At 42.6% G+C, this 143,103-nt stretch overlaps 7 protein-coding genes, 1 long non-coding RNA gene and 1 other non-coding gene across 11 annotated transcripts; 3 read left to right on the forward strand and 6 right to left on the reverse strand.

Moving 5' to 3' along the window:
• Positions 1-5,954: 5,954 nt before the first annotated feature.
• On the reverse strand, positions 5,955-12,791 carry enpp6 (ectonucleotide pyrophosphatase/phosphodiesterase 6). The gene is made up of 8 exons (XM_028415798.1): positions 12,446-12,791; positions 10,605-10,784; positions 10,367-10,478; positions 8,827-8,968; positions 8,568-8,747; positions 8,275-8,412; positions 7,978-8,101; positions 5,955-7,636 (listed from the first exon to the last, which is right to left on the reverse strand). Exons 1-8 carry the CDS (start codon positions 12,678-12,680, stop codon positions 7,425-7,427), a joined length of 1,323 nt encoding a protein of 440 aa, XP_028271599.1. The 5' UTR covers positions 12,681-12,791; the 3' UTR covers positions 5,955-7,424.
• Positions 12,792-14,076: 1,285 nt separating this feature from the next.
• On the reverse strand, positions 14,077-25,599 carry pcdh12 (protocadherin 12). The gene is made up of 5 exons (XM_028416624.1): positions 22,442-25,599; positions 20,771-20,862; positions 18,417-18,568; positions 15,182-15,349; positions 14,077-15,088 (listed from the first exon to the last, which is right to left on the reverse strand). Exons 1-5 carry the CDS (start codon positions 25,274-25,276, stop codon positions 14,826-14,828), a joined length of 3,510 nt encoding a protein of 1,169 aa, XP_028272425.1. The 5' UTR covers positions 25,277-25,599; the 3' UTR covers positions 14,077-14,825.
• A 4,946-nt stretch (positions 25,600-30,545) lies between these two features.
• Positions 30,546-34,167, reverse strand: gm2a (ganglioside GM2 activator). The gene is made up of 4 exons (XM_028416664.1): positions 33,934-34,167; positions 32,757-32,915; positions 31,745-31,927; positions 30,546-31,674 (listed from the first exon to the last, which is right to left on the reverse strand). Exons 1-4 carry the CDS (start codon positions 34,024-34,026, stop codon positions 31,519-31,521), a joined length of 591 nt encoding a protein of 196 aa, XP_028272465.1. The 5' UTR covers positions 34,027-34,167; the 3' UTR covers positions 30,546-31,518.
• Positions 34,168-34,894: 727 nt separating this feature from the next.
• shtn3 (shootin 3) lies at positions 34,895-51,366 on the forward strand. The gene is made up of 17 exons (XM_028416978.1): positions 34,895-34,988; positions 39,218-39,278; positions 45,668-45,762; positions 46,286-46,457; positions 46,548-46,645; positions 46,938-47,019; positions 47,564-47,658; positions 47,974-48,120; positions 48,522-48,675; positions 48,951-49,125; positions 49,205-49,275; positions 49,473-49,570; positions 49,923-49,937; positions 50,135-50,197; positions 50,390-50,519; positions 50,825-51,107; positions 51,249-51,366. Exons 1-17 carry the CDS (start codon positions 34,917-34,919, stop codon positions 51,364-51,366), a joined length of 1,929 nt encoding a protein of 642 aa, XP_028272779.1. The 5' UTR covers positions 34,895-34,916.
• Positions 51,367-54,109: 2,743 nt separating this feature from the next.
• On the forward strand, positions 54,110-56,826 carry thoc3 (THO complex 3). Its single transcript, XM_028416663.1, has 6 exons — positions 54,110-54,300; positions 54,629-54,785; positions 54,989-55,193; positions 56,005-56,166; positions 56,289-56,389; positions 56,510-56,826. The coding sequence occupies exons 1-6, from the start codon at positions 54,121-54,123 to the stop codon at positions 56,671-56,673; spliced, it is 969 nt and encodes a 322-aa protein (XP_028272464.1). The 5' UTR covers positions 54,110-54,120; the 3' UTR covers positions 56,674-56,826.
• A 10,050-nt stretch (positions 56,827-66,876) lies between these two features.
• On the forward strand, positions 66,877-101,176 carry LOC114443001 (complexin-2). Of its 3 annotated transcripts, none has more exons than XM_028416904.1 (4): positions 66,877-66,962; positions 90,474-90,632; positions 97,885-98,060; positions 98,436-101,176. In XM_028416904.1, the coding sequence occupies exons 2-4, from the start codon at positions 90,602-90,604 to the stop codon at positions 98,631-98,633; spliced, it is 405 nt and encodes a 134-aa protein (XP_028272705.1). In that variant the 5' UTR covers positions 66,877-66,962; positions 90,474-90,601; the 3' UTR covers positions 98,634-101,176. The 3 variants fall into 3 exon arrangements, with proteins under 3 accessions (XP_028272705.1, XP_028272706.1, XP_028272707.1); XM_028416905.1 differs by lacking the exon at positions 66,877-66,962 and adding an exon at positions 90,210-90,237; XM_028416906.1 differs by lacking the exon at positions 66,877-66,962 and adding an exon at positions 90,262-90,344.
• Positions 101,177-111,905: 10,729 nt separating this feature from the next.
• Positions 111,906-111,978, reverse strand: trnav-uac (transfer RNA valine (anticodon UAC)). The gene has a single exon. It is a non-coding gene; the product is annotated as a tRNA-Val (tRNA).
• Positions 111,979-113,627: 1,649 nt separating this feature from the next.
• Positions 113,628-122,096, reverse strand: slc25a48 (solute carrier family 25 member 48). The gene is made up of 7 exons (XM_028416822.1): positions 121,884-122,096; positions 119,927-119,970; positions 119,668-119,739; positions 118,469-118,721; positions 117,311-117,598; positions 115,706-115,839; positions 113,628-114,651 (listed from the first exon to the last, which is right to left on the reverse strand). The coding sequence occupies exons 1-7, from the start codon at positions 121,936-121,938 to the stop codon at positions 114,547-114,549; spliced, it is 951 nt and encodes a 316-aa protein (XP_028272623.1). The 5' UTR covers positions 121,939-122,096; the 3' UTR covers positions 113,628-114,546.
• A 2,769-nt stretch (positions 122,097-124,865) lies between these two features.
• Positions 124,866-125,579, reverse strand: LOC114442803 (uncharacterized). The gene is made up of 3 exons (XR_003671377.1): positions 125,418-125,579; positions 125,200-125,332; positions 124,866-125,030 (listed from the first exon to the last, which is right to left on the reverse strand). It is a non-coding gene; the product is annotated as an uncharacterized LOC114442803 (long non-coding RNA).
• Positions 125,580-143,103: the final 17,524 nt, after the last annotated feature.

Below are 143,103 nucleotides of genomic sequence, written 5' to 3' on the forward strand. Positions count from 1 at the left end.
AGCAGCTGTTTATCTAGCTTGATTTGTCTAGGTGACCTACACTGACTAGGACAGGGGTGGGATTTCTATGTTTTATGCTAACACAGCACCTGAGCTCTGCTTAATGGTAATTAAACCCCAGCAACAGTCACTGAATACTTTTAGTTATAGGACTTTAACTAGTTTTTTTTTTAATTTATAGTCTTTTATTAATAGTTGCTCTCTTTACTGCACCTTTTTTAAAAACAGCATTCTTATCTATTAGTACTGTATGCATGTACTCTGCAGAGATGTTCACAAGTCATTTTTCCAAGTCAAGTTTCAAGTCTCAAATGACTGAAATTACCTTTCTCTCATTAGATTCAAAGAATCATGTACCATCATCTATTATTATACGGTAATATCATTGGCCAAAAGCAAGAAGTGTAGTTGTCAACTGCCTCCTAGACCAATGAATCAAGACAAACAACAAATAAATGACTCATAATTAATCAACTGTAACGTAGGGTGGGGAACATTAAAGCCGTAATATCTGCATTTAGTCTGTATAGCCGACAGCTGTGAGTTTTCTAGCAGTTATCTGTCAATACGGGCCAAGTTTTCTTTCAGACTGTCCTATCCTTGTGCTTTTTGAAGTGCCTGATGTTGAGCGGGCATCATTTATCCTGACCCCACACACTCTGCAGGTTGCCGTTGGCTTGTTAGCCGTCTGTTCAAAGGCGTCATATCCAAATGTTATCAAAAGTCTGCCATTAGTTCTGTATGTTTGATGCCTGCAGCTTTTGCACCTTTTGCTTTTCTTTTCTCAGCTTTAAACATTAAGTTTGTTGTAGACATTGTAGGAAAACCCCTACATTGGCCACACAAACACACAAAGCCACAAAGAAAACATGGACACCTCAAGACATTTTAAAGACACACATCTGCTTAGTTGCGTGTTTAACACAGCTGCATTCTGCAGTGTGGTTTCAGCTGCAGAAAGGGCAATTCCATAGTGCAGTACAGAAATTTTTTTTTCTGAAAAACAATAAAGCAAATCATCTGTCTTTCACCAGTGTTTTTGCTTTTTGCAAACTGGTTACACCGTAGGTTCACAAACGGTTTCACAACTCTGTGTCTGCATTAACAATGGCTGTTTATGCAGACAAGCACTTCTTCATGGCAACAGATTATAGAAAAACTTGCCATACTGATCATTATATTTAGTGTAAAACTAGAATATCTGGTGATGAAAGTACGTCTAAGTTCAAAAACCATCATGATGTGAGGCACACGTGTGGGAACAACCTGAATGTTTTACATCAGAAGGTTATCAGGTCAGCTCGCTGATGTCGGTGAGCGTTTGTCACGTTCGGTTACTTCAGGTGTTCAAATACCACTCAGGAATATGAACTCATATGACCTGAGCTTCTCTTTGTTGTCAACACAAATATTTAGGTAAATATGTTTTTTTTTGAGTCGACCCTAACGCTTCTCTGTTCATCGCCAAAAAAATGGTGACATTGACCAAACGTAGAAAAGATTTTTTTTAAACCCGTAGTGTTTTATTTCATCAAACATATGATACATCCTATTTAAATCATGGTTACAACACACAAGAAACACCACAGGCCTAAAGAATAAGTGTGAGACACAATGAGTGTTCATATTAACAATAATACACCTTTACTCAACTACTCGTGTCCCCTCATGTAAAGTGATGCTGTGAAACTAAATGAGCACTTACTAAGAGTTAGACTTTGCTTCTCATCAGGTCGTCATTACCTAATGATTAATTTGTTATTCATCCTTAGATCACTGTTACCTCATTATTATTTCTGTCCGGTTGACATAAACAAAATGGTGGCATATGTATGAATCGACTTCCTCAACTAATGATGAAGTAAGTGTGAAAGAATCACATTAATCCACTTTGACTTAATCATTAGTCCTACTGATTAGTAATCAGTAGGAAGTCATGATATGTCCATCAATTCATGCATTGACTCATCATAAGATGTCAATAGTCACCGCTTTATGCTGCAGCAGATGTGCTCAGCAGCACAATTAATCTGTAACAGTCATACAGTTTAATGCTATTTACATGTTAATAGAGACAAGATGACTGATGTGGTTTAGCAGTGGAACCACATAAATTAGTTTTAATAAGGCATATAAATTATATTTATGCATATAAAATGATGGAAACATTGGCATGTGATGTTGGAATGAGGTGATTAGTGTGCAGCAGCTGTTAGTACAGGCCAGTGATAAATAAAAAGGACTCCAAACATTGGAGTGGCTGGGTTTTCTATCAATGCAGGGTCTGTTCAAATGCAGTTTCAGAGGCACCGGTTTGGAATCCTGAGCCCATTGCGTATTCATTTTTTTTTGCCCAAAAAGTAAAAACTGTGCAATCTTTGAGGCTTAAAATAGGTGGCCTGTGTGGGAGTTATTTAACGGGCAAATATTTTTGACATTTAGGTGATATTGAACTCGTAAATTCAAAAATTCCATTTTTAGGTTTTGTGAATGATTGTAAATAAACTATGTTGTGACATGTTCAAGTGCTGTCTCACTCCAAAACTTGTCTTACTCATTATATGCACCCACAGTGATGCACTGGGTAGTTTGTTAGAGCACACGTGGGAAATGGACAGCCCAGACCATGAGCCTTTCAGTCCTTACAGAGGGTTATGTTTTAACCCCTTCATTAGACAAGCATTGTCAGTAAAGCGACAGCACAGAAGTGCTGTGTTTAAAGGAAGCATCTAATGCTACACTGCCTTTTAACATCTGTCAGTATAGGCGCTCTCTTCAGCTCTGTGTGAGACATTTTGTCTGACCCGACAGCGACCAGCACCACTGGCCAAGACAACGATACTCCATGTCTTCTTCTGGCTGTAAAAGCTGTGTTCTTCCCAGTCCAATGTAAATGAATTGATTATAGTATTGATTAGTCTGAAACCAATCTTGTTGCTGTTGGTGCTGACATAGCCACAGAGTCTAAAACAACCTTAGGATCAGTGTTAATTTTGTTGACGAATCATTTTCGTCATAGTTTTCGTTAACGACCTTTTTTTGCTGATAAAAATGAGACGATAACTAAATAAAAACGCATGGTGCCAAAAACGAAGACGAAATGTATTGACACTTTCGTCAACGAATAAAAACGAGACGAAATTATTGATGGAGACGAGATCCAATCAGAGAAAATTTTGACTGTGGAAGGGAGGGACGAATCAGGAGACGGCGGCAGAAAGCCAATCTGAAGTGATCTCTGGGTAAGGACGTTACCCCGCGATGCTGGAAGAAGGCGTACTCATGCATGGTAACACAACACAGGAGAAGAACAGACACACGGACACGTTTGATGTCAAGACAAACAGGACGGTTCAAACCGTGCGGAGCGACTATCAGCGGTAAAAACAATAAACCTGAAGCGACATTTGCAGACGAGTTAACTTAACTTCCGTTCAAAGATACACGTGACAAAATCTAGAAATGAAGACACCGCTGCTGATGGTTTTACAGCATGCGCACCGTTTCTAAGCTGTCACTGAAGTGTTTTGCTGTAGTTATGGAGGATTCATGAAGAAAGTCATGACTGAACGGTGTATTCAGGGAGAGCAGCTCACTGTTCACTGGTTCTTTTGTGAAAAGGTCATAGCAAATAAATAGAAAGGTGTTTGTTTCAAATAACACAAGTTAAATCTGCCTGTTTTTATTGCACTTCAAACCTTAATTATTTATTGAAAAAATAAATATCAAAAAATTCTTTGATATTTAGTCGACTAAAACTAGACTAAAAGTTAAAAAATGTTGATGACTAAAATGTGACTAAAATCAAATGATATTTTAGTCACAAGACTAAAATAAAAACTAAATCAGAAATTGCTGCTAAAATTAACACTGCTTAGGATAAACAATGAACTTTGCATAATTCAAAGCTGGATTGTCCATATAAAAAAATAACGACAGGTTAAGCACTGTCAGTGAGGCAGGAATAAAATAATCTCAATTTTCAAGCCGGAATTTGCTAACCAGTAGTGACAGCTTTGACATGGGCTACCAAACCAAAAACAATACAAGGCAGGTCATGATGTATGTACTGTACTGGATGTGTCAGTACAAACATGCCGTCTACATTGGGCTTGTTCACACAGTGGTAGCTGCTGCTAGACAACAAACCAGTTGCAACTCTTTCCTGTCTGTTGCCTCTAAAACATTCATCACTACATCCAGTGGCAAATGAAAATGTATCCTCTCTTGAATTAGTTTTAGCTTGGTAATCATTGTGGAAGCTGTCACAGCTGCTTAGGTAGGACAGGCTGTAGGCTACGTGTTAGATGTGTCAATAAAATTACACATATTTGAATCCTGCGTCGGTAACAGCCTTAAACTTGATGCTGTTTTTTAGATTTATAATCCGTTTCATTATAGTTACTACTGTCTGTTTCATTTTACCTTCAAATTCATTTCAAGTTAGAAAAAGTCAACAAACACATTCATTCCTCATATTGCTGATAGAATCCCTCTCATCAAAACAAAGCAGATACACATGTTTAAATACTATTTATTTGAACTGAGTTTGGAGATATCCCTGACCCATGTGATCTTTTCCTGCGCCAACACCCTTTGTATGATTGATTATTGTCTGTAAAGAGCTTTGCTCTCTGAGGTCCCCCCGTCAGGCTGTGGATTAAAATACTTCACCTGATCTTTGTTGTGTTGTGGAGCTGCAGATGTTTTCTTGCAGGCTGCTGCTGCCCTCCAGTGTTCCTTAGCTGCAGCATCACTTTGACAAGGAACACGTTGAACCTCTGACCGCCACAGCTCACAGCTTCTCCCCTTTAAAAACAAAAGAGAGCAACAACTTTCATTAACTATGTAAATTTACCTTAATAATACTGGACTGTATATGACTGATCAAAAAATATGTTTCAATCAAAAATATAAACATTCTGTAAAAACATATCCTCAGGGCAACTAAGAGGCCACCATTGACTCACATGTGAGCAGCAGTGACATGACAACATGTTCCCACATGATTTGGTTGTTGTGCAGGATCTGTAACACCAAGCCTACAATCTACTGCTTACAATCAGCGTCATGCCACAGAAATCTGCACTAAACAGTCTGTAAAAAACATTTTCTTTTTTTGTTATCACCTGATCACACCATTGATTTTAAGCTCTTTGAGCTTATTTTACATTTTATAGTACTCTAGTACGTTTTAGTTTGGGTTACATCATGTTGTTTATTAGACGGTTTATTATTACTTCATTGTATTTACATAAAAACATTCTGTGCATGTAAACAGATCATATCAGTGGGGTAAACCGCTCATGTTGTTCCCTGACGTTTTCAGCAGGTGGAGCTGTTGCTGTCTTTCTAAAATACAATCTGTGACAGGTGCCCTTTAAACACCAGAGAGTGCTGAAGCACTAAAGAAACACCTGCCCATCAGCATCCACACACCTATTGCCTTTTGTCTAATCCATACTGTTATGTAAGTGAAAACATCTGCATCCTGAAAGTGAGACACTGTGGAGAATACAACAAGACCCTGAGTCAGTATGAGCAGATGTTTCCACAGCTGTACACACAGATGTAAACATCCTAGAATTCTCCAAGAAGAAAACACGCAGAAAATATACCTTTAAAACGTGATGCAAGTGTTTGCTGCCATTAAACCTTATGGAAGTTATTTTCAATCAGTAGTCTGCTTTGTGTTTGTGTCTGGGTTAAGAACAATGGAGATACTTGTGATTTTCAGATAAAATTACTCATGAGGATTCAGAAACAGGTCAGAGGAAAGATGAGTGACACATTTCAGCTAAATCAAAGCAATTTTATTTGCAAATCTGTTTTCACAAGTGACTCATTACAGATAACAAAGACATCAACATCTGTAAAAGAAAAAAAAACATTACAATTACAAAAAGTAACCATCACACAGGCTGAATTTAAAAACATTTTAAAACTGTCCCATGTTAAAGCAACATTATGGAGTTTTTGGAGAAATTGCTCACGGTTCTCTGATGAACGCTGATGTCTGCTACACCTGTCTAAAGTCTGTCTACACGCACATTTAATGACCAGCAGCCAAGCTCCTTCACAGCTGGAGCTGTGTGTCACACAGGAAGGCTTCAGTTTGCTCCTTTTCACACTCAGAACCCGCAAAACAGCCGCGGGACCGCTGCCCAACGTTTCCCCACACAGCAAACAAACGTGTCATATCAACGTAAACTCTGTAAACTGAGGCTTTGCGCAAAGACGGTGATTGCAGACAGTAATAAACGTTTAACCAGGTACACATCCATCATTTTACAAGTGTGTTTAAGCAGTTTAACGACATAATTACCTTATTTTAGCCGGCGTCCATTCCATTACTGCACCTAATGCACCTGAATCCAACCGGAACAACGTCCGGTTTACGGAAGCTGCCAATATCTTCCACCTGTGTCGCTATGATAACGGTTCTTTTCAGCTCTCGCTGACATTAATCCTTATTTGGGCTCTTGTTTTAGTCTCTGCAGCAGCCATAACTTTCAACTTTGCTTCCTTCTTCTTCTTCTTCTTCTTCTTCTTCTTGTGAATTTCCGGTAGACCGGAAGCCCGCAGGCACACTGCTGCCCCCCTGTGTCGCTTCCAACTCCGTTTACCTCGTGCTTTGAGAAATGAGGGAGGCAGATGTGACGTATGCCGTAAAGTAGGAAAATGTTGTAGTTTTTTAAGTACCCCAAAATTTTGAAAGTGTCATTCACTCTATTTGGAATTAATGTACCATCAGAGTGATTTTGGAAATACAGTTTGGAGGCTGAAAAACTCCATAGTGTTGCTCTAACAAAGACAGATGTCTTCTATTACCTTTCTAAAAAATGAATAGCAGTTACAGGAGGGGCTTTTTTAATGAAAGTAAAAAAAAAATAATACATAAGCATATTTGTGATTTTGTTACAAAGATACAGTAATTTGTGGAATTTTTCTTTTCTTCCCAGAATCTAAAACTAATACGTACCCTACGACAGAGAATTAAGAAATGAAGCTGAAACCAGCACCAAAACTCCCAAGGTGGCCTGTGGGGGGCTGGCACCATAAGTAAATCATTCACCTCAAACCTCCATGATGAAATGCTCAACTTTACAGCAGGAAGCATGTTTACAAAAACATTTGTGGGGGACTGAATAGCATGATCACAAAAGCACTGCCTACATTTGACTGGACAGCTTCAAAGGATCTTTCCAAGACAGAAGGACTTTACATTCAAATGCTTCAAGGTTATCCAGAAATTACTAATTCTTGATCCTACTGGCTTGTAGGTCCTCTCTAGGTTCTCATGATTTTTATGTTGGAAGACGTTTCTTAACCAATGTAATGCTTTTTCAACTTTTTGCCCCTTAACTTCTAAATGGTTTAGTGGTCTAACTTTTGACTGCAAAGCTTTTGTTAGCCATAAACATCTAGTCCCATAGTGCCAACAGTATTCCTAACAAACACATACAGCGGACCCAGTGAGTGGTTGACCTGGATAAACCATCAGAACCGTTCAGCATGTACTCTACCCGAGACCAGGACCCGTTATTGGGCAAAGGCTCCACTCTCAGCGTCCAGCACATCAGATTATAGACATCCACTGCTCGAATTGGAGCTGCTCGGAAATTCTGCTTGAAGTCTGGATGAAACAAAGTGAACACAATGAGCTCTTCATCTGAAATGTTCTCATACAATACACAGCTGTGACCCACACCTTGGTCCTCTTTCACATGTATCTTCCATGTTTGTCCAAGAGTTTAAATGGAGACAACAGGACCTCCACTTGGGAGAGTGGCGAAACGTCCATGAGTCCAGTTACCTTGATTTAAACTCTTGGACATAACATGACCTAGGTGAATGAGAACATCCACATACTGTATCTGGCATGCTTGTATGTCTGCACTAAATACAAGTGCAGTTTTATTTCTGTGTTGCACGTGTAAGTTCCTGACTGTTCCTTGTGTGCACGTGTGAAAGTACCTGGCCCTTTCGCCAAGAAAAAGCCTCTCATATCGATGAACTCATTATCATAACCATGCCAGCCATTCTGCCATGCTGAGGGTTCCCCGGTATCATTTTTCCAGTATGGGAGACTTCTCTTGTTCTGGAGAAACACACATAATACTGCATTTTACACAAAAATCAAGGATGCAGAAGTTTCAAATAATGATGAAATAATAACCTGATAATGGTGAAAACATTTCATCACCACTTGTACATACCTCAGCGGTCACTCCCAATAAAATAATACCTTACTGACACTGTGTTGTCTCTTACCTCGGTGATAAACCAGCCTGGCTCAGCCACCAGTGTCAACGGCGAAACAAATCTTCCGCCTTTGTAATGGAATCGTTCTGGAATCTCGTGTCTGCCATACACGCGCATGTTAGGGACCCCAGACAATGAGTTGTACACCTGGCAATAATCCACAAACATACAAACAGTGTAACCAAGTCCCACATAACTCTGAACGCAACAAACTCTTTTTGTAAATAAGCTTGTGTTCGATCTGTCCTGATCATAAAAAAGAGCATCATGGTGATGATGTAAGACAGTGATCGTGGTTTCACCTGTTGGTACTTGTTATCTTGGGGCCACAGACTGACCACCGGTCCTCTGTCCATCATCTTGCCAACATCTGACATGCTGATATACTTGTCCAGCTCTATGATTTTCTCCATCCACTGGATCTTTGTCATACCATGGTCTGAAAACAGCACAACGTTCAGCTGGTCTTCCATGTTCATCTCCTGCAAGAATGTCAGACATTCACCACTTGATAAAACGAGTGTAGAATGTGTAGCCAGAACTGTAATTACAAAGGCATACTCTGATTTTGCTGTTCAGCGTCTGCATGGCAACATCCAGTTGTCGCACAGCTGTTCTGACTTGATGAGAGTCTGGGCCAAAGTGATGGCCCTCCACATCGATTTTCTCATAATATACTGCAGCCATGTCAGCTTGGCCTGACCTAAGCACACAAACACAGACACACATTAATGTGAAATCACATTGTTATTACCAGCTGATTGGTAGGTGAACACCGCCAGGGATGATTTTCCAGATCATTCGGTGCAACAAACATCAACCCCAAACAACCCCAAGCAGCAGGACTGTGTAATTGCAGTAACAGTCACACCAGCACAAAACACGTTGTTTACATTGTTAGACAATGACGCTGTTGCAGAACTAGTAGCTCACAGTTAGTATCCATGCTTTAATGTGAAATGTTGTTTTGTTTTTTTGTATAAAAAAACATAACAATCACCTGATTGTAGTGGGTCTTATGAAAGAAAACAAACAACATGGGCAGTGCTAACTATGACTTAAGAGCTGCAGCGAGATCAAGCGGCAGCCTCTGGGGCTCAAAGTTGAAGCCCACGCGGAAGTGTCAAAACTTGCGAAGCGAGTCATTTCCCATAGACTCCCATGTTAAAATGGCCAATTTCACAGCAGGAATGAACATGTTTACAGCCTGGTACAAAAAACCACTCTGGTCTCAGATGATAGGTTCTCTTCTAGTGTCAATTGTACGGGGGGTGAATTTTTTTACAACTCACTCGTTTCAATGGTATTCAGACTTAAAATTACGCATAATTATGTCATCAACGTCCCGGAGCCTCCCACCGAGCCTCAAAGCGGCTCTTCAGAAACAAACGGGTGACGTCACGGAAGCTCTGTCCATAGTTTTTACTGTCAATGAGCGAGATGCTGATAATCATCAGCCCTTGATGAACTGATCCTCAGCAGGTGTGCAGACCTCTATACGCAGACATTTTGGCAGTTTGCTGCTCTGGAGCATTCAGGTGTGTTAACACAGTGCCAAGAGGGGAAAGACATAAGCAACTGTTGCTGCTCATCCATCTGGACTGGCTTCATCTCAGAGCCTACAGGCCTCACTCTTTGGTTAAATACATAATGGCACGGTGAAGAAAGTTATACGTTATATCTGCTCTTAAAACTATGACCCACTATGGGTCATAGGTGACTCATGACTCAGGTGATTTTGTTTTCTGTACACTGTGTTATTGGTTGTGTGGTGGCAACATCGCCATTGACCTTAAAGAAGACGCGATGACACATAAATGTAGTGAACCAGGACAGGTGATCGTGTTACTGGCACATAAATGGACCAGAGAGGAGGAAGAGGAAAAGTGCTCGGTGGATCAGGTTGTTGTGATGAGGAGGCCTGTAGCAGCTTGACTAAAGGAGGGATCAGGGTCACCTGAGCCAGCTCTAACTATAGGCTTTAGCCATGGCTATAATATTGACAATAGCTATAAGATATATGAAACATTATGACATTGGGATGAAGCTTCAAACCTTGTGTGGCAGCGTACAGTCAAAGACACCCCAACGAACTTATTACCTCAAGACATTGAGAGCTTTTGTTATGGACTCTGTGAAGTTTTTGTCTGATGGGTTGTACACATACTCCTCACAGAATGAAGGACGAACACCCCGAATATCCACCTCACAACCTGAGAACACACACATGAAACACTATTATCAGGCAGTTCTTATGATAAAATATATATGTACACCTTATCCCAAACCGTCCATGGCCCTGTGAGGTGAGGTTTCGGGACAACAAAGATTGTACTGACCAGGCCAGTAGTACATGAACACCTTCTTTCCCAGCTTCTGAAGGGTGACCCACAGTGGCTCTGATCCATCCCACCACAAACGCAACCGGCTGTCAGGGTTGGTTCCGATCAAAAACTCCTTCTTGGAGCCTTCATCCCACATGTAGTTCCCAGTCATCTGATGAATGTTACAGTGACGGCCTGAAAAAGTCAGCATAAATGACATAAAATACAATAGCACTTACACTAAGTAGTCACATCGATGCACCGCTGTGTGTTTCTCACAATAAAATACACAAAAAAAGCATTTTATGTAGACTGTTGTGGAAACTTTTCTGCTCTGGTGAAAAATGAAATAGAGACTTCTGCCGGCCGGCAAGGATTTATTCTTTGCAAAGAAGGTCAATCAAAAACACACACAGTCAGAATGAATGAAGTCACGGAGCCATTTGTATCCTGATCACACCTTGAGGCTGACCTCCTAAATTGTGGGATACAGCTCAGGGGTTTGGATACAGTTCAGGATCTCCTCCTGGAGTCTGTTGTGTATTGGAAAGGCCTAGCCATCAACATTGAATGGCAAAAAGCAGGGGAACTCAAAAATTAAAGGAGGCTATGATATACAGGGACAGGCACAGATGTCTCAGGGAATTAACAACAAGGATTAAAGATTAAAGTAACAACAAATATTAAGGATAGACTGCATATACAGAGATCAAAATTTCCATCACAAGACTTGACTTGAGTCGTACCACAATACCTTTTCTCATAAAGTTTTTGTTGCAACAAGTATTTACCCATAAAAGTTTTTCCTTCATAAATTATTATTACATAATATTTCTATATTATATGTGGCCCTAAATTGCTGCATATCAACAAGTTCTGGCACAGTGTCAGAGTTAGATAACTGTAAATTGGATGTGTGTGTGTGTGTGTGTGCCTGTGTGTTTCCAGTCAGTGATTCTTTTAACAGGAGAATGTGCTCCATCAAAACACATGCATCAGCAAATCAACATGGGGGCAGGATCCCAGGCTTACAATCCACAGCTCACACTCCATTGACCAGGCCGGACTGTTGTTTTTCAGCCTTAGTAAGATACAAGGCTGCGGCACGCGAGCAGGACGTCACACACATCATCCAAAGTCTTAATGTCGTCTGTTCTGTCCTGTCTTTGCTGATCACTCTTTTGTTTTGGTCGATCTGATTCCTGCATTAATATTTTCTATAAAAAAATCCACCTCATAGCTCGAGGCTACCTGTGCCAAACACACTGTGACTGCTACAGGTGAGGCAGGCGCCTCGTAGCAGCAGGAGGACCAGGGACATGTCTCTGGGACGATCCAGAGGTTTACACGTTTAGGCACATGCTGTAATGTTTACGGAGGGAATACAGGGCTGATCACATATTAATACAAGGTCAATCAGATACAAGATTCATATAGCATATCACAATAATCTGGCAAATATATATATGCCAGATTATGGTGAAATTATGATGTATACAGTATATAAAAAAATATATTATGTGTTGGCATGCAGATTTTGACTGTGACACAAAATACACAATTTATGCAATAATCTGATTGACTTTTTGAGGAGACGCTAACTTTTGGGGGTTTGCCTACAAAATGACGTCATCATTGCTGCACTCAGCTGACTTTTTTGAGTTAGATAATGATGGATGTATTGATCTATTGATGTTTTCTTCTTTAATACTGACACCTGCACTGGCATAAGGTTTACATATTGATGCACTGTTCATCAATCAATCATGAGGATTGTTTTTGATCGATCAGTAATGTTTACATTGTTAGTCATGGCAGGCGTTCATGCAGCAGTCTGCTGATCACAGTTACATTACCTGTCATTAAAGAGTAGTAATTGGGGTATGACAGACTCGGGAAGTCCGGCGTCATGTAGTCCACCTTCACCCCATTCATCACGAGCTCGCGGAATCCGGGCAGCTCGTGCAGGTTATCCATGTAATCATAACGGAATCCATCGATCAGGAACACGAGCAGCGGACGCGCCGCGTGGGCCTGCCGTCCGGCGCCGAGCAGCAGAAGCAGTGGAAGGAGGGCCCGCGGGGAACACATGGGGGTCTGTCTCGTGGGTTCTGTTCTGGATACCGTGCAGACAGTGACCCGAGCCAAGCGAGCAGTGAGCAGAGAGGTCTGCGGCGGCGGCGGCACCGTGGGTCCGGCTGTGGTGGGCGGGGCCAGTGTCTGAGGGAGGGCTGTCAATCTAACAGAGAGTTTAATGGTCCCTAACAGCTGCTGGGACAACAAACTGTGACCCCCATGACCAGACAGACACACACACACAGACAGACACACAACATGCACAAATCATTTCCTCCTTTTACTTCTTCTTCTTCTTTGTAATAAGTGCCTAAGGTCAAATAGATGAACAAACTACACATAAAACTTAACTTATTTGTAAATCATAAAGGGAAGTCATTTTTTATAATTTATGATATTTTTACAAAATCATAAAGTTTGGTTCTTAAACGAAAACGAAACGAAACTTTAAAAGGATCACTTGTTTGTGAGCTTCACCAGGAGGGAACTGAATTACTGACCAGTCTGGCTTCACACTTTTTTTTTAGGCCGTGTGGAAGAACCTCGAAGAGTCCCATCAGCGGGGATAAGCTCCAGCCCCCAGTGACCCTGCACTGCTGGACGAAGCGGGTTCAGATGATGGATGGATGGATGGTGGGACATTCATGGGTCACACCTGTGGCCTACATGGGCAGAGTCCTTCAGAGGATGCAGCCCCTCGACTAGGAGACATCTTAAGAATTGTGACCTCTTACCTACTAGGTTTATGGCTAAAACAGTTCTAATTTCTTTCAGCTTTCCGTGGCAACAAAGACAGAATCATAGTGGCTACTCTCTGTTCACTGTGAATGTAGCCACAGCTGTAGGCTGACCTGTTGGTGTTTGTTTTGATGTACAAGAAACTCCGGGGTCTCTCAGCAGGTGGTGCTGTTGCTGATGTTTTGAATGCAGCCGTTTGTGATTTAATAAACTGTAATACTGTTTTTCAAACACAGAGGGCGCTCTGCACAAAGGGAATATCTGAAGAGTCAACTTTGACACACATCGCCTCAAGTTTCACTCAAACTAAAGTCGTCTTCATGCTAAAAAATAATCAGTCGTGCAGAATCAAAGATCCTGACTTTAGTAAAGACAAAACTTTCTGAGTGGCCATTCAGGCTCAGCACTTTAAATGAACCATGACAACTACATATATGGCACATCTGTACACACATATATACAAATATATTATGTACTATATGTACTATAAAATGAAAATATTAAAAAAAATGAAAGTTAAATTGTGACGTTTTTTCAAGAAGGTTTGGAAGTTAGGTGAAAAACTGACAAGTAAACATAAAACACACCTTTTTAAGACCTTTTACAAATCATTTTACTTTATTCTGAAAATATGAAATTCAAAAATTTTACAATTGGACATTTTTCCCAGGGAAGTTCTGAATGATGGAAAGGTAAATGAACAATTAGTCCAAACCATGAAACATCTTCATTTTATGAAAAAGTTACAAAAGTTTACAATCAGTACAAAAGTCTTACAAAAAGTTTTTGTAATGACAAAAAATTTTACAAAACTATTTACAAAGTGCTGATTGGAGTAAAATGGCTTCAACGTTTGGAGGAGAATCTTAAACCAATAATTTAAAACAATCATGTTTCGTCCTTTTACTTTCAGAAGGACACTCAGACTGAAAACTCTTCCTTTTCTCCTCCCTCTTCTTCTTCCTCTTCTTCTTCTTCTTCTGCTGTTGTTGCATGTTGTTGTTTAGTCTTGAGGAAAAAATAAAAGACAAAGCAACATTTCCTCCTGGCCGCCGGCTCGTTTTCTGCTTCCAGAGACCAATTTATTACGTCCTGACAGACGGAGGTCAGCGGGCTCTGATCGCTCTTTGTGTTCGAGTTAACAACAATAGAGACGCTGTTTCTGCATAGAAATAGTTTCTTACACTTTAAAATGTGTCCTGATTTAAAGGAAAGTACTGTAGCACCATTTTAATATGAGCTGTCCTTTCAAACACGTCTTACTTTCAAAATAAGTTCTGATATTTACTTTTATATTCTGATGTTACTCAGAGCAGCAAATCAAATGTGACTCCAACTCCACAAAAACTGCTTGAGTTGTTTGCAGCCATTTTAAAAATCTTCAGAAACATCTCAGCGTTTTCCAGTGTTTGATGAACAGACTTATTGATACAGCCCTGAGGGGGCAGCGAGGCCTGACCTCTTCTCTGAGCTCCCACAGTTTTTTGCAGCAGCTGTGGCGGCGGAGGTTCCGACACCGCCATCAAGGCCCAGAGAGCGGCGATATGCAGCAGAGAGTCGGTACAGGACGTCAGGCCGGGGCCCGGGATGTGCATCAGCCTTCTGTGTCATCAGCATCTCGAACAGGGTGCTGACCTCAGACAGCAGAGCTCCACCCAGCGGGCCGTCCTGCTCCGGAGCTTTACCTTGATTGAATGAATGATTTTGTCAGTTTGAGCAGATTTAATTGTGTTAAGTGTTGGGTGTTTTTTTATTATAAGTAAGTTTTGATTTTTTACCAAAAGTGGAGAAAGAGGAGGAAGAATCCAGGCCTTCTCGGGGAAGCAACTCACTGTCAGATGACGGAGGGGCGTTAGGGACAAAAACATTATCGTGATAATCGCTGGTGAGTGGAAGGGAGAGTCTGGCCATCCAGGCGGGGTCGCTGACCTCTGAGAAAACATCGTCTGTACAAAAAAGGAAACAAAACGACACCTATGAGCAACCAGAATCTGGCTTCCTATCTGCAGAGTTCTTAACCAGAATCATCCAGATTTAAGGAACAGTTTTGTGTTTTTGTGGTTAAAAAAAAGTCAAAATCCTCAAATCAAAGTTTGATGCAACCAAAGTGTGAAAAGAAAAGTTCAGATGTTCCCACACTCCTTTATATCTCACAGGTGCAGATTACAGTAGAATTAATGTGATTTCGTTCCCTGCAGGATGAGGCAGGAGAAGAAGGAAACGACACAGTAGTTTTATCTGGCAGCTGTGAGCAGGCCTTTCCTGCCGTCCGTGACGTCCTGCGCGCTCTGAACGTACGCTAACATCACGTCCACAACGCCTCCTGGCTCTACTCGCCGCCTGTACTCTGACCCGAGGCGTAAACGCCGGCTGTGTCTGAGTGAAAACACACAATCCCTGTTTATAACTGACAAACAAACAGAGCTGAGATGACTGCACGTCTCATTTGATGTGTGTTCATTCACTGTGAAACACAAAGACAGAATCGTTCTGTCTCTCCTCATGACTTCCTGTTTACGTCCTGCTCTTCCTGGTTGTCTTCTTATCTGCTGCTGTGACAGCTTGACTTCCCATCGGAGCTATTTAAGTTTCATCTGATCTAATTTTGCCCAAAAGCATGAAAGATCCCAGCACGCTGTTGGAGCTGGATCAAGTATGTGAGGAAGGTGAGAAAGGTGAGCGGTGAGATGACAAAGTACAACAGGTCTGTAGTCTTATTTATCATCAGTCAGCAGAGACTCACCTGAACAGAACCAAAAGCATGTTTCTGACATGAGTCACTTCTAAAAGTACAGTCTTTGTTTTTCCTGCTTTGCTAAACAAAGATATCATTATTCCATAATGTATTATTGTATTTAGCCCCAGAACAAGCTATAACCATAGGATTTGACTTAAATGTGCTCTGTCTTATATCCTTATAAAAGTATTTTTTCTCAAACATCTGGGTTTTATTTCATTATAAATGTACAGCTTTAATAAGGATATTCTAATGTCGAGTGTCTATGGTGTAAAATTTCACTGAATAAACACACACATAGGAACAAAACAGCTTTTCTCTTAGGCCCCGTTCACACTGGAAAAAGTCAATCCAGCTAGAGGAGGATTGAATCCAGATTGCTTTTAAGCTGGATACGTTCAGACCTATTTTCAAATCTGACTATTACACATGCATGTCCACGCTCAGTCCAGTTTAAACCGGCTTCTTTGTTGTCCTCCAAACCGCTAGGTGGCGCCTCGTAATATACAGAGTCCGTTCAGGCTGCGTTTTTTTTTTTTGTCCCGTGTTGCTCATTCTTTCAGGGTTTTTGTTTCAGTTCAAACAGCAGTTTATTCCTTTGTAGCTTTGTAGTTTGGCGGTTGTTTACATGTGGCTTTTGTACGCGACTCGGACACTGTCCCCCTGAGTCACATTTGAGTCAATCCGGCTAGATCCACCTCCGAGAGGCCCCAATCCTACTCTAGCCGAAATGATTTTTCCCCAGTGTGAACGGGGTCTTAGATTCTCTGAGTGTTAAATTTTATGAGACAATAAAATCTTTTGGATAAATGTGACTAAATCGCAACACAAGGTTTTGTCCAACAGCAGCAAAATGAATGTAAAATAAGCATCACCAGTAGGTCCAGCCTCCATAATAAAAACACAGTGGAGTTAAAAAGTGAGGTGCTCTCAGACTGATGAAGAGCTGTGGCCTCCTTCATCTAACCACAACCAGATGGGGGAATTAACGTATCACACACACACACACATGCCTACATCCAGTGTGGTACAGACCGCCCCCATCATTCACTCCCCCCACCTCCCATCCATCCCCCCTTTCCTCCCTTTGTTTTGGCAGCATTTAACCCCAAACATTGAATCCTCTTTAAATTACTAAACGTGTCAAGTTTCAACTGATCCTTTCAGATAGAAGTCTGCTGTTTAGCCAAACTTTACCACTTCTTCTTAGTCACACAGCCCTCCCATCATACCATCTTCAGATTCTAACAAAGGGACAGGTATTTATGTGTGTGTGATTCATCCAGGGACAGGTCTGTAAAATAAGGAAGAAAAACAAGAATGCGTTGCCCCAGCGGCTCCATCAAAGCGTCAGCGCGCTCACTGAGCTGTCAGAGCTGTGGTGTGACTTACACTCATGATGAAGCCCGAAGGCTGGAAGGTGAGTCAAGCATCACACATAACACAACAAACTCCCACTCACTCTTTTGTTTAAAGTGAAGGTCGCTCTACCATCAGGCCAGTAAACCCCTCTGCTCGCCCCGCAGGCCTCTGGCCACCACAATACCAGGAAGAAACTGTTTAACACACCAACTGTACACACTCAGACACCACACGGAGTCGGAGGAAACCCCCACTAAATAATGAGGCCTAGGTGTGTTTAAACATTTTTTTCTAAACCTTGTGAAACAAGGACGCTACAACATTGTGTAAAACTGAGCCAGGTTACCAGGCTAATGGCAAAAACCAACACGAACACCAACTGATCAGATCATTAGGACTGACGGGCCAACAACACATTTCTAACACTGCAGCAAACAAACAGTAACACACAGTTGACATTAGCTGACATGCTGACCATGCTAACAGGGTGCTTTTTGTTGATAATTTTGAGGACATTTCATGTTGCATGAAAAGTCAAAACAAAACAACAACATGTATGTCAGCAGTTTGAATCTCAAAATGAGAATGTCCAAATGAGAGTGAGTGTGTGTGGGTGGAGGTGGATATATGACATGCCACTGTGTTATTTCCTGCTACCTTCCTGTTTTCTACAATTGACGGTGAGCGTTGTATTGTAAGCGACCAGTCTGTGTGTACTTCAGGGGTCAAAGGTCAACTGCTTTTGTTTTTTTAGACAAATCAAAGAGTTTCAGCAGGAGGTCGCAGCTGAACGCAGTGACACCACTGTACTTTACACTCAAGAGTTAAAATAGAAATATTGTTAGATAGTTAACAGCTGGTTAGTTAAGCTAAGTGTTTATGAGCCTTCCAGGTGTGTGTCAGGGTGTGATTACCCGCATTGTTGAGCAGGTTGTTGAGTCCGTCCTCCAGCTGGGGGTCTATGGGTGAATCTCTTCCTGGTTCCCAGTCCATGTCTCCAGCCTCGCTCTCCCCGTGCCCACTGTCTTTGGTGCTCTGCCAGTCTGGACAGTCCTGACCTGTATATCTGCACACAAACACAACAACAGGTTCAGCTGGGTGAATACGAGCTAAAATCACAGTAATATCAGTTCAATGCAGCCCTACACAGCGAAAAAATGCCATTGAGTATTTGCTTAAACTTCTTTATAAGAAAATAAAAAGAAAACAAAATGTAATTCCTGGTTTAAGGGCAGATTTTAAAAAATAAGTGGTCTAGTTCACTGGAAATAGACAAGGCACCTGACAAAAAATACTTTTTTTTTGGTAGTTAGTCTTGAGCACTTGTGTTCTAGAATTTCCTTCAAACCAAACCAGATGTAGATCCAGAGGTTTTGGTGTGTTGCAGATAAGATTCCTGAGGTGTTATCTGATGAATCCATTGATAACCACACAGAGCCACAGTTACAGACGGGCTCAGACAGGAAGTGGCAGACAGATAAAGGTTAGTCACTGCAGCAAACCTCATGTTCTTCTGTGAGGAACATTTTCTGACGACGCCAATGTTTCTTTTGGTTTGTCATACAGTAATATACTGTGAAATGTGTTGAAACAACGCCCTGTGTGTATCAAGGTGAGGTCAGGTCTAATCACATCACCACGGAGACGCTGAGGTAGCTTCCTGTCTGAATCACTCTGATAGAGCTACTCTAACCTGCCCTCACATGCACACACCACACACACATAAACACTTTGGGGTTATGAGACGCACTTTCTGTGACATTGGCTGTTTGTGTCCTGTTTGTCTGTTGCTGTCAGTCACAGCAGGTCAGTCGGTCAGAAACACTCAACTTAAAAGTTCCTGCTCTGAGGGTGACAGTGTAGCAAAAGTCCATGCTTTTATTTTTAAAGGGACAGCCAATGGTCAGAATTGTTTGCTTCACTCTTGCATGTTATGAAATTAAGAAGAGGCTAAAACTAGTTTGTGTGCATTATTGTAAGCCTCAAGTGGCCACAACAGGAACTGCAGTTCTTGTGTTCAATGAAATCTAATCTTATGTGCTGCTCCAAAATCCCCACACACAGACTGTCAACAGTTCAGGAGGAAAGAACATCTGTGAGTTCTTGAACTTGGTCGTGTTCCCCTTTAATGTGTGTCTGTCCTGCTATCTGAGGATTCCTGGTTTGATCAGAGAGCGCAGCAGCGATCACAGTCTGAAACCTGCAGCCAGCTGGCTCTGAAACAAACGTCTGATGATGAACAGAGAAGGAAGAAACAATCAGCATCAGGATCTTAACTGCAGCATTTCAGTCTGTTCTTGAAGCCACGCTGGAAGGATTTCTACAAGATCAGAAGACGGAGATCTGTGCCTGGGGTAACCTTTGAGTTAATGTGTAAACCTGTTTTATGCTCCTGTCACACACGTCTCATTCTTCACTGTGATAAAGTGGAAAGAACTCAAACAGGCTCATTTCAGATGTTTGGCTTATTGTCACAGTTACTGTGTAGCACCTGTGAATCAAGCTAAGTGCAGAACAGCATCTGCAGCCAGTGTGTAAATCCTCAAAGGAAAGGAAGTTTTTATTTAAAATCAATATGTTTATTGTTTAGAAATCACCATGTTGAGTTTTTGCTTCTGCAGATTGTTGCTATGGACGTGGGTCTGATGGCTGTCGATGTTCACATCCAACCTGAAGGTAAATGTGACTTTAAAGGGACATTTTGTGCAGATCAGTGATTTATTTATTAAATTTCTTTCTTGTGCATTCTATGGGGTGCTGTGTCTGAAGAACAGATCTCTGTGAATCACTATGGAAGAACATGTCCAAACTGCTAAAGAGGTCAGGTAAGTTTCAGTGACATCAACATGTCAAAGTGTTTTTAGTAGCATGTGATAAAGAGGATAATGTGAGGTTATTCAGTCTCAGTACTAAGTTAAGTTAAGGTAACTCAAGTTCAAATTTGTCAGATTTTGCACTGCTGACAGCAGGTATTTGACTGACCAGCATGCTGTGTTTCAGATTTACTGCCAGTGCTACAAAAGAATCAAGCCAAATGAACTTAATGAATAACTTAATTAAGTTTATGTACTTGTGTCACAAAAGAAATGAATCAAAAGCATTAAATTCTAAAAAAAACTTGCATGGTAAAATGGTGCTCTATCAGTTTTTATGGTGCGGTATTTGGATCAAACAGAGGCAGGTTTGTTATGTCTGAGCCTCAGACGGGGAGGAGGAGGACAGCGAGATGTACAGTAAGGGAGGAAGAGGAGGAGAAAGTCAGACAGACCTGCCGGTGCGGTGAGAGTATTTGTTTCCACGGAAGTTTGGCCTCGGCTGCAGCTGACCCTGCCGGAGGAGGGAGAGGAGCTGGGAGATCTGCTGCAGGGAGGAAGGGGAGAAGCAGAAAGTTAGAAAGAGGTTTCAGATCTTTTTAGTTTTTAGTTTTCAAATTTGAAAAGTCCTAAAGTCCTGCTGGGAAGCTGGGAACAACCCCCAGACTCCTCCAGAACTGCTTTATCAAACAGTGAGATCCTCCTCCTGCTGAAATCAGGCGCACACATTGTTCAAACACTCAGGTAGGATTTGCTTTTTGTGTGAGAACCGAGCAGCCTCGTCTGTCTCACTGCTCGGAGCTTTCTGCTGACAGCTCCATTATACAGCGGATACACACCGCTCACCAGGGAGGAAACAGACACAAACATTAGGAAAGGTGTGTGTGTGTGTATAGGCGTGCATGCTAATTCATGAGTAGCCATGACATTTGTGTGTTTTTTCACGTGCATGCTGCCACAGTGACAGGAAACAGCCTCTATGTAAAAAGCCTATTCTTCTCTGGGCTGTTTCCTTCCAGGATGGATGCTGAATTATGGAGGTCTCTCTCTCTCTCTCTCTCTCTCTCTCTCTCTCTGTGTCTGTGTGTGTGTGTGTGTGTATGTGTGTGTGTGTGTGAGGTGGAGGTGAACAGTAAATCCCCTCCCTCCCCCCTCCCTCCTTCGCGTCCATCAGGCCTCTTCCTCTGTGACCTCGAGGGAGGAGAGAAACATCTGAAGTCCAAGAAGTGCCAACTGGGCCAAGCTGCGAAGGGGGGAGTGGGGGGTTAAGGAGGACAAGGAAGAGGCGAGGCGGTTGCTGGGTAAAAACTGAAAAAGGCCTCTTCCTTTCTCTAATGTGATTCACGTGAGGATGTCAGACCTGGCCCAGGTCTTTGTTCTCTGGCTGCTGGGCGTTGACTTTTACAACATGTAAAGCAGAATTTTGGTTTGAATTCTCAACTTTACAGAAAAAACAAGCATGTTCATTGAGAAGCTCTGATGAAACTATATGTTGTGTTGATCAGCCTTTGCTGTGGTTAAGTCTGTTTTTCTCTTCTCTTGCTGCTTCACTCAGTAAAAGAGATTTCTTGGGCCATTTGTTAGTGACAGTGTCAGCCTGGTGTCAGCTTACCCTACAAACACATTGTGGCTTACCCATCACCCCCTCATCAGACATCTCCTTCTTACACAGAGGAGCTCACCACCTCCTCCTCCACCTGGATTCAATATGATCTGATATTTGATATTCAGTTTTTTAAAAAAGTGACTGTCAGAGGGGATTTTTTTGTCTGTGACATATGAGCACCTGAATAAACTTGCTGCTTTTTGACTTCACAGTGATCCATCAAGTGGTTATACCCCCCACCCCCCTACCACACACACACCACCCGACTGCTGCCTTCAGGCTGTCTGAGCTAGTCATCATACAGGAGGATTAAAAAGCAGAGAGGCTGCTGGGAGTGAAGCAGTGTGTGTGTGTGGACTTCACCTCAGATTAAGGCGCTTAATTACTGTGATGCAAACTGTCAGTGCCTGTTGAAATAAATGTGATTGCACATTTTAGAAGTATATTGAATTTAAATGAGAGCAGCAGCAGTGCATTCACCTCAGAGCTATGGAGGGTAATGTAAGCTGTCATGTCTTACCTGCACCTCAGGGGAAGCTGAGGAAAGCTCAATGGAGTCTCCAAAGGCAGCCATGGACAGTCGGACCAGGTGTCGGAGCATCTGCCGATGCTCTGCTTCTCTCGTTCCTCGTCCATCCGATGTCTTTGGCCTCCTCAAAGTTGCCTGAGATTCTGACCGTGGCAGCTCTGTATCTGTTCCTCCATGCAGGTGTTGGTGGCGCTTTAAGGTGCTTGAATGTGAGGCTGAGGACGACGATGAAGGGTTTCTAGCTTTGCGGAGAGTCCGATATGATGATGTACCATCAGGCGTCAGAGGTAAGGCACCATCGAGCTCGATGGTTCCGGGTTTCCTAAGTGTCCTACTGTGAGTAGGATTTCCCTCCAGGTAGCCTTGGGAGTGCAGGTTGGTGTTCATGGCTGATGGCATTAAGTTATACTGATCCTCTGAGGCTGCAGGCAGGGTCAGGGGCTGGGCCTCACTGTCATCCCCTGGTGGGTCTTCCTTTCTCCCCCTGATGACGGGAATTAGCTGGATGTCAGATTTTCTAATGTTTTTCTGCGGCCGCCGAGGATGCCGCGTGTAGCTCGATTCAGCCTGCCTGCAGTTGTAGGCGCGGTTGTCACGTTTCTCTGGGCGGCAGAATGTTGTCACCAAAGCAATGGCCAACAGAAGCAGCAGGCACGTAGCTCCCAGACAGATCGCCATCATCATAGTGAAGCTGAGCTGCCCACGAGTTCCAGGTGACGAGTTCTTCAGATGGTCTTTGAGGTTAATAAATGTCACATCCAGAGTTGCCTTGGTCTCCAGTCTAGGAGTGCCCATGTCAGACACAGAAATGTCCACCTTAAAGTTTTTTCCAATGAGTTCGGTGGCATTGGTTGTGTTAACAAAAAGTCGGCCTGTTGATTGATCCAACCACAAGAGTCCAAAAGGATTCTCATCCATGATGAAGTACTGGAGTTTTCCATTGAGTCCAGAGTCTAGGTCTTCAGCTACTATTGTGGATGCAAGGAATCCATCATGTCCCTCTCTGATGGAGGGATTAACCAGAGAAGTGGTGATTCCTTCTTCTTTTTCGTTCCCGAGTTCGGTCACAATCTCCCCTTTGTATGCATTTACAGGTATACTCAGAGAAGCCACGCCCTTTCTTGCTTTGGGCTCCACAATGACTGGAGGGTTGTCATTTACGTCCTCGACATCGATCTGCACAGTGGCCGTGCTTGTGAGCGGTGGATGTCCGTGGTCAATGGCCACCACAATGAAAGAGTAGGCTTGAGATTCCTCATAGTCCAGAGGCTGTTGGACAGTTATCATACCAGTTTTAGGGTGAATTGAGAAAAGTTCTGGTTTGGGCTCATGGTCGATGGAGTCACTTAAGTAGTAGGATACTCTTCCACTGAAATCCAGGTCACCATCACTGGCAGAAACTTTTAGAGCATGGTAGCCAGCCATGTTGTTCTCTTGAACTGCAGCCTTGTAGATGGAGCTGGAGAACACAGGGGCGTTGTCATTCTCATCCAGAACTTGGACATGGAGGTGCTCAATACAAGACAGCGAGAGGTCTCCCTTATCCCGAGCAAACAGTGTGATGTTATACTGATTAACCTCCTCTCGATCCAGGGACTCCGTAGTGACAATCGCATATTGGTGGTTATTCATCTGTTTAAGTCGGAAGGGGCCAGAGCCGTCCTGGATTGTAGCAGAAACGTCTCCATTTCTTCCTGAATCTGCATCAAAAATGGTCACCAGAGCCAGAAAAGTGTCCACCAGTGCTCCTTCCAGCACCGTTGCAGAAGGGGAGTTAGGTGTAGTCCAGATGCGTATCCTGGGTGCATTATCATTGACATCTATAAGCTTGACGTGCAGTTTGCAGTGAGAGGGGATTGTGTTCGGCCCACGATCGCTCGCCTGCACGATCACTTCATAAAAAGACTCAACCTCATAATCCAGAGGGGCTTTGATGATCACAGCTCCAGTCTCTGGATCCACATGAAAGAGCTTCTTAACATCTGGACGCGTGTGCTTGCTGAGTGAGTACACCACCTCTCCATTGGCACCCTGGTCTGGGTCAGTGGCCTTCAGGTCGATGATTGTCGTCCCAATAGGCGTATCCTCGGATAGTGTCACAGTGGGACTACTGTCCTCAAATGTGGGGCTGTTGTCATTTGAGTCCTGGATGTTAACACGGACTAATGTGCTCCCAGACCTTGGTGGGTTTCCTTTATCCCATGCAACAAGGGTGAGGTCAAAAGAGCCCTGAACCTCCCGGTCCAGTTCTTTAATAATGACTAGCTCTGCTTGTTTCATCCCTCCCAGACCCACTGTAACATCTAGAGCAAAGTGTTGATTGACAGATAGAGAGTAGGTCTGCAGCCCGTTGGCACCAGCATCAGGATCCACTGCGCGGTCCAAAGGGATTCTCATCCTGAGGCTGGCAGTTTCTGAGATCTCCACTTCCTGCAGGGCACTAGGGAAAGTGGGGCTGTGGTCGTTCATGTCCATCACCTCCACATGAACTCGCAGGCAGTTCACGGCACCGCTTTTCCTGTAGAGGATGCTGAAGGCCACCTCACACAAGTCCGAGCCACGGCACAACTCCTCCCTGTCCAGCCGGCCCTGGGTTGAGACGACCCCGTCTCGGGTGGTGACAGAGAAAGGAAGGGCTTTCCCTTGCTCCACCACTTGGAAATCCTCTAGGGAGCCGCCTTGGTCCCTCTGCCTGAGGTCGTCCTCCAGGTGTCCGACCCGGGTTCCCGATGGCTGCTCCTCCCAAACCCGGTACTGGATGGTGATCGACTCAGAGGAGAAAGTCTCAGTGCAAAGACTCAGAACCAGAAGCAGAGCCAGCAGCATGATGACATAAATTAATGAAAACCTTCTGAATACAGGCTAAACTGACATTTCCGCAAAAATTAAATTTTAAATTCTCTTATCTTAAAAATAGAAGTGAAAAATTGTGATAAAGTCCAAAGATCAAAACCTCTTCTTCTCTCAAGACAAAGTGCTGGTTCTATAAACCAAATAAAAAAACCCTCCAGTCTGCTCAGTTATAGAAACCTGCAATTAAGATATGATCCTCTGTTTCTCCATCCAGCCTCCGTCTGCCTGTCTGTTACTCACTCGTACCGCTGCTGGCGTCCGGCCTCTCACTTCATCCTCCTCACAACAAGTTTTGCTCCAACTGAGAAAGTTTTGGATGTGTGTTTCCACATGCTGAAGGAGCGCCAGCCAATCCAGAGGCAGGAAGGAGGGAGGGAGGGTCGTATGCAAATAAACTCCACACAAAGAAAAAAAAGCCCTCCTGAAACATGAGACTGCCCCCCTGTCACTTAACTCATCACAAACTCAGGTCTGAGCCTCGAAATCAGTTGAACTCCATCACAGTGACGCACAGTCTGAGGGATAATCTCTTACAGATTTGGAATCAGTTTGTTTGCGGGTCTCCTTGAAGATTCTTCAGCTATGACATGAATGCTAAAAATCCACAAGGCTGTCCTTAATGTGACAAAACCAACATTCCTGCTGTTTACCAAATATAATTACAAAGAGATTCGTCTTCAACCACTGAGGTCAAAACATTTCCAGAGAATCCCTGCAAGCGCTCATTACTGTCATTCCTTTACACTTTGTTTATTAGAGAGACGATGCTTCACACAGGACACTGTAATTCTGAAACCGAAAAGCCGAAAATACTGAATACTGAAAAAACTCAGGTGTAAAAGATTCACAGCTTTGGTCAGAGCTGCTGTTTTTTAATAGATTTGAATTTAACACCTGTAAAGTACAGCTGATAAAAGCTCCATATTTTCCCAGCATGCACTGTGCGTCTGTTACATTTGGCCCTGAAAGTCCTGCGGGCTGAATCAGACCAGTGAAGGTTCAAGCGTATCGTTTTGCTCACCGAATAAAGACAGCAGAGCTGCCAGTGACAGACGGAGGAAGAGATAAATGAGACCAGCAAGGCAAACATTACCTAAAGATGTGCTTTACTGTACCTGACTCACTGACAGTCACACCACACTTTTAGCTTTAGTTCAGAGTGATAAAGGTAAACAAAAATAACTAATAATAATTCATGTCATACTAAGTTTTCCATTTCCTCCTTTACAACATGGACATTTTTTGTCTTTGTTTTGAAGTTTGTACATGGTGAATATGTCTATTTTGCCACTTTACAGTAGAAATTATTAATCATTAGATAGATTGTTAGTAAAAATTATTTGCTGCAACAAAAGTACCCTATTCTCATCAATTTTAAGTCAATGTGATCAAGCAGGAGGAACAACACCAATTTCATCTGCTCAGAAAAAACCTCTGACTTCTAACTGAAATATTTAAAAAGGTTTAAATTAACATGTTAAATGACCTTCGACCTCTTTCAGTCGCCTGTTTGAGTAACTTTAACCTGAGATCATGCAGGCAGAGCAAAGGTCAGCCAATCAGATTTGGTTATCTCCAAAACAAACAGTATCAACCGCCTGTCTGCAGCAAATCAGCCAACACTGAGTGTGTGCGTGTGTGTGTGTGTAAAAGCTGCAGCAGATGCAAACGTTTTTGCAGACACACGTCTGCTTCTAATTAATCTACCACCTGTATGAGTGTGTGTGTGTGTGTGTGAGCCTTCCTGTGTGGACTCCTGGTTCTCATTACTGTACCTCTCAGTGCAACATTTACTTTCATTTAGTTTCAGTGGGCGACCCTGATTGGACATTTTCAAAAATGAATTCTGCATCCAAAATGTAATGATTTACTTCCTGCTGTGAGACCGGCTCTGGAATGTTTTACTTTTACGGACATTTCATTTCTTCATGTCTTCACCTGTGTGAGTGTGTGTGTGTGTGTGTGTCTGTGACCTCATTAGCACCCATTAGCTGCACAGTCAACAATAAATTCACCTTTTGTTTGGCCTTGTGAAAACCCCCTACACAATCCATGTGTGTGTGTGTCTGTCTGTGAGGAGTTAAAAGCAGGATGTAGCTGATCTGCTGACCCACATGTTGCCAGATAAGGATCAGAGAGTGGAAGAAGACAAATACCACACACTCCGGTGAGGATAAACTTGTGTGTGTGTGTGTGTGAAAGACAGAGAGACCTGAATGAATGTTTTCATCAAATCTAATTTACAGCTGAAAACAGAACATATTCTCCGCTGTCTCTGAGCTCTTTTGGTTTTTCCCTCCTGTCACATGTTCAGTCAGTGTGGGCTCTTTGTTCACTGCTTCAATATAAAAACCCTGCACCTCTATAAAAACAGCACAATCATGGCTACAAAGAGAAACACTGTCAGAGTTCCATCATACCTGTATATTTTGGCTTAACTCCAGATTAGAACAGAATAAAATATAAATACAATATTCATCCCAAGTTGGGAAATCGGAGTACTGTAATAAGACATAACTGCTCATACTGCAATAACATAAAGAGAATTTGTTCAGTGTGACATTTATTACTTCAGCTTTCCGGGAAGCTAATTCGCTGCCAGCCACCCTGATTACATTGTTATCTAACAAGTCACAAATTGTCTAATTTCATCAGAGTTATTCATAATGTGGAAGTTGGTCATTATGTTATGATTATGTTATGATTAAGTCCATCTGGTGATACTAGAACTAGCATTTTTCTGTGTTTTCCAGCCGGTGACTTCGAGGCGATGGAAACTATGGATGAGGCTGTATGTGGCGCCCTCCTGTGGTCAGATCTAAACAGCGGATATCAAATGTTCTATACATTTTTTTGCAAAAGGGGTGGGAGTTGTAACCATGGTAACCGTGACCCAAACTGAATTATTTTAACTCAAACCAAACACAGAGTGAATGAGTATTAAAACAGTGAAATGAGCTTCTTCATCAGTTTTTCACTACATATTCCATTATTTTACCTCCTCTCAGGTGTTCCTCCTCCTCTTCCTCCTCCTTTCTCTTCTCCTCTTCTGCGTCTGGGAACGAGTTTCCTCTAACAGGAATAGGCCAATGGTGAAGGTCAGAGGCAGGATGTCCTGCAGAGGGAGAGGATAGGAGAGGGGGCAAGACAAAAAAGAAGGGAGTAGAAAAGGAAAACCATCCAGTGCACTTGAACATGGCGTCCTCCTTCCTCGACATTTGTCTAGACTTTCTCATATTTTGTGCATCTGCTTCCTGTTTGTCAAGTTGTTGTTTCTGCAGTGATGATGCACTTCCTGTTTATTGACTGCAAAAAACGATGGAAGAGACTTCCACTGGTGCACATTTAACATGGAGGACTGTGAGGATTGACTCACATTTAGAGCCAGCCCCCATCTGGCCATTTTTTGAACTGCACCTTTTAACACTTCCACGTCGATAACCACTCTGGATGTAAACACAGTAACAGTGTGTGTGTGTGTGTCAGTGTTTAGTGCATGCATGTCTGCAGGGTTCAACTGTTTCTTCCTGTGATTGTGGATCTTCCTTTGCCCCACCCAGACCCACTGACCCCGTCAGCTCACACACACACACACACAGAAACACACTTAGAGTTTGTAGACTCAGTATAACAACACACACTGTCACAAATTGCTTCTAGTATTTGTACTGTGATCACTTTCACTGACACAATTATCACAAAGGAGGAAACATTACCTCAAGATAATCAATACCTTATATTAATTACCCTAAAAACATTAGAATAATATATACTGTTTTTGTGTGTTTGTGTTAGTTATGACACCTTGTGTCAAATTTGAATGAACTCCCTTTAAGCCTCCCTGTGATATTGATCGTTTGGGCCAGATTGGAATGGTTGTGAGGTCCCAGTGACCTTTGACAATCAAATTCATTCATTTACATGAGTATTTGGTAAATGTCTGTCGAGTATCTTACTGCACTGAAAGTGCCACATCATGAATTCAAACAGTGTTTACTTAATATATTGAATATAGTGGATTGTTATGTGTCTGGTGTCCACATGCTGCGGTCGCAGCCACATCATTACCGTCTCTCTCTCTCTGTGGTTAAAATGCTGCCAATGCAACACACTTCCTGTACAAGATCAGAGCGGGAACAAGTGTTCTGCAGCTGCTTTACACACACACACACACACACAGACACACACACAGAGACAGGCCGATGTCACAGTCTATCACAGACAATCATTTCTTTAACATCCAACTGTGGAAGTGATCCAAACCCTCACTGTCTGTCATAGAAAGAGTTTGATCTCCATGGCAACTTGTATGATGATGCATGATAGGAACTTTTGTAATAATTAAAGAGTTCTGTAACAACATCTGCCTGTGGTGATCCATATTTTATAAAGTCTGTCTCCTCCATTAGGGAAATAGAAAGTACTTCTTCTTTGGTATTTTAGACCATTTCTAATCGAGATACTTGATGGGCCGACCTGAGGACAGCTCACCGGTGTACCTACTTGACTGCACGCTATGTTAGGCAATGTATCTGTAAATCTTACTTTCAGCTGCTGAAACCACCAAAGAACCACAAACGAACGCTTCCAGACTGATGTTCATCAGAAACATGTGAGTTCTGAATGTTTGTATTCAGGCTAAATCTCGGTGCGGCTGCTCCGTCACATCCTGTCAGTCATGTTGGATTTGTTTTGCTTCGTATGATTCCTTACTTTCCTCCTTTTGTTTTCTGTTTTCTCTGCTGCTTCCTGTTAACATTCACGGCTGCAGCGAGCAGAAATCTGGACTTCTGCACACAGAGATGTTTATACCGTTGTGGGGTCTGCGATGTGTGCTTTGGCACACTTTGTTTTAGTTTGAATGCAGACAGAAACAAATGAAAACATGCACAATAAACTACACTTGTGTTTTTTGTCTGGTTAATTGTTTCTAAATCTTCAGTGTAAAGATAATAACAGTCTGCAGGATCAATTTGAAACTTTCATCTAAAAAAGGAGGATGAGGAGGTGAAATGCTGCCACCTTGTGGCGGAACATGGAGACGCTTCTCTGTTCAGAATCTGGGTCAAATTATTAGACAGTTTATGATAGCAAAGATCATTCTGATCTGATGTCATAAAATAAACAAAATGAGCAAAAGTAATTTCTACTACAATGTTTTCCAACAATCTAAATATTTACATTCTTATTTTGAGGACAAATCTGTTGTGTTGAACCAAAAATGTACATTAAAAATACAAACTATATGGCAGAAAGTTTATTAAAAACTGTACAGCGTGGAATCATTCACAGTGACATTGTCAGCATATCAGGCCATCATATAAAACAAACTATTTATAACTAATTAAATCAATATTAACCCTTATCGCATGTGAACTCTGATTTCTTGCTAGAGATCTAATCAGGCACTTAGTTTAAAAACATTATGACAAAGAATAATTATCACAGGTCAAAGACCTTTTTCCCCAAAAAATAGCACAGTCACAGATGACAATATACAAAATACAATTATAAAAGCAGATCATGAGATGCTACATTTGATTCTTATCTGACTATCTTATCTGACTGTCCAGTAAGAGGAAGTTCTTTGAGCTGAATGTGAGCTTTTTTTTGTTGTTCAGACAACTCCCCCCTGAAATACACTGAAGAAAACTGGAGAACATCCAGACAGGGTTTCTTTTCTTCATAAGTATCTCATAAGTTCATAAGTATTTGGACAGTTGCATTAATTAAAATATGCAGAAACTGTCCATATACTTATGAACTTACTGTAAAAACTCAATCATGCTCAATCCAGACTTTCTGACCCTTTTATTTTATATGTTTCATCCTTTGTTGCATTTTAGCTTATTGCAGACTGTCTTTAAAATTTTTTTTTTTAAGAAAGTTTCTGATTTTTATAAGAAATACAAATTCAGTGCTGGGAACACAATGATGTAAAAATTATATTGCTTATGCAATAAAATGTGTTTTTTTTGGCACTGCAAAAACATGAAAACATGAAGTGAAGCTGCATCAGATAAAAGCTGTAATTTTAGAGAGACCTAAATGTGTATTATTTCCGTTGTTTTGTCATAAATCTTTTCTTCCAGTTTGTGCCCTTTAAAAAATGAAATGTTTTAAAACACTTTCACCGCTTTGTGCAATTTCTGCTTCCCAATTCTGATTGCTTTTATGTGCAAATAGACAAAATCTCCCAACTGTCTGTTTCTGCTTCAGGCGGAGTGAATAGACAGACTGACTTTAAGGCAGCCCAGCTCTTTGCCCTGACTGCCCAGGACCCCCTGAATGCGGTAGTTACCGTTAGTCAGCCAGTACGGCAGCTCCACGTCTGGCAGGTAGAAGTCGGACGTAGGCAGCGTGTACGAGCCCTGAGGACAGAGGGAGCTTATTCAGTCCCACCTAAATCACAGCAAAGCAGCAAAAGCGTTCCACACTCACCGCTTTGAAGGGGCAGTGGCAGGGCAGGCCGTACGTGTGCAGAGGTTCTGGACAGTCCTGGCCAGGAGGGATCAGCTGGTTCAGAATATCGCATGCGTCCTGATAGTGACAGCTGCCCACCTCCTCCAGGCAGGGGACCTTCACCCAGAAACCCGCCACCTCCTTCTCCAGGGTCACATTCACCTGAGGAGACAGGAAGTGAGGCTTCAAAATCCTACAGAGCCACCATGACAGTACAAAGGCATGAAAGTGATTGAGCTGTCAATTGTGGTTTGAATGAGTGAAGTCACATGAGGACATCGTCCTCTGATCACACTGAGATAATGTTCTCATGTAGCACAATGATCGAATGATAGCTCAGATAGGTCTGTGACACTGAACAGAGGCCAGAAAGCCTGAAAGAGGATCTTTACAGTTCTGTTTTTTTACCATCATACCCTGAGCTTGAAGTCTCGGTTTCATGGCGGTCAGACACATGACTGCAGCTTTACAGCCACAAACACACCCATAAGCCTAACTCTGCAGGAACCAGATACAAAACAAGACCTTCAGTGGAAGTCACTGCCCTAAGAGAGAGTGTGTGCATCTCTCAAAACAGGCGGTGAATCGATCGTTTGGTTTGGAAACACATGAAACTGCAGCTTCCCTCTTACAGAAGACCATGGTCTGTTTCCTTATCTAAACCTGCTGTAAAAGATAAAGTTCCTCTTCATTTGGAGCTCATAACACTGGCCAGATTTAAAAAATGCTGATACTGAGCGTGTGCTGCAAAAAAAAAAAAAAACATCATGACATTTAAGTGCAGGGAAGCAACATGAGTCTTAAAGCCGCACATGAAGCTCACATGAGGATCAGGAGCAGCTCCAGACACACCTGTTTCCACTTCACCAGACAATAACAACAACCTGCTCAGACACAGTACAACAATGATACAAAGTCCTGACCACCACCAGACTAAACTTCTGTCATCACTCCTAAAGCGTCCCGTCTCTGGGTGTTGCACAGCACTCACTGCCAGAGGAGCGGAGAGTTCCACCGACGTGGATCCAGACGCCGAGGCCTTCAGGTCTCCCGGGATGGTGATTGGATCCGGAGACAGGGTCAGCGCCTTCAGCACGGCTGGAGCATCAGGCTGTCCGCAGTTCTTCCAGTCAAAACCCATGATCTGCACAGAACACACACACACGTGTGTAAAGCTCACATCCACACCTTATTATCATCAGCCGGTCCAGACATGAAAGCTGGAATGTGGAACTCGTTCACACGTCTGCGTCAGAGCTAAACAGAAACTGTTTTAATAAATATTTGACATTTATGAATTTATTAATTATATAATTATCTTGTCACTGTTTTTCCACTAATAAAATTAGTCAGATGCAAACACACATAAATGCTAAAAAAAAGAACAATGCACAACGTCTCTAGCTTCGAACTTTCTACCATTTTTCATCTAATAATGTTCTATAAATGCACAAATGAATCCATTATTCTTTTGGCACATGCAGACATTCCTTAAAGGACTTTGAGCCTGATATCTCACTCTGGGTTCTAAAGGTACATTAGTATGTTGATCATCTAAATACCTCAGTGGTGTTGTAAGGCCGTCCAAAGATTAAAAGCTGGCTGTTGTGTTTTTTTTAGGTGTGGCTGAAAACATGCTGTCGTCTCCATTTAAGAAGGCCGTTTAATAAATTGATTGAACACATGCACATTAAAAACAGCATAAAATAAAAAGTTAGGTTACAGTTGAATTTACTCATATCCGTAGTTTAATTTACATGGTAGAGCAAAGAAGATACTTTTTAGGACGTTAAAACTCATTTTCAGCTAATGATTGTTTTGTTTAATTACTAAGATTTGATCATGTTGTTTTGTGTGTTTATTTGGGTTTGTTTCGACTTACGAGAACAAATATTCATAAAATAAACCAACACACACACACACATATATATAGATGCATGCAGTTTCCCCATTGTGGGACTAATAAAGGTTTCTTAATCTTTCTTAATCTTAATAGATGCAACATTATGAAACACACTATTAAACAAGGAAATAACTTATTTCCTTGTCTGTATCTTCTTAAACAACAGCTTCATGAACCGTTAAAACCATGACTGTGAAACCTGCTCACACTTGATGCTGTTCCCCAGTGTTCAGGATGAAGCAGCTGTATTCACTCACTCACGTACCTTCGTGACTTTTGTCGGTTTGCTGGAGCTGCAGCTCGCCTGCGCTAACACTAATGCTGCAAACACCGCCACCGTTAAACATCTGGCCGCCATGTTCACCTCGAAGAACGACGCCGGACACCGGAGGAGAAACAAACCGTTATCACGGAGCTGTTAAAATCACCGCTGTCCGGGCAGAGCAGAGCAGAGCTTCTATCTTCTTGCTGCGGATGAAATACTTCCGTGTTTACAATCCCAGCGGCCCCGCACGTCACATGATCAGCGCGTCACGAGGTCACGTGACGCCCCTTTCTTTTACTAATAATAAACAGCTCCTTATACCGTGTAAATAAAACATAATTAGTTTAAACTGATGCACATACAAGAGGCTGTTTGAGGCTTCCACACTTTTTTATTTATTTATTTATTATTTTATTTTAAAGTCCTGTAGGTGCATAAAGACGCCTGTAGATGTCGCTGTGGAGCTGCGCATACACCATTTCTGAGTTATGTTCAACAGTGCACATAAAAAATATAAAATCAAATGTCTAAACTGACCTGTTCCCCTGCAACTCCGCTTGAACTTGAATGCAACGCTGATAACTCTGACTCTGACCCCCGGTACTTGAACGCACCTGTGCATGATAACATTTGACTTATTATAGATGCAAAAGAAGCTCCACACACATGCGCACATGGTTTCGGGAAAGAGAGGAAGGCAAGGAAGAAGAGGAGGAGGGAGGATGGGTGTAGGGGAGCCAGATGATGCTGTCAGTGAAAGGAGGAGGAGGAAGAGGAGGAGGAAGAGGAGGAGGATCCTGACCGCCGCCAGCAGCAGCAGCAGCAGCGCACCGAGCTGCGCTCCATCCCATGTGTTAGGCAGCAGAAAAAAATGGGCTCGGATTCAGACATGTGCTGCTAGAAAATCAGCAGAGTGCGCTTTGATTTTAATTTAAATTACATTTTCAGGCAGGAGGGGATTTTTCTTTTTTTCCAGAAAAAAAATGCTTCCTTGCTCTTCATCCGCGCAGATGGAGGGATGCGAGGAGAAGGGGGACGCACACATGCAAACAGAGGTAAAGCGATGAGAAAAGATCAAACAAAGCATGTTCTCTTACGGAAAATCGGTTCTTTCTGCACGCGGGTCGTGCAAATGTGTGTAAAATCTGCATCAGTGCCTTTTCTCTGCTTCAGACGGGACATTGCACCGGCTCATTCCAGCCGCTGTAAATTCGCCGGCCGGCTTCTCCTGGAGGTTATTGTAGACATGAAAGAGCGGACCCCTCCCTAAATCTGTCTCCTCTCGCCATTTAAGCAGAGCACAAAATACATGTCGAATGTGTTATATTTACATCTTTCTGATGGTTCTCTGGTGAATGTGCAGCATTTATAAAGGACTCAGATCTGATTTTGTTATAGAGAAATGCAGTGAGTGTTGGAGGCTGTCAGCCTTAGTCTGGACTGGCTGCTGGGAGGAAAAGCCTCGCCTCAGTTTGGGCTGATATTCAGCAGGGACGGTGTCTCTGCTACACCTCCGTCCCAGGAGGACTTCAGTCTGCTGAGACATCACCCTGGAATAGTGCCTCCCTTAAAGGATGTGCTGCCCCACCCAGTGACCTCCAAAAGCAAATTTAGGCCCTGAGCCACTTATTTACTGGGAATGGTACCTCCACCCACAGAAGTGAGTCAGTGCCTTGCTCCAACCGCTCTCTGGAGGTAAACCAGCAGGCTTATGTGACCACAGTCTCTTTGACACCTTCCTCACTGTGGACATGATGCCATCAGCTGATTACTCTCTATGTAAAACAGCACAGACAGGCTAGCAGGTTAACTTAGCCTCATATAGAATCTTACTTTACTGTAGGGAGAAATAACCTCATCGCACAGTTCGAGGTTCATGTGGCCGTTCCATGGTCTTTATCCAGTAAATAGAGCTCAGCTGGTCACACATGGCAGCCGGCCAACAGGCTCACTTGTCCTCACATGATTAAAGATCTCCCTTTAATTTATTGGTCACAAGGTCCCACACCTGAGCCTGTTCATTTTAGCTGATGCCAGTGGTTTTAATGATGGTCTCTTCTGTGTACAAAAGAACTCATTTCAAGGTTTATCACTGTAGATGCGTTTCACTGACATTTTAAAAACCAAAGGTCTTTTTATTGGCTATTTAAGGTGACATCAGGCTAATGCTACAGCCTCCCAGGGCTGGAGGCGGAGCTTTTTTATCCATCCAGCTGCTGTCAGTGATGCTAACCGAGCAAAAAACATACTTGTTTGTTCCTTTGTACTTGAGCCTGTCACATTACAGATGGAAATAGAAAGGACAGTCATGCTGATGGCATCTCAGAGTTTGTAAAGCATTCAATACTTCTATAGGATTCATTGTGGGTGACAGTGGGCATGGCACCGTCCACCCCGGCAGCCTCAGTGCCTTGTTGTGTTCTGGTGAACCCGCTGGCCCTGCTGTGGTGCTCAGGGAAATCTGAGCTGACAGTGTGTGAGACTGCAGGTATAGAGCTGGATAAAAGTGGGCCAAGTGCTTCCTGCTGCTTGGAGGAGAGCGAGCGGGATGCAGAGCGGCCTTTTTATCTGACGCATTTCCGCCTGTTCAGACGTTTCTGTCATAACAGTTTTGACACATCTGTAGATCTGATCAGACTCCATTCATCTATTTGGCAGAAATATCTAGGATCTGATAGGGAAGGACGGCTCAGCAGCATCTCAAAGGATGCAGCACAGTAAAACTGAGACTATAATAAAGTACGCAAATAACAAACTCTCCCACTAAACATATCCTCTGTCTTGTCAACTCATGCAAGCAGTTAAAATCCATATGATCAGGTGCAATCAAGGTAACAAAAACGCTCTGACCTGCTGCTTTTATCATTATCTGTGTCTTAAAAATGTCCTCAGCCGGATGGGTTCTTTCAAATCAGGTGCTTTAGAGGCCAGACGTAACTCATTCCTTTGACTCCAAACAGTCCCTCAGTGGGATTCGATGCTGCAGAAATTTAGCCAAGAACAGCTTTGAGGAAAATCCAGTGTATTCAAATAGATATATGATAATACCAGCTGAACAAAGTGCCACAGAGAGCGAAGCTAATGCATCTAAAGGTGGTCCACCCCCTGCATGTTTAATGCAGCTGCTGCTTCGGTGGTCGGTTTTGTCTGATGACCACCTGAACACAAAGACCCCGTTCACACTGGGGAAATCAATCCAGCTAGAGCGGGATTTGGGCCGTATCTGAGTGCGAACACTGCGAATCTGGCTATATCCAGCTTGATTTCAGTCCACCTCATGGAGGTGGATCTAGCCGGATTGGCTCAAATGTGGCTCAGGTCTGAATGCAAATGCAGATAGCGAATCCGGTTAGCGATGTGCTACTTCCGGTTCACAGGGAGCGACACGGGACAAAAAAAACGCACGACGCATGCGCGCACGCGGTCCTACCGCGGCCTGAGCGGACTCTGTATATTACGAGGGGCCACCTAGTGTTTTGGAGGACCGCAAACAAGCCGGATTAAGCTGGATTGAGTCCGGACACACTTGTGTGATAGCCAGATTTAAAATAGGTCTGAACGTATCCAGTTTAAAGACTATCCAGATAATCCTACTTTAGCTGGAAGGACTTTCTCCAGTGTGAATGGGGCCAAAGACAGAGTGAATGAACCATTAAGGCCCCGTTCACACTGGGGAAAATAATGTGGCTTAAGCAGGATTTGGCCGCATCCAGATCAATCCAGATGTGTTTTTTTCCGAGTGTGAACACCTCCAATCCGGCTGAATCCAGTTTGATTTCAAGCCGGCTAGATCCACCCTCGAGAGGTGGATCTAGCAGGATTGGCTCAAATGTGGCTCAGGTGTGAGCGCAAATGTGGCTAGGGAATCCGGCTAGCCACATTATTAGCCATATTACGAGGCGCCACCTAGTGGTTTGGAGAACAGCAAACACGCTGGATGAAGCCGGATTGAGTGCGGACACAACTGTGTGCTAGCCAGATTTGAAAATAGGTCTGAACGCATCCAGCTTAAAGGCTGTCTGGGCTCAATCCTACTCTAGCTGGAATGACTTTCTCCAGTGTGAACGGGGCCTAAATAGCTGATAGGCCTGAGGACACTGATGGACACATTGTCTTCTATTTCTCAGACCGAGTCAGTTTGTGAGTCTTAAACATAAAACAACACACTGCTCTGATGTAGGTTACCTAGCCTGTGTCCCTCATGTCTTTTGGTTACATGTACTCCAGAAAACGAGTCGGTCACTGAATGCTGTGTGGATGGACTGACGAGTCTCCGTCCTCCGGAGATCGTCTGAACCCAGACAAACAGTTTCCTTTGTTGTTTTTTCTACACAGGAGGTCACTGAATGCTTTATGAGTTCCAATTACCATTTTAAATGAAGCATGTGCAGAGCACAGCAGCACTGCAGGAACCGCTTTATTGACTGCGGTCACTCAGGAAGCCGCTGGACGTCTGTCCTGCACAGAAACGAGGCAGTAACTGAATCGGAGGCGAATAAATGATGTGGAGAGCAAAAAGCGCTTCTGAGGGGGAGCTGCTGTTCTTGCAAGATCGGTGCTGTTTGATCCAGATGTGATCTTCTCACCAAGAAGGACTTTAAACACTCAACCTTGAGTATCATCAAACACACACCTCTGTGACACCTGCAGCTACAAGTTCCTTCCTTCAAACACCCAAACATGTCTTCTCCACAGCAGCCTAAATATAGCTGCAGAAGAGACGCTTACCTCAGACCCTGTGGATGTGAAAATGAACTGCTATGTGCTTTTAGAGCTGGAGCAGAGTGCGTCAGTCTGTAATCAGAGGCGGTGGGCTGTCTGTGTTATTAGGAAGGCTGCAGCAGTAGGAGAAGATGCAGCAGGAGGACAAAATGAATGTTTGTTTGGAGTCTTGAGATCAGCTTGGACTGCTCCTTTGTCCATGCTGTCCTCATTGGTTTTTATGCAGACTGTCTTAATACTGGAGTATTTGGGTACTTTACCCATGACTACCATGTTACTCAGGTGACATACAGCAGCGTGCATCCACTGCAGAACTGATCATGGGTTACACATCCAGGATGGAGCTCCTGTCTCCTGCTACAGTTCAAACTACTTCTAATGATTCAAAGTTAAGTTGTGTTGTCCTGAGGTGAAGGTGTCTTTGTAAATTGCACTCAGTGTTTAAGGTAAAGTGTGTATGATTGGCTCATTGTGTCGGAGTAACTGTACTCCACTGGTATCAGTGACCTGTGTGTTCAGTCTGTTGTGAAACAGGAGCTAACCCTGCTCTCTGCTCCTGCAGTGCAACAGACTGACGGAGGAGAGGGACGAGGCCGAGAGACAGCTCAAACACATAAAGAGAGGTGAGTCCTACACACACACACACACACACACATGCATGCATTCACACACATTCATATAGCTACCAGCCTTCATCAAGTCTACACAGCTGAAGTTGGACCACTGTGACATTCGGTGCTTGCAGCCTTTCCCCCCCGTGAGGTTGATAATCAATGCATTGCAATAAAATTTATATGAGCTGCCTGGAACGACTATTTAGCTAATAGCACAATCGCTAACTCAATTAGCAAAATGGATGTTCCTGGAAGATGATTTCTGTGTTAAGTGGAAAACAAACGTTTGAAATAGTGCATCTAACAGGTGGCTGTTTTTACGAATCTGCTTTTTGTGCCATAAGTAAATTAACCAACTCTTTGACATCATTTTTTTTACATCTACAACCTGCCGCTGCAGTAAACAATACAAAGTTTATTCTTTGAATTTCACCCCTCATCACGCTTCAGTCCAGAGATCATGTAACGGACTGACACGCCATCTCTCCTATACAACCAGACACCTCCGCTTCCTCCGCTTAACCCTTTCTTTTTACACCTCTCCTCCTCACCTCTGTGGGCATGACATCACCAACACCTTGTGCTCTGAATGGGTGTGTGTGTTAAGAGGAGCAAGAGGAGGGAGGGGGGGAGGGCATCCCCATTTCCGTGGCAACCATCAGGTCAGTTTGCCAGCGGTAGTGTTTTAGGGGTAGTTTAACCTCTGACTCCACTCAGTGAGGAGCTGAAACCGTCAGCGGCAGCCATGACTATTCTAAGAGGTATTTGTACCTATTTTATGTTCCTGTTTATCAATAACTATCAGATATTGAAGGTATGTAGCTGCTGGATGTAGACGTGCATGCATGGATTAGTGTTTAACGGGTCTTTCTGTGCATTACAGCTTCATGAATTTAAAATAACTGCTTGAATGTATGTTTATTGTCTCATTTTTGTGTTGAACAGTGTATTTAGTTCAATAGTGTAACAGTACAGAGAGCACAGAAGGAGGCTTTGCTTCAGGTATTGTGCGCATTTTATGTATATTTTCCCCTTCTTGGTAGCACTTGTGTCACAGAGGCGTCCATCAGAACGGACACCTGTGTGAGTTTTTATTGTTCAGAAGGTAACAGGAGAAGCAGGCAGGCTCCATCTGGAGCTTCACCTCGGTGTCATGTTCCAGCTACTTTTATACAAATGATCCTCAACTCATTTATTCCTGCTCTGAAACAACAACCACCGCTGCAGTTACAGCATTTCCTCGACATTCTAATGTGTTTTATATTTACAAGTTGTTTAAACTAGTGATTGATTTTAGGTTTATATACAGTTGATTTAATGTTTATTATGCAGAAAGCCCTCAGGCATGACCATACTGATTCATCACAGAGGTGATGACGGTTATTTTATTGTTTAAAATATCTCAAAATGTCTAAAGCAATAGAACCTCACCTAATTGTTTTCTCCAATTAAAGACTCACACCTGAGCACAGATGATTCCTCTGTAGGATAAACTGTAACGACCTCTATGAGTGATGACACATGCGTGTACACACATTAGTCAGCTATACCTCTCACAGGTTTGAAAGCTATAGCAGGCAGCATTGAGCGCTGGGAGCTGCAGCGGAGCTGAGTTCTTCAGTCGGTGGAAGTTCGGTGTCAGCAGCAGCGCTGGCCCTAAAATCCTCTGCAGAGTCAGCAGAGGAGCTGAACTGCCTTTCCATGCCGGCCGGCTCCTGTCTCCTCACACACTGAGTCTCTCATTCACTCACTCACTCATTTATTCATTCACTGCCTTCCCCCCAGAGGGGACAGCAGTCGCTCTTGTCATGTTATTCCCATGAATTATTAAAGCCTCCTGACATGAATTATTCAGTAGCAGAAAATAGGGGAAGGGAGGGGAGGGGTTACCGCTCCTGCCTGACTCCTCATCCATTGTGGACCCTCAAAGGACCTTTCTACCTGCTGCATCACATTTGATGGTCATACTTTAATGACTGTAATGAGGGAGACTCGACTCGCCGGCAGGTTCCTTGATTTCAGCCTCATTTGAATCTGAAAGGTCAAACTGAGCGAGTTCAGCTCAAATCGACTGACTATAAAACAGTGAAAACATGACCTGACCTCAGATCATGGAGGACTACGATCACACTGACAGTGAATTTAGCAGCACTGTGAACCCTGACCCATAGGGGGCGCTGTTAAGATAGTCCAGGATGAATGCTGGTCCTGTTTGGTACAAAAAAAGTGAACTTGATGAGGATGAAACAATAATTCATTATGTTTTAAATACAAGGGTTGGATCCACCCTCTGGTGGACACTTGTGGAACTGCAGTTTTTGACAGTTCACACATTGGTTTTGTCAGTTCTGGGTGTTGCTGTCTGTTTATACTTAACGTTTGAACACAGACTGATGAAGCAGAGAGTTGGTGGTGCTGACAGTGTCTTTGCCTTTAGCAGAATAAGTTTAGCACACACAGAGGAACTTTTGTTGTTCTTGAACGTTCCTCTGTGTGAAAGTAGAACGTTTCCTTTGGCCCTCAGCTACGGCCGCACGCTCCAGATCCTTTCAGTTGGTGCGAAGCAGACGTAGCTGATCTACTATTTATTCTTAGGTCGGAGCAGCAGGAGAAGTTGCTGACAGACAAACTCAGAGTTCCATTTTAACTGAAGACAAAAATGTTTTAAATCAAAATGTTTCATTGATGACACAGAAAGAAACACTCGACTGTACATCATGTAGTGCGGCCTGCAGTGCTGTTACACAGCCCAGTTATTTAGTCCACTTACCTTTAATAAAAGCCTGTGGCTGCACTTTCCCTGCGTTCAAGTGCTGTTAGGAATACTGTAATTACACACTGAGTGCACAAGAGGAACCAACAATAAGCTGGTGAGCAGGAAGCTGTAATTTTCCCTGACAGCTGTAATTCTGACATGATGCGAGACATGAGCTTGTCAACGACGAAATATGATGACGTGTGATTTTTGTTGTTATTTATTGTGCTATTAATTTAACCCTGTGAATATTTGCCTATTTTACACACACTTGCTAATTATGCTAAGCTAACTTTGGCATATTTTTTCCATTTATTTAAGAAGATGTGTTGATAATGAAAATAGCTGTTGACTGCAGCCTTACAGTGAGTTTGTGGCAGCTTCATCTGACCTGGTCTAATGAAGGAACTCTGTTGATACAGACTCCGTCTACACTGTGATATTCTGTCTAATAATCCAGAGGACAACACCTGCTAAGTGTTCATACAGTGCGGCAGCAGGAAAATATGTTGTGAAGCTCCTCTTTCAACCAGAAAACCTCAAATGCTCAACAAGCCGTATTTACTCTGCACGGGAAGCTTTGGAAGGTTTTAGTCGTCCCATTGTTCACAGCTTAGCTCGGGGTTAGTGTTACAGCTTAAACGCCACTCACATTAGTTTTTGTGTGTAAATCCTAGAAGAAAGTGACTTCCTGTCACAGATGGTTCGCAGAGTTCACCAAAATTTCCAGCAGCTATCAGCTCACTCCACTTGTATTATAATTCCCCATCCGGCTTTTTAACCCCTCTGCGGAGGGATTTTAACCATCGCTCCCGGGTGAATGTGCTAACCGTTGACTAATCCCCCCAAATCATCTGTTATTATTACCATGCATCGTCACTAAAGAGGCTTTCAGCAGCTGGAAAAACAAAAGCTTTAAGCTGGCTGGATCGTTACAAGTTTTAGACTCACTCATGAGGACTTTACTGACCCAGAGGCAGAGGACAGGACCGACTCAGAGAGACGCCACCGCCGAATCAGTTTAAGCCTCTCAGTTGCTGTGAGAACATTTTCTGCTTTCCACTTCAGTCTCCTTTGACATTCATGCAACTGAATCATTCTTGAAATGTAATTGTTAATCAAACCGAGCAAGCGATCTGAATCCATCACCTGGAGCCCAACGTTCATTTAATGTCTGAGGAAGAAAAAAATACTGGTAGTTATAGTTCTGATTCGTAAATTTTATATATATATATAAATATTCAACAACAGAATAACCACTCAATAAATATGTCACAGAGCTAATTGTTAGCATGCTAATATGCATGTGGTTTACCATGTTAGCCTCTTCCCGTGCTAATGTTAGCTTTGACTAAAAGTTGCTCTCTGGAATGCTGCCATGATGCCACGATGCCCACGTACATATAAATTGATGATGCAGACATCATTAGTCTGTGTCTCTTCTCCTGTGATGCCACCAGCTGTCTGTAGTTAAACAGACTCAAATAAAAACAACCCTATAAATAGTGTGACCTGCTCTCCACCGCCTGCCGCGTACAGCGTCTGACCCACAGAGCTGCAGCTGAACTGCGGTGCAGCTGAACTGCGGTGCAGCCGAGCGCAGGTCGATCTGCCGTGGCGTGTGGAGAGGAAGCGACTGAAAGGCCTAAGAGAGAGAGAGCTGAGAGAAGGAATTACATCCCGAAATGTCTATCCAGAAGCATCAAATGCTGACGAAGGGATTAAAAATAGATCCAGAAGCCTTCCCCATCCTCCTCCTCCTCCTCCATATCATCCTCACTGCTGCTGCTTCCCCAAGCAAACACCACCTAAGCCATTTCAATGTCTGAAGCAACCTTAACAAAGGGGCCCGTTATTCCAGGCCATTGAAAGGATGGGTGTGTACATATCTTGCGCCCTCTTGTGGTCATAAGAATGTAGTAGTGCTATAGGGTGGGACATGTTACTATGGTAGCCAAGAAAATGTTGAAGCGGAAGAAAGAACTTTACCTCATAACATGGGTTCAATATTGTAAAGGGTGGCAGTCTGGTGCACCGAGAGCTCCAGTCTCTGTCTTGTCTCCTCAGGGAGCACTTTGTAGTTGTTCCTCTAAGTGGACTAGTTCCCCCTTTAAAGAGCGGGACATCACATGACCACAGTTCTACCCCCCCCCCCCCCCCCCAGACAGAGACACACATCCATTCACCCGGTCTCATTTTAAAAGCTTCTCTCCATTGAAACCAGTTGTGCTCATGCTGTGTGTGTGTGTGTGTGTGTGTTGGTGTGTGTGTGTGCTGGTTCAGAGTGCAGACAGAAGCTTCAGGCATGTTGCCCGTAAACTTCACCTGACTCACATGTGAGGTTGGAATCAGGGTGAAGTGGCTCAGAGCGCCTGAAGGCCACACTGACACAGATACATGTTCGTGGACGCACTCACAGTCTGTGGAACTGAAGGATGACACGGTGATGTGCTGAATGTTGACATTGAGATTATTCACTATCCTGTGTATCACTGCTCAGTTTAGTTTTTAATCCTCTAACACTGATATAATCTAGTCATGTGGTTGATGTAGTCTAGTGTTGTATTACCATCATCCATTGGCCTAATCTGGTATGGTTACTAACATAATCTGGTTTCATGGTTTCTATATTTTGGTCTCATGGTAATCTGAGCCCTTGAAAGACATAATCTGGTCTCATGATTGATGGCCTGTCCTCCTCAGATCTAGTCATTAAACACTTAACACATTTACACTGATGGAATCTGGTCTCCAGGCTGATAAAATCAAATAATGGAATTGGCATAATCAAATTGTGTATTCGACATAATCTGGTCATTGATGTATTGTAGTTATGTAATCTAGTGTCTTGGTTAGGAATATCTTGTCATGGCTGACCTAATCAAGTGTGGCTGCTGACATAATCTGGTCTCATGTTTGATTGCACTTCATTTCATACAAGTGTTTAATACATGATTAGACTGCATTTGTTTTGCAAGTAGATATAAAAAATGTCACTGGCAGTAGCCTCTCCTGCTCTGTTCTCTAAATCTGAGCACTGTAATCAGATTTGGGTCGGGTTATCGACCAGGAAGGAGCGTGTTAGTGAGCAGGGATGTTAGCTTCCTGCTGGCTGTAATATAATCCAGCCTGAGCTGCTGAAAGAGTCCAAGACTCCCTGACTGAGTCACCGCAGCGACACTGAAAATGTGAATGAAGACAATTTAATGCCTACATCTATGCAGGTAGATTAAAAACACATTCCTGGGATTAAATGTTGTACTAATTACACAGTAAAAGGCAGTAGCAGGCTGAATATGAGAGGAAATGAGATGAGAGGATCCTTGACTCGAGCCACTTCACATCCAGTTCTCCAAATTCTCCAAATCTGGGTCATTTTAAAATAACTGAAGAGTAGCTGAGTCCTGGTGACACATTTGACAGCTGCGATCGTCTATGAGCCACAGGCTGAAATACACAGATCATAATCCAGAGTGTGTGTGTGTGTGTGTGTGTGTTTCCAGCAGAAATCAATCAGTGTTTATCTCTTTGTTTGTTTATTTGATGCATCAGCCCCAAACCCTCTGTACAATGAATAATCCCTGCTGCTGTCCGTGTGTGTCTGTGTGTGTGTGTGTGTCTGTGTGTGTGTGTCCTCCCTCAGTGTCTCAGATGGTGATTGAGGAGGTGAGTGTTCTGCAGACTCAGCTGGAGATCGAGAAGTCGTGTCGGGAGAATGCAGAGGCCCTGGCTACAAAGGTCTCACACACGCACACACACACACACACACTGATCAATGCTATAAGATTAGCATTATCAGGGTCCAGCTGGCATTAATAGGAGGACAGATGAGTCAGGATGTCTCTGCAAAGAAACCATTTGACTACATTATCTCTGTGGCTGGAACAGTTACACCTTTAATCAACTCATGTTTACTCACAACAGCTACACAACGTACATTTTAATTTAAGGTCAATAAAAGCACTGTAAAGACAATTACTTACTGGTAAAAGTGTGCTGGAAATGCTCAAAACTAACTGTAAATTGTGTTTAACAATTTAAAAAAAGACAAAACACACAGATTAATTTGAATATTTAATTTAACTAAAGACAAAACATGAATATGGGCTTTACTGAAATTAAAATCTGTAGTTTCAAGAGACCAGATTCTTAGATTACCATCAAAATCCTGAGATTGAAGTCCCTCAGTTAATCTGATAATCAATCAAAGTGTAGTAGAAACATTTCAGTAAAATAATTCAGTGTAACATTTGACCTCCAGCTGAACTGTGAGAACAGGAAGTTGAAGTATCTGAGCCTGTCATCTCGGCCGTGTTTGGACGAGCTGCTTCCCAGCATCTCTGACTGCATCGCGCTGGAGGCCGACGTGGACGCCGCCGATGCCTCGGACAGCAGCCCCGACAACTTCACACAGTACCAGCAGCAGGTTAAAGGTAAAAACCGCTTAGACTGGTGCTCGCTGAGCGATGGCAGCAGCCGGGTGGTTGTTAATGTCAACATCCAAATGTTCTTTGTTTCGTCAGAGCTGAGGGAGACGGTGAACAGCCTGTTGGAGGAGAAGAAGAACTTTGTCTGTCAGATTCATGAACAGCAGCGACAGATAGAAGAGCTGACGGCACAGGTGAGGACACACCTGCTTCCTGTTTTTAAGTCCAAGACTGTGTCTTTCTTCTGGGACAGTATCCTCTGAAGGATGTGTTATAAAAATGAGGTGGTCTGGCCTTAGAGGGCCTGCTGGTCCTGTTGCCTAGCAACAACAACATCTGTAGTTTAGAGATCCAGGCTCTGCATCTATCAAGGAAACGAAGGCCATAGTTGAAGCAGCCTCTGCAACAGCAGGACCTTGATGTGCTGCGGTGATAAAATCAGAAACGTCTTCTTTTCTTCTAACATTTTCTTTTTCCTGTTCACAGTCAGAGAAAGATCAGGCGGGGATGAAACAACTTCAGGAAACTGTCGAGCAGCAAAGCAAAACCATCAAGAGATTCAACAGAGGTGAGTCACTCTCACTCTGAGTATTGATCGGATTGATCAGTGTTTCCTGAGACACTTTCTTTGTGATATTGTTTGAGCCTAATCCCATAACATCTGGAGAAAGTCCATCACTCTGAAGTGACCCACACATTAATCTCATCACGGCTTTATGATGCAAACTGGCTACAACTTACTCTGACTTTCTTACCCTTCATCCCTCATAAAGGATGAAGACCACACCCTTTATTCAGTACCTCATTTGCATACGGCCCTTCTCACCTGTTGTCCATCTTTATAAATGTTGTGATTGCTCTGGGTCGACCCTCTCTGTCTCTCACTCTCACTCTCTGTTTGTCACAGCTGAAGTGAAAGTTAGATTGACGATGCTTTGAATTAGCTGCTAACATTGCAGCTATATAAAGTAAGCAAGAGATTAAAATAATAAAAGAAGCAAGCATCTGTAACACTGACGCCAATGTGCATAGGGACCAGTAACTTTCAGTCTTTGACTGAGGGCTGGTGATCGTACGTTCTCCTGTGACATACTGGCGTTTTCTGTCTGTAGTTTCCATGATGGCGACTGTGGAGTACGAGGGGATGAAGGAGCAGCTGGACCTGGAGCAGACCCTGAGAGTCAAAGCTGAGACGTATGCTCACGAGGTAAAAACATATCACACATGAACTCTTCTGTCTCTCTTCATAATCTATTTCCCATCAAACAACATGATAACTCGTGGTTTATGGCTCCTCTCTGTGAATTCAGAGCTGATTTTAGCCTGCCTGATAGGCGCTGACCTGCATTTCTGTGCTGGTAATTGATGTGTGTGTTAATAACCTTGCAGCTGATTAATGAAATGTTGTTTACTGACCTGAAAAGTGGAAAGCCTGCAGGAAGCGAACAGAGTCACTGCTCATGGTGGACAAATGATGCTCTGTTAAAGATGTGTGTGTGTGTTGCCCCTCGTCTTCCTGCAGATGCTGGTAAAGCAGAAGGAGGCCAACAGACAGAGCATGCTGCTGCTGCAGAATGCTGAGCCCAGCGTTCAGCTGCTGAAGGCTCTGGAGGACGTCGCTGCTGTCACCAAAACCCTGGAGGAGGAGCGTCTGCAGCATCAGCAGAAGGTAAAAGCCCCCAAAAAAGCTCTTCCTGTTCAGCAGCTGAGACGCAGCTATATTTATGCCAGTGCATCCATACTGGCTACACCTAGGGGGCGCTATGAGACACACTCCTAAAAAACTGTCTGCTTTGATTAATCAGGCCCAGTGTCCTGAGACAGACACACTTGCAGAGAGGCTTGTGTTCCCAAATTCACCTAAAGGGCACTCCTACAATATTGATTACACACCAGAACTGACCTCAGCCTCACACAGGTTGAGGGTCACGTGACCCCCAACACTAAAACAACAGATCCAGATCCTTAAAAAACAACATCAGTCTGATAATTGACCTCCTTTAATTGTGTGTGCAGCAATGATGTGACTCACACCAGTCATCCTGTGTGTGTGTGTGTGTGTGTGTGTAGGTGCAGAGCCTGGAGGCCCAGCTGGAGCAGGCCTGTATGAAGCAGCAGCTGGAGACCCTGCAGAGGCAGCTGGAACTGCTGGAGGTGGAGAAGAAGGAGGTGGAAGCACGACTGGAGCAGGCCGAGAAGAAGAACCAGGAGCTGGAGAACAGAGGTACTCATACACACATATGTGTACATATAGAGGAAGAGTGTGGACACAACAGGGGGGGGAAGCAAGAGGGGGGTCCTCAGGTGGTCCTGGGCAGACACAACACAACATCTACTACTGGCTCATGTGGAACACACCAACTGACTTCAGCCAATAAAAACACAAATCCAGCTTCTGTGTGCTGCACGGTGTCCAAGGACTGATCCACCATATGATGAACAGCAGTGATACTGTAGCAGCGTTAACTCTTTCCGTTGTTTTCCCTCCTCTCTCTTTAGTCTCTGAGCTGCAGGAGACCCAGAAAAATATCACCATGACGACCGCTACAACCCCCCCTCCCCCTGAGCCTGGGGTCGCCCCGCCTCCCGCCCCTATCCCACAGCCACCTCCCCCTCCTCCACCACCTCCTCCCCCTCCTCCTCCCCCTCCCCCTTCCAGATGCAATCCCCTCAGGTGAGGATGATGGACACATGTTTAAATGCCGATGATCAGCTGATCACATCCTGATTGATTGACGTGTTTTCTGTCTCAGCTCTCTGATCGCCATCATGAGGAAGTCCTCCAAAGGCTCCAAAGCCTCAGTGAAGGCAGAGCAGCCTCCAGGTGGGTTCACTGCAACGTTTTGTATTTGTAAGTTCTCATATGGAGGATGATAGTAGTATGTGCTATGTGTCCAAAGCTTTCCTTAATTTATTCATAATTTTTGGAGATCATGTGTCCACATACTTTTGCCACTTCAGTATTCTGCTGTCACAGAACTGTTCTTACACCTCACGCCGTGTCTCTTCCTCTCTATCCAGCTTCCGAAGATGATGTTAAGGTGAAGGCAGTGAATGAGATGATGGAGCGGATCAAACATGGCGTCGTCCTGCGGCCTGTCAAGAGTCAGGACAGCAAGGTGAGGACAGACTACGAGGTTTCATTGTTCATTATCATTTTTTGTATGATTATTTTGTGGTTGTTTTTGCCTTTGGGGCCATTTTATTTCTTTTTGTTGTTTTGTATCATCACCCTTTAAATTAAACCTTAAAGGGTGGTATTGTTGCCATCAAATGTCAAAGAGGTCAAAGGTCAGAGGTCTTAGAAGGATCAGAAAAATCAATCCGTACCTTCAAACAGAATTAAAACAGCAGAAACCATATCCTGCCTGACTCTTCCTCCTGCTGTGAGGATGAGGATGTGCCTGATTTCTCTCTCTTTCTCTTCTCTCTCTCTCTCTCTCTCCACGTCTCTCCTTTGTGCTGCCACAGAGAATAGCAATAAAAGTGAGTATATTGACATTTGCATCAATCTTGTGATGTCATCATGGCTCTCTGTGGACTCCCCCTCTGACCCCGCACCCACACACACTGCAGACCCCATCCATCTTTAATCACTTAAACACTAACTCCATGGGTCAGCTGTGTTATTGTTCCTTTCATAAAGGTTGTGTTATAATAATTGTCTTATTTTTTTTTAACAGCAGCCTCCAGCTGCTGAGGAGAAACAACAGGAGACCGCCATGGAGGAACTGAAAGGCATCCTGGTAATCAGCTTTTATTCAGTGTTTTATCATCTACCTGAAGCCTTACAAATCTTTCATAGTGGTTCTACAGTATCTTCATCACCCCCTGGTGGTGAAAGTGTTGCCATGCAAGGCAGCTGGATTCATAGATTCCCATAAATCCACCATAAATCCCAATTTGAGTTTTGCAGTGACGCCTGGTTTCTCCTCCAGGAGACGGTGAAGAGGAGCCCCAGCCGAGGCTCCCAGGAGTCGGGGCCATCTCCGCCAGGAAAGAAGGACAGCGAGCTGGAAGTCATCCTGAGACGCCGGCGCAACAAGGCGGGAGAGGCGGGCTCAGGAGGTGAATACACATTTTAATTTAATTCTTTATATGTATATGCGGAGCTCAAAGTGAAGCAGAGTGAATCAATCCATGTTTGTCCTGCATCAAAGGGAGCATCTGAGGTGACGCTGGTAATTATCATCGATTTTCACAGCACATGCTGTTGACGCTGCAGGGGTCAGAGGCTGAAATGAGCTCAGGCTTCAAGGTTGAACCGCTCTGAGCGGCTGTGTGTGCTGGTCAGGAAGGGGGCGCTCTTCAGCTGCTTTTCAGTAACTCTGGCTTTGTTAACCTCAGTCTGGATTTCTCTGTTCGACCTCCAGATGAACGCGAGGGCCAGATGAGCCACGTCTCGTCGTCTGACAGCCTGAACGGGAGGCGTACCAGCACCGATTCAGGGAAAGATCCAGAGGGTCCCGCTGGGCTGACCGTCCCCTCTGAACTGGCAGGGCCCAGGGTCAGCCAGGAGCGACGGGGTTCTGGTCCGGGGCCCATTGTGGCCAGGAGGAAGAGCTCAGACGTGGGAAAGCAGAGGCGGTCCTGTAGCTCGCTGTCTGAGAAAGAAGCTGCTCCGGAGTCTCCAGTCAGCAACGGCTGCATCGACAGGTGGAGCATCTTCCAGCTTTTAATTCGATTAAAGGGATAGTTCACCACAAAATCAAATGTTTTTATCTTGTGTTTGATGTTTTTGACAAAGGTTAGTTTTAGTGTTCAAACGTGTCGTTCTCTCTCTGACTCCTTCCTCAGCGTTGGCGATGACGAACCAATCAAGTCAAATGGAGTCAACCACGCAGAACCCAGCGAGCACGCACACGCCGCCATCTCTGCCGACCCGTTCAACGGCAGCGCTGATGCTGAGTGCTGAGACAGACTCTGAGGATCCCAGGTTCTGTTTCTGACACAAGATCAGAGGATTTACAACATTTTGGGTTCAGTACCAGAGCAGAGATGTTGTTGTACCTTTTCGTATGTAATCTTCTCAGATCCACACTAACAGACTAACAGTAGGCCTACAGTGGAAACAGTGACAGTTTATTTATTGGACTAAAACTGAATAACGTGACGTTACCGACATGTTCAGCTGTTGTAGGAACTCAAGAACCCAAACCGTGTCTGTTTAATATATTAATCTGATCATAATTCAGAGAAAACAAAAATAATCACCTATAATTTTACTGATGGATAATCAGGCCTCTAAAGATTCAGTTTGAGTCATTGATCGAAAGCATTAATTTATTAATAGGTCACATATAGAAATGTTGATTTAAACCAGGATCTCAAAATGCAGTGAGTTCCTACAACATCTGACGTTCAGTAACTGCAGCTTTTATCATCAGGTCTTTTATTTTGAAGGATTTTGAACCTGTGGATCCGGGGCTGACTGAACTGTTGGAGGGAAGCTGCACCTGTTTTTGCACAGTTTTCTTCAGACACTTTGACTTGTAAAACAACTGCAAAGCTTTAGGTTGATGTTATTTTTTTTTTTTTTTGTTCTATGTGATGCACAAAGGATCTTTGTGACATCCGAAGGAATGCACTGTACTGTTTCTGACTTCTCCTCCACCTCCTCTTTACTCCCAGCCATAACCAGGGCTGCACAGCTGGTTGACATACACCACCATGCTGCCCTGATAGGGCTGCTACATACTACAAAAAGTATTCAGATTACCTCTGCTAAAGCTTTTTAAAGGAGCAATTTGTAATATTATGATTCAAAAACGTTAAGCCAACATGCTAACCAGCTACACTCAAATGCACTTTGAACCATTGGTGCTAGGGCTGCACAAGTCACCATTGGAACCAGCCAGCATGCTAACCAGCTAGCCTTGGACTCAATCATCCAATAACCACCCTGTATGATTGAAGCTAGCATGCTAACCAGTCACCTGTGGAGCACTGTACTGTAGCATTCACTCTGCCCTCAGTCCAACAGGAGCTGAAGAACCAGAGTTACCAGTCTCACAGTGGCGTCTGCTGTCTTTTCATCAGTAATATTTACTTCTCTACACCATGGTGGAGTCACGGATCCATTTTACAGTCCATATTTCTCCATCGTATGACTGGTTTAATGAGTCTTTTGAGTAAGAAGTCACCCCATGTCAGAGCCATTCATTAGAAACAACAGCACCCCCTGTCTTAAGAACAGTAGCCTACTACAAATTGCTCCTTTAAGGAACCTTTTAGAGTCTGATGATGGTTAATGAACATCCACAACAATAATAACAAAGTAGTGGTCTGAATTAAAATGATGGAAGGACATTCTGATGCCCTAACTGTGCAGCCCTGACTGTAGTGTCTTGGTACTCATGTCCGACCTCTTCCTGAGTCTGAGGGCAAAACAACCAGAGACTCTTTCCACCGCCATGTTTCCTGCTGCAGCCCAGGTTCCAGCGTGTCGACTATCAGAGCCTGCGGGGCGGGAGCGCGGCTGATACTTCAGGTTTAGAGGAAAACGAGGTTTCCGCTGTAGCACATCTAACAGAAATGTTCTCAGGGTCCGCGGGACTGAAACGTCACCACACCCTCTCTTCAGGGGCCTCGATGAGAAGACAGACAGAAAGCCAGAAGTGCTTTGGAGGGATGAGGTGCTTGTTTTTCTACCTCTCCACAGACACCTGCCTCTAAAAACCCTAAATCCTAATTTACGTTGTGTGGCATGAGATGTCTTCCTCCACTTAATCAGCACAGACGACCTGTTTCTCACCATCACCGTGCATTCCTTGACTTTTATTTTGTAGGGCTTGCTGTCTATATATAGCTTTCCTCACACATGATGCAACATTGAAAACAATTTTGAAGAGTATGCAATTACATGAGGCACATTTGTATGACGATCCTCTCACCTTGTCATTCTTTAACACACAGACATCACATTTAAAAGTGCATTTTACTGCGTCTGTACATTGTATGTTATTCTAATGCAAAATGTGACGTGAAGGACGATTTAAAGCTGCCACAGGCCTGAATATTTTGCATATCGAGGCCTTTGCACAGGCCTCTGAGCGGCAGCAGAGTCGGCCTGCAGCTGGTTAACAAAGGGAAGTACTGTATCTGACCGAGTCTGGGTGATTAGATATTGTGTGTGTTTGGGATATAAATGGAGTGTTCAAGTTTTTTTAAGGAAATTGGATTTTCATTTTAGCATCACTTGAAATAAAATTACAATTAAAACTGAAAAAAGGGCTGTTTGTCTGTTTTCCAGTGCAACCTGCAGAAAACATAAGACCACTGAGGAAACAAATACTAATCTATAAATTAGAACAATGCACAAAAAAGACTCCAGGAACTATTGGGCTTAAGATATAGTTGCTTTTATAGATTTTTAGATAGATTTGCCTATTGATAATAAATAAAATCCTTTAAAGAAAAGCCTTAAAGAAACACAAATTACATATTATACAGCAAATTACACAGCTAATGAAACAAGCCGATTTAATATGCAATTTCTAATGGATTCAATTCTGATATCATAAAATTTAAAATGTCAATATCAGGTGAAATAATGGTAATAACCTGATTTTCACTGGATTTAAAGCGGGGTCTTGTTTTACCCTCCGGGACAGAAGGGGGCGCCAAAGCGCTCAAACGCCTCAGAAATATTACGAGAGAGAGTTAAAAGATGGCGTCGCAGTACTACCAGGAGATGCAAGAAAGCTTCAAAAATAACAACAAAAGCCGAGAATTCCCAGCGCACACGGCCAAAGTTCATTCGGTGGCGTGGAGCTGCGATGGACGTAGACTCGCCTCCGGGTCTTTCGACAAAACAGCCAGCGTATTTGTCCTGGAAAAGGACCGTTTGGTGAGTCAATGCGCGGCGTTTTGCTAGCATGCTAACGTTAGCCTCTCAGCAGTCAATGAATGGAGTTGTCTGAGCGAAACTCTGGCTAATGTTAGCCTTAATTAAATCACCTACTGCCATCAGTAACAGCAATGTTGATCAGAGGAAAGTAGTATTTTGTTACTATATTAGGTTTTGCCGCTCCGGTTATAATTTAATTTTAATTGGTATACAGTGTATTAATTAAAATGATGAACAAGGCACTTTAAGACGTTGTGTTGCTCATGTTTGTGCAGCTTTATGTTGTTGTTTGTTGTTGTTTTTAAATTTGCCACGTGGTTCTGGACAGGTGAAGGAAAACAACTACAGAGGTCATGGTGACAGCGTGGATCAGCTCTGCTGGCATCCAACCAACCCAGACCTGTTTGTCACCGCCTCTGGGGACAAGACCATCCGCATCTGGGACGTCCGTACCACCAAATGCATCGCCACTGTCAACACAAAGGGTGGGTTATTAAGTCGAGGGGCTGAGCAACAGCAAACGTCTGTGTAGATGGTGACAATATATGTATAAACGGAAGCTTGATAGCCGCACGCCAGATGCCTCTTACCCCTCCCATGACAGGCATCCTCCTTCTCGCTTTTCCTCTGTTCATATGAAACATGATTTATTTGTCCTAGTTTTTTTAAATGTCTCATTTTTCTGAAGGTGAGAACATCAACATCTGCTGGAGCCCAGATGGTCAGACCATCGCCGTGGGCAACAAAGATGACGTGGTGACCTTTATCGATGCCAAGACCCACCGCTCCAAGGCTGAGGAGATGTTCAAGTTCGAGGTGAACGAGATATCCTGGAACAACGACAATGACATGTTCTTCCTCACAAATGGCAACGGCTGCATCAACATTTTAAGGTAGGAGCCAAATGCAGCAACACAAACTCATCGGAAGCTGTCCGCTGTGTGTTTGGGTTGTCTGTCAGTTTTCACACACTGAAGGTGTGACGTTAGCTGCTGTTGGCTAAGATGGAGCAGTGCATAATCCTCCTAATTTAGTTATAGATTCTGGATTCTTGACTCTCAATGTGGCAAGTATGGGCTTGCAGTGCAGTCTTGCTGTTTGTAAACGCTGAGAACATGACTGGCTTCAGTGCTTTAACAGCTAAAGCTAAATCTAGTTTATTTTTGCAAAACCCACCAACGTGCGCATGAAATATCAAACTAGAAAAACTCAAACTGTGGGTCAAACACACAAACACAAAGGCAAAGCAACACAAGAAAAACACATGTCACAATCTAAAGCTAAATAGTGTCCACAGGAAAGAGCCATAAACCTTGGAAACAGTGTGTTCATTCGATGCCTGACCAAACACGAAACTTATTTAATTTTTCTTGGTCCTTGTCAGTGTTTTTCCTGCGGTCTTAATCTGCAGCTCCTCCAGTGTTAATTTTGGATTTTCGGAAATGCCGCGTTGAAGTCTTGTTAACAGATTTTCAGCCACTGCAGCGCTTTAACTTGAGTTAAAGTTAAAAATCTTTAGATCGAGGCTACATTTCTACACAATAAAAGAAAAAAACAGCTTCTCTTCAACTGTTTTTAGAATGCACCAGGTGTTGGTTATTTTATTAGATTAAATGACGCCTTTCTGATGTGTGTGTGTGTGTTTATGTAGAAGTCTTAACTCCTTTGTTTAAGAGCTGAAATGAAGTGCATGTTTGTTTGCAGTTATCCAGAACTGAAGCCCATCCAATCCATAAATGCTCACCCATCCAACTGCATCTGCATCAAGTTCGACCCCACGGGGAAGTACTTTGCCACGGGTAGCGCTGACGCCCTGGTCAGCCTGTGGGATGTGGAGGAGCTGGTGTGTGTGCGCTGCTTCTCCAGGTCAGTGTGTGTGTCTGTGGGGACTTTAAATAGCATTACATTTATTAAAAAAACATTTTCTTTATGTGAAAAGTGTTTTTCTGTCCGTGACAGTATGATGGATTTTTGTTTTATTGTTGCAGACTGGACTGGCCTGTCAGGACTCTGAGCTTCAGCCATGACGGGAAGATGCTGGCGTCGGCCTCGGAGGATCATTTTATCGACATTGCAGAGGTGGAAACGGGTCAGTATGACTGTTTGTCCCACGCAGCTACACAAAAAGGCTGACATGGGCATAAAAGTCTAGAAAAAACTGCCACCTGTGCTATTTAATCTCAGTTTGTTTCTGTCCTTTTTTTTGTAGGAGACAAGTTGTGGGAGGTCCAGTGTGACTCTCCAACCTTCACCGTCGCCTGGCACCCAAAGAGGCCGCTGCTGGCCTACGCCTGCGACGACAAGGAGGGAAAGTACGACAACAACCGAGAGGCAGGAACAGTCAAACTGTTCGGCCTGCCTAATGACTCCTGAGGAGGATCTGCCTAGCTGTGTTCCTCTGCAGTTGATGGTTATAATCAGGCAGACCTTCACCGGACCGAGCGCTGCACCTCCACTTTGCCACCAGCAGATGGCACAGTTGTTCCATTTTTCATTCCCTGTTTTGTACACAGAAAATAAAATTGTCAGTGCTGTAAAATATTGTTTTTATGTAAAATAAATTGTTTTGATAATAATGTTGTCTTTCTACTTTTTGTATATCATGAGCTCTGATGTGTAAATATTCATTCAGACCTATTAGAGGACATGTTGTGGTCATAAGGACACGTTTGTGATTTTTAGTTTATGACCATGTTTTTATAAGAACATGTCTCAATTTGATCCATCACCACCACAGCATGGGTAAAAATGAATGATTAAAGTTGTAAATCTTGTAAATTATTAGATATTTATGTTTTTTTTTATTATATTATATTATTATTATATATATAAAGTTGTATATCTTGTAAATTATTAGATATTTATGTTGGACATGAACTAAACATGTACACTAAGCCAAAAACTCAGGTAACACACCAACTAAATGTGGAAAATTACATCATCTTTCCAGTCATCATCATAATAAACAACAGTATCAGACTGTGACCTGTGAATATCGATGGATAATTTAAAACAGACATCATCTGCTGGTCTTCCCTTCTGTGACCACTTTATCTTCCTCCACGCCGACATACGTTCACAGCGTGAGCTCAGATTCGAGGCCTTCAGCCTGGACCAGTGGCAGCTGGTCGCTCCCTGTCCCCAGAGCCGAGGACCAGCAGGCTGCAGGATGTTTTCTCCTCCTAGTTTCCTGTCATCTTAGCAGGGGTGTCACCGAGCTCCCCGCTGCTCCCACTTTAATTTATTTTCACTCTGTTCAAACCTCACCGGGAAAACTGAGCAGTCCAAGAAAAACATAAGTGTCCAAATCCTCCCTGAAAGCCCTCTGCTGACTCACCTAGTCAGGCATGAAATGAAACATAATTAAGTCAAATTCTTTGAAAGTATTTCAGGCTGTTTTCTCATTTGTTGACTTCAAAAAATTGTGTAACAAAGCTCACTAGGGAGAACAGTCCATTTAAAAAAGCATTTTATGTAGATATAAATAAAAAGGTAGTAGTAAAATCTGCCTACAGGTGGAGTTGTGCAGTGAGTTTGCCAACAGCAGTATCTGAACTGAACATGAAAACAGATCAATGAACGACCTCGCTTTTGTTCAAGGATCATCACGTCAAAGCCGACATGCAGATGAGACGAGTCAAGCACCTGGGGTTGAATTCAGCACGATGGCCCTTGAACGTGTCATCCCTGCTGATCCCAGCTGCTATTTATGGTGGTGGGGACGTTGACGTGAAGAGGTCGGTCAATATCCATGGATGTGATTGCCAGCGAGCATCATGGGACAATAAATCAAACACAGCTGCCTGCTGGGTCTCCTTCAGCAGGAAGGTCTTTCTCATTTGACTTGTAATGGTCTGATCTGTGCAGGACCCCCCCAGCCAGCCTTCCATTTACAGCGAGCCCATAAATCACTGCTGGTTTTTGCACGTTGATGCAGCTTCGAAGCTCCACGGATGGAGAACAGAGTAAAATGATGTTGGTGCTGTATGCAAAGTTCAAATAATAATAGATGTAATCCTTACTAGCGTCTGAATAATTGTAGCTACAGAGGAGAGAGCAAGCAGGAGAAAGGGATCATCTATCTATCATTTGAGCTTTAGTGGCTGAATTTAAGAAGCAACCAACAGCAGACTACTTCACAGCTGTAGCAGGCTACAGAGGGTTTCAGGTAGAACCATAGACGGTAGAACAGCTATGATGTCACATAGGTTGTGAGCCATTTTCAGTCCACGTGGGAGGCTTGGAGAGTCGCCATCTTGGTACCATCTGCCTGACTCTCTGTTAATTCAAATAGAAGCAAAGAGGTGGAGTCATTCTAATAGAGGGTGGAAGCGTCACAGGATGTGGAAGTCTCGGTGGCTATACTCCATTGACAGTAAAAGCTATGGACAGAGCTTCGTCACAGATTTGTTTCTGAAAAGCCGTTTTGAGGCTCGGTGGGAGGCTCCGACTGCCGCCATGTTGGCAGCGTCACGTCCGCCAAAACTCCAAATATGGACAAAGAGGGGGAGCACGAGCGGAGTTTCGATCGTGGAAGCAGAAAACTCGCGCTTCTTCTGCATGAGCTTCTAGTCTGAGCCCCGATGGTTGCCGCTTGATCACTAAGTGGTGAAAATCATGTTAATTGGCAGCGTGCTGAAAAACGTGACAAATGGCAAGTGGACACTCGAGGAACTGCACTTTTTGATACTTTTTCATTGGCGGCTGCTTAGTTATATTAGCATGCATGCTAAACTTCGCCAGCTAGTTAGCTACACTGCACCACATTCCTCATCGATGCTGATACTTAACATTTTCCTGGTGATAATATTTCCGACATGCCAAACCATATAGTTTGGTTTAGAGTTAGAGATTAACAGGACAGTAGCTCATTCCAGCCAGTGTGGGCACAGACAGAGGCCTGTTTTGTGTGTGACAAGAGAACGTTTTTGTGTATTAGGTGGAGGACACCTGCTGCCTTCTAACAGTTTTTTTTATTTTTTATTTGGTCCTAACAAGCTTAATAGTTTAAATGTATGGAAGGTGAAACGTGTCAGAAATGGGCTCGCTGTCTGAATTTCACCCTAATCAATATTTTAATTCATTGAAGAGCAGCTTTTCCCAAAGGTGATGCTCCTTTGTTTCAGCAGATGTGCTCCAGCATGCTGATCAATCCATTCTGATACTGATGCTTTCAGACATCCTGTGTGTGTGTGTGTGTGTGTGTGTGTGTGTGACTTTACATTAGCATGTGTGAACGTGTTATCAGTGCTGGGTATTTATTCTTGTGTGTGTGTGTGTGTGTTGAGGAAGGGCAGCTGCGTGCAGAGAGATAATCAGACCCACCCGTCCATTTGCTTCAGTCAAAACGAATTAGTCCCCAGATCTGTTAAAGGGCACTTCCGCTGTTCTGGGTAATTGCTGCACTGCATTGACCGCAGGCCTCCTGATTGATTTCTGGAGTTTTGATAAAATGAGAATCTTTGATATCCACTCAGTCTGGTTTCCTTGATCTCATTTCTTTGGCAAATATTACACACACACACACACAGACACACAATATTTGTGGCAACACACTCATTGAAGTTGCCCAGTTATTGGCAGCTTCTTTCACTGAGCTGATTCGTGTAAACACGAAACCTGGTTACCATAATCTGAGCAGGAGATTAGAGGAGCCTGATTTCCCCGGTGGATTTATCTGCAGTTTATTCTAATTTCTAATTGGCTGAGTGTGCACATGGATGACAGAACCTCACAGGCAGGGAAAGTAACAGCGATGGAGAAAGTACGCAGATATCGCAATTATCAATGTACACGTCTGATCTTCAACGTTTCAGCGAACGAACCTTGATTTATTGATCTCACAGTGATGATCCTGTCCTTGTACTAGTTTTCCTAGCTTGTAGTGTTTCCTCTTCATCTGATCTAATTGGTTGATTGAGGTTAGCCTGTGATAGATGGTGACAGATCGATGGTTCACCCAATTAGCTGCAAAGCACTCAGGTCAAACTGTCCCTGGGACGACCTCACTGATGTTTTGTCTTCTGTCCTAATTTTTCCTAATCTCTTGAACAATAGTCGGCTTGAGGCGCAGGTGAACAGTCCCTGCAGGTCGCTTTGTGTTGATTAAATGCACCTGAACAGTGCTGGATGGAACAATGGAAGGACAGTTTAGCATCTTTCATTCATTTGATGAAGAATAAATATAGGTCAGAGCTTTTTATGTGTGTACTTTCTCTGTCATGAAACTAATTTACAGCAGAATTTTGATGACGCTGAGGATGTCCAGAGCCTGACAGAGACCTGTGCTTCTATTGGGAACCTTCCAGGTGTTAATGTGCTACATCGTGTGAATGTAATGCAACAGGAGCCGGAATAAATGACAGGTGGAGACGACACGTAGGGAGCTGTGATAATACTTCTCTGCCTGGATAAACTGCACAGAAAGCAGTGTGTGTGCTCAGCAAACTGAATAAATAAAGGCTCCGGCTGCAGGTTCAGAGTTTATCACACGCAACAATACGAGACGTTTGGGGTTCTAATTTGTGGTTTTTGACCTCGGGGGAATAAGCGGCGAGGACGCAGATTACTGCTTTAACTGGAAGTGCAGGAGTCAGGACTTTTCTTTCTGAAGAGGCAGCGAACCGCTGACAGCGGCAACGCTCGGCTGGTTTAACCAAAACGCTCCGGATAAAGACAAGAAGCAGACACACACACACACACACACACAAGGAGACAGAGGGAGTACATGTGGACGGCAGCATCCATCTTAGCAACAGGAAGTTTTGTTTCTTCTAACAGTTAAAATGTATTTAAAATTTGAGAAGCAGCACAAAAACGAAGCATGTTCAATCAGATGACTGCAAGTAACATGATTCACTGAACCTGTGGCACAACTATAGACTCAAAGATGGTTCATTTATTATCATCGTCTTAGTGTGAAACAGGTCTGTGGTAGATAACTGAAAATTAAACTAAACTTAAACTAAAAATGGAATTATCCCGAATTCTTTTTATTTTAGTTTTAAACTTTTTCTCTGTAGTATACATCTTTTTTGCTCTCCTCTGTTGGAAGCGACGCAGAAGTTAGCATCTCAACATGAAGCCAGTGGGATTTGTACAGTGTCTTTAAATTATTGCAGAAAATTAACAGAAATTTATGAAACTCAATGTTTTGTCCCTCGGGATAATTTTCACTAATGAACACCACCTTTATGATTTTCTTTAAAGCCTAAAGTACGATACCAGGCTATAGACCAACAACAGCATGCTAACCCAACTAAGACGCCACAACCGCTTTGACCGCCGATAACAATATTGATGGATATCACTTGTTGTCCTCTTTACCTACTTGTTAGCAACCACCTTTACATAGGCTGCTCTTTATAGGATTTTAACAGAAGGAGGAACAGAAGTGACAAAACTGCAGTTCCTCATGTGTCCACTAGAGGCTAACTCCATGTTTAAATGTACAGCTTAACAGCAGTGTGTTATAGAACAGTGGAGAACACACACAGGAAGCTCTAGCTGCATATATGCCAGACGCTACGCCTTAGCCTCAGCCCACCACACAGTCCTGCTGTTGCATTCAGGGTCATCAGTTTTCAGAGCAGCCGCTGTGGCTGCAGGCCGCTGATGTGAGAGCCTGGTGTAACACTAATGCGCTCATTGTTAAAGTGTCATTAGCGGTGTCATTTATCAATGAGCAAACAGACACTGAGCAAACAGACAGAGCAGGTGCTGCCCGCTCATGTCACACCAACACAAACAGACCAGCTGAGAGAAGAGGGCACTAAAGCAGCAGGGTTTTCAAAATAAGAGCATAAAGACAAACCTTCATCGTCACTGACAAACTCTAAAGCAATTTGGAAGATGAAACCTTTATAGCCGGCAGGTTGGCGGCACATTTTTGCCCTCTAAGGGTACAAATCTTAGTTATGGCGCTCATGTCATCGCTCTGTCCTCGCCATAGAATTCTTCCTCACAGCCCACATCGGCGAAACCCCTCAGCTGATGAAATGTGGTAGGCGTGTCTGACCATTGGCTGGATTAAAAGGCTTAATGCCGCCACTGTGTGAGATCAGTGGAAACACCATGATGAATCCACCTAATGGGCTCCAGAGCAGTCTGCATATTGAAAAGTTAATATTTTATCACATCCTCATTACCGCCATGCTACTTACTGTTACCGTTTATGTGATTTAAGTCGCCTGTGTGATCAATCGATCAGTCCATCATCTGCTTTGTATATTTAGCCACTGAGCAATATCTCATGTCATCTGCCATCATCAGTAAAAGTCTCTTATGCACAGTCCTTTCATTTCCAGCATCTAGCCAAAAAACACAGAGCTGGTCAGTCGAACAAGACAGAAGCAAATGATTACTATCAAATAATGACAAGGCTAGCAATGCTAACCATATTCTGAAACAACTGACGTGTTTGTGTGGGACTTAAATGTCTTAGCAATGGGTTAACTCCAAGTTAAAACAGCAGTGAAATGGTGTATTCTCTGTATTGCCCTTAGCCAAATATATCCTCTTAAATGCCTAAAAAAGCTGATAAAACCAATAAAAATGTAGCATCATTGTTGCTGTGTTTTGCAGGGTAAAATGTCCGACAATGTGTTTAGCCATCGTAATCTAATGTACAGCCAGGTCTCTCAGAGATCCAGGGAAAAATAAAACTCCAAGTATACTGCAGTGTAGAAGAGGAGAGGAAGAAGCTCGGCACATTCTCATAAAATGTAATCAGCCGATTAGCTCCTTATTATTCACTGAATCAGAGTGTGATGATGACAGATGCAGCGAGGCCATCGCACCACATCTGCTGCAGAGGAGGCGTCGCCATAATGCACGTTCAAACTTTAGTCACAACTGCTGCTAATAAATATGGTAGAGCTTGTTACAAAATATAGACACATAATAAAATATATTTAGAAAAAGACATAAAGGTAAATATAGGTTGAAATATTTCATGTTTAGTCTTTTAACATAAACTTCACAACAGTTTTTTCCCACATCGTTGAAGCTCACAAATAATCACACATAATAAATAAGTCAGTGAGCTGAGAACAAACATCAGTGAACAGTGAAGTGAACCTTACTGTAAACTTGAAATATGACATGCGTGAGGCGGCTGGAGGCTGTTCCCTGACAAAATTGACATGAGGGTGTAATTGCATTAAACCAGAAGGCCTTTAAATAGCAGGGTCCTGCCAGAGAAGAAGCTAATTAATGTGATTTGGGTCTGTGAGCGCCCATCCACAGGCAGAGCCTCAGACTCAGGAAGGCACGCTGAACTTAAACGGAACAAAACCGAGCAGTGCTACAGCAACGAGACGACAACACCTCAGTTCAGACTGGATGACAATATTATGAAGAATAACAGACCTCACACAGAACGTTAGACAGGTAGCTATACAGGTGAAATTAGAGATAAACAGTTAGCGCTGGCTGTTATGTCTCAGACCGCACACCTCTGAATGATGCATGATATAGACTGCAACACAACGATGTTGAATGCTCTTTCTAATGTGGCATCAGCCTTTGTTTCCCACCTTATCTCCATATTCATCATGAGCCAGCAACGTCTGAAGCAGCATTATCACAATAAACAGGAAGTCTTCCCCAGACCCTCCTGTTTACCAGCCATTTTGACCTAAACGGGTAAAGCCTATGAAGCACAGACCTCCATAGAGGTTCTTCAGAAGGATGCATCCCTTCAACTGGGACACAGCGATTGTATCAATGACTTTTGAGTCTTGACTATAACTCTGGTAGTTGAAAACATTTACAGGCAGCCTGACGGTCAGCTCAGAGCAGCCACACCAGGCAGAAATGACATGGCTCCACTGCAAAAAACTCACAGTTTGAGGCCATGCAGTAATCCAGTAAAACTGTGGCCTCGGTAGTCTGAGATTCTGTCTTGTCAGTGCTGCTGTAGACATTTTGTGTTTTGCAGCAACTGATTGATAGAAATGAAATGATTCGAGCTGCGGTTCCATCGACCAGATGTCACTTTAAAACACATGAAGCTCCGTCATAGTGAATAATTCAGAGGAAATAACCGCGTGTGTGTTCTACTGGCTCTCCGTCTGTTCACACATACAGCAAATGACATTTCTGCATGTTTTCTATGCTCCTCAGCGTTTAATTCAAACAGCGTCTCTCATGATTAACACTTCCACATCATTTCTGCTGATCCTTGAAGCGATAATTTCATTTTATTAAAAACTTCATGAAGGTTTTTTTTTGCATTTGTATCTGCAAACATGTGCACAAAGGCCCACAACACTGAGATCATTGAGAGGTTTCACAGTCTGGTCACTTGCATTCTGGGTAATGTAGGAACAATGCAGAAAGTAAAAGGTTTTAACTGAACTTTTTGTTTCTCTGAAGCAGCTGCTATTTTTGTTTTCACTATTTTCGGTGGGTTTCCTCCTCCTCTTCCTTCGCCGCGCTGCATTACAGCTCGGATTAGTCCATTAGTCACAGAGGGGAGTCCAGTGTATCATCAGCCAACAAGCCATCGCTCTCGCTTCAGTAAACGATCCATCACTGCTGTTAGTTGCTTCAATTGTTGGAAACACTTCAGAGAAAAAAAAAGAAGAAAAAATAAGATTAATTGTAGCTGCATCTCCGTCTCATTACACAAGCGGAGGAGGAGGAGGAGGAGAAAGAGGAAGGGCAGCGGGTGCAGAAAATAACTTGTAAATCAAGTTGTTTAAGATGGGGACCACGTTAAAGAGTCATCAGGTTAATGTTAGGGATGTCTTATCAGACAGTCAGACAGGGAGTGTTTAGCCTGAAGGATTCTTCATCGTCATACAGTGAAGGATGCTGGGAAGTGTTTACTTGTTTTAAAAATAAACAAAAATACAAACATAATATTCTAGTTCGCTGCTAAAAAGTAGCTTAAAGGGAGGATTTTAAAGGCATTATATACAGTGAGGAAAATACATATTTGGACACCCTGCTATTTCGTAAGTTCTCCCACTTAGAAATCATGGAGTCCACTGTGTCCAGAAACTGTTTATATGTATGATAGAGCTGCAATATGTATTTGAACACCTGTCTATCAGCTAGAATTCTGACCCTCAAAGACCTGTTAGTCCGCCTTTAAAAAGTCCACCTCCACTCTATTTATTATCCTACATCAGATGCACCTGTTTGAGGTCGTTAGCTGCATAAAGACACCTGTCCACCCCATACAATCAGTAAGACTCCAACTACTAACATGGCCAAGGCCAAAGAGCTGTCCAAAGACACCAGAGACAAAAATGTACACCTCCACAAGGCTTGAAAGGGCTACAGGGACATTGCCAAGCAGCTTGGTGAAGAAAGAACAACTGTTGGAGCAATGATCAGAAAATGGAAGAAGCTAAACATGACTGTCAATCTCCCTCAGACTGGGGCTCCATGCAAGATCTCACCTCGTAGGGTCTCATTGATCCTAAGAAAGGTGAGGAAACAGCCCAGAACTACACGGGAGGAGCTGGTCAATGACCTGAAAAGAGCTGGGACCACCGTTTTCAAGGTTACTGTTGGTAATGCACTATGTCATGGTTTGAAATCATGCATGGCATGAAACCAGCATGTCAAGGCCCGTCTTAAGTTTGCCAGGGACCGTTTGGATGATCCAGAGGAGTCATGGGAGAAAGTCCTGTGATCAGATTTGGAGGAAGAAGAATGATGAGTACCATCCTAAGAACACCATCCCTACTGTGAAGCATGGGGGTGTTTTTCTGCACATGGGACAGGACGACTGCACTGTATGTCGTGTATGAGAGGATGACCGGGGCCATGTATTGCTAGATTTTGAGGAACAACCTCTTTCCCTCAGTGAGAGCGTTAAAGGTGGGTCGAGGCTGGGTCTTCCAACATGACAATGACCCGAAGCACACAGCCAGGATAACCGAGGAGGGGCTCTGTAAGAAGCATATCGAGGTTCTGGCGTGGCCTAGCCAGTCTCCAATAGAACCCAATAGAAAATCTAAAGCTCAAATTCTGTGTTTCTCAGCGACCTGACTGATCTACAGCAGATCTGTGTCTGTAAACTCTTTTCAGGTGTTTTGGGCTCCTACTCCGCTTTTATTGTGAAAAGTTAAAACTTTAACATGGAGATATGGAGACTGAGTCATTTTTGTTGCCAGCCCCAAGTGGACACATGAGGAACTGCAGGTTTTGGTCACTTGGTAAATGCTACCTCAGTTCGTACTCCACCATTGCTTTTAGAATGTAATCACACTGTGTTGGGACATATTTTAGCCCTAAAGTCTTCTTTTATTGTGAAGGAGCTTTCTAACTGTTCAGCACATTTACTTTCAGGCTTTATCAAATCACCTGGTCCCGTTTGATTTATTTAATACACAGAGGAGGCAATCTGATCATATAGAACTATTCCTGTGGGGGTTTTTTTGGTGTGTTTTTTTAAACCGAACCATTTTCTTGCTGAGAATCTGTCGCCATATGCTTTGTGCACTCTCTCTCTCTCTCTCTCTCCCTCTCTCCTGTCTGAGGAGTGGAGGGTGTGAGGTAATAATGCAGAAGGGGGTGGGAGAGAGAGAGAGAGAGAGAGAGGGAGGAGAGGGAGAGGGAGGATATAGTACAGGCATCGCACAGAGGTTTGGCTGCAGACTGGTCGGGATCCCTTTCGCCGCCTCGGTCGCTCCCAGACGCATCAGGTTAGTAAAACAAACAAAACGCAGCGCGCGCCTTTAGCCGTTATCACACAGGCGGTGACGTGGAGGTGGGTGGTGGTGGTGGTGCTGCTGCACGCGGGGACTCGCGCTCGGATGTGTTTTCGGTGTATGTGTAGATGAGGAGTGAGGAGAGGGTGCGCACAGGTTTGTGTGTGTTTGTTTATGTGTGTGCGCGCGTGTGTGCAGGTATCAGTCACCAGTGCAGCATGCGGAAGTCGGCGGGAAGGCGCGCGCGCGCGGTGCAGAAATGACGGTTTCATGTGTGAGATGTGGCTCGCGGGTGCTAAACATGAAGGCGTGCTGCAGATGAACGCCCCCCCTCCTTCTTCCTCCTCTTCCTCCCTCCTCCATCCATCCCCGCGTTTTCTTCATCCAGGTGAAGGCGGGTCTCCTCCTTTGTCCCTTCCAGCAGCCATCTCTCGCCTGTAGGTGTGAATGATGATGATGATGATGATGATGAGGAGGGGGCTTGTTTCACTGGTAATCAGTGATGAGCAGGGCCTGGCCCGGCTATGGTCCTCCGCAGTGCCGTCACCACCTCCACCACCACCACCACCACCTCCAGCAGCAGCAGCAGCACCTCAGCTGGTGATGGATGCTGAGAGAGTCTGAATTATTTATAGCAGGCAGTGCATTGATTTGCTTTATGTAATGCACCCGGGAGCGGAGAGTGGAAGGCGTTGTTTGTGCATCAGGGAAACACTCTTTTAAATCTGTGTGTGTGTGTGTGCCGGTGCTTAGTGTTTGATAGGTGGTGTGTGTGGATATGAGTGAGATGTTGAGCCAATCACAGAGATGAAAGATCTTGGCTGGATATTTAAAGGTAAATTACACCAAAACATGGTTTCATTTACTCGAGTACTGCCCTGCCTGTGCAGAACTTAAAGCATATTGGTCCAGGTCTGTTCCAAACAGCTTCCTCTCTGTCAGATCATGATAGTCTTCAGCATTCTCAGGCCACTTGTGTGCTGTTCTGATGGATGGCTGAACTGTGCAGATCCTGGGTCTGTGTGCGGGGGGTTCAGAGGGAAGAAGGATGTGATTGTCCTCGCTGTGCAGATGGCGTTGAATGCACCTGGAATATTTTGGTAAACTTGGTGTAGTTGGAGTTTGGAGACATCAGAGGATGTTTCTTTGGCTTTACTCGCCACTGTCCTTCTGATTGTTCTCATTCTTGTTGGCTTTAAGTCAGGAGCTGTAAGACTACAGTAGAGAGGACTGTAACTGCAGCTGCAGTCGGATCAGTAATCATCCTCTGCCAGGCTGAGCAGCTGCAGCTGAGCTCTTGGCCCGTGGCTCTATGCTGTCACAGATCAGCCTTTAGAAAGGAGTAACGAATGCATCAGGTGAATAATTACACCGCCGCTGTCCTCTACCAAACACTTCACTAAGCAACAAGTTTCAATATGTCCTCATGAAAGAAGGCCACATTTGGTCGATCTGGTTCCACATGGTTCCTTTTATGAGCGTATCTCCTAATGTCATCTAATGAAGTAAATATTAATCTTAATCTAATCGCAGGACAGATACTGAAACGAATGTCCAGTCCGGGTACATACAATGCAGCAGACCTTTACTCAGGAGTCCAAGGTTCAAGTCCCCCTGACACCACAAGCTGTTTTGTTTCTAGTCTGGGTTGAATCTAGCAGAAATAAAGAGGGTAAGGGGAAAAACTGCTTCCAATGTGCGGTCGCCATTTTCAGCTACCATCACTAGGAGTCCCATGAACACCTAGAGATGCAGCCAGAGAAATATGTTCAGACTGGTGACCTGTTTTTCTATTTTACTACAATCTTTTTCCTGTTTGTTAAGATATGAATGAAACTCCCGAAACAGCACAACAGATTCATGTAGACAGTACTCTACTCTTCTACACGACCTGCTCATACACACTCCTAATAATCAAAGAGTAGTGACTAAAAACATGATGACAACATCCAGTAAAGTGTCCTTCATTGTTCCTGCAGGCTGCTAGAAAAGAAAAGCAGTGATCTGTAACGTACATGTCGGAGTGACGAGGTTCTGATGCAGAGCACTGGAGGCTGACACTGTCCTTTCACAGCCATGTGATGGTTTGTTTGCTGTTAGGATATAAAAATATGGTTTTAATTTTGTGGCTGTAGCGGAGCAATGAAATGTCAAGAGCATAACAGAGCGTTTTCTTATATTATGAAATTGAATGGATTCTGATTCATGATTCAGTCAGCCAACCTTTCATCAGGACAATAGTATCTTTACTGTGATACACAGAGTTTATGACGAATGAGACCATTGTTCATAATAAAAATATTTAATTTTGTAAAACGTTGAAAACCTTTTCATGTTCGGTGCTTGTGTATAGTATGAGTGGAAAACAGTCCTGGAGTGGAAAAGTGGGTTATAACCAAGCGGTAACCTTCGGGGCTCAAAGTTGAAGCCCATGCAGAAGTGTCAAAACTTGTAATTCATGCCGCAACTGCTGGGGGTTGGCTCCAAAAGCGAGTAATTTCCCATAGACTCCCATGTTAAAATGGACGACTTCACAGCAGAAAAAAACATGTTTACAGGCTGCTGTGGTCGGTACAAAAAAACCACTCTGGTCTCAGATGATAGGTTCTCTTCTAGTGTCAATTGTAGGGGGGGGTGAATTTTTTTACAACTCACTCGTTTCAATGGTATTCTGACTTAAAATTACGCATAATTATGGGCGTTGCCGCTTGAGTGACAGACAGTTGACGTATCACAACGTGAGTTTCCTGCTTCCATGATCGCCCGCCCCCCTAAACCCCGCTCGTGCTCCCCCTTTTTGTCCATATTTGGAGTTTTGGCGGACGTGATGCTGCCAACATGGTGGCGGTCATCAACGTCCTGGGACCTCCCACCGAACCTCAGAACGGCTCTTCAGAAACAAACGGGTGACGTCACGGAAGCTCTGTCCATAGTTTTTACTGTCAATGGTTATAACTGACACGCTGGTCTTAGCTACATCATTAGATCTGCTACCAAGAATGCTAAGCCTGACTAACCATGGTCGTAGCTTCACGCCCATGTGACTACATGCGACGCCAGGAACCACAGCTATGTTGAAAACACGATATATTGTGAAGAACCTCGTTTGCATGAAATCTGAGCTGCATCAGAACCTGCAGGGCGGCGCCAGCGCCTCGTTTCTGTCCATCACATGCAGCCGTGGAGGGGAGAGCATTTTCATTAGCTTAAAAATAATTTTCCTGCTGAAGTGAAACATCTTCTTCTCCTCACTGTCTGCACTGATGTCCCATCATGCATCTTTCTTTCTTGTCTTTAGCGCTCTTTTGTTATTTATTCCTTAAACAAGACACACTGCTATCATTATTCTAGTGCTGTGTGAGCTTATGTTTTTCATTATTAGTCTGATTTTCAAACTTACTAGAAGTTACACTGAGAGAGGACCTGAGTCAGAGTGGTGCTCTGGTCATAATCTAAGACAATAAATGATACTGGGCGAGTAATGAGAGCAAGGCGAGATTATATTTTACCATTATTTTTGATTTAAGGATGAAAAATATGATTGAATAAAATTAGTTGTTGGTGGTTCTGTTGTTGCTTGATGCGTACGCTACCTGCTGTGTTCAGTAGAATCTTATTGCTTCCATATTGTTTGTGTTCTTGTCGGCTGTTCTGCTGCCATTTATTGTTTTACTGGGAACCTAAAAGGCTGCCAAAATGAATTCAAAGAGGTATCTTGGGACAGATTTTCATCTCAAAGTGCAATATGCTTAGATTTTGATATTACAAGATCTCATCACACCTCCAATAACGAGCTCTATGAGAAGTAAAACCTGCAACATTTAGGAAAGATGGGTGTATAAAATCCACCATATGTTGGATCTGATTGATCACAACAGCCTCGACTACAGACAGTATCTGTGCGTTGCTTTCACCCTGCAGTAGTGACTGTGTGCCAGAGAGGATTCATTAAAGATGCATTATTTGTAACTGCGCTGAAACATCTTCACTCTGAGCTCTTTATTTAGAAGGATGCTCACGAGCTCCGAGTCCTCTCAGTGCTCCCGAGAACACTGAAAGGTTGTGACTGCTCTAGCTGTCTGTGCATGCAAAGCCTTATGGGAGAATGAGTCTGTTTCTTCTAGGTGATGAAGAACAGGTGAAGTAAAAATGAACTTTTAGATTGGACTTCCTGTTTTAGTGACATTCACAAAATATCTGTAGCTCCTTTTAAAATGAAACCACAATATGGCCGTCACAGACCCGGCCCTCATCATCAGGCTGTAACTTAATCCAGAGCCGTGTTGTCACATAGCGGCCGGGTGGAGTGTTTAATCTCATTGAAATGTTATGCAGACAAAGCGGTGCGAGCTTCACGCTGGGCTCTGAGGAGGTCTTATCTTGACGCCGCAGGACGGCTCGGTCGGACGCGGTCACGTGACCCCGATGTCTAACAAGTATGAACAGTTCAGCTGACAGTCGACTTTGCTGCGGTTGTGTCGTGATTTGCAGGGTTATGAATATGAATGAACACTGTTAACTCGTACCAGGACATACTCAATGTTTTCTGCTAATCAAACACACATAACATGCAACTTTCTAGATTAGTCATAAATTCTATACATTTCTTGGACCAAGAAAAACAGATATTCAAAAGATATTTTTGTGAAAACAAATTTCTGATTTAAAAATAAAGGATTTTCCGCAAGAGTATAAACTGTATTTGGTGACATTTTAAAACAATTAATTAAAGACAGACACCTTTTAGTTTCACTGACAGTCACCTTTTCTCTTTTATTAAAAACAATAATCTGAAACGCAATCAGACACACACACACACACACACTCGAGTGCAAACAGCAGTTACAATGAGACTCAAGTGTGCATCAAGTGTGGAGACAGTTTGGCCTGAAAACTCTCAATTACTGTTTTCTGAATGAGTCAACAGCTCATATTCAGCCTGCAGGCCACACACACACAGTGTTATGCTGCTGGCTGTGGGGATGAAGCTCTGTGGTTGTGACAGAAGGTAATTGGGAGGAGGAGATGCTGCATATAAACAGTCCAGACCAAAAGTAATTGGACAGTTGAGTCATTTTTCGTCACACTTTTTTCACGTTTTTGTGTCATTTACACAACCTGAAAATCCTGCACATTGGACTTTGTCCAACTAAACTTTGTATGTTCACAACAACACACAGCGCCCTCTGCTGGTTGCAGTCTGTGCTGTGTTGACTATGAGCATCAGGACTGCTGTTCAGTCATCCTGTTTGCTGTCTGTCGTTCTGTCTGCTCTCTTGTTTACCTCACCTGTCTGCTGTCTGCTTCCTACCTGCCTATGGTCGCCACAGCGCTGATGAGGCGTCTCTTAGATCAGCTCTGACTCAGTGACTCATTGTAAGACCGGCGTCTCTTTGGCTCATTATGAGTCTCGCACCTGTGATAGATTTCAGTTTGGTTTCCCATTAGATGAGTCACAGTAAAACATTTTGACATTTATTGTTTTTTAATGGCCACTTAAGCTTTTAATGGACTTTTGGTGGGACGTCACATTGACCTCCTCACTTCCTGCTAAAATCAAAGCACACGCAGCTGTACTTCCTGACACTTCATTTAACTGCACAGAAGAACCACAGGAACACTCCTCAGTGTTTTGCTCTGTGTGTTGTTAGCATCCTCCCTCTCTTCGGTGATCGTCCTGTAGCTGATGCAAAGTGCCTCTGTTGCCCCGGCAACGACCCTTTGGCACCTGTTGCCGTGGATCACCGTGTTAGCAGTCGGCGACGTTCTGGCTGACTTGGGAGAGAAAGCAGCCCGTGCAGCAGCAGAAAGGGGAGAGCTCAGTGCTGCTGCTGATAAATGTTCAGACAGCAAATATTCAGTGTGTCTCCAAAGTCTGATAATCGATCCGTACCCTCATCTGAGCTCCACTGCTGCTGGAAAACTGACCTTTCTTCCCCGAATTATATCTTTAAGGTAGCATATAATCTCAACTGCATCCACCTGAAATTCACAATAAACTACAGAATAATCGATTATTCTGTAGTTTATTGTGGAGTCCCTGCTGTCATAACAACAAAGATGTATGACCTCACCAGGAAACGGGTACAGAGAATAATCTTTATTGAGGTTTGCAGCGTTTTTACATTTTTTTATGTGACATATTTATAGCCTCACATTTTAAGTCACTGTGGGCCTATTGTTCACTGCAACATAAAGTCCAGCACCTCTGTGGAAACAGTACAATCATGGCTACAAGTAGATAGAACTCAAAAGTGCAGCATATTGTTCCACACCAATGCTATAATCCAAACCATACTCCCATCGAGCCTGCTGGTCACAGGTTTGTCATCCATGTCTTCCGTTTTTTACGGAATTCTGCTATATTTTCTGTGTAATTTTCAAAGCGAGGCATGTAGAATAAAATTATGTGGATACAACTTTAGAAATTTAAGCTTCGGTTTGGTCACGCATGATGCATTCAAGGACCAGTTAAATGTTCAAACTGGGACTATTTAAGAAGTAAGAAATGTCTGATTATGACATGATTAACATGAAAAAGATGTCAACTGACTACGTTCACTGAAGAAAATCCTTCTTATTTTGTTATTTAAGTACATTGAGACTTGACAGGAATAATTACTTCCACTGAAAGATACTCGAGGGAGGACATGTGGTCCGTTAAGAAGTCATTTCATATATTGTCTCAGAGTCGAGTGTTTCCGGATCTCCGGCTCTGCACTTCGACCTTTGGCTCCGCCGAGTGTCTGAGCGTCACCCCTCAGAAAACACACAGATTTATTGTTCAATCAGCCATGTAATGAATCCTGCCATCCAGAATCCCCAGCTAATTAACTGCACAGCAGGTTCCACCACCAAGTTAAATAACTTGTGGGTGGCCCATGCAGCTGCGGCCTTGGAGCAGATCTGATTCACTTAATTCCAGTCAAATGCTTTCAGTATATTCAGGAACAAGTCCTGCTGAAATGCTCTTAACTTTTATTTGCACATGTTGAAATCTTTATATGTTCAGGCATTACACGAGCCACCTCTGCCCGCTGCTGCAGCATGGAGGCTGTCTGAGCTGCCACTGTTTTCATCGCAGCGCTCCTCATGCTGACAGGAAATGAGCTAAACGTGGTGTTTAGCACCGCCATGTTGACAGCTCGACAGCGGTGTCTCGTTTCACTGTAAAAGAGAAGCAGGTCATGAATTAGTTTTAGAAGCTAAATATGGGCCGGACAATGGAGCAGGCACAGATGGTTGCTGTCTTTAAACCACACATATCCACATCTACTCTGGGTGCTGCTGAAAAAAACCTTCCATTAATTATTTCTCTGTGCAAGGCGAGGGCCAAACATTCCTCCCTTATAGATTTTTGCTGTCTCTCTAGGTGTCCCAGGGGCCCCTAATGTTACCTCTAACTAATTGAACCAACAGAAACCCAGCGGCCAGGTAATGCAATTCTGCACAGGGATGATGTTGGTTTCCTGCTCTCTGATTTGTTTCAGCTCCAGTTTTCCATCACTGTCAGGAGGTCTCTCGAGGTTCCTGGGGTTGTTTTTGCTTTTTTTATTTATTGATCAAGAATAAATTTGTTATTTGTGCAAACTTGCATGTCATGTCATACATTCTTCCAAGCTCAAATTGCTTCAGGAGGAGGTTGTTTTGTTATTTTTTTTATGACGTTTTTATGTAGAAACCAAAGACATGAGCAAGTGTCCAGGGACCAAGATAAGACCAAAAAGTGAACGGGGATGAGACTGAGGCTTGTCCAAGTCCACAGGTTGAAGGCTTGACTACTGGCAGCACATGCAACATGCTACATGTAGCATGCAGTAAACATTATTAAGCTTCCGAGGCAACAAAAAAGAAGCGTCTGGCTCTCCCCCTTTGAACGTACTACATATTAGCCATGCTATTGATTACTCCCACATTCCAAAACTGTAATACCCCGTTTACACTGGGGAAATCAATCTGGCTAGAGCGGGATTCGGGCCGTATCTGGTGTGTGAACACCGCGAATCCGGCTATATCGCACTTGATTTCAATTCCAACTCTCGGAGGTGGATCTAGCCGGATTGGCTCAAATGTGGCTCAGGTCTGAACGCAAATGCGGCTAGCGACGTGCTACTTCCGGTTAACGATGTGATACTTCCGGTTCACGGGGACAGTGAAAACGCACAACGCATGCGCACACGCGGTCCTACCGCGGCCTGAACGGACTCTGTATAGTACGATGCGCCACCTAGTGGTTTGGAGGACTGCAAACAAGCCGGATTAAGCTGCTTTAGATCCTTGTTCTACAGTAAACGTACATTTGTAGACTTCAGCAGTATGTACTGAAGACAGCACTTATGGCTAAGGCAGGCAACACATGACCGGCTAATGTAGCGAGCTAATGCTGTATTTTGCTAAAAAGAAATCATTTAATTGATGTGAAGTTTGAGTTGTCACATCGTAATATTGCTTAAAACTCAACTCAATATAATATAAGCAGGTGAGCAATGTTACACACAGACTGGAATGTGTTTTGTTCCAGGCTGTAAACACGTTTATTTTCACTGTATAGTTGAATTTTTAAACATGGAGGGCTATGGGGATTGACTCACTTTTGAAGCCACCATCTAGTGGCCATTTAGGGAACTGCAGTGTTTGGTGCTTTCACATTAGCTTCTGTTCTGTTTGGGCGGGAAACTAAATCAACCACTGACCAGCTGTACAAATGATCTTGGCCAAGAAACCCAGACATTTAAAGAAAAAAAGTGTGCGTCAGTGCACACTATGAACAGCTGAACATGGGCTTTGATTTAAGCTCCACTGGTACCTGATACACTTCATGTGAGCGTGGTGTCTACATGTCGGTGTGCGCAGTAAGCCAGTGCCACTGCTCTGTGTTTAATGTTAATCATCCATTGTTCCTGTTGTCACGTCCACTTTGTCTGAGAGGAGGAGATATATGGAGCGTAACTCGATTACACTCTACCCATATAGAGCAACAACACTGACCCCACCCCTCCTCCACTTCTTGACTGCACGGCATCTTCACCTTCTTACGCATTACATCATTTGAACAGTCTGCTTTATGCTCAGATGGTTGGAAGATGAGAGTTAAAGGGTAATTTCACAGAATTCAGGACAATAATTTGCATGACCTTCAGAGAAACAAAACATGAATGTTAATGGGGACATACTGTACAGCAGGCTGAAATAAACAGAACTATATCATCGAGAATATAATGAATTGATGGAATAATCTGATAATTCTTTAAAACTACATATAAAAATAATAAAGTTTTTCACAAGATTCTGTTAGAAAAAATAACATTTCTGCATTCCTCAGCACAACTGGGAAGCCATGATTGAGTGAGTATTTGGCTGAGTTTCCCAAACTTTCAACCCTGACTGTGCTATTTCCATAGAAGTGCAGTGAAAAATTATCCTTGTTCTGCGGTCAGCGTCACGTCCAGCTGCTGCAATTACAATAAGCCAAAGCCACACACCTTCCAGAAATGAAATAATGATATAATCTTTTTAACTGCATAAAGACACATTTATGAGTTCTCCCTCTTTTAGTGTAGACATGATTGTGCTGTTTCCGTAGAGGTGCAGGGCTTTATATTGCTGTGAGGTATAAGCCCACACCAGCACAGACTGTAAATAGTACAACAAAAGTGTCATAAACCAGACTTGTGCCGCACAAAGCTGAACAATAGGGGTGCTTTGACCAAATATAAATTAAATATTGCTTAATTATGTAATAATGAATATTTTCTTTTCAGTCTTAGAAGTCTACAGTTGTAGAAAGTTACATGGAGGTAAAATAAACGCATCCATCAGTGTTCCCTCGTTCTATTTTCCCCTCCTAGCGTAGCTCTCCCCGTCTCCCTGCAACATTCATCACTGTACTCAAGCAGTTGGCAGGCGTAACAAACCTCCCACCCACACAACATCGCTGCCCACCCTCCCAGCATGCTGACGGCCACTTACCACCGCCCTCTTAACCCTGATGGAGTGAAGGGGGGGAGGAGAGGAGGGGTGGGGAGACAGAGTGGTAGAGTGGTGGGAAAAAAAATAGCGGAAGAAGAAAGAAACATTTATGTTGAGCAGTAATCTGAACACAGATTATGTCAGGTTGAGAATCTGTCCTTGCTTTTGTCCTTTATGGATATGAAATGTTCTAATTTTGTTCTTTTAAAGCTTAGATATGGTATATACATGATGCATTCAAGGACCGTCTGACTGATGGTTAGATAAATGATTTCTGACTGTGATGAATGGTTTAAGTTAAGGCCTTTAAAAAAAGCTGCATAACATTTTAAACCACGTTGTTGATGTGTTGGTGGTTACGGGCTAACTAATGACCCCTGTGGCTGTGGAGTGAACTGCGGTCAGCAACCTATCGCTGCTGCTATTGCTGTCGGTAGATGAACCTCCACACTTTGAACCTGTGTAATGACTGAAGTAGAATGGACACAACCGGCAGTAGGAAGGTGTGCATCTTCAAATTACCCATAACACCTCTCTCTGCGTGCCTGTGCCTGTAGAGGCGTTTACTCATCCTTTAACCCAGATCTGTCCTGAGGAGACGAGCAGGCAGACAGTGTCCATGCATTATGTAGTGTTTGTGTCTCTTGTGTCCTGCATAAACAGAGACAGACTATTATTAATTTAGTAATTTTAGTCTCCATCAGCTTCATCTTAAAGAAGCCTCCATACATAAACTGCAGGTTTACTGCGTAAAAAGTAGGAAAACTCACGGTTCCTCCTCTCACCTTCTGCCTTACATTCCCTTCACTTCCTATCCTTCATTTAGACCTTTGGTCCTCCCTCCTCCTCCCTCTTTATCTTTTCCATCCACTCATCATCTTCCTCCCCCCTCTGTCCTCCTTTTTTCCCTCTTAATGTCTTCCCTCCCCATCCTTTGCGTCCTTCTCCTCCTTCAATCACCCAACCGCAAGAAAAATGGATGTCCAGGTCGTTGGTGATATATAGGCTGCTTCCTTCCCCTCCATCCTCTGTCGCCTCAAGGCAGAAGACAGGGAGGTCTGCAGTTAATGTACTGTACAGTGTATCAACCAGGAAAGTAGCCATAGTCACTGGAGTATGTACAGTATATGACATCATTGGATCCGTTTCATTGCATTAGTGCAATGACAGATTCTGATGTGTACTTGGTTTTGTCTCTCTTGTTTTCTATCTTCAAATAAAACTTCCAGTAAATTCCTTAAAGTTTTTTTTTAATTATTTTTTTAAACATTTGTCTACATAAATTCAACAATTTGAACCAGTCTCTGGTCGGTCATCCTCCATCCTCTGCATAATAAACATGGGGAAATGTTCTATTACAAGTACTGCATAAAGGTTTGTTATATTTTAAGCATTCAATTGATAAATTTCTCAATCGATCAAATTGATTTATATCGCAGTTTTCATTCTTGGCCTTGTACCACCACTCCTGGTAAGCAGAAATAAACCAGCCAGAGTTTGCCACTTCAGACGTCAGACCCACCCGCAACATCATTTTCTTGGTTACCATGGTGACAAGTTTTGCCCCAAACACAACATTTACATGCACACAAAGAAATGATTTATCTTCTACCCGGCACAGATGGCACTTTCATTAATGATAATGTACCTGCTGATAGGTAGGTAGAGGAGGACTGGATACATATGGATACCTGGATACACCCCCATAACAAGTGATAACATCCCTTTTCACCTAACACTTTCACTGTCATGGCATCTGTTTTAGTTTGTTGTAGCTAGCTGGCTAATGAACTTGTTTTTAAGATGCGGGGAAAAAAGGATCATAAATATGGATCAGAAGATGAAAGAGATTAAAAAAAATAGAGAATGGAAACAATAAATGGACAGATGATGGACGGATAAATGAGTGACATTCTGGATCAGTGCGAGCAGTAAAATATCAGCAGATGATTAAATGTCAACGAATGAAGGGCCTCTCCGCCTGTCAGAGGTGAACGTGTCGGAGGATCTTTTGTCTTTTTGATGCTTTTGTCTTCGGGCTGAATGAGTTCGCTGTGAAAATGTCACCGGCTGTTTGGTTCCACTTCATCAGCAGCTGCCTTTGCTGCGGTTCGTTTTTGTTTGTCCACGCCTTTTTGTTTGTTTGTTTGTTTGACTTTTTAGCTTCATGTAAATTGCACTTCTGTTCACTGTTGTTCATTCATCTGCCAGAAAACACTCCATGAATTGTTCATTCAGCGATAAGCTGCAGCTGTGATAATGTACACGACGACCGTCAGCCCAACAATCTGTCAAAACGTCTTTATAGACAAATCTCAGTTTATGTTCTGGTTAAAGTTTTACAAGTTTATTAGCCCAATGAATGATTGGAGCCACCGTCCCCGCTGCAGAAATGTCAAACACATACATCATCACTGTGTTATGTGACTCTTTGCAAACTTTGTCATTTGTCACTTTCAAGTGATGATCTATGCAAACTTAAGTCCTTTTCACTCCTTCCAATCCTTAATGGCTGCTTGGTGGTTTAACAATATAAAAAAAATTAAAAAGCTCACACTAGTGCTAATTTCTTGTTCTTTGGGCTCCATAGGACTCATCTGAGGCAAGATAGTCCACCTAACTCCCAGTTAAATCCAGAAGAGGTGGGACAGACAGCTGCCAGTCTGATGCTAAACATGTTTACCTCCTTACTATCTTAATGTACTTAAAGTATTAAAAGTAAAAGTACTCATGCACCGAATATCTATTATTGATTTGACATGAACAGGTTAAAATAATCAAAGAAATCATCTTAAAATTAAAACGTGTAGTTCATGTACATGTTCAGTCCAGAAGCAGCTATGGACAGGTCTGTGTGTCATGAGGCAGGCTGTGGGCATCAAGTGAACAGAGAGGCTGCTGATAACAAACAGGCATTCAGCATTGTTACTGTGTCAGTGTTCCTGCTGTAGATTCATGTTATGATTCATGTTAATCAGACATTAATGGATGGACCTGTGTTAGCAGACAGCAGCTAACTAGTTAGCTAACTGAGCCAGAGCACCGGCATCATGACTGAGGCTCATTATAGAAACACAGCTGGCAGCGTGACACCACCTCCATGCAGAGTCTGACCTCACATCAGTCCAGCACTGTGTTCATCACATGGAACAAGTAACTACAGACACTGTAGAAATGTAGTGGAGGAGAAAGTACAGGTAACAGCTGCAACATGTAATGGATATAAAGTATGCACTATTATTTTACTTAAGTGGGTCAATGACATGACATGCATATTTTTGAGTCCAAGTCCACTATTTTCTTTCAAAATAATGTAATCTTTTCATGACATCAGTCATTTTAATCTATAAAACCTATTTATTTTCATACATTTGTCAGTGCATTCAAATAATTATATTCTTTTCTGTTTTGGCTTCTCAAACCCCTAAGATGTCAGGTGGAGCAACTGTCCGAGCAAATGGTCAGACTAAAAAAACTATTAAAAAAAATGTATTCAAAATAAAATGCTCTGGCATTATTTTATGTTTATAGTCTTTTGTATAATCTTTTTTTCTAATATAAATATTTTTAAAGCTGTTGAGATAACTGAAAAACTTTTGTCCAGCAATTTACACTTACTTAATGTCAGGGTGGTGCAACCATGAACAATGGGCTTTTATTTTGAAGTGAAGAGACAATAGCCGTAAACAGGATGTTGCGTCAGCCAGAGGACCCCAAGGGACCCTTGGGACTAAGCTAAAAGGTTTGTAGCTCTCTCTTAAATATTGATAAAAATAACTACTTTCAACTCATATATAGGCTGATACACTTTGTATGTCAGGTGGTACAACCATTGGAAAACTAGAAAAATGTTATTTTAATCATAAAACACTTTATTTTATAAAAATTGATATATGAATGAGATGACAAGGGTAGAAGCTAATGCTAGCATCCAAACAGAAGCCTGTTAAATTTAAGCTAAGTTGCTGAAGTCAGTTGGTGCAACCAGTTAGTCAGGAGGCACAACTGCAAGGAATGTCACTATATAATGCTATTAAAAGCTCTAAGATTATCTGTGACATTTCTAAAATGTTTACTAGTTTTAAGTTAAAGATATTACACATTTTATATAGTTTGAAACGCACATGGAAAAACGGCTCTATAGCGCCCCTTAACGCATAGCTCCTCTGGCCGGTTTGACACAGGATCGTGAAAATTGGCACACATATGTATCACCCCAAGACGCACAAAAAACCCTCTTGGACCCCCCCTCCAAACCCAACAGGAAGTCTACCATTTTGCATTTTGCAGCCATTTTTGGCGATTTCTGACCCTCCTAAAAGACTTTTCACGCCTCGCATATCACTTCATCCAGTTGAGCTGAAAATGTACTGTGTCCACTCAGGACACCATAGGGAATAGACACATTCCAAATCCAAGTCTTATAAAAAGTCTTACGGTGAGGTGGGGGCGTGGCCTCAAAGTTGACCATTCACCATTACAAAGGAACTCGCTCTATTTTCTGCAGTACCACCAACATACTTCAGGCAATGTGGACAAAATCTTACAGTACTGCTATAGACCTGAGTCTGAACAGATATACTGTATATGCTAATAGGATGATACGGCCATAGCGGCACCTACTGGCAACAGGAACTTTGTAAACGTGTGTTTGTACATCTCTGGAAATAAGAGGACAGGAGAGCAATGCTGCTTGCAGCTTCAATATTTTTTTTATTTAAACTGGAAATTACCCATGTTAAACCCGAGTTTGTTTGGTGTGTTTTAAGAGAACAGCAGTTACATGACATGAAGGTTAGTTGTAAAGTATGTCCTTAAACTGTAAGTTACCATGAAGCATACACATGGTTACTAATAGTCCTGGAAATACAACCAGCTAACTCCTTTGATGGACGATCAGCCAATACAACAAGCCCTCTTTTGGTCTCAGCTGGTCCTCCAGAGTGCTGCTCTGGGTCTTCATGACCTGAGCTGAGCAACATGGAGCTTTGTCCAGATCCTTTGGAGTCCTGTTGCTGCCACCTTTGTTTTGTTTGGAACAAGGACCAGAAAGGTTTCTTTTTGATTAACCTTTCTGATGCTGTTTCTGTCTCTCTGGCTTGGCTTTTCACAGAGTCCACTCCTTGTCTCAAGTGTTCAATTTTTTCTGCAAAAGTCTTTTTCCACTGCCATTAATTCCTTTACATGCCACAGGCATGTAAAGGAATTAATAATAGTAATCTCTTTGTTATACTGGAGAAAAATTAAATCTGATAATTTAGCTCCTGTCTGTTTTTTAATTGTATTGTCTTTCTGGGTGACATTTGAGTTTTTTAGCTTCAGGTTCTCAGTTACGAGCTGTTTTCTTTTTCAGTTTCTCAGGTAGATTAGTCTTCATAAAAGTCATTCGTTTCTGACCTGGGTCTTCATTACCTTGCTTTGGTTTTGTGGAATGGAAGTACCCCTTCTTGTTCTTCTTCTCTTTCAGATGTTCAGTTTCTTCTGCTATCTGGCTGAGCTGGCTTTTCAGACAGTCCACCTCTTGTCTGAGCTGGCTTTTCAGACAGTCGACCTCTTGTCTGAGCTCCTCCACTTGAGCTTCATGCTGGGTCTTTAAGGCCTTTTCTCGCTGTAGAAATTCCCCTTTCAGTGCCAGCAATTTCTGTGCTGTGTTGTCCTCCACATCCTTCTTATATTTGTCCATCAAAGAAGTTATTTCAGACAGTACTGAAAGACGGTTGCACTCATCTAGGTGCTTCTCAAGTACTTTGTCTTTAAGATTCAACAGTGATCTCAAACTCAAATCCTCTGGTTCAAGGGGTCTGATGTCAGTCAGATATTTCTCATATATCTTTGCATCTCTGTCATCCTGCAGTACTGCTTCATCAAGAAGGTCATCCTTTTCTTTTTCAGTTTCTCGGGTAAATTGGTCTTCATAAAAGTCATCCGTTTCTGACCTGCTCTGGGTCTTCATTACCTGAGCTGAGCAACATGGAGCTTCTTCCAGATCCACAGATGAACAGCTCACAGGCTCCTCTGTGTTCCTTGTTTGACAAGGAGCTGCCGCCTCCTTCGGAGACCTGTTGCTGCCACCTTTGGTTTTGTGGAACCATTTGAAGTACCCCTTCTTGTTCTTCTTCTCTCTCAGCTGTTCAGTTTCTTCTGCTATCTGGCTGAGCTTTATTTTCAGACAGCCCCCCTCTTGTCTGAGCTGGCTTTTTAGACAGTCCACCTCTTGTCTGAGCTGGCTTTTCAGACAGTCCACCTCTTGTCTGAGCTCCTCCACTTGAGCTTCATGCTGGGTCTTTAAGGCCTTTTCTCCCTGTAAAAAGTCCCTTTTCAGTGCCAGCAATTTCTGTGCTGTGCTGTCCTCCACATCCTTCTTGTATTTGTCCATCAAATAAGTTATTTCAGACAGTAATACTGAAAGACAGTTGCACTCATCCAAGTGCTTCTCTTCGCCTTCGTCTTCATAAGCGTTGTAATAAATTTCTGATGGGCCGAAAAGAAGTTTATATAACCAATCGCGTAACATGTCTACTGGTACTCCTCAAAAGTTAAATCATGTGAATATCCTGTTCAGTCTATATACTTTTGAGACGGAACATGTGACATCATCAGTTGTGGCAACAGACTTTGATGATGTCACAACTGATGTCACAGTGGTCATGACACACATTTTACTGTGACATCTTCATGTGACATCATCGGTTGTGACATCATCAAAGGTTGTTGCCATTGTTGTTGCCACAACTGAAGATGTCACATGATGATGTCACAGTAAAATGAACCAGAGTCAGTCTGCAGATGCATTTACACGCACACAAATATGTAAATGCATCTGCAGACTGACTCTGGTTCATTTTACTGTTGACAGTTGGAACAGCAGCCCAGTGTCAGGACTCGTATCGATTTCGCTGTTTGTCATCTGAGCAGATGGCTGAGTGAACACTGTGTACTGTAGCAGTAAATTGCTCTGTTAACTACACAATATTCAACACCAGCAGAGCAGCAAACCTCAGATTCTGTACACCTTCCCCTCCTTCCCTTCATCCTGATCTCGTTTTCTTTATTTTTAAATCATTTCATGTTATTAATTCGAAATGTGTTTTTCTTTTACAACAACATAATCAGTAAAATAAAAATGCCTTTCTAAATAAATGACCTTGTTTTATCTACTAGTAGTAGTTGTAGTACTGGTAGTACTTGTAAGTGTAGCATTTATAATTTTGATATTTGTTGAAAAAACAGAAAAGAAAATTGTTATTGTAATGTTATTTAATTTTTAAGACAAAACTAAACTAATTCTACACTCTTTGGTAGCGATCTAGAGCTTCATTACTCTAAATTTTCATGATATCAGAATAAAATACTTGTTAAACAAACTATAGCGAGTGTTTATAACTGATGGGTTCACATCCTCTGTGAAATACTGGTGGAATTTTGTGCTTTGGTGCCTTTTGGCTGCCAGCATTGATTGATTATATTGATTGAATTCTCCCCACATAGTACATGTGTGTATGAATGCATCAACAGCCTTTATTTACTCTGTAATTATTATTGACTGACTGCAGGAGGGCACTGCAGTTTTATACCTGATGTTGGTATAGTTTCTAACTGTTATTGTTCAGTTTAGACAGCCATTCATATTTTTGTGAGGTCGCTAGTGTTACAAGTATTATTCTTCTCCATCATGACCTGTCTTTTTGCTCTGCTTCATTTGTTGTTCAGCCATGATCACTCCTAGCAAGGCCAGCAAAAAGGATGTGATGTAGGCTGAGCAACATCCAGACTAGTATCAACAGACGACAACATGTTATTAGTAACATGAGATGTAGCTAACAGCTACATTTAGCATCAGAAAAATGAACTACCCAGGATGTTTAATTGTGGCAAAGGCTGTAAACTCCACAGTAGTCACCAGAGGTGGATAGAAGAAGAAGACCTGTGTGTGGGAGGATGTGTTGATCTGCATGAGTTCAGAGAGGCATTGGGAATTTGGTGCTGTTGTCTCATGGATAAAAAAAGTCCCAAATGTCTCTCTTTATGCCCGGTTTACACTGTGCGATTTTAAGACCATTGCATGACACACTACATGATGTGAATGTAATAAACTTTGGTACGACGTCAAGTTTGATGCGAGCAGATTGTACGATGACCATTTACTGAATCGCATGCGATCGCAGGTTACGACATGCGAGGAGGATGTGGAGGCGGAGTGACAGGTCGTAGCAGCTGTCACACTGTGAGACAGTCATCCTAAATTTCTGACACCGCTAGAATTTTATCTCAGCTTGTCTTTGGTCGCAAGATGCTGACAATGGCCGTTGCAGAACCTGCCTCACAGTGAGATGTAAGGCCACTGATTTAGAGCCACGACCAAAGATATCACCACGATTCTCCTACGATGCTCGTCTTTCGTCTGCGACAGCCCAAAGTCGTACAGTGTACACCGGGCATAAGTGATGCGGCAGGAAAAAATTCAAAGGAAAGAACTTAACATAGCCTTTCTGCAGTATGTAATTCCACCCGTGCTTTGCACACTAAAGTGTTCGACCGAAATTATTTCAGCTGCCAGCATTACATCATCAATCACAGATCCTGAGCAGAAATAGCACATGAAAAAATGTCATAGTCAATCAGCAGAAAGCCAGAGCTATAATAAAACCCTTATTACATGTTATTAAAATATAAAATATGCACATTAAAATTAGTCTCATCAATACAGCATGGTCTCACTCCTTTCACATAGAAATGAAATGCAGTCACGATTCCCTCATTTTGCCTTCCAGTCTGTGCTGAGGGAATAATTTGTCACCGCGGACACACATGAATAAATGATGCCATCATGCTGACGTCGCCGCGTTAGCAGCTCATCATTAATTCATCCTCCAACGTCTGCAACATTTATTTTCTGTCGCTGATAACTTTTTTTTTTGCCATCATGAATGAATTATGCTGTGGAGCACTATATTATTCAGGGGAAGTAAGGTTTGTAGTGCAGCCCAGACATGCGTTCTGTGACAGATAAAGATGTTGTGTTGTGGTGAAGTCCTGCTAACGGGCTGTAAAAAAAAATAAATAAAGAAGCTCCTGTCAGGGATCCATCTCGCCCAAGCCGCCCGGCTGCCATATTGATTTTCTCTTTCAGGTCCAACTGAGTGTCCACAGTGTCAGCTCGTCAAGTGCAAGGTGAAAGGCTGACAGCGAGTGTGTCTGTGTGGTTAAAGGGGACATGCGTTTTTACTGTGATTTATCCGCTGTGACTGATGGTGAGGATGTTTAGTTTCAAGCTGTTGGATTCGCCCCATTTTGTCCCACGATTTCCTGACGGGCAAAGTCTGCACCAGTCTGTAGTAGCTGGGGACAGTCGGCACCAAAGTAACTGAAAGTGTGTGAGGTGGCCGAAGACGCAACCTGACCTCAGTCATTCAAACATGGTTGAATTTTTCGGGTCGAGAGCAGTAGTGTCGTGTAAACTGATCACTGACCCAACTGCCACCACGTGTTGTGAACAGCCAATAAAAACAGAGGTTGAGACACGGGAGACACCGTCAGAAGCAGAGTTTTTCTGAGCAGATAGCTGCACAAACAGCAGCAGCGAGCTACTGTTGTCAGTGTTTGTTTACTTTTACTTCTTTCTTCTCCTTTTTTTTGGAAGTTGGCAAACAACACATTGCTGCATTACTGCCACCAGCTGGTGTGTTTCCTCAGTTGGCTTTAGTTGGTTTGACTGTGCTCCCTCATCAGTGTGACCCCCGTCAGCATAAAAACATCTGCTGAAGCCAGGCTATAACTCTGCTTCACCAACACAGCGGAATCTTAGTGACTCCTTCATGTGAGACAGACAGGAACAATACATCACAGTGTCGCTCCACCTGCCTCCATCCTCATCAGACAGCAGAGGCCTGAGCGGCGGCTCGTTATGTAAGGGCTTATCAGTGGGCGGTTAGCGTTGGAACCGGGAACTGAAGCAGCTCTCCAGCATACTGAACTTCTCTCCTGTTGTGATAGTGGAGGGTCTTTTAAACCTTACATAACCCTCCCTTTCACACAACGCTCAGTATACCATTCAATCACTGACAATAGCACCCAAGGGCAACTTCCTCCTCCCTCTCCTCGCCTCATCTCCCATCCCCCTAGCACCCAACCATTTCCCCTCCATCTTTTCTTCTCCTTTTTAATTTCATAATCCAGGCGCTGGCAGCGGTGCGTGACGTGGGATAATGTTATCAGGACCGGGCAGGACGGCTCGCTGATCCTATCCAGTTAATTGGAAGTTGTTTCCGAGTTTCACGGCTGAAGTCGGGGGGGACGGGAGCAGCTCAGCAAGGCGAATGCAAGTCTGCCAGTGGAACATGTTTGTGACAGGCGAAGGGAATGTGTTCGAGGAAAAGAAGGAGAGGAAAAGCTCAAAGTGTGTGTGATTCCAGCTCAGAGATGACAGGTCCATTATAGGAGTTACATCCGTGATGGATGGGGCCAACATGGAGGCTTATTATGGTTTTTTAATGATGATGGAAAAACATTTGGTTTCCTTCATGCAGAAACTCAGTAATGCTGATTTCCATTTTTTGACTCTTATTATGTCACTACACCTATGAAGGAGTTATGGTTTAAGCGAAGGATCCCAGCTTGGGTTGGAACCAGGCAGGAACCGTCACATTTCTTAATGCTTAAATGCAAAAAACTGTAGTTCCTCAAACGGCCACTTGAGGGCTGGCACTAAAAGCTAGGCAATCCTCAAAGACCTCCATGTTAAAATGGTGCAGGTGTTTATATTGCAGTGAAAATGAACACACTGCTGCATCTGTACTGACATAAACATAGGATTGATTGACTGATTGATTGATCCTGGTGTGTGTGTATGTGTGTTCTGGGGGGTTGTAGTGTGTAACAGCACTGCAGAGAAACCAGCAATAAAACCAGACATAAAACTGACATGTTGGAGAAAATTAAACTTATTTTCTGTTATTAATACCTCATAGTGAGGACGCTACTGATGAAGGATGCAGCTCATCCTGTCCCATCAACAAACAACCATGCAGGCTGCATCGCTGCAGGGACACGCTGATCAAAGATAATCGAACATTTACTGTCACGGCTTATGTATGTCAAGGTTAGGAGCCGAATGCCCTCAATGTGTGTGTGTGGTGTCCCCCTTTCTTCCAGATGTCCTTGTCTGACAGCAGCATATTTCCTTTACTCCATTAGCGAGTCCTTGAGTCTGTAACGATAAGAGAAATGTTCTGCTGCTGGGCGCTCACACACACACACACAGATCTCTTGTCCAGTTAGTATGATATATGATATTACAGCGAAACAACAAAAACAGACCTTTATCCTGCTTTTCGATTTTTTTTTTAAATTAAATAAATGTTTGAAAAAAATAAAGTTTGAGATTTACTGAAACTAAAATATCACAAGAAATGCTGTTAAACTTCTCTTAAAGTTCAGAATCTTTCATGACAGAAGGTCTGTTTAATCAAACGGTTAATTTTTAGTGTTTTTTTATTAAATACTCATGCTGTTAGATTTGGTTTTATTTCTACACGATGTATTCAAGGACTGTAGGAAAGTCAGATTATTCCCTGTTTTCACAGTTATGATGAGTGCAGACAAAGAATCATCCATCTCAAACATGTTGGTGGAGTTGGTCACTTTTAAAAGGACGTTTAAATCACAAAGATACAGCCACTAAATGCAACGTGAATCGTCTGTCCAAGGCTTTTTGGTGCGTTTGCATATGCTCATTGTATGCATGCATGGGCAGCACACAGGGTTAAGTGTGTACTATTGTGTGTCATACAGTCCTTTCAATCAAATCTTCTGTGTGTGTGTTTTGTGTGTGTATTTAAATGAGGTGCTTCACCCCCTGAAGCGCTCGGTCACAGTTACAAATGGATTGCCGTCCCGCCCGGCCTCATCTCTCTCTCTTTCTTTCTCTCTCTCTCTCTCTCTCTCCCAGAATAAGCTGTGCAGCTCAATCTGCACCGCCATCCCATTTCATCCCAACTCCATTCAGCGCCGCCAAATATTGGCGTAGCGAAATGACACTGAGGTGCTCTGCGGTGGAGAGCAGGGAGGGATTGGCTTCTAAAATGGAAATGCTGTTCTGGTTCACCAGGAGCCGTGAATGTGGAGGATTTTGTGTGTAGAGCTGCTGCTGTGGTTAATCAAATAAATACAGAAGTTTCAGTGTAGGGACAACATTCAACACGTGTGGCTGCAGTTCCTCTAATGGCCACAGTTTTTTAAAAATGACCTGGATTTCAAAGGCAAATTATATTTCAAAAACGTATACTGTTCTAACCAGCTCTCAGTTCAGCTAAAACTCAACACTGTGATGTTTTTTTCAAAATAAAAGCATGTTTATAAATTAATACAACATTCCAAGGTTTGAAAGAACTGATCAAAACAGGAGCTGCTGCATCTTTTGCAGTTTAGCCACATTGCCACATCCTCATTGGAGTATTTACAAGTGTATTTTATGTTGAAGATTTAAAAGTATGTGACACCTCATCACAACCCCATTGACTTCAGAATGAAGGAACCAGTTTAATGCATTTCCAGGCTTAGGGCTCTCTGTTAGAGCAGCACTCTAGGACAGTGAAGGCAACACTGTGATGCTGAACAACATGCTGATTCAAAGTACTTTTAAAGAGGCATGCTAAACATGCAGTTTGAAGCTGGCCAATCAATGCTCGTCACTGTAAAACCATAGTTAGTAAACTTAGCTTAGCTAATATGTGGCGTCCTTGTTACTATGGAGGAGCGAGTACGGCAGAGGGATGGATGTTTGAAACTCAAGTAGGCGGGGCTTAACAGGAAGCTGGAATTTTGGACCAATAATAAAATAAAAGCATACCTACATACCTACGTACTTACATCCTGTGGTGTGTTTAGCTGATTGTGTGTGCGTGTGTGTGTGTGTTCCTTACTGCTGGTTTTCAGATGTTTTGACAGGATTGCAGTCACCACTCTGAACAGTGAATACATTTCAAAAGCTTGCAGCAGAATAATAGACTGATTGCATTACATGCAGGAAGAGAGACAGTATGTGTGTGTGTGTGTGTGTTAATGAAATATTAATGAGGAAATATAGATTTGTGTTGTGGAGAGGATTTCCCTTTCAAATGATGCGTGTGTGGATATAAGCTTCTCATACATGTTCAGACACCATTTCATTTGTCATGAAATATTTATGAGCAGCAGAAGATGACTGATCTGCTGGTATTGAGTTACAGACAGATAAGTGACTCAGAGCCAAAGGCCTCAGTATTGATCGACGCTCTACCAGAAAGGGATTCCTGTCACCGGGGTAAAGAGTGTTAACAGGATCCCATTATCTGTTGTTTTAACATCGACGTGGTTCTCGTGTTTTTACGTATTGGAGATCTATTGGTGTATTTAGCGTCTCAAATTGATGTACTGGAGAGGACATTTACACTTTCTGCACGGGGGGGGCGGCAGCTTTATTTACTTCTGTTGTGTTATACAAACAAACATGGCTTAATATGTGACTAAGCCTTTTTTTCTGTGTCTCGTGTTCGGCAGACACCCAGCATCACGACCGACAGAGGAACGGGAGAAGGATCGACACACCTGCAGACCCCAGGCTCGGTGGCTACATGCTCAGCTGTCTTCGGCTTTAAGACGAACAACTGTACTAATCAGCAGGAAGCATGGATTTTGTAATGAAGCAAGCTTTAGGTGGTAAGTGCTCCTCTCCTCACCTGTGGGAACACATTCGATTCAGGGACGATTTACTGTTTAAGAAGCTCAGGTAATCCAATGAAGCTGCGCTCTCTGGAGCACTGTAAAGCCTGTGGCCATTTAGTGTCAGCTGGATGTATTGCTGTGGAATTTCCAGGGAAACAGGAGTCGGGTTTGCATTGTGAAGCTGTCACGAATGCACAGGGCTTGATTTATACATACATGCACAAGTTTGTGCGTCAGCTGCGAGGCTGCTTGTTTACTTCTTGTGCTTCAGACAATCCACCTGTAGCTGCAGCGGATCACAGTGCAGTCAGAGATACTGAATGCTGAATTGCAGTGACTTGTTTTGATCATAAACTGCAGTCAAAATTAAAAGTCAGTGGAGGGGCGGGGAGTGTACGACCACTAAATTTAATTTTCTCTCACAGAGGAGAAAATACATTTCAAATATTTGAAAATGTCGTCAGGTAAACGTGATGAAAACAAATCAGACCTCTGTCACTTTTGTGATAATGTGTCAGTTTCCTTTCTTTATGACTCCATATATCTCAGCCGCTGTTCCTTAAACGCAGCCCGAGAGGCTCCTGCATCAGCCGGCTCGTTCTCTTAGAGCAACATAAAACTGCCAAGGTGAATATGTGAAGGGCCCGGAGGTCATGCCTACTTTAATCAACCCTCTCATCTTGTTTCATCAGAGCAGTGACCAGCAGCCAGAGTGAAATGAGATTTATTCCTGCCTTCCCTCCTCTCGCACATTCTTCCTCCCTCCTATTTCCTTCTTGTTTTCACTCAATCGATTTTTCTCCGTTTCATTCTCTTGATGCATTTGAATGTTCTCGTTAAATCTTTTTTTTTATTTTTCTCCTGTTTGCTTCAGCCTTTTTTTTCCACTGAGTGAGTTAATGTGGCCTCACACGGTGTTAAGTGCTAAGAAATCTTTTCTTTTTTTTAAGTATTTCTGAGCACATGTTTCTGCTGGTGCATAATCAAAGTTTTTTTAATATCTTTTTTAAATATTGCTTTTTTTGCACTGAAATTGGGTGAGGGCTTTAATCTCATTGTCCTTGTGTATAGTGACAATAAAAGGCATTCTATTCTATTGTACTCTATTTTAAAGAAAAAAAATGTAAATTTACTGGCATACTCAGCTCTGATTGGACATTCATTTTCAACAGTTGCCACTGATTCTAGATGAAGAAATTATTTTCCTAAAAGGATGCTTTTCAGAAACTTTGGACTGGTTGAATTGTTTGGCTGCTGAAAAAGAGCCTGATATCACCACATGGCGTATGAATAATCATTTTTCAGTGTTATTACTGTGCATTTGTAGCATTTTACCTGTGATTTAATGCCACTTTGGTTTCCAATAAATTGCACTGGCAGCAGGAAGGCACAATGTTGATATAAAAATGTGTTTAATGTTATGAATGTGTGTTTTAAGAAAAACTATGATCTTTACCAAACCTCTAAATATTTTGTACCCTTAACAAGTAGGTTTTGATGCCGTACTCTGACTGAAGTGAAAATGAGATTTAACTATGCATTTTAACTTGTTGGGGTTAGACATTATGTGGTATCAGTTAAAGTTAGGCATTAAAAAGGGGTTAGGAGTTGGGTAGGATCATGAAACACATTCATAACAAACACATTTTAAAAGGAAAACCGTGCCTTTCTGCTGCCACGATGGCACGTCAGTGGACACTGCAGTGGCATCAAATGACACAGGAAACGCTATGGATGGATCAAACCAAGAAATAGCCAAGATGAGCTTGGACATGATTGATTGATTGATAGATGGATGTGTATTGCTAGTGTTGAAAACTACCCCTACTACTACTCTATCATTTTTCTTGCCTTAATGCAGCACAGCTCACTCTCCCTGTGTGGATATCTAGACCCCCTACCCCCCAAACACTCTGCTCTCCGTCCATCCAGCCTGAGATGAAGTGTTGTAATTTACCTCCTGTAGAGGTGCTGCCTAGTGCTGCGACCTTTCCTCTTGGAACAAACATGACATTTATTTCATTGGGACGCAGCTGGCCGTCCATGAATATATACAGGCAGCCACACACATTTGAGTTTTCAGTCCCAAGGGGGGGAAGGGAGACCTTTTTGAAATGAGGAGTGGTGTTGTTACGTAGTGTTGTTGTAGTGGTGAGGGTGTCAGGACATCAATCCAGGAACCACCCTGCAGTGCTTCTCATGCATAGAAATGGATTTTTTATCACCCTGAAAGATTTGTTCTTTGTAGACTTTTCATTTAATTAATACGAAAATTGGAAGAAAATGCAGTTATGTATTGATAATCTGTACAGAAGGCTGTCCTATTTGTCCTGGAGATTCTCGAGTGGATTTATTTGAAATCTCCCACAGATTTCTGCCTGTGTTTGAGATTCAGTTAGTGCTGTGAATTTAGAAATAGAGCTGTGTGTAACTTAATCTCACTGTGTGCAGGTAAACACAAAAACACACAGCAGTCTACTTTATCCAGTTTTAGACTCCTATCTAATTTAGCCCCACACACACACTCTGGCCGAGCCTCTGTAATGTCATTAGACTGTGGACACATCATTTCACATCGTTTCATTGGTTCAGACTGAAGTATAGATTTTAGCTGCAGGCCTTAGTTTGTATTTGCTGAATGCTTAATTATTAATCAGATTCATCACAGTTTCCACGCTGTGTTTGATTTATCAGTGTAGGACACTCACTGTCATTTTCAGCCAGTTCTTCCACTCCTGCCACATTTTCAATCATGGCTTCCTATGTTCAAACATGCAGTTCAGAATATTTAGTTTTATAAATAGTTATTGCATTCTGTGTCTTTGGAGAATATTAATGGAGAAAGACTTTAAGACTTTTTGCTATTTTAATTGTGTCATTGTTTTTTTTTGGTACAGGATGCATGATGCATTCAAAGACCAGCAGGATGTTAAAAATATAAGCCTCTGGATATGATAAATCCTCGATTGTTCTGGTTCGTTTTGGGACAGAGACGGTCAAAGCGTGAAGACATTTTTCATGGTGATAAGATGCAATAACGGAGTGGCAGTCGGTGCCATCAGGACTTTGTTCCTGTCAGGATATCAAACACATGAACTCTCATCCTTTCTCATAAAGAAGCTCGTATGGAATACAATCAGTGAAGGATCAGCGTGAGCAGGTCCTGACCGGGCTGGTCGAGCTCGCTGTTTCATTTCCTGTGCAGGCGTGATGAAGACGAAAATGCAGTCGTAACAGGAAGCCGTAAGGCAGTCTGATTATACACTGTTTGTGCTGCTGGCGAGCACTTCAGCAGGGAGGTATGGTGTCGCCACGAGGCCACCCTGCCCTGCCACTGAAATAGCTGATCGATGCAGGAGGTTTTTCAGCCGGTCTGGGCGACGAAGGTGATCCATTATGTAAATGAGCACCATTTTTCATACTCTTCCATCCCTGACAAATTATCCAGTAGTACTGCCATCCATCTGGCCGACTGAAGGAGGAGTCAGTGGTGTATGGCTTCTTTGTGTGATACTGTCTTGTGTTCACCACTAACACATCATCACTTTCTTCAGCTCAGACTATACTCCTCTCTTCCTTCATGCCTGTTCTACATAGTGAATGGACCACTTTGAACCGGTCGATGTCTGTGTATCTAGTTTGCCCTCAGTCCAACAAGAAGGGAAGATTAAGCGGTGCAGGTGTCTAGTACAGAAATCTGTATGATTGTAGCTTGCATTATGACCAGCTAGCCTTGTGTAATACCAGAGATAGAATAGTGGAAGCGGTTTTAGTGTCTTGTACAGAAATCATTCAACAAACCTGCATGACTGCGGATAAAAAAAATAAAATAAATTTATAAATATACAGATCTAATACGAATACATGCTACATGTTCTGATATTTATGTTTGTCTTCCTGCTCTGTCTGGTGGGCTGATTAGTCACAGTACACATGACCAGTGCTTGACGAGTGTGTTGATGATGCATGACGCAGCCACCAAAACAACAAGCAGAAGGGTGGGATGGGATTATTCTCTGAGATTATAAGAAGTCTTATTATTATTATAGGATCCTTGTGATAATTTGCTGGGCTACTATTATGTTTTACATGTTTGGAGGGCATGTTACAAGTTACTTGGTTGGTTATTACACCCATCATCTCTCCATGTGTATTCAAGGCAGTTATTCAGTGCATCTTTTTATCCAAATCTTGACTTGACCTCTCTGCTGCTCAGTCTGTTTTGGCAAAGCGGTTGCATGCTTCACATCGCAGCCTCATCAAAATTGAGAGCATTTCGTGCACTAAAACCCTCTTGGCACAAAGAAGTGGCTCAGGGAACAAAGTGAGTGAAGTAATGAGCGACTGAATGCACAATGCAGGGACTGGGGCTGTTTGAGCACTTAGCCTCAGATTGCCTACCTTTGTTTGTGGAGGAATTTTGTGAGCTGGTCTCTAATGGAGATGGAGCGGAGGTGGAGCAGAGGAAGGTTCATTCAATCATAGTGATGGTTGAACAGAATCAAACGCATAGAAAAGACGAGCAAGATAATCAAATTAGTCCTGACATAAAAAGAGGGGGAGGGATAAGGAAGAGCAGAGGACACAGAAGGACGGAGGAGGGGGGATGAAGAGGATGGAGGAAGGGGGATGAAGGAGGTGGAGAGAACATGTGAAGGTTAAAGACACCACTGGGTCAAAGGGAAACCTCTCCAGAGTACAGTTATAATCATCGTTCTGTTGTTCTGTGCAGGCTGGATTGAAAGGGCATGGGAAAGCCAGTTCCGGCCTGTGGCCCGTGCTTTGCCCAGGTCTCGGTGCAGACGAAGCATTAGTGAGTGTACCATACAGGACAGCTCATATTTCTGCAATGCATTGTTTAAGAATGCCGTTGGTCCTGCTCTAAATGTTTCCTGCTAGTAATGCTAAGGTTGACCTACTAGGCTCTTTGGTACCATGTACAAAAGAAGTTTATTTTAGAAGCCTGTGTGTAGACATGATTAGAAAAAATCCCTACATGTGGTCTGCATGAAAGGATTCACATTCCTGTTCTCTTAAATGTGAAACTCAAGTCAGTTCATTTTTAATAGCATCTTTTACAAGTAGAAGTGATACTAGGTGCTTTACAGAATCAGTTAAGGTGACAGTGGAAGGAAAAATTCTCTTTTAATGGAAAGACACCTTAAGCAGCACTAAGCTCACAAGAGTCTCATAAGACTAAAGATATAAAACTAAACAAACAAATATCCAAATTAGATTAGATTAGATTAGATTGAATTTTTATTATCATTGTATATGTACAATGCAACGAAACATAGTTTGGCACCTAACCAGAAGTGCAACATATACAGTAGATCTACAGTATGTACAGGTGTCTATACAGATGGCTGCCATAGTATGCAGAGTTTTAAGTACTATGAACCTACTATACAGATGGATATGTGCCTTAAATGTGTATCCAGTCTCTGTGTCCAGTGATCGGGTCGCTGAGGCCCAGTAACAGAGGGGGTGTTGATGCCCAGATCTCCAAGTTTGGTGATTAACATTGAAGGTCTGACGGTGTTGAATGCTGAGCGGAAATCCACAAGCTACAAGCTGATGGCCGTTTCAGTGTTGTCCCTGTCAAAACGAGCATAAAAGTCATTTAACTCATTCGGAAAGGAAACATCTGTGGCTGTCATGGACGAGTTACCTGGTTTGTAGTCGCTGATGGCGTGGATGCCCTGCCACATGCGTCTGGACTTGGAGAAGTGTTCCTCTACCTTTACTTTGTAGCAGTGCTTGGCCATTTTGATGCCTCTCTTTAGGTTAGCCCTGGATATGCTGTAGGCCTGTGGATCACCTGATCTGAAGGTGGTGTTGAGGTCTTTCAGCAGACTGGACTAATTTGTGGAAAAATATGCAATGAGGTAAATCTCTCTTCTATTATGAACTGTGTGCACTCACACATGTGTGCACACACAGTTCCAGTGCATATGCTGTGTTTTACCACAGCAAAGAGCCCACAGCGGACAGTCTGACCTTCACCCGACTCCCCAGCGAGTCCCAAGGAACGTTTCACTGCCTGCCCCTCCCACCAGCTGAGCACTAATTTGTCATCCTCAGGTTTGCTCCCACCGCACAGCGCTGCAGGCCAATTAGGGCCACGGCATGGGTCTGCTGCAGAGCGACAGCACCGGCCACCCCCAGGTTTACAGAGCCGAGAGGGAGCCACATTTCTACAGAATAATCAGCGTGTTTTCCTCCTCTGGCTCCTGTCTGATTCACAGCATGATAAATAATAACCAAAATGATTTTAAAATTCATCACTGACTTTTCTAAACACTCATCTAGAATTAACTCAATTAAAGCTGGTTTGCAGCTGGGGAGAGTGCAGAAAATATACACCTCTCCTCCAATGATCGGCTCCAGTCAGGCTCACATTCTGGTTTTGGCAAGAGAAAGGCACTAGCTGGTAAACCAGGCTGCCAGCCAGGCTCTCCTCTCACCAGCGCCTGAGAGGTAGATCAATACCCAGATGAAGTTTTCTCTCTGCTGCAGGATCCATAATTCATACACTCTCGGGTGGTCCTGTATTTACTATCGATCAGATGGGGGTTACAACGGCAGTGCTGATGTGCGGGAGTCGCTTTCACGTCTGGAAAGTAAACATGATGGAGAGGCGAGCTGCTTTCAGGAGCCCAACCTGCAGTCAACCTGTACTGTGGTGAGAATTGATGGTGCTCACTGTTACAGCCTCAGGGTGCACATTAAAAATATATAGAAAATGGCAACAACCCTGATGCATTTAATGATTTTTCAGTCAAAACTTTTTATGAGCTGGACGTGTGTAGCCTTCCATGCATTATGATCATCAGGGTTCTTGTTGACAAACGTCACCTTTGTGAGAAATCGACAATCACAGTGTGATTGTTGGTTTAGATTGCCACGCTCGTTGTCTCTTGTAGAAAATGACTTCGCCATGTACTGTGCCCGGAAACTTGAGCATATCACCTGAATATGTATGTGCAGGTAGGGCTGACAGATGGCCGACACCAGGTGGAAGAATGTGTCTTCCTCTGTCTCAGTGGCTCTTTGAAGCTTTTCCAGCTGGCTGTTCTTCTTCCTTGTTGTTTCCAAGATGCCTTGAGGATCATCAGTCCTCAGATTATGTATCACGATACATAATCAACAATAAATCACAATATCTGTGACTTAAAACAATTTTCAGACAGAAAGGAGCTGTGCTTGTTTGTTGCTCACCCTGATCACTGTTTTCTCTCTACAGGGGCCACCAAAGACATGGGTAAGATGCTGGGCGGGGAGGAGGAGAAGGACCCAGATGCAGCCAAGAAGGAGGAGGAGCGACAGGAGGCACTGAGGCAGCAGGAGGAGGAGAGGAAGGCCAAACACGCCCGCATGGAGGCAGAGAGGGAAAAAGTACGGCAGACCATCAGGGACAAGGTGAGAAAACACATGTAGGAACTGTGACTGATGACGCTGCTTCTTGTTGTCACCTTTCTACTGTTATAAGTACAATGAGCCTGAATGGTACAGATGTGATGCCAATAAAAACAAAGTGCTCAAAGCAGCTAAAATAAAGGCTTCTCATTATTCGAAACATATTTTCACCATACCATGTGATGGTCATATGTTATGATGTCAAGTGGAGTGGGACTTAACTGCAGGACAAGGAGGATGTTGACTAACTAACCAACATTAGGTTACACAAAGGAGTAAAAACAAACAAAACACATCGTTCAAAGTATTAATTATTCTCATGTCTCATTTACATGATTCTTTCTGTACATTCCTCCCCATTACGGTCTCTTCATCCAGTACGGGTTAAAGAAAAAGGAGGAGAAGGAGGCGGAGGAAAAAGCGGCTATGGAGCAGGCCTGCGAGGGTTCACTGACACGCCCGAAGAAGGCCATACCGCGAGGCTGTGGAGATGACGACGAAGAGGATGAGGAGAGCATCCTGGACACCGTTCTCAAGTTCCTGCCTGGACCTCTACAGGACATTTTCAAGAAGTAAAACAAAAAAAAAGCAAAACAAAATCAAACGAACCCTAAATTCAGGGTCCGGTCTGGCCTGGGCCAGGCTGCAGGGTCTTTGTGTCGGGGAGCCAAGACAGACTGGGGGAATTATTTTGGGTAAGCAGGAGGGTTGAGTGTAGACGAAGCAAAACAGCTGTGGGAGGGGGGGTTATTGTCAAACTGTTAGAGGCTACTCACTGCCTTTCTAGCGTTCTTTTCTACTCCACGACGATTGCGTCATTCTTCCTTCTTTTATTTGCCAAAATTGCCGTTTTCGACTGCCAGTTAGCACATTTCTTACAAATAGTTGTTATTTTTACACCAGTTTACATCATTTTTCTGGAGAACAGTATTCCCTTAAAGGACGGCGGACTCTCGTTCTTCTGTGGTTTTCCAAACGACACTGCCACCATGTTTTTCAGTAGATGGAACATGTTTTGTTCATTCCAATGGGTGTTTTCTATGAACCTGGTGTAGTTCTTTATATTAAAACAGTCAATGTTTGAGTTTTTAGAACATGTGCCTTCATATCATCTCCTCTGGCAGAGAATTTGTAGATGAAGGTTTCATTTTGACTCAAATAATCGCTGGTTGGCATGCGTTCAAAGATACAAGATTGGACACCTTTGATATCTGGATGGCTGAGAGGCAGAATCTCCAGCGGTTCAAACCAGGAGGTTCTGAAAATCAACAGTCAGAGAGGCCACGAGCTACTAAAGCTTCTGTTCCAAATTTACTTCTGCTTCTAATTACACTGCTATCATGAAATCATGTCAGAATATATGGGGTTCCTACACATTTTCCATTTCAAAGACTTTCCTTAACAATTTTGGACTGTATGTGGATTTAAAGACATGGCGTTATGATGTGAACGCAACTAATACTTGTGTGCACGGCTAACTCATTACAAGTACACAAGGTTGTTTATTTTTACTAACTTTCCAATATACCAAGACCTGCCACTGTAGTGTGTACACAAATTACTAAATTATCCTCACACATGCAGGCTACGGTGACACAGATTTAAAGTTGAAATGAATGAAATGAAGTATGGAGCTTATGATTCAGCACTGGCCTAACTCATGCTCCACCTCTTAACCTGTATTTGGATTAACCAGGAGTTACGGTGGATTTGATCACTGCCAACATGGCCACCCTCCACACAGAGTAAAAACGATGTTTCATTGGTTGACAATGACTGGCTGCAAATGGTCAGCCCTGCATCCTCAGTCAGTGACCAGATCGTAGCACATTAAACGCAGCACAACCTTGTGAATCCAGTCTGGATTCATATTTCCATACACTGTGTAGGAACCCTGTGTATACATTTTAAATGAAAAGGACCAAGAAAACTTTTTGTACATAAACAACACTTCTCTCCATGTCCAAGACTTATTTGCTGTATGGAATCATTATGATTTAGGTAGTGTGATCCCCATAGACAATCAGAGCGTGGACCACTGGGAAACGAGGCGTAGCTGTAACTGTATGTCATCACATCATCTGTGAAAAGTGAAGCACTTGATTGTTGTTTTCTTCACACATGAATGCAAAGACCAGGCAATGCCTGGCTGTTTCTTTTTTTTTGTTTTTTACTGTGCAGGAGTTTTATCGTTTTCTCAATGTATGGCTGAAAGCTCATCAACATCCAGACCAAAGAAATAATGGTGAGACCTTACTATTTCTTTTGTCACCGCCAAAAAACATAAACCGCCAAGCACCTCCTCGTAGGAGAAAATGTGGCGTGCCCCGTTCAGTGCGTGCATGCATCCCAAAGACCACCGCGAAAAAAACAAACGCACTTCCTCTGAGTATTCCATGGCTGAACAGCTCCCTGTAGACTGAGCCTGAGGAAAACAGTCTGTGAGTCGCTGCTGGCAGATTATATTCAGCATCCTGCAACTCTTAATCTAAAAAAATATCATAGTGATCTGTCATATAGCATTTAAATAGATGAATAATATAAATAGTAAATAATATGTGACATTTATTGATAAAGCTAAGCATGTTCCTAAATGATCCGGTGGCTTTTCAGTGGTTAGTTATGCAGCGATGTATGATTAATACATTGTTCCTTGAGTTTGTGATTTAGAATAGGGATTATAAGACTAATGATGAAGCTGTTATGGGCACTCTTTTTTTCATTTTCTAGCTCAGATAGGACTTTCCACTAGACAAAGCCATATTGTTTAGACTGCAATAATTACTGAAAATGATTTTAAAAAAAAGAGATTTCCACGTGTGTGTACAAAATAGAAAAAAAGATCTTTGCATATCTGTTTGTAAATCCTCACCATTCTTGTATCTTTAAACATGTATACTAATGTATACGTAGAAAAAAAAGAAGCCATTGTTATAACTGTCAGTGTGTATACATGTTTACCGTTCAGTGTGTGTGTGTGTGTGTTTATACGTGTGTGTCTTTCTACGTGTCTGTGATGTTGTCAATTCATATGGTCCCGGTTTATACATGTCTTTGAACTGTGCACAGGCGGGAGCAGCAGCAGACTCGTCGCTGTGCTGTGTCTAAAACAACGAAAAGAAAAAAAAAAAGAAAAATACTTAACACATTCCTTTCAAATGTTGAGCATGCAAACGTTTTGGTAGAGAAGAGAATACACCAACTGTCAAAAGACAAAAAAATAATACTGTTTCTGAAGGAGTCTCCGGACAACAGAATGTGTGCATTGGATCCAGAAAGATGGGCTTGTGAGGCGTCCAATGGTCTTTGCAGACTGATGAGGCATAAGCAGGGAAGGAGAGAAATAAAACCACACATTCCAAACTTCCTGTTTCACACGAGGGTGCTCTTGAGAGTTTAGAATAAGTGGACCCCAAAAAATGTAAAGTTAAAGTGATATTTTTGGACATTTTTCAGAACGATTTAAATCAAGAAAATGACACTCTGTTCCACAGGGGGCGCTCCTGAGACAGTCAGGTACAAATGGACACCAAAAATGTAAAGTTAAACTGATTTTTCTTTCATGTATCTTGATACAGTTTAGATTTTTAGGACTTAAAATCTGGAAAATGACGGTTCTATGACAAAAACTGTTACAATGCTAACACACATAGGCAACACTACAGCTCAATAGAAGGACAAAGTGTGAGTCAGCAAGGGCTGCACGATCTTGAATGCAACTCTGGACAGACTTAAAAGTAGTTCTACATCTGTCTCATGAACGTGGATTATTTAGGTTTAGTGCTGAGTCCGTTGAAACTTTTATCCTCCGAGTTCACCTTCACTCATCAAGTGTGTAAGGAGTTTAGTGACCTGCTAGTGAGCATGAAGGCTTTTAAATAGAAAATGGGAAACGTGCAATTAGAAAATGATACTGTAAAGTAAAATATTGTTTTTTTTATAACCTAGGTGTAGTACTAGTTTCATTTCCTCCATGTAAAATACTTCATGCAGATTTTCAGGTCTCTATAGAGGAGACCAACCTGCAGAGAGATTCATTTTAATGCAGTGCTCATAAATGCACCTTGCGTGTGTGTGTGTGTGGAAGTTTGGTTTGATTAATTTAACATCTAGAGAGGGATTTCCCACAGTTCTTCATGCACCAGGCCCTCACATGGAATAAGGTTAAACTGGATAGGGAAGGCAGGGAATGGGTGCAGATCGGAGCAGGCGTATGAACACTGGCCCTTCATGGAAACTACAGCCATACATCCACTGTATGTAAAGCAGTCTCTCAGCGGGACTCGTCTCGAGGCGTCACACTACGTGAACTGCCTTTGAAAAGGGCTACTATCATGTCATGTGTATGTGAGGTTAGCCGTAACTCATCCTGTCGCATTCTGTGCTCGTCCTGGTGTGATGTGTCGTTTTTGGTTGCATGAGAAAAAAAACTGTTTGTGAAGCGACTTAGATAAATCATCTGGTGTCACAGAGAATACTGTAAAATACTGAAAGATGGAAGGCATGAACTGTATATTTTCATAACAAGGACAGATGTGGGTGAATGAGAGAGATGAAGTGAGAGGCCTCAAAGACAGTCAGGGTGCTTCCACACCTTAGTCAGTTCGCTCTGCTCTGAATTGCCAAGTTTCTAAACTTCCTGGTTTGGATGAGCTTCAATACTGAACAACACTTAATGAACATTTTGACAGAGGTAAATTGTCATCCTGTTAAGACAGTTGTTTGAGCAGGCATCAATGTTTAAAAAATGATCAGTTAATATATATATTTGCAACAGACAAGGACGAACTACAAGGCTAGTGGGTCTTAGGACTGTTTCTGCAGCACTTCATTTCACGGTGAAGGTTCACCAACGCCAAGTTCAAACAGAGTAAAGCCTGCAGATGTGAAAGCACCCTTAAAACTTGCTACAACAGCCTGTGTACCTGGCAGTCACACAATTTAAGTTTTGACATTAGAAAAAAACTCAGCAAACAAGCAGCATCCAGATTACCATTCAGAAGTGGAGATATCGAAAACGAGAAATGACCAGATGTTCGATTTGTTTCAAAAATAGATTTAAAAGCATGCACTGTGGAAATCTTTCTCCATTTCAAATTTACAAAAAGAAAACAATTTGGCCTGCAGCAGGTCCTGTTTGTCTGATTCATGATCAGGATGTGGTTTTTAGGGGGGAGAGACTGGATTGTCAAAGCATCTTCTGTTGTCAGGAGCCCAGAAACATTCAGATCGGCTAAGAACTGCCATTCAAAACACACACTTCATCCTCCACTGAAAGAAAACACACACTCCTTTAGCCTTTGGTGATATTTCTCCCTGAAGAGTTTATATTGGCAGATGTTTATAGACTGGCCACAACATTTGTCTGGTTCATAACAGAAGCCTATGAATATGAACTGCCCTGCTAAACCCTGCCTGTGAATCCACAATTTAAATTTCCCCTCCATCTCTTTACTGTGAAGAGAAACATAAACATTCCAGTCTTTTTGCACTAGAAGACATCAAACTGTTACAGACAAATGTTGTGGCATCTTTTTTTAAATGTTCTTTCTGCCTTCTAAATGCAGATGAGAGTGTTAAATATCTGGCAGCAGTCCCTTTAGACCGGCCAAACGCCGCAATGTTTACTGGTCATGTGACCATGTCCTGATTGCCACAAAGGGGAGGGGCATAACATGAAAGAAATACCTGGAAGGACAAACAATTACTAGAGGTCTTTCTTTTGAATTCAGGGTGAAAATAATTTCAGGGTGCAGAGGTGAAGAATGTAAAATATGAGTTCTTATGCTATTTTTTTTTGTTCCTTACTTGCATGTCATATACTCTATGTGGAGCCCAATCACTGTAAAACTGTCCCATCAATGGAACTGAATCATTCTTTTTGGAATTTAAATGCATAACAACAATTAAAAAAAGGTTTATAAAAAGTGTTCTGTTGGTGTTTTTTTTCTTTACTGCCTTTAAAATTATGTTTATGGTTACATTTTGGGGAAACAGCACCTCCTAGTGCATAGGCAGAGTTATAAGTTTTAGCTTTGCTACAAAAACAATCATCTGACACAGATGTAACATGTTAGAAGACATCATTTTGATGTGATTTAGGTAAAACTGTAATTGATTGTGGTCATAATTTAATAGTTTACATCCTAAATTGCGATAAAAGATATTTATTTACATTTAGAATCAATTTATTCTCTATTGGAGTTAAAGGAACATACATATCAATGGTTTCACTTGCATAGCAACAGTAACTAGGGGCCAGAGCCCAGCCCACCGCACGGCTAAATGTGCAAGCTACTTATCTAAAATACAGAACAAACATTATGTACATAAACAGTGCCCATTTTGTCTTTGCTAATCCAGATTAATGTCAAAATATTAATCAATAATTAATATTTGCAATTTCTACAAAGTGATTTGTAATCAATTTAGCTCTATATAAACAAAACTAAATGCTATAATAAAAATGAGGACATTTTAAATGCACTATAGTACACATAACACTGAGGAAAAACACAGCTTCTTATTTATCTAGTTGGTCATATTTAGACCCAGAGTATACATGCATAGCATACATGTTGCTTCACAGGTGCTACAGGGACAGAAAGGAAATGTTTGATTCTCCTTAATTGTTGTAGGATTTGTGAGTCTAAAATAAATACAGTGTACAGAGTTATTTAAGCTGAAGGTTCATCCACCGTTTAATTCCTGTTTGTACAAAGCTGCTCACCGAGGACTCGTCCAGTTATTCTGAGCTCCGCTGCCTCAGTCAGTTTGGTAACGGATGAATTACCAGCGGTGATTTGCTCCTTTACAGTGTTGTTAATCCTGAATGAAAGACTCGCTGACAGATTAGTGTGTGTGTGTGTGTGGGCTGTTTGTAATTTCCACAGGCCAGAAGACTTTTCTCGTTAACGGGCTGTGAATGACAGACGGCAGAGAGAGGTGGTTTAGTGATTTTCTCCTGAGGGGAAACTCGGAACAAAGCGTTTACATGTGGAAACAGGGACACTGAAACCCTCGACAATAAACAGGTTGTATAATTGCTTTTGCGTGTGCGCTTATACATGTTGAGCTATTTTCTGAGGCAGTGTGTGTCCTAGAATATATATGATGAAGTAGAGCCGTCAACTTTTTACAAAACTCAGAGTGACCACCCCCTTCCTCTCTTTAAGGTCAAGTTAATTTGGTTGTCAATATAGCAGCATTTCACAACAGATTGAACAGGGTCAATACCTCATTAAACACACTAAATAGCCTTATTTATCCTAATTACACACGACATGTCCTTTCTCTCATGTATTTACATCCTGCTCTCTGTATCGGCACGGTGGAGCTTGCCTGTCACTATGTGTCACCTGGTATAGGCAAACCAAGACAAATGATTAATAAATCATTTGTCTTGTCTTGTCATTCATGGTTTCTGAAAGGCTGTACACTGAATCACACCAGACTGCCCCCAGAGTTGCAGCCACTGTAGGAGCGGAGCACTACTGAGGCTGCTCTTTCCACAGTCCCAGTGCTGAATGTCAATCATATTTTACCGGTAATATTTTTGTCAGCATGAGAAACACTGGAAACTAGTCAACTACATGAACAGTGGAAAAGCCGTTCATATCGTGTGGCAGTGTGGACCTGCAATCCTCTAATCTAGACAAGAACCTCAGTGTTTTTCCCCTCTGTCGTCATTATCATCGTTCCTTGAAATATTGTGATATTTGCTGTATCACCCACCCCTAGCATACACTCCAGGCACCTTCACTTTCTGGTCACTGATCGTCATCAGAGTCACCACATCCTGGTTATATGCTTTCTTAGCAAGTGGGTTAACATCCAGCATCTGCAGCTGAACCCGTATCTAAGAAACATATCTGGAGAAGTAAATAAAAAAGTTAGCATCAAAGTCAGGTCAACAGCTTCCTTTAGACTCCCTATACAGAAGTTAAGGTAATATCTGCTTCCTCTGCAACAGCTTCTGTAAAAGACACTTGTGTTAATCAGATCATGACATTTAGTTTTGATTTTCAGACACATGCCCCTTCATTTGCAACAACCACTTAGTATTTTCATTTTGACCCATATTTCTTCTTTTTCCTCTTATATTGGGTTTGGTGCTACAAATCATGCAAACACCCGAGTTCATTACACAAATCAATGAACCCATCACCACCTCTTTTTTACCTTCTTGTAAACCTTGTGCAGGTTTGCCTTGACTAACCAACCTTTTAAATTTCATCTTTCAACCATTCTGAAAACTCTTTAAATTTCCAACAAGCACCTTTCCAAAGTTTCACCACACATTTATTCATTTGTGCATCAGTGTCACTTATGATCCGATCTGCCAGACATATCGCACTTACACCAGTCCTGTCACAGGCAACAGACCTCCATCGTCCTGGGGTTTTAAATGCAATTTTAAAAACCTCATTTCCAGACAGCATATCCAACTCCTGTAGCACTGAACATCATTTATGCTTTCTACCATATTTTATCAACACCCTGATTTCCATGCATGCCCCTTCATTTGCAATAACCACTTGTTAGTATTTTCAACCAGTACACCATTGAACACCATTGCTGTTTTGAACCTTATTTCATGCTTGTCTTTTGTTCCTCTTGTGGAACAATCCCAACACATTACTTATTACTTAATTCAATGAACCCATCAAGACCTTTCTGTACCTCTGAACATTTTACACTAAACCACGTAGACGTTTTCTTGAATTTCTGGGCATATTTCACTCTTTCAAGCGATCTGCAACCTGGTCAAAGTTTCAACAAGCACCTCTGCCAAATTTCACGTTTATTCATTTGTGTGCCACTGTTACTCACCATCTGATGCCAGCAGCAGTCACAGTGTCACCGTCCGCCGCACGCTCTTCCATGACAGTCAGCCTGCAATTAATCTACAGCAATCAATGCAGTGGAATTATGCCATATGTTCCTTGTGATTGCTTTTCTCACTTCTTGGTTTGTAAAACCTGGTTTCTTCTGGGCATTTACGTTTTCCCCCCCAATAAAGCTCAGTGCAGTACACAGCTGTACACAGCACAACATGAGTTGGTATTTTGTTAATCTTCCTAGTTTGTTTTGTTTAACAGTACATCTGCAATAACACTATGCTGAAACTGAATGGTTTAATGTGAAAGGGTATCATAAGCTCTTCTGCATCAGTTTGTTTCTATTTTGTTGAATTTATTATAAAAATACAAGCTTGTGGTACTTTTTCTGAGTATTTGAGTTTTTATAGAACACGCCAAGAGTTAAAGACAAACCCACAGACAGAAGCAGAGAAGCAAAAAGGAAAGAAACCCAGACAGAAAATATCAAACCTTAAAAAAAGTCCCAAACTGATCAAAAACGAGGTAAAAATGTGCATGTAAAAAAAAAAAAAAAAACAAACAGTCGCAACGAGACAGTTAAAGGTGGAAAGACACACACAGATGCATGCATGCCATAAAGCCCTTGTGTGCGTCACGGTTACTCACCATCTGATGCCAGCAGCAGTCACTCGTCACACACTCTTCAGTGTCAGTCAACAGATTTCAATGGAACCTTTCAAACACTACAGCAGTCCATGAATTCTTATGCCATAATGTGTGCATACAAACCTTAACAGCCACATGAAGCGACGATCACTGCCCGACATCAGCAGCAAGAAGCTCCTTGTGTTTTCCCTTCATTGTCATTACTTCCCTCTCCCTAATGTTTTTCACTTGTCTTGAAGTTATTCATCCAATAAAGCGTACATTCTTTTGAAACCAGTTCTTTTACAGGTCTGGTGATATCGGAAACTTAAATTTGTCATTTTGTTTTAAGCGTGATAAGACATGAACACACAGAGAAACTGAGACACACGTGAGGATATCAAAGTAGGACAAAATCTGTGGACATTGTAGAATGTAGAATAGAATTAAACACACACAAACACAAACCTTGTGTAGATACAATTTCTTCAAAATGTTTCTTTACCAGCTGCATCAAAAGTATGGTTTGCATTGCAAATTTCCCTATGAGAAAAACATGTTGCATCAACACTGATCCAAACTGATGTGGCATCAATGTATGATTAGCCCAACCACCAAGGCACTTACCATCTGAAGATCTCTGATCATCAAATAGGCCACACTGGATGGATGCCCAAAAACAGAAAATCTCCAAATGGCACTTTCAGAAATAAATGTCTGCTCCAAAATTAAATTATCATAACGATTAAGCCACGACTCAAAAAGCAGACCAAAGCAAAGTTTGTTATTTGTTTTATAAACTAGTACAGGCACCAACATCACTTGTTTCGCCAAGGCATCACAAAAGTTATTAACCATCCAAACTTTTCATACATTTCATGTAAAAGTAGTTGAGACGTTAAAATTATTTAAGAAAAAACTCCTGCACTTTTTCTTTGTACCTTCCTTCTGGGTATCCAGCTGATCTGGTGGCAGCAGGGTTGATTCTGAGAAGGAACCTGCAAGTACAAGACAATACATCGCAAATTAATCTTCCCTAAACTCGGTGAAATATGTATCAACAATAGTATGTGCATGTTACCAACACATGTGTTCACAGGAAAGATATGCACCTAATTGATAATAAAATAAATTTACAATAAAACATTCACCTTTGTGTGTAAATGATTTCACATTATTTAAATATGGAGTCTGTAGTTGTAACACACAAAAAACTAAGCTGAACAATATTCTGATAAGAGCCAAGTAAAACGTACAGCTTGATTAAATGTATGATGTACAAACCTCTTCCTGGTTGTGCACGTCGCTTCCTCCATGGTCTTCATCCATGCTTTTGTTTGGAGAACCGCCTCACCTGTAACAACAAATGACAAAAGCTATTCAGGAAGAGACAGAAGCCCAAACTGCCTGCTCTGTTACTCCACAGTGACAAAGATTTACTTCTTGCTACATTCTCATGAACACACCACACAGTATGTATGAATAAGTTATTGATCTGTATACTACTTTCCCTCCATAGACTTCTCACAAAGTCTATACAACCAGTGTCTTCATAGCCCTGTGACTGACATAAGTACTGCAACTCCCAAAAATTGTATTCCTGATTTCTTAATTGCTGTTTTTTGTGCCATAGCTACCTCCTCACTAGGAGATAAACATAAAGAAAAGTCTCGTCCATTAGTAAAGTTATGAGACAGAACTTTATCCTTATCATAGATGAAGTGTTAATTAAGACCAATATGACAGCCTAATTAATCAACCAATTAGCTGTGGGATGCTAGACACGGAGAGCCTGCCAACTGTTGCAGTTACTGGGCAGCACATTAAGGAATTCAGTGTTTATTTGCCTGAAGCAAATGTTTGAAATAAAAATAAAGCATTGAACTTACCCTGATGAATCACTGCAGCAGCCTGAGCAGGTCTCTCTAATGTGTGTGCTTTCAACACACGTGCCGTTTGAAACACAAAAGGAGACGAACATACAAACACATCAGGTTTATCTGGCTAGCTTCCACATTGGGTAATTCAGCGTCTAACGTTAGCTTACTCACCAGTTCAGCACCCTCTGGCCGAATAACAACATCAAGGGAAGATCACTGCAACATCCAGACATCTGGGCCACAATCAGACAAATAAACCCATGTTAGCAGTTGCCGGGTACTTTAAATTGAAATTAATAAATTATATATTAATTTGTTCTAGTTTTACGAACCTTTTAGTTTAGTCGTCTTCTCTTGTTCATGTCTTCACCGCCACAAAATGGTTAAATGTTTAAAATGAAATGCTGCATCAAAATTGTCAAGTCAAATTCGTCAAAGATTAAATATCAAAATTATTCATTAAAACCAGTGATTAGTTGCAACACTTCAAGGGGGGGAGGGGGTCGAATGGCATGGCAGCCATGTAAAAACCAGCAAAATAAAAAAAACTTTGTCTTACCTTCAGTAGATTTCCCTAGAAGGAATACATGCCATTGTAACAACAGGAAAAGCAAGAAAAGACAAAGTCAGAAACAGGCACAGAGGCCATGATAGACTGAGGACAGACAGATCATCATCATTTCAGTTCAGCAGGTTCAGCAATCTGCATTACCGTATATGTTGACTCTGGCCCCGAGTAACACATTAACATCAATGATCAACATTTATTCACAGATCTTTGCCTAAAAATCTTAACCTAACAAGTGCATGTGTGGCGCATGAAGTGAACACGGGTGATCGGAAGTTGATTGGTTGAGAGCTATAAATTTTCCATTTCTTCCTGCTTAAGTCGAGTCTGATGGACTAATGGCAAAAATCAGTCGGACTAAAGGACTAACATACCGGGAGAGAGTGAGGAAGAGAGAGGAATAGAAGCGAAAGGCACAGTGGCCTTTTAACCCAAGAGTTACAAAACATTTCTGTCTTACTGTTGGTTGATTTGCTTGTTTGTAGATCATACTAAAAAAATAAGAGAAAGAAAAGATAATTAAATAACATTAAACCTTCCAATGCATAACTATAATACTTAAAGTGTAAGAAAAAACATTTTAAATTTGGCTTAATTTGAACAAATCAGTAAAAATCTGAATATGCAGCCCACATTTTACACTGTATTGGAAAATTAAAAAAATTAACACTGAAAAGAATCATTCAATAATAAAACATTTGCATTAGAAAACTTGATGTTTAGTGCGCTGCAGGTTTACCGTTAGATCCTAGAATTCATACAAGTAGAATGGCAGCTCTACTATGGAGCTAGCTTCTAGACTAGGGCCAAGAAACTCTTAGCCATTAGCATAGCTATGCTGCTACAGGCGTATTAGCCTAACAAGCTAACACACCTGACAACAATTAGGCAATGCTAATTAGCGTCTAACGTAGCTCGCAATCAAGCAATTACAAACCTTTAAGTGGGAGTTTCAGCTTCCCTTTGCCGTTTGGACAAAACCATCCTGCCGTGTCCACATGTCCCACACACCGTGGAGCGGAAGTCTCATGTCCTCACCTGTGGTAGAGAGAACCCCCGCAGAGAATCGTGAAGTTCGTGGAAACCAAAACTTCTTCGTACTAGTTAAATGTAAAATGTCAGAGAGTCTTACTGTGAACTCCAGAGACGCCGCCAGCTCCACGCTCAAACTAATGGCTTGAAGTGAACTGTCTGCACGGAGGGAAGGTGCAGCTCCTGTGAGGGAGGCGCGCAGCTGCTGCTAATTACGCATCAAACGGGCACTCACGTAAACAACGCGATGACGTAGGCTGCGTGACTTCCGGGACTGACTTTTTTTTTTTTTAAATAGAGCAGGGAACTAGAATAAAATGATAAATAAATAATTCGTTATTGATCCCACCCTCGGATGAAATGGGGGATAGAAAGATAAACTAAAATTTAAAATGCAATAAAAAATTTAACAAAATAATTAAATATCATTTCATAAGATAAAATGAAAAGATAAACTAAAAACATTTCACAATTAAATTAAATTAAATTAAATTAAATTAAATTAAATTAAATTAAATTAAATTAAGGCAAGGCAAGGCAATGAAGCTAAGATGAAAACAATATAAACTAATAAATAACTTACTTAAATATTATGCTTATAAATACATATGGTCACACCGCCCTGAACGCATCCAAGTGGTCGACCCCTGGCAGTAGTGATCATGACAGCATAGGCTGAGCTGAGGCCTCTGCTAGGAGCAGGACAGCATCCTCCAGGCCAGGGCACAGCCCCTCTTCAGCAACCCGGAAAGAACATCAGCTGTGCAGTTATCTGTCTTGGCTGACTTTAGCTGTGAGGTTAGCCATCTTTCTCGTTAGTAGCTTTCTTTCTACAGGTTCAGATAGATAATAGCTGGATAGTTTATTGATCCTCAAGGGACATTCAGTGGGCAAAACACAGTGGTTCCACTGGGGCTTGAACCCAGGACCTTCTGCGTGTAAAGCAGACGTGATAACCACTACACTATGGAACCCTCTGACATGCTTACGCTTATGCTCAGTCTTTCCTTTACTTTTTGGTCGTTGTGAGCTTCTTTGCCGACTACGCTTTGTGTCCTGAGGATGGCGCTGAAGGATACCTAATCATAAGTTCATCATCATCAGAGAAATGTAATGTGTCCTAGGTTCTGCCATCAGGGATCGTCCCCTGACTAAAGTCCTGGATGGATCCGTCGGCGTGCTTTGACAAACAGAACAAGGTGGCCTAAGATGTTTCTGGACCTTTTCCTGCATGCAGATCATTGTTATTTGGGCTGGTTTGGTCTGGTTTGTGCCTCCCTGTGCTTTGCATGCAGGGTTTGGACCTTCAGCTGCACTGGGTCACAGCCAGGAGGGAAAATCACATTCATTTAGACTAAAACTGGAGGCAGGAAGTAGAAAAGGGGGCGGGAAGAAACAGCAATGGATGATGGGGGTCCAGCAGTGAGTGAGAGAAGAGACGGACTGATGACAGAGCGAGGCAAAGAAATTATAGCTGTGAGTGGAAGGCAGGACGGAGTGAGGAGAGCAAATCTTATATGCTCAGCTGTTACCTCCTTGACCTCCTTATCTGAATCTCCAAGGTCAAAGACGGGGCTTCTAGGTGCTGTGACAATTTACAGCAGGTCAGTGCTTTGCTTGATTTATGGCCTGACCCAACCTCAACCCAAACCCCAGCTGCTGCTGCTGCTGCTGCTGCTGCTGCTGCTGCGCTGGCTTCCTCATCAAGCAGCCTGTCAACAGCAGACTCTCATTTACATTTGAAGTGCCCTCTGGTCTGCTGTTTAGCCTCCGCTCATTAAGAGTCAACACAAGACTGTTATAAAGGGAAAAATAATCTCATATATAACCAGTAATGTTTACTTAATTATCTCCTTGTTGATGTAAACAGAAATTTCCCTCTCAAACTTTGACAGAAAACCTGAGTAAAAAAATATGGACATCTTCATCTCAACTACAGGAGGCCGGGACTGACTCCCATGTGACCAAATTCTGATCTGCACAGTAGCTGTCAGGAGCTTTCATAGGTGACGAACTGCTTTATAGGAGCTGTAAAACTACACATGGTAAAATATTTACTGTGTGAAGCGTCATAGGCCAAATATGTCCCTTGCACTGCTTAAAAGATATTGTGCTGCAACATGTCCACATGGGGGCGCTAATCAACCCTGAGTGACAGCACCTTACAGCTCCTTTTAATATAATTTTTTTAGCTTTGTCTTCTGCATGTGTGAGACTTTAAATCATTTTACATTAGAAAATAAAAAATAAAATACAATGTGTGTAATCAATACCTATATTATAATATGTCAAATGTCTAATTTCTGCTAATGGAATGATGAACCAGCCATAAATGGATCACTTTGTGTTAGTAAATGTCGCCCTCTAGTGGCCACTGCGTAACATCACAACTGCAAGCAAACAACAGTTTACAGTAGTTGTGACAGTTACCTTACGGCCTTATCTGCAGCCTGCAGGCAGAAGGTCAAAGGCAGGAGCCACGTGTGGGAGTCATGAAGTGTTTTATCTGGCCACAAGTCATTTATCTGGAAGCAGCTAGTCATCACATGACACACGGTCACATGAGCGGCGGCGGCGTGTTATTCTGAGAAGAGCAAATTCAGGGAAGACACAGAGACTCACATGTGTGCTTAGAAATTTGTATTTATGTACATATAAGATACTTCTGAGGCGCCATCATCTGGACCGGCACTTATTATATTTACACTTATTTACATTTAAAATATAAGATTAAGATTAAGAAACCTTTATTAGTCCCACAATGGGGAAATTGCAAGACATCACTTTAAAGGCATTCGGGCGAGTAGATTAAAAAAAATGGAACAACAGACATGTTTTAAAATGATACCTGTGTTATGAACTGTAAATGCTAATAACTGCACCGTGATGGCCTGCGTTCCAGTATTCAACCTTTTTATTGCACTACAGGAAATGTTAATGTGAAGTTAAAATTAACTTGTAAAACTCACTTTTCTTAATATAAGAAATACGACGATGGACCGTGACAACGGGTTCGCACATGGAGTCCACGTGCACGTTCACTTTAAAAACACACAAGCAGATCGCTGCGAGCTCGGATTATAGGCGCAAAAAAAAGTTCTAAATCTGCTGAGTATGAGTTAAAATGTGTAAAATCATTATGATCACATGCACAAGCTTGCAAATAAAATCTAATCTGCAGCAATCAAATCTGAAATAAATGTGCATTTGTTTGTGTTGTAACATGACTTATAAAAGCTCAGCTTCGTCTTCTGACGGATAAATAACTGGCACTTATTGGTTTTTAAGGCATCAATGTGAAAACCTAGATACACATTTTCACAAGTTGCTGTTAATTGTGACATTTCTTTTTTCTACTAATTATTATTGCTAACAGTGTGATACTGTCAAAAAGCCACAAAAGGAACACACACACACACATTTCAGTCTTTGTTGTGAGCTCAGCATTAAACCTGCTCTAACTCTGCACATGGGCGACTTTGGTGTCCAACGTCTAATTTACCAACAAACTGAGTGTGACTCCTTCACTGCCTCCTTTCATCCTAAAGACTTCTGAAGAACTGCAGGGAGAGCTCGTAGGTCAGGAACATGGTGGCGCTCATCGGGAAGCCTCGGATGGCGTTTACCGACGCTCCGCGGAAGAAAACCTGCACATAAAGAAAAATAGGTTTTTATTATATTTAAAGCAACAAACAGGAAAACAACAACATTTTGTTTGATGTGCACGCTACACTGCTGTTTGGCTCCAGAGCCGGTGCCTTCCTGAGTCTGCACTGGTTGCCTGGCAACCCTGTGGTTCTCTCCAGACTTCAGGAAACAAGACTTGTTTTCACCTTGTTGTTAAGTTCTTCTTCTTCTTCTTCCTTCTTTTTGAACATAAAAATACTTAATTTGAAAATATTTTTTTTCTCTTTTTGCTTTAATTTCCTTTTATATTTTAATGTAAAAATAAAGATTAAGATTTACTTTATTAATCCCTGTGGGGAAATTAAGTAATAAAAAAATAAAATACATCATATTAAGTTAAATAAAATTAAATTAGCTTTTCACTTTTTATTTTTATTGTTAAATTCAGGTAACTCACAGGACACAGTCTGGTCAGATAAATAAAATGCACTGTGCTCATTTTTTCTTTGGGGAACGATGTCCTGTAATAACCTGACGTATTGATCTGTGAGTCCACTTTCACAGAATCATCTTCAGGTATTGATCACTCCGTTCTGCTCTAGCTTGTTGTTTTGTAACCTCATTTTGAACGCAGGCCTGGATTCGGTCCCCTGCATGTCCCTGCATGTCCCTTGCAGCAGGTTTGATGTAAACTGAATGTTTTCATCCAGCAGACTGGAGGAGTTTGCTTGTTTTTAGTAGTGCGTGTTTGGATGGCTGCCAAACGTGTAGCATGATCGGGCCCCCGTCTGGATGTCAGGAGGAGTTCTGAGAAAGGACGCGTACACTGTTTTCTAGAGTTTCACCTTTAGCGACTAACCATCTGGAAAGAAGAGTTAGCAGCCAATGTGAAAATAAAGATTCTCTCCAGGTAAACAAACTAATAAAGGCATCACTGTACTGGAAGCCGGAGAGAAGCAACAAATCCAACTGGAAAGGCATTTTTTGTTTTTTTTGTTATTCTATGTTATTAAGTGCCCAAATATGATGCACTTTTTAGACTTTTTCACGTTTCTAAGAGCTGCCCCGGCTCACCTGTGCTCCCTCTGTCCTGTAGCTGTGGATGATGCAGTGTAGAATTCCCTTGTACTTCCTCTGCCGCAGAGCGTCGGCCTGTATTCGGCTCTTCACCACGTCGGCCGGCGTGGCTGTGACCCAGGAAATGGACCCTGAGGAGAGCCAATCATTAGCCGTTAGCTCCACATTCAAACAATATAAACAACAACAGAAACATTTCTTTGTACTTTTTCATGTAGATTAGTGCCTTAAACTGTGAGAAAAGAAAGAACTGCCTGGCTTCCTGAGGGTCCTTGAATGCATCACAAGTAGCTTTTAATTTTAAATATATATATATAATCCAAAAATTACATTGTTTGCACAAACAAGATTCTTTAAAGCCCAAAAACTCTGCTCTCTTTAGAGTAACTAGGACGCCATGAGTGACTCACTTGAGAGCAGCAGTCACATGACAAAAATCCATATTTAGCAAGCTTAAAAACTTTATTTTAAAGGCTGTAAAAAAAAAACCCCACAGGGCCCACACTGGTTATCCACGCTGCACACACACACACACACACATCTGCAGCCGTGTGGTTGGCTGTGAGCTTACACACCCCTTTCTGCTCTGTGCATCAGCAAACCTACACATTTCAGAGGAAACATTTATCTTTACCCCACCAACTCCAGACAGAATACACACAGAGTGCATGTTTCACCGAGGTGGAAAACATCTTTCATGATGTTTTTCTATTGAAATTCTGATTCCGGGCTGATTGTTCAGATACAATATTGAGCATCAACACATAGGCTCAAGCTTCAGCTTTTTTTTATTTCATAAATCTGATCTGCTGAAATAAGAAACGGCAACAGATGGACTGAATCATGGAGTAAAACGTGCCATTGTTCCGTGAGCTGCAGACTAACAGACCCACAGAGGTTTCTGGCCTTTATTCAAGAAATACATACCAGTTTGATTTTAGCTGGAAGTTTCCTGCTGCTCTGAGGAATCTGCAGCTGTACTGCCTGTTTCACTGTGACTGCACACACTGACACTCTGAAGGAAGTGTTTATTATTTATTAACCTTTAACACGTCGTATATGACTTTCATTTAACCGGGAGCGGAGGTTAGTGAGTCACTTTTCAAGATAGGTTACTAGAGGTTATATATAATGTCTTAAATGTCACAATTAGAAGAGTCAAATGGATAAAACTCAATAAAACAGTACTAATTCATGTTTGTTTTCTTTATCTTTAAGCAGAATTTGAATGTTCTTATGATTGATTATCTTTGACAGATGCACTGTTGTTGCTCATAAAGGGTTAAAGATTTCAAATCATGAGCTTGCATTGGGCGTTTTCCACCAGTTGACAAAGCCTGAACTCCCACAGCATCATGACCTCCGTGACATGTCTTCTTCAGGTCAAAGCAATGCTCTGAGTGAGACGTTTACATGCACTCTGTGGCTATGGGAATATTCCTGGTTACATGTGAAACCATGAAAGAATCATTGTTATTTTATGCATTGTGACATAATGACTGACTCTGCTCTGCATGGCATACAATGAGCGATGAGACTTGATAGCGTTAGCGTGCCGTTTATGCCAGGAATGCTATTAAGTCGAACTTTTAAGACTTTTACCTGCCAGCCCTCCGGCGAGCCAGATGGAACACGGGTGGGGACTTGACGTGGCGTCCGGCTTCAGCAGGTTACAGAAGATGCTGTATGGGATGAAGTAGAGCGCGTATCCAGGGACGTCCCTCAGGATCATGGCGCCGGCCCCCCTGTACAGGCCCTGAAGGCCCTCGGTCTGCAGGATGCTGCTGATGCAGTGGATGGGACCTCGGTAGAGTCTCTGGCTGGGGATGCTGACGGAGCGCAGAGGGATGTTGGTGCCGTTAGGCATGTTTCCAGCAAAGTGTAGGTTCTCTGTAAAAGCAGAATTTACACATAAGTTTGTCTGTGAGTTAATATTTTTGGGGCATTTTCTGTCCATGCAAAAAGTCTCAGATTTAAAACCAGATATTCAGATATTATTTCCACACAAAACACTGAAAGTCAAGGCCACTGTGCATCTTTGAAGACACAAATGTAAATGCTCACATGATCACAGGTGTGACAGGTGAGGTCTGCGGTCACTGTAAACAAATAAAACACCTGTAAATGTTTCACATGACGCTTTACCGTCACATCAACGTGCTCTGACCTCAGCTTTTTTATAAGGTTACTGTTTAACAGACACACAGACAGCTCCAACGTTCTAGGATCACATAAAGTCTGAAGATAGATTTTAGTCTCATAAAACACGATGTTTCTAGTCACATGACTCAATCAGTAATTCAATCATGGCTTCTCAGCTGCATGGACTGCAGAGGTTTTCGTTTTTTCTTCTTCTTTTTTGACAAAGTCATTCAAATTATTACAAATTAATTAACTAAATACTGGAAACACAATGTACTGAGAGGGTGAGTGTGGGGTTGATGTGTAACCCTGGCCTGACTTTGAACAGTGTCTGACGCTACGTAAGTGGACAGTTGGACTTTTGTCGATAAAAATGTTTAGAAATCTGAACACTGAAGCAGTCTTATCACAGAACGGTGCGTTCTGAACTGTGTCACATATTTGTCCAGCCCCTTTCCGGTCTGTTCCGGTTCTTTGACCATGACCTGCTTCATGATATGACGGACACTCTGATTGGCCAGTATGACCCTCTGAGTCCATCCATTTTCTCTCTCTTTCGATTTGATCCTTGTCTTGACTAAATTTACGGAAGCTGCAGTCGGGCTGTTACTGATTTACCTGCTAGAACAGTCTGCGTCTGCATCTGCAGTCTGATCTTGACCAGATCCACAGGCGCTCCCAGGCCCACTGACACCAGCCCAGTCAACATGCTGGCCACCGTCAGGTCCAACATGCTGCAGGGATGCCGCCCGTCGCCATAGCGATACTTGCTTATAAGTCTCTGAGTGTTACTGAAGAAGCCGAACACGACTGAGTTGTAGACCGTGATGCTGGCCAGAGGGAAGGACATGCCCTTAAAGAACCCCGCCACCTGCGAATCACAGAGATCAGAAAGAAATGAAGATAAAGAAATAAAGAAAAAGAACTGAAGGTTTTGGTGTGTGTTCTCTGAAGGGTTTCAGCTCAGAGCAACAATGCACACAATGAAAAAAAACACATTTTACTGTGGAAAATACTCTCTTATAGCAGGAGGGGAGTCTGGGTTTTAGGAAGACATATGTTGAAGCTAAAACGCAGCTTTCTGCTGCCAGAATAAATCCTCTGACCACAGAGAGGAGCAGGAATGTGCTGCTAAAGTTACATAATCAGAGCACAGCCACAAGGACAGCAACACTTTTTCAGACTCAGCAAAAAGTGACTGTTTCTTCAGAAGTTCAATCAGGTTTCACAAAAAGTTTTGCTTTAACATGTTAAACAACAGAACTGGTTCTTTAAGGGGATTTATATGATGTAAATGTTGGTGTCTAAGGAGTTAATGAGGCCGGCTGGATGCACTTTATGTTTAGCTGGGACTAAAAAACCAACAATCTCAGTCAGACCGCTTCCTTAATCTTTTCCAGGCTGTTCTCTTTCTGTGTAACTTTAACATACCACACCGCAAAACTATTTACATCCCCGCCCTCTGTGCAACTCCAGAGAGATGTCTGATCATCGCAGTTCTAAGCTACACGACCAGCACAAAGGTCCAGTCGGTTCTAAAAACGTGGAGTCAGTCACAGGATGAACTCTACAGAGGAACTCAGGAGGAACTGCAATAAATACTGTGCAGCTGTGACGAAATCTGGAGCCATTTTAAAGCAAAGCAGTGTCCATATATACTGTATGTAAACAACCTTTGCACACATCAGTATACTGCATTTACCAAAGGATGCAGAACCTGAAATGGACACAGCTCTGTTGTGTGACAGCTTGAGCTGTTGGAATTAAACAGTGCAGTGAATAGAGACAGAGAAGAAGAAGTTGAAATGGATGTGTACCGTTTCCTTCCTGTAGATGGTGAGCACACAGTGCAGAGTGTTCTTGTAGCCTTTCCCCGCCTGGAGCCGTGTCTGAAAAGAAAAAAAAAAATCATTATTTTGAATTATCCAGAAAAAACAACTAAATGTGTTCAACATGACGAATGAGCCTTGATTGCTGTTTGGAAATGCAGCCAAAGAGTCTTGTTGCTTTCTAACTATAATCAGGACATGATGGTTAGAAAAAGTTCAAGAGAATCCTGCTGCAGGTCTTAAATACCTTCACTGTGTCCAGCGGATGGCCCACAACCACACTGGAGGTTCCTGCAGCCAAAAGAAGAAAAACACACACACACACATGAATGCATGCATAAACTGAAGGAGAACAAACAGATGCATAAACACTGACTGTGTGCTGTTGTGTGTCTGTTCAGCAGGTCAGACTGGGCACCATGATGGGGCCTCGGAGGAGAACACGGCCTATTGTGGCCTTATTAACCCTCTGCTCCTGTCCCTCTCTGCTCTCTGTGCAGTGTGTGTGTGTGTGTGTGTGTCACTGCCTTCAAACACACACACACCATGGCATTGTATCTTTTGAAGAACTACAGTCTTCTATGCCCCCATTAAAGTTCCAACCAGGAAGTTATCGTCTTTGATTAGATCTGATTTTGTTTCATCAGCCAAAAGGCTAATTCTACAAACAGGGGGGGGGGGGGGGGGGGGGGGGCGGGCGGATGCAGGCTGCAGTTCATGTAATGGCCACAGGTGTCACTGTTCTCTGAGGATCCGATAAAGATCTGAATCTGGACATCAGTTCTGCAGATGTTTGTTGTGGATGGTGCATTTCTGACTATAAACCTTTATGAGTTACAACAGATAAGCTGTGAAACCACAGTGAGGCTAAAAGGAAAAGCATTTTTTTAACCCTTTGTTATTTTCTGCCATTTTAATGTTTTTAAAGATATTTTACTAAACTTAAACCTTCTTGTGCTCCCCGAGTCTGCACGGTCAGGTATTTCTTTTCATTTGTTCTCTCTTTTTATCCTTAAGGGTCAAAAGCAAACGACAGTCGTATTTTAATTTAATTCACAGCCAGACAAAGAGAGAACTTTGCCCCAACAAAGAAGTTCTGTTGTCACAAGAACACAATGAAGAAAGAGACAGTCTGGGTTCCAGCAGAACACAGCATGTCTTAACCTAACGACTGTCGTTAATTAATTCACCCAAGACAACGAAAGGCGTCTTGATTCAGCAGTTTGCATCCACAAGGAAAGATTTGTTTATTTTCAGTGGTAACGGAACAACAAGAAGTAAAAAAATCAACAGATATGTCATTTTATTTCAGCACCTTTTGACTTAGTGATGCATTAAAGTTTCAAAATCCATTCAACAAATTAGATTCTCAGTCATCCAAGTTGAAGATGTCCCATTCATCACAAACTGAATGAACACTTGAGCCACTGTTTTACCTAGGTTTAGTTTTGTGTGTTGAATGTGACAAACATTTTAAGGAACACACATTACATATCAGCACTTTTTAAACTTGCTATCAGTCTGAGTTTGTATTTACAGTGGAACACACTGTAGTTCTGATCCATCACAACAGTCTGTGGTCTCTGTCCCACACTTTGAACACTGATATTAAATTCATATTCTATTCTGTTCTGTTACATAAGGATGCATCATATTTTCATCACAGAGGAGATTGTGCTGTTATCTACTGGACAACAGCCACCAGTGTTGGGGGCCTACATTTGTCTGTTTATTATGCAACTAACATGCAGCTGCAGCAGCAGCAGCGCCCCTAGTGGTGGATCATGTTCCTGCATGCATTCAACCCTAAAAAAGATTTTTTTCTTTTTAGTTTAGAAGGCTTTTATCATCTTTTTTTGCAGAGAAACTCTGCGTGGAGCAGACTCATCAAACCTGCAGCTTTACTCCAACAGAGGCGTTCAATAGTGTGGGAAAGCGGAGGGTGGAGGTGGAGGTGGACTCTCCATTGTTTACAATGGATGTGGATGCATGAGGGGCTGCAGAAAACTTTCCGCTGTGCACAAACGGTAGCGTCTAAAGAGCGTGTGTGTGTGTCTGTTTCTGGATGTGTGCATCCTGATTTAGTCTAAATAACAATGAGTTAAGAAGCCAAGAAAGATTGCCTGCAACCTTTTCCACAGACACCCCCCCCCCACTCTGACCCTCGCAGACACTGAAAATAAAAAGATCACAAATGCACTCACCGCCGATCCATCCCGCAATAAAATCATCCAAACGAATAACCTTTGAGGTCTGCATCTTCACAGTGAAACTCTTCAGCCTCGCATCAGTCCGTCAGCCAATGAAAAACTCCCAGAGCGTCTCAGCACAAAGTGAAGAAGAGGAGGAAGAAGAAAAAGAAGAAGAGCCTGATAAGGAGCGGTGCATGTGCGTCCCTGATTTTTAAAGAGTGAGCCTCGATAAGAAACACAGCCCAGCAGGTTAAAGGCAGCGACCAATCAGAGCAGAGTTTAAATCTGCGCGACAGCCCTGCCGGCCAATCAGAAGCGAGCGTACACAAAACTCTGCAGCCTATGGAGAGGCCGTCATGGAAATGAGCCATGAGGAGGCAAACTGACACACACACACACACACACACACACACACACACACAGAGGGAGAGAGAGAGAGAGAGGTGGAGAGAGTCTACTGCAAACTTTTAAACTTTTCCATTGAGGACTGCAGGCTCTGTAACATACACTCCAATTCAGAGGGCATATTTGATCATTTTTAAAGAGAAAATTAGCTGGCAAAAAATAAAAATGATAAAACCTTGATTGAACTTTTTTTTAAATGATCTGGTATAAGCTTGACCCTGGATTACACATACGATGTGTGCCAGTTTAACAAATCATTTTAGGCTGCATCTTTCACCACACACAATGTTTGCCATAAACAAACATTACAACAGATCAATCTATCTATACTCTATCTGTACAAGTGGCTCTATGATGACGTTAATTATGCAACATCATATATTTAATCCAGGGTCCATTCTTATTTTATTGTATTTAGTCCCATGAGGTCCATCAGAGGGTGCTGTAAGGATGTATCCTAAAACACAGAAGAGCTGTATTTTAGCACTTTCTGTTCTCTTCTCTCGTGACGATGCTAAATATGCTAAAATGCTAAATGCTAAAATAATGTTGACTTGGTTTAGTAGCTTAAAAAGAACTTTGCATTCTGCACTTTGAGCTTGTGACATGCCATCCAGGTGATTTTCAAATCACCTGGTTTACAGAAAGCTGGATGACATTTGATGCATTTATTGATTCAGTATTCAGTCACTGAGGCATCAATCATTTATGTGACACGTCACTAACTACCTGGGAGTTTTTTTCCATGATGTCTTCCAAGTTAATCTTTATAACTAGTTCTCCCTTTGGGGACTTTTGTCCTTTTGCTTTCGACCTTCAATTAATTATTAAAAAAAAAACAATTTGATGCAGAGATCCACTTCATGAGGTCACCGCTTGGTCATAATAACATAAACCAGAACGAACACCAAGTGACCCAGAGGAAGGTTCAAACTCACACAAAACCACCAATAAAGTTGTTGTCATTTAATATTTTCAGGAGTATTTTAGCTTCTATTGGAATAATAGAGTCAGAACAGCACTTTTTCTTTTAATTGTAGGTGTTTTAGGAGAACAGGAGTGGGCTCGGCACAGAGCCATGCACCAGTCCTTAGTGTGACGAGGATGAGTATTTATCTGTCTGCAATCTGTTGCAGAGCTTTGGATGTGAACCAAAGGTTTCCTCACAACGTGGACCAAAGGTTTCCTGTCTGGGATGAGACTGATGAAGAGCATCCACCGTGTGGCAGGTGATTCCGTGTTATGTGTCCTCTCTAATAGTGGGGTCAAATGGATGGGTGGAAGGCTGGTTCCAATGTGGTGCAGGACTGTGTGATCATCAATATGAGTGCAAATAATATGCGCTGAATTAAACTTATTTCTTAATATAACTTTTGTAAACATGTAAAAAACATACAGTCATTTCCATGACTGGAATAATCACAATTCCTGGATGCAAACTTATAAACAGTTGGAACATTTTAGCCGACAAAAAAGCCTGATTATCTGATGTATGAAACCAGATATGTCTCAGCTGGCACAGACACATACAGTCCGCTTTGGCAAACACACAGCTGTTCGCTGTTTTCTTCCCTCCTGATGTAGGTCAGGCTTGTGATTTCTGGTAATTTTCCATGAGGCATGAAAAAGTTGTGTCTCACTTATCAGTGTCTTATTGCAGGGAGGGGTCTGTCTGCGGGAAAGAGAGGAGTGGCCTTAACATCTAGACATACAGACACATGTGTCTGAGGGGTGTGACGGCTGCACAGCATAAATAAAAATAAACTGCGCCAATCTGCACCATGAGCTGCTATACATAGACCCCACAGGATACCAGGTCAGCTATTTATAAAACAGGAAGGTGTGCAAAGGAGGGAATTAGAAAACAAAAACATGATAGAACATCAATTTGGATTGTGGTGAATGAGGTCTTAATGATTTATAATCTGCTGGGACTAACGGACAGCCTTGTTTATCACACAGTAAATGGAACTAATGGTGTTGATGTTGGATGATATCATGCCTGACGACCTATGTGTCTATACATAGACATTTGGTAGTGTGTGTTTTTGCTGATGATGCTCCTCATATTTTTCTGTATCACATGTCAGTAACTGAAGCGCTCCACTCAGACAGACAACTAGTATATCAATATACACTACCGTTCAAAGGTTTGGGGTCACCAGGCCAGTTCTACAGCTCCTCTGATCAGCAGAACAGTTCAGCTGTGCTAACATCATTTCACAGGTGTTTTCTAATCATCAATTAGCCTTTTTAGCACGATTAGCTAACACAATGTAGCATTAGAACACAGGAGTGATGGCTGCTGTAACAGGGCCTCTGTATACCTTTGCATAGGTTTGCATATTCTTTGCATATTCCATTGAAAATCAGCCTTTTCTAACTAGAACAGTCATTCACGTCATTACCAATGTCTACACTGTATGTCTGATTACTGTAATGTTATCTTCACTGAAAAAATAAAAAACATTTCTAACCCTAACCCCAAACTTTTGAACGGTAGTGTATGTATAATAGTAATTATTAATATTAAGATCAAACATTTATGTTAGCAGAACACAGATCGTTGCACTAAAGTTCTCTGTGTGTGTGTGTTTGTGTGTGTCTGTCCTTGAGCACTGTGTGACTTTGACATGTGTGTGTGGGGCCCTGAGTCTGGCTCCTGATTGGTCAGCTGGGGACAGGTGTGGTTGACATGGATGGTGGATGTGAGGTTAAGTTTACCCTCTCACTGACAGGAGATACTGGAGCACACTGTGACAAAGAAGAGACAGACAAGTGACACACACAGTGTTAAATGCACAGACAGATTAATAATACAAGCAGCTCTTACGTTCAGCAGTCTAAGGAAAACCGTGCTAAATAGTAAAAATGTACGTGTACTGTCTGTGTCGTCAGGATGTGCTGTTGTCACAGTTTCTACCTGCTGTTGTAATTTCCAGAGGGCAGTGCCCTGCATAACACTCGGTGTCCCAGCCCACTGCTGAACCGCTCTCCACCGGACTTCACAGGAGGTTCCTGGCATGTCCTCAGATTTAACAAGAAATCTGACAATTCTGAAGTTGAGTTAAATCAGTTCTATTTGTGGATTTAGTTTTATATCAATAATGAAAATGGGGCTTTAAAATCTGTAAAGCATACCTCACATCGGTGACCTTTGACCCTCACATCACAGGTGCCTGCTTGAGAAAGTGAGGCTGCTGCTGGTGTTGCATTCAAAGGTCAGAAAACAGATGTCTGTCTGATTTCATGTTGTATTTTCTGATAACACTCTGTGGATCCCGCCAGATGTCCCGCCGTCACTGCTGCTTGACCTTTGATATTGATATTTTTCTATTGTTGTGTTGTGTTTATGCACTTCTCAGAAGTTTGCCTGTCTGTTCTGATGCTGAAAAGTCCATGTTTTTGTGATTTCTGGAAAATAAAGGGTACTGACCTGCGGTGAGTCCACATCAGTCTGTTTGTGCACTAACAGCAGCGGTGTTTACATACTAAGAGGTTTAGATTATGTCACAGCCGACGAGAATTCAACACTGCATACATTCCTCAATGTATTAGTGCTCTGTGGAGTTTGTGTGTTACACTTTGCAGAAGAAAAAGAACAATGACAACAACAACAAGGCAAAAAGAAGAAGAAGAAAGTAGTAGACAAAGAACAAGCACAACAACAGCAACAGAAGACCCAGAGGAAGAACTGATACTAGAAGCAGTGCTACAAGTAGTTGTAGTAGAAGAAGAAGAAGAGAAGAATTTCACCTCTCTGTGTCTGGGTCAGAGGTCAGAGGTTGTACGCAGTGGCTCTCAGCTCATTAAACCTTTTTATTCAATGGCTTTCTACAAATTATCTGAACAATCGAACAGCTGATTTTACGTCAACAGAACTCTTCTGGGAGGTTAAACTGTTCCTCTCTTTAAAAAAGGCTTCATATCAGGCGTCTCTCTCCCCTGCTGCCACTAGGGGGCACAATAAGTCAACGTTTGAACATCACAGTGGCCCATTCATGGTTCCCCATCACTCCTGTGTCTGTCCTTTTCAGATCGATGTGGCAACATTCATGTCACGGACCTCATGACCCTGACAGAAAACAGACATCAATGAATGAAAGAAAAGCCCAGTGAAAAACATTTTATATATTTTTAAGGAAAACTTAAAGTAAAATCTGGCTCATTTTAGAAAACTGTTTGCAGAAGATATTTTTAAATCTACTGCTGCTTTGTCTTCATGATCCCCGGAGGATGAACCGTGCCTTTGGGAACCTTTGTTGATCCAGCTTCACTTTAATTTCCCGTGGATGTAACAAACAGTGAAGCCTCTGATCTGCTCTCTTATCTTTAGCTGTTTTTTTCATCCTCTCCACAGTTTGCATGTTTCCACCTTTTCGCTCCTGTATTTTAAGACTAAATCACCTTGTTTCCATGCACACTTAATGCCTCCAAAAAAAAAAAAAACAGACTCTGTCGCCGCAGGACTCAGGCTCATTAAACCATATTTCTGTCCCTGTCATTTAGAAGCCTCGTAGCAACCAGGCTGCAGCTCATTTTGGAAACTAGATGTTAATAGAATCCACGAAAACAGTCTTTTTTTCCCCCGTTTCAGTCGGACCTGAGGTCCACAGAGCTGAATTTATTTATACTGAAATTCAATTTTCTTCTGGACTGCTGCCATTAATGTTAAACAGGGAGCGTTGTTTTTTTTTGAGTCACATCATTCTGTGGGACTTTAAATATACTGCAAGGAAAAGTCATAATAAAGCTCCAAGAAGTCAACAGTTAAACCTGCAGGTCGCTTGTTGCTGATATGTTATAAACAGCAGAATACTGATGGTGGTACATGCATGAGGGAGCGATGGGGGAAAGTGTGATGATTACTGAGCTGCAAGCTGACGTCTGGCAGGAATTTAAAGGGCATTTATCACATCTGCAGTGATGCTAAACACTCCATCCATATTTGTAAATGAACATTTGTGCCAAACTTTTCTAAAGGCGTTCTTCAAATGTCATGGTAACAAGTTAAGGGTAAATGTGTTCCGAGAGGTCAACCTAACCTTTGACTACATTTGACATTACAAATGACTATGAGCTGACAGTGATGAGGTCAGGTCAGAGAAAGTCCCTCACTCAGCAGATCGACCAATCACAGCTCAATATATAGGTCCTTTCTGCAGAGCTTCATGTCTCTACATTGATATGAACCGACATACATCTGAAAACTCTCTGGGCAGCTGCAGCACGTCTCCTCTGAATCTCACCCTGACCACTGAAAATGAGCAGCTGACCTCGGACTAAAGAGGGCGCTGACCCCCTGTGAGCTGTAGCTGAGGGCAGAATGAAGAATGCTGTAGGGCCGAGCTGGGAGGTCAGAGGTCAATCGCAGAGGGACGATTTAAACCGGTGAGAATCTGCTGTGTCAGCACTCTCACTGGTGCCTAAAGATCCATCAGCTTGAATTATATTCTCAGAGATGGATACCTTTAGATCCACATGAGGCCGTGCTGTTTAGACACAAGCACAGAGACATGTTCTGTGCTTCCTTCATGGTGTGAGGTCAGACATATTAGACAAAGTGTATTTAAAACTGTGCCGCCGAAAAGGCAGGAAAGTGCAATAATAAGAGGTCCAGCCTGATGTCCTAACTTGGACATAGTCTGCCCCCTAGTGGCAGCAGGAGATAAAGCCACTCTGCTTTTTGTGACATGAGGCTTCTTACAGAGGAACACTTCCTGTATTTGACCTCCCAGCTGATTTTTGTTGACATATTTTAGCTGTTATTTTAATATTTAGATTATTTTTTTAAAAAGCTGCTGACCTGAGGTCTGAGGAGCTGCAGGTGATCCCAGCCTTGGCAGGATCATTGTTCCACACATTCTAAATTTAGCATCATCATCACCATCATCAGAGGAAATTAACAGGAATGGAACTGCCTCTCATTCAGTTCATCACATAAAAGACAATAGAACGTAAAAATGACTCATTTTCAGGTTCCATTAAATAACTGGATGAATTGTCTGCCATCAACCTGATGACCTTTTTAATTGTTACTATAAATAATATTGCTCATTTAATCATGTTTTGCATTGGAACTCGTTGCTATGGTAACACCCAAACCATCCCTTATGTTTTGGCCTTAACCTGCAGAGTGGCTCTAAATGTTACAGCCTGTCTGGTGGATTGTGACTCTGTATGTATCACAGTAACCCGTACATGTTTCCGCCTCTGTGGCTGTATATTACACTTTTATGTATGTGTGTGTGTGTCTACGCTCCAAAGGCCAGAGTTGATTATCTGCCAGCCTGATAAGCAGCGACACGTGCCGCGCTCACTGATGTACACAAATACATTTAAACGTGTGGTGATCCTCAGCCATGTGTGTGATGGCTTATAATGATAAATGTGGAGCACTAGAGCCTCGTGTTTATTAAGCAGCTCTCTATATATATATACACACAGCACATTTACCGTCTGTGTGAGTCTGTTTGTGTTAATAACTGTGTTTTTATTGATCCCTGGCAGAAACTTAATCAACGTTTTATTGCTGCTGCAGCGATGCAGCTTTGAGACTTCTTTATGTTTGTTAGTTATGTGACCAAGACTGCCCCCTACAGGCCAATAAAGGGAAGATCGGTGGGAGGATGGCATGAAAACCACACTGCCAGACTCTTTGGCATTACAATCAGCCGTCATGTGAGCTTTGACCAGCAGATCATGCACGGGTATCTTTTTGTCTAACAGATATCACTAAAAAATCCAACACGTTTTGCCCTCATTAAGCTGTTATTATATGGCTCACATGATAAAGAAGAAGTGTGGCCTGAACATCACATACCAGATGTGGGCCATATTTGATAAGAAGGGTGGCACAGGGGACAAAGATTTTTCTTTATCTAAACCAAAAGTGGCCCAGATGTCTTAAAACATATCCTGCTGTGGCTCAGTAAGCACTGCCTGTGATTCTGTGGTGACCCAGTTGCCATTTATTGGTGGAGATGTGGCTATTGGTCCGGCTCAGATGTGGATCACTCCAGTGCCGTCATTCCACGCCATAAATTGGCCAGATTAGAGTGCTGAAGAGAGCCAGATTTGGGCCACACCAGATTTGCTACCTGGGAATAAGCCCAGAACACAGCCGACATGTTATTTACCAGGACCAGACGCTCCACCCTTCTCCACTGGCTTCCCATGAAAAAGAATACACTACAAAGTCCTGGTAATCATATTTAAGCCACTGCACATACTCCATACTCTCATCGGCCACTCTAATCTAATCTCAGCCTCTTAACCATACCTCACTATGTACTAGCTCCCACTCTGTGGAACAAGCTTCCCTAATCCATCACATTGGCTGAGTCTGTGGGCTGTTTTAAGTAACTCTGTAGTTTCTTCTGATCCTTGTTCCTTGTGTCTCATTCATTGATTCAATACTTTGTGTGGTTGTGTTACTATTTGTGAAATTATTGTACACCACAACAGCACTTATCAGTAATAAAGAGAGTTTTTGTCTTTGCCATAAAAACCCTTTTTTTAATTTCTGCCACTATGGTGCAGTCCCCAACACATCTTAAATGTACTATATAGATATGACCACAGGGGGCGCTAGACATATAAACAATTGTTTTTGAATAAGTGGCAGCAAGACAACACAACAGACCAATCAGCACCCAGTGAGGGAGTACAGGCCGTTTAAAAAATGCCTTCACCTGTATTTAACCAATAATAAGCCAATCATTTTTTTTATTTTGAAATACTTTAATAATCCCATCAGGGAAATTGCTTAAGGCTGCCCAGCAAGGAGCGCCACACTGGAGGCAATGCGGGTAAAGTGCCTTGCCCAAGGACACACAACGATGACTAGGGAGGAGCTGGGATTGAACCACCAACCTTCCGGTTATTGGACAACCCTCTTCTACCACAGAGATCACAGCAGTGATTCATTATTTTCTTTTACATTTAGTAACAATTTTTTCTTTAACGTTTAATATTACATGTAGCTGTGTTTTCTGTAGTCTTGTTTTTCAGTTGAACTTTCTTGTTTAGTTTCCATTTTTTTACTAAAAACCTGCCTGTCGGACACAGACAGAGGCAGCTGTGAGTTCATGTTCATGTTTTTCCTCCCTCTTCAACATTAGATTAAACCATGTGACATCAGATTTTTACTGCCGTCTCCCTGCTCCTGCAGCGTAGTCAGGACTCGTCTGCACTCACTCTTTTCACAGACCTCTCAGAACTCTCAGTGACAAACGTCTTCAGTGTTTCACTGCAGCACTAATCCTACAGGACATTAATGAGGGATTACTTCTCATTGCAGCTTCGCTAACAATCACACACCCTCCTGGAAAAGTGTCTCCTTTCTGGTTTATCCTAAAGCAGGAGCAGCAGAGGTGCGATCTGGAGTCCTGACCTTCCTCTGAGGACGCTAATGTGTGATCTGCCCCTCAGCTGCAACAGCTCCTGTTTGAGGGGATTAACACGCAGTGACACCTCAAAGTCTGTGGAGGCGTCGGACTGTGCCGAGGTGCTTCGCCCTGCTTTCTGCAGAGTTTACGGTCTGACTGAAACTTTTAACACTTAATAGAATAGAATAGAATAGAATAGAATAGAATTACTTTCTTCTAAAACCTTTGCAGCTGCACACTTCAATGCCAACAGAGAGGATGAGTAAATCCACCTACAGCAACACACCAGTTAGCATCAAGCTAGAGAAGAAAGAGAAACATGCAGACAAGGAGCCTTATGCTGTAAGGAGACCAAACAAGAGGTAAACATGGAGGTATTATTGGATATTTTAGATGGATTATCAGTAAGAGGTTTGATGTTACTGCTCTTACAAAATTCATCCCAGCACAGTGCTTTAGCTAAAGCAACAAAAGAATGAAAAGCAGCAAAAGAAGAAGGGAGCTGATGTTTACTGAACCTTGTTGTCATGGTGATGAGAACAAATTTTAATAGATATCTGACACTTGTTTACACCTCCATCACCCGCATAATGTGATGAGAATAAAATCCAATTATTGGAAGAACAATACACCATTTGGGTAAGAACTATTCTCTCTTTGTGTGTGTGTGTGTGGTCCTTATGTAAAACAAGTTTGCAGCCGTTGGAGCCTCCAGCAGGCCGTTGAGAATGAGCATCCTTAATGTGGAGTGACAGTAGTAAAAGAGAATAGGCTGCCTGTCCTGTGGCATCCGGGGTGTGTGTGTGTGGTAATGTGTTGACTCTGCAGTGTTGGCCGTGAGGTTGGAAAGGAGCTGTGTTTGATGAGGAGGTAAAAAAAAAAGGAAAAGGAAGCAGAGAAAGTTTGTTTGCTGGTTTTTTTTCTGCTGTTCGAGCTGCAACATTTTTGGCCTGAACAGGTCTCTGCAGGTCGTTTTCATGTCTCTAACAACCTAATGCTAACCAGCTCACTTTGTGTGCAATGCCACTTATAACTAGCAGGATCTGATATAATAAGTCAGTGCAGCATCCACATAGTTGTGCCGGGCTCCCAGTGGGTGCATTTGTCTGAGTTCTGGCTGTGCCGTGATTTTCTTCCATCCTCAGCTGCCAGTAGGAGCACCTCAGAGGCGGAGTGCTTCCATGTGCTGCCTGTCTGGATCATCAACTTGTATGATGTAAATATCATTTATAATTGATCGACCGCAGGTGGTGCAGCATCACAAACAAGGCAGGACTCTGGGGTTAATGGTGTAGTATAGAAATGATCCAACAACCCACCTATGTGACTTTAGTAAGCCAGTGTAGCATGTCGTCTGCACTCGGCCCAAACATTGAGGATATTCCATAGCATAGAAATTATACAGCAAACTTAGCATGCTAACCAGCTAGCCATGGACCTTCCCCTCACAAAATACCACTAGATTGGCTAATGTAGCATCTGGGCAGCTTTGTAAGGCATCAGTTCAGTTCACACCACCTTCTCCTCTGGTGGTTTAGTGGATCCACCTACAGCTCATGTTTCTGCTTTAGATGATGATAAAAGTTTCAGAGTTGTTTCTTACTCTGATTTTCTTTGGCTGTAATCAAATAGGATTCAACTGATTTAAATAATGCAGCAGTGCAGTTTAGACTTGTGCACAATCAAAGGCTGAAAAACTGATAAATAATAAACTTCAAATTCAAATTGTAAACGCTGTGGGCTTTATTGAATCCACTGAAACACGCTGCAGTGTGCAGCTGTCTTTATGTTTTCTACAAATACAATCAATGAGAAAATCTTTGTGAGGCTGACAGCAGCGGCTCGGCTCAGTTTCTCTCCAGCGACTCCACCTCACCTCCTTCCACCCCCACCCCTCCTCCTCCTCTTCACCTTTCACTTTCTCTCTCGTCTTCTCACCTCGCCCGGAGTCCCACTCAATGGAAGAAAAATAAATAAATAAGTTCTCCTGTGTGTGTTGTGTTGTCTTTTTTGTGTGTTGTTTTTTTGTGTCTTCCTTCAGATCTCCCTTCTCACTGACATCAGGCCCGTGGGTGCTGAGACCCTAACCTTGGCCTTGACATCCGAATTTGCGATCAAGTGGCGGAACTGAGCGCTCCGGGACAAACTGTGGTCACGTCTGGACTGTCTAAACTTGTGATGGTATGACTCGGTGGGAAAAAGACAGAAGGAAGAACATATCTGCAGGGAGGCGGTGCTGTCTGCTGAATACTGTACCTGCTGTAGTTTAGATACAGTGGAAACGAATGTATTCAACATCCATGAGCCTGCAGAGGCTGTTTCTTTTTTAAAATAAGAATAAGTCAGTTCTTGCCCATTTGCTTTTTTCACTTCAGGCCATTTTAGGGTGGCTTGGATGAGTTAATATACCAGCGATGTGCGGAGAGTCAAGGAGAGGTAAGAGAGGCACAACCTCACCTGTCATCATAGAATAAAAGAATAGAAATATATATGGAAATAAATTCACAAGTTGAATTGTGTTATTATAGATTCTATAGTGTAATGTACTGCATTAAAAAGGCCCAACCAGGAGTTGGAAATTAGCATTAGCTATAACAATGTATGCATATACTATATGCATATATGCATGCATGCATATAAATAAATAAATTACCAAACTAAAGCAGGACGTTAAAATAAGAAACACAAGAAAGAAGAAACATCACTAAAACCAGAAAACAAAGTGAAATATTAAGACAATATTACAATGTGGAAAAAAAACAACAAACAAAGAAGGATTTCAGTGTCAGGATGGGTTGAAGCAGGACTCAAGGTGCAGCCAGGATTCATCACACGAGGTGTTTATTGTAACAGAAATAAAACAAAACACAACTCCAAAAAAACACCAAATGAAACCAGGAAAAACCAACCAAGAAAAAAATGCAAAAAAACATGCAGCAACTCCGGAGAAACAAAGAGTAACCAAGACGATCCGGCACAGACAAAGGAGAACACACAGGAACAAGACACAGGTGAAACACATTAGGGTGGGGCAAACAATCACAAAAGGCAGGCGCACAGGGGAGTAAAGTAAAACACACGGACAAACACAAGGGAGACAGGACTTTCAAAATAAAACAGGAAACAGGACAGAACCAAGGTAACATCACAAAGACGGCCAGAAACAGGACAACACAGGGAAGACCAGAAAACTAAGAATTAAACCACAAAACAAGAGAATAACCCAAATAAACCAAATCATGACAGAAAAATCAAACTCAGGGTCACGACAGGGATTGAGATTAGCCCTCAGGTGGACAGTTGTTGGCACTGAGCGAGCAGACGGCAGTTGATGGTGGAAAACACACCTTCAGAGGTAAACAAACGACGACCACAGCTTTTTAAAAAAGCAGAGTAAGCAGAAGCAACACAAAGAGCAGAGGACTCGAGAAGAAAGTGAGTGAGATGCAACAGATACTCTCATGAACTGTGTCATAATTAACCTCCTGTGAAGCGGCTCAGTTTTTCCTCCTGTAAACCATCTGAGTGCTGATTTCTCTGATTGTGACAGCCTCTCCTCTCCCCTGCGTGTCCGATGCTCACTTGGATCGCTCTGAGAGATCTTGACGTTGGCACGACAAATGTCGCTGCATGTACGAGTCGGTGACGGTGATGCCCCGTGACAATCCTCCAGCTGAAAAAGTTCAGTTTTTCAGCCCAGAGATGAAGATGAGATGAAAACAGTGTCAAGCCTTCAGGCACAAATTAGGCCAGGGGCTGTTTTCACACTGAACTTCAAAACCGGCCACTTCTGACCTGAATGGTCCTGACACACACCGACACAGTGAGCCATCGGGCGCCGACCTGCAGCTTCTGTATGAGTTAACTCGGTTAGCTTCCGCCATTTTCTTCTACTACTTGCATGATGGCCATGACCGGACCATGATGGACTAAAAACCTATCCACACCTTTAAATGACACAGCATGCTCACACCTGTCTTCACCTTTCATTCGGCTCCTAGAAAGACAGAAAACTAGTCGTCCAACTTTTCCACAGATGACATGTTGCTCTTTATCTGTTAGGTTCATTGAGGTCACATGACCAGACACACAGCAGATGGAGCAGAGCTGGCGGTGGAGTGGATGCTCTCACCACAGCTTTTCATCTTTTTTTTGGCTTTGAGACAACGTTCATCAAACTCACACATCCCTCACACCGCGGAGCAGATCCTCTCTGACAGATGCACATTGAGTTAGTTCTACTTGAAATGACTGAAATGTGTGTGAGTGTGTGTGTGAGTGTGAGTGTAGGGTGAAATAAAAGCACACACACTGGCTCTTCCAGGACTCTGCACTCGTGAGAATGATGGTGTGATTGACAACGATGAGCAGCGTCTGTCTTTCAGTCCGTGTTTCTGTCATGTTCACATCTGAAACGCAATGTGAGGATACAGCACACTGAATGTTGCCTCATGTGTTCCAGGAGGGTTGCAGGTGTTAGTGAAGTTTGAACATTAATATTTTTTAGGTACCAAGTACACATTTTAAAAAACCCTAGAGACTATTTTCACTCAAATGAAACACTTTTTTTTAAAAAAAAATTTGAAATACTTTAATAATCCCATCAGGGAAATTGCTTAAGGCTGCCCAGCAAAGAGCGCCACACACCAGTGAGTGCACTGGAAGCAATGCGGGTAAAGTGCCTTGCCCAAGGACGCACAACAAATGGGATCGAACCACCAACCTTTTGGTTATCGGACAACCCTGCTCTACCACTGAGCCACTGCTGCCCTAAATTTCAATGTGTATAAAACATTTTATTTAAACAAACCAGTTCATTATAACTATAAATAACAAAAAAGCAAAAAGAAACTATTTTTAAATCTATCTTTTATACTGCAAATATAAAATATTGGTCAACAGGTTATATTAAAATGAAATTTAAACTAATAAAAATATTACTAAAAAAGTAAAAATTGAAAGGAAAAAAATTTCAAACGACAACAACAACATCATCAGAATGACCCCTCAGATGGAGAACACCTGACTCCATGTGGGTTCACTGACGGCGCCATCACTCCACTGCTCTGTGAACAGAACCCCTCTGTTGGTGCAGCCATGCAGCAGTGAGAGTCCTGCAGTCGGTCAGTGGCAGTAAATTAACTTCTCCCCTCTCCTCCTCTGGAACGGCTCTGCATCCTGTTTACCCAGAGTTCCTCTGCGCCGTGAGCGATGTCCTCTGGCTCTCTGTGTAATGTACAGTATCAAATAGCTTCCTTTAGAGGAGCAATCATGCGGCACTCTGGGGGATGCCGGGTGTAGTAATTGAACGTTCGCCGCTGTCGTTACACTGTGACACCTCTGGGTGAACCGGCCGCTGAATGACACCATGTGCTCTGAGTTATAAATATGTGAATGGCTTCAAACCCCAGCTGGGAAACACGGGGAAACCCTGGAGTGACAGACACCTCCTCTTCCTCTTCGTCCTCCTCCTCTTCCTCCTCCTAGGTGTTCTGCGGGGCTCCAGCTAATGGCCTCTGTTTTGCAGTATTTACACAAATTTTCATTGCAACAATACTTTCTTTGGCCACCACAAGCACAAACTTCTCAAACACACACACACACTCCTCTGAGACTGCCCCCACCCCCAGAAAAGAACTGCTGTAACTACACAATAGGCTCACTTTTATACGACTAATTAGCCCCTGCTTGTTGTCCACAGTTGGTCCCATGTGAATGATTGTGTTAAACTCTTTCTCTCACAGGTCTGCATTTTCCAGCATTATTAGCTCAAACAAAACAAAAACACCAAAACAACGAGGACTTTAGTGTTTCCTAAAGCCGTAACAACACACTCAGCAGTGGCACTAACAGCCGGCCGATAACAAATTCTTATCGTGTCTGCGCCATCTGCTCTCCATAAACGGAGCGGCGGTCTTCCTGCACCACCTCCGCCTTTCATTCCTCAAATCTGTCCGCACCAGCTGGCACGGCTACGGCGGCGTCGGCGTTTAGGTGTGTGCGAGCGACCAACCTGGCATTTTCAAGGTCGCACAGTATCTCTAATTAACAAGAACAGAATACAGATACCTGTTTTCTGATGTCATGGAAGCTTAATTGTTTAAAGATAGAAGTGAGAGAGAGAGAAGAGCTCCACGCTTGGTATTCAAAGGATCAAAGGTAGCTAATGCTGACCTTTAAAAGTCAAAACCTCCTCAGTTATGAGCAACTCTGCTTCTTTTTTTCTTTTCTTGATGTCTTACTCAAAGCAGCAGCTGTGATGGAGATCTGAGTCGTAAAAAGAACAAAGAGCTGGTCTCGTTAACATTTTCCTTTTCATTTGGTTCAAGTACAAAACCTTTAAACCTCAAAATAACAAGTGGCGGTGGGCAGGTCAGCGAGTGGTTACATCACAGCTTTCTGTTAATGAAGGTTAAAGCTTCAGACAGGCTGAGAAATGAAGGCTGCAATTCCATGACTCACCACATGAGGGCCAGCTGAGTCAATGCCCACAGATATTTGCAACATGTCCTCTACTAATGCCACATGGTCAGAGAATATCTGAAGTTTTTTTTCCATAGGGGGGCGCTATGGAGACAATATAGAATCAATAGTTTTTCTATGAAGGCAAAAAAGAGTAATTTGGCCAGAAGCCACTTAACAACATTCTCCATTTTGATCTAATCTAATCTAATCTAATCTAATCTAATCTAATCTAATCTAATCTAATCTAATCTAATCTAATCTAATCATTTATCTAATGAGCTGCAGCAGATCCAATATAAAGGAATATGTCTGAGGACTCAGGTGGAGGAGTTCCTGTCGTAAGCAGGAATGACCAATCTATAACCAATATTTTCAATTCAGCTTTGATATATAATCAATACTCCAGTGCCATTAATAGGAAGTGGACAACCTTCTCTTGTAGGTGACCAACCAGAGCAGATCAGCCTTTCCAGGACAGTGTGGGATGTTGTCACATATAGAACTGATGAATTAGCATCTATTAGCAGAATGCTAGCATAGTATGGAATAAATTAGCTTAGCTATATGAAAGCTTTTTTCAATTCACTGTTGATATATAAATGATACTTTATCAGCCAGAAATGAAATAAATGTGTAACTTTGTTCCAGAGGTTCACTCAGGAGGCTAAAGATCAACTGCAAACATCCATGAACTGTGCCTTTATTTCGTGGTCATATCAAGGCAATAAAACAACTTGGTTATGTTTAGTTAAAGATCATAATTTGGATTAAAAATGTACAACACTTTTATGAGGCGAATTTCTCATCTGCAACAAACCTTTCTGCCATTTTCCTGGTTTCCATGGTGATGGCTCCCTACCACTACCCCAGTGTCCATCCCAAGCTGGAATGTCATGATTTTCACATTTTCTTTACTTCTTTATTAATTAGTTGAATATAGAAAATCTAAATTATTGCAATAAAATTCAGACTGGCAGAATTTCATGAACTTTTCCATGTAAATGTCTTTCAGGAATTTTTGTCTCTGTCTCTGAGGTTTTCTGCCTGCAGTCACATTGGATAATCAGGCTCACAGATGTGACATGTTTAGTGTTTTTCCAGTTCCTTTTAGCACGGGAAAGTGGACAAGGCACGACAAGGTGGAGGAAGATAAGGAGGAGGAGGAGACAGAGAGCTGCCAGCTGTACACAAACATTCTTTTTATTATCCTCTAACATTAACACTAATCCCTAAATCTTAAACTCTTAAATAAACAAACACCTTTTAAAGAAACACACACACTCAGTCATGCCCCTGGCTGGAAGTCAGAGTGACCATACACCACCCCACTCTGAGGACTGAAAGGACACACCTCATCACCTCTGCTGGATGGGAGATTTTGTTGGTGAAGGAGGAGACGTGGCTATCATAAGCTAACTCCCTCTGGTGCTGCTTTAAACCCTTTTATTTTTATCCCACAGATGCATGAGCTGGATCACATGCTTAGAGACTCTTGGGTTTATTTATGTTCATCCACATTCTTTTCCTCCAAAAAGGCCATCAAAGACCTTGAAGACTGGCTGGTCTGGTAGGTCAGGTCTATCAGGAAGGCGTAAAGATGGCAAAGTTTGAGAAAGAAAACAGCAGGTGAGCAGAGGAAGGTCACTACTACTCAGCCGGATTGTGGCCTACAAAGTTCAGCAAACCTTCACATCTGGGACATGAGTCCCTGTGGTCTGTAGTCTAGAAGAGGATCCCAGAATCCTGCCAGTAGCTCCTTAGGCTCTTACAGAAGCTCCAGAATAAACAAATGAACAACTTTGCCCATAGGGGATCAGATAGAGGAGCAGCTGAACATTACTGTTCCAACAAACCTCTGAACACAACCAGCTTTTCTGATTTCACCAAAACAAGTGGTGATGGTAGATTCGGAAGGCGCACATGGATGAAGCCCAGAGATCAAAACCACACCAGGTATCAGGAGCTTCCACTATGACCAGTTACACTGCAGATTCTTCACAAGCGGCAACCTTCGGGGCTCAAAGTGGAAGCCCATGCGGAAGTGTCAAAACTTGTAATTCACGCTGCAACAGCTGGGGGTTGGCTCCAAAAGCGAGTAATTTCCCATAGACTCCCATGTTAAAATGGCTGACTTCACAGCAGAAAAAAACATGTTTACAGCCTGGTACAAAAAACCACTCTGGTCTCAGATGATAGGTTCTCTGCTAGTGTCAATTGTAGGGAGGGTGAATTTTTTTACAACTCACTCGTTTCAATGGTATTCGGACTTAAAATTACGCCTAATTATGGGCGTTGCCGCTTGAGTGACAGACAGTTGACGTATCACAGCGTGAGTTTCCTGCTTCCACGATCGCCCGCCCCCCTAAATCCCGCTCGTGCTCCCCCTCTTTGTCCATAATCGGAGTTTTAGTTGACGTGACGCTGCCAACATGGCGGCGGTCATCAAGTCCCGGAACCTCCCACCGAGCCTCAAAACGGCTCTTCAGAAACAAACGGGTGACGTCACGGAGGCTCTGTCCATAGTTTTTACTGTCAATGATTCTTCACCAAACTGGAGTTAGTGGGACAGGCTACTGAGAGAACCATCCGATCAATCACTGAGGCTGCAAAGAGGGGAAGTCCTGTGTCTACAGCTGCTGGGATGCCAGCGGGGGACAGATCATCTGGCTGAGGAGGTCTGATGAAGGATAATTTACCAACACATGCACATGATATACCTCTCTGGCTGAGGTGAGCATCACCACTGTTTCCACTCTGTGTTTTCACTTGGTTCTAGAACAATATTGATGACTTCTTAATAAGAGAGTTACCAGACCAAACCCTGCTTCTACCATCACTTTCTCCACCCTCCTGCTTTCTGTCTTGCACGTCATCAAGCCTTCTCATGATCCTCTTTAGACTGACAGCCAATCATCAGTGCACAGAAGTGACGTTGACATCTGTCCAAGCGCTAAACTAAGCTGTAGACATCGCGCCTGCAAATCATCAGCATGTTAGTTCTGTACTTAAGTACAGAGCCGCCTGCACGAACTCTGGATTAATAGTCTACACCAGAGGTTAATGGGAGTCCCGCTGAGGTGGAGGTTTTGATTTATAGTTTCAGATTTCACTCGTTGATAATTGCCTGCACACCACTGATTGTGTAGCCTAATTAGACGGCGTCATGCTTTGTATTCCCCAAAGAAACAGCGTTTACACAACAGCTACACACACAACTTAACCTTGGAGCCAAAGCACGGGATACAGCATGGACCATACACAAGCATCAACCTAGCATTAAAAAAACTTACAGCATTAAAAATCGGAGAAAAGCCAGTAAGTTGCTGCTGCATCACTCTTTGTCCCCCCCAGTGAATCATTTCAGTGTCCAGATGACAGACTTGTATTAGTAATGTGCATGTATTTATCCACAGGCAAAATCAAATTACCAGCCTCCCGTGGCGAGGGATGTTTGTTCCATAAAAGTCCTGCAGCCCTGAAGTTCAAATTATAATGCTAATTGCTGCGGCTGCTCTGTCAATAATAATGCCATCTGGAGGGGGAAGGCAATAAAAAACATAGCTGAAGCTAGAGGCAGAAAAAAGACCCGAGGGATCAAACAAAGGATTCAGATGAGAACACAGTGTTCCAGGATGATCGAGCTAAAAACTGCTGTTAGTGGATCCAAACTGTAGGATCCCAGAGAGCGAGGAAGCATCAGGGAGAGATAGCGAGGAAGCATCAACGAAACACTTCGACTCGGAGAGCTCAGAAGACCCATCGAAGTGACCGAAGAACTGGCAGCGTCGCCTCATTTCTCCTGTGTCAGGGCCAAAAAGCTGCACTTGAACACACCACAGAGATTGCAGCAAATGAACACCTGTTACTGAAACGCAGAGGAAAGTACTTTCCCTACCAGCAGGTGGCAGTAGTCTGTATTTCTCAATCATAAAAAGGAAGAGCTGCAGATTTACAAAAAGTAACTATTTACAACGGCCTGTCTATCAAGGCAAACTTTAGCACCACAGCTACACAGTTCTTTCACCAAAACACTGTGGTCAGCAGATTTCTCCTCAGGACAAAGTCCGTGATAGGAGACTGAGCTAGCTTTGTTAGCGCCACAACAGGATGCAGAAACTGGGGCTGTGTCTAAAATCACTCCCTATTCACTATATATGGCCCTATATAGAGCCTCCGCCATTTTGTAGTGCTGTCCGAATTCTTAGTGAGAAATTATAGACCCTATATAGGGCCCTCAATGTATCCCACAATGCATCTTGAAAAGTAAGGTCCATCATGCATTGCACAGACCGGCTAAAGGAACGGGAACGGAAGTTACGTCGCCTGTCTCAATAAATATAATGATGGTTTAAAGAATGTAGCATGAGCAGCTGTGTTTGCTTTATTTCTGTTTTGCCATAAAACATTTATTGAGCTATAACGGCACAAATTATAAATGCTAACAATGTTAGCTTAGCCGGCAGAGAACGGTTTGTTTAATTTGCGACAGCAACAACGTCATTAACGGTGACAGAAAATGACAGAGGTAGTGTCCGAACGGTCCAGAAATACTTCCACAGTGAGTTCACTATATGGTGCCCCTTTGGCTAACAAAGTTTTGTTTTGTCACCTCCAATTATCATCTGATTTGAGCAGCCAATCAGTGATCTTTATTATCAATGACCAAAACACACTCTCTCGCAGCAGCATACCGTCTTCTGAGACAACGGAAGATCAACTCTCATCATTATCTCACAGTCCACTCTGATACAGCTGCTTTTGTGCAGTTTAAGAGTGTATTGATCCTCAGATTCTATCAACCCTGAAATGACCGTCTGTGTGAGAGGTCAGGAAGGTTTTTCAGTGCTTCAGTCAGGACATCATCTGTGCAGCTTAACATGAGTAACATCTACACTCACAGTTTCATTTTCATTTGTAGGTTTAAGAGAAACTGTTTCACTGATGCATGAGAATATATGAGCATTGGGCTGAAAAGTGCTACAAACTGCAGTTCATCATGTGGCCACTAGAGGCTTGTTTAAAGTGATTTAATCCACATAGACCTCAATATTGAAATTATCAGCTTTGCATCAGTAAAACTGTTCTGGTCTCAGTTAAAAACAGCACTGGACACTTGGTCTGAACTTTTTTTCTTTTCCTTCCTGCTTACCTTAAAAATTTGATCAACATATAATAAAATAGCAGCACATGCAGCCAGCTCTGTGCACCTGTCAGGGAATTCAGGATGCCCTGGAGAAGGCTGTGGGTCTGAGGGTTCGGGAGACGAAGCCTCCCAGAGCATCTGTTGACTCACGATTCATATGTTCCTGTGCAGCTGATGACAGAGAGCCGAGAGAGGCTTTAACACGGCCCAGGTCAGAGGTCCACTGTCCGCTGAGCTGATGATAGTGTTTGCCATCATGCTCCTTTGAGGCACCAAATGGCTCATGTTTCCAGACAGACATCCAACAGAGAGAGCTTTAGTTCAGTAGCTGAAGTTAAACAGTGTCATGGTTTCTGAGAAATCCTATTTCAGTGTTTCTTTTTCTAGCCCTGATGCTGCATTGTACAAACACTTCATAGCCTAATGCTGGACTTATATATGGCTACCAAGGCCCCGTTCACACTGGAGAAACTCTGGATACGTTCAGACCTATTTTCAAATCTGGCTATCACACACGCGTGTCCATGCGCAATCCAGATTACCCGGCTTGTTCATTGTCCTCCAAACCACTAGGTGGCGCCTGTCCTATATACAGGGCATTCAGGGCATGCATCATGCAATTTTTTTTGTCCCGTGTCACTCTTTCTTTCACTTTTTTGGATCAAAAAGCAGTTCAATTCTTTTGTAGCCCTGACTCGGAGCAAAGCTGTCGTAGTTTGACGGTTGTTTGCATCCGGCTTTTGTATGCGAACTGGACACTGTCCCTGTGAACCGGAAGTATCACATCGCTAGCGGGATTCGCTAGATGCATTTGCGTTCAGACCTAAAC

Source organism: Parambassis ranga, chromosome 10 (assembly GCF_900634625.1).
Source record: "Parambassis ranga chromosome 10, fParRan2.1, whole genome shotgun sequence".
Classification (NCBI taxonomy): Eukaryota; Metazoa; Chordata; class Actinopteri; family Ambassidae; genus Parambassis; species Parambassis ranga.

Excerpts from the sequence above, each read along its gene's own strand:
- enpp6 (XM_028415798.1), bottom strand. The coding sequence starts at position 12,680 with ATGTGTTCCCCGCGGGCCCTCCTTCCACTGCTTCTGCTGCTCGGCGCC. Across the intron at positions 10,785-12,445 it reads TTACTACTCTTTAATGACAG|GCCGTCACTGTAACATTCAT; the intron begins GTAATGTAACTG and ends TGACTTTTTCAG. Across the intron at positions 8,748-8,826 it reads CGCTGAACAGCAAAATCAGA|GAGATGAACATGGAAGACCA; the intron begins GTATGCCTTTGT and ends ACATTCTTGCAG.
- pcdh12 (XM_028416624.1), bottom strand. The coding sequence starts at position 25,276 with ATGCTGCTGGCTCTGCTTCTGGTTCTGAGTCTTTGCACTGAGACTTTC. Across the intron at positions 20,863-22,441 it reads CAGCTTCCCCTGAGGTGCAG|CAGATCTCCCAGCTCCTCTC; the intron begins GTAAGACATGAC and ends TCCTCCCTGCAG. Across the intron at positions 15,350-18,416 it reads CAACCTGCTCAACAATGCGG|ACGATGTTTTCTCAGAGGTC; the intron begins GTAATCACACCC and ends TTTTTTGTACAG.
- gm2a (XM_028416664.1), bottom strand. The coding sequence starts at position 34,026 with ATGGCGGCCAGATGTTTAACGGTGGCGGTGTTTGCAGCATTAGTGTTA. Across the intron at positions 32,916-33,933 it reads AACCGACAAAAGTCACGAAG|GTGCAGATCATGGGTTTTGA; the intron begins GTACGTGAGTGA and ends TGTGTGTGTTCT. Across the intron at positions 31,675-31,744 it reads GCCACTGCCCCTTCAAAGCG|GGCTCGTACACGCTGCCTAC; the intron begins GTGAGTGTGGAA and ends CTCTGTCCTCAG.
- shtn3 (XM_028416978.1), top strand. The coding sequence starts at position 34,917 with ATGCTTCCTTGCTCTTCATCCGCGCAGATGGAGGGATGCGAGGAGAAG. Across the intron at positions 47,020-47,563 it reads CATCAAGAGATTCAACAGAG|TTTCCATGATGGCGACTGTG; the intron begins GTGAGTCACTCT and ends TTCTGTCTGTAG. Across the intron at positions 48,121-48,521 it reads GTCTGCAGCATCAGCAGAAG|GTGCAGAGCCTGGAGGCCCA; the intron begins GTAAAAGCCCCC and ends GTGTGTGTGTAG.
- thoc3 (XM_028416663.1), top strand. The coding sequence starts at position 54,121 with ATGGCGTCGCAGTACTACCAGGAGATGCAAGAAAGCTTCAAAAATAAC. Across the intron at positions 56,167-56,288 it reads TGTGTGCGCTGCTTCTCCAG|ACTGGACTGGCCTGTCAGGA; the intron begins GTCAGTGTGTGT and ends TTATTGTTGCAG. Across the intron at positions 56,390-56,509 it reads CATTGCAGAGGTGGAAACGG|GAGACAAGTTGTGGGAGGTC; the intron begins GTCAGTATGACT and ends TTTTTTTTGTAG.
- LOC114443001 (XM_028416904.1), top strand. The coding sequence starts at position 90,602 with ATGGATTTTGTAATGAAGCAAGCTTTAGGTG. Across the intron at positions 90,633-97,884 it reads AATGAAGCAAGCTTTAGGTG|GGGCCACCAAAGACATGGGT; the intron begins GTAAGTGCTCCT and ends TTCTCTCTACAG. Across the intron at positions 98,061-98,435 it reads GGCAGACCATCAGGGACAAG|TACGGGTTAAAGAAAAAGGA; the intron begins GTGAGAAAACAC and ends CTCTTCATCCAG.
- slc25a48 (XM_028416822.1), bottom strand. The coding sequence starts at position 121,938 with ATGCAGACCTCAAAGGTTATTCGTTTGGATGATTTTATTGCGGGATGG. Across the intron at positions 119,740-119,926 it reads ATCCGCTGGACACAGTGAAG|ACACGGCTCCAGGCGGGGAA; the intron begins GTATTTAAGACC and ends TTTTCTTTTCAG. Across the intron at positions 115,840-117,310 it reads GCTCGCCGGAGGGCTGGCAG|GGTCCATTTCCTGGGTCACA; the intron begins GTAAAAGTCTTA and ends GGCTCTCCTCAG.